At 39.4% G+C, this 110,098-nt stretch overlaps 3 protein-coding genes and 1 long non-coding RNA gene across 5 annotated transcripts; 2 read left to right on the plus strand and 2 right to left on the minus strand.

Annotated features, from left to right (window-relative positions):
- The first annotated feature begins 13,497 nt into the window (after positions 1-13,497).
- On the plus strand, positions 13,498-82,703 carry LOC115729388. Of its 2 annotated transcripts, XM_048277791.1 has the most exons (13): positions 13,498-13,533; positions 13,708-13,758; positions 26,585-26,683; positions 26,882-26,941; positions 48,330-48,428; positions 48,602-48,661; positions 48,807-48,836; positions 69,459-69,932; positions 70,042-70,188; positions 70,284-70,355; positions 76,009-76,056; positions 77,266-77,711; positions 81,946-82,703. In XM_048277791.1, exons 3-13 carry the CDS (start codon positions 26,626-26,628, stop codon positions 82,546-82,548), a joined length of 2,097 nt encoding a protein of 698 aa, XP_048133748.1. In that variant the 5' UTR covers positions 13,498-13,533; positions 13,708-13,758; positions 26,585-26,625; the 3' UTR covers positions 82,549-82,703. The 2 variants fall into 2 exon arrangements, with proteins under 2 accessions (XP_048133748.1, XP_030515814.1); XM_030659954.2 differs by lacking the exons at positions 13,498-13,533; positions 13,708-13,758; positions 26,585-26,683; ... (2 more) ...; positions 48,602-48,661; positions 48,807-48,836 and adding exons at positions 68,888-69,106; positions 69,259-69,309 and having other exon boundaries at positions 69,429-69,932.
- Positions 14,576-19,326, plus strand: LOC115731211. Its single transcript, XM_048278024.1, has 6 exons — positions 14,576-14,879; positions 14,965-15,111; positions 15,209-15,259; positions 15,897-15,944; positions 16,674-17,119; positions 18,694-19,326. The coding sequence occupies exons 1-6, from the start codon at positions 14,576-14,578 to the stop codon at positions 19,324-19,326; spliced, it is 1,629 nt and encodes a 542-aa protein (XP_048133981.1).
- Positions 82,704-83,014: 311 nt separating the features above from the next.
- LOC115729391 lies at positions 83,015-84,399 on the minus strand. The gene is made up of 2 exons (XM_030659960.2): positions 84,040-84,399; positions 83,015-83,751 (listed from the first exon to the last, which is right to left on the minus strand). Exons 1-2 carry the CDS (start codon positions 84,397-84,399, stop codon positions 83,077-83,079), a joined length of 1,035 nt encoding a protein of 344 aa, XP_030515820.2. The 3' UTR covers positions 83,015-83,076.
- A 1,431-nt stretch (positions 84,400-85,830) lies between these two features.
- Positions 85,831-87,386, minus strand: LOC125314764. Its single transcript, XR_007198196.1, has 3 exons — positions 87,376-87,386; positions 87,220-87,294; positions 85,831-85,983 (listed from the first exon to the last, which is right to left on the minus strand). It is a non-coding gene; the product is annotated as an uncharacterized LOC125314764 (long non-coding RNA).
- Positions 87,387-110,098: the final 22,712 nt, after the last annotated feature.

Consider the following 110,098-nt stretch of genomic DNA (forward strand, 5'->3'; position numbering starts at 1 on the left):
GAGGTCCCAGGTGTGCGTACCTCGTTTTCATGGCAGCATTTCGGAGTGTTATCTTGAACCATTGATATGCTACAATCATGGAGGAGGAGAGAAGAATTGTGGCAATATATTTTGAAATAACGAAGTTGGACTATGTAACTCAACTTTGTTGGTTAGAATTATATGCAAATTAAGTATTGAGTGATACCTACAATTTGAGAACACTAGCCAAAATAAAAAATAAAAAAAACGGCCGCGCACACGACACAAAAATAGGAAAAAGAAAAAGTGAATGTAGGAAAATAAGAAGACAGATAGAGCTTATTTTAGAAACCAACTAACTTAAATCGTCCAATGATGGAAAAGCTTCAATTTAAATTTATAACCGACGGCAGAGATTTTTGTAGGCGCAAATTTTTTTTGTGGATCTTTGTAACATTACCATTGAACAGCTGTTTACAATACATTGTTACTATTCCATTAATTTTCAGGTTTTGATACTTTTGAATTTCGGGCCAAAGTTGAGAATGACATTTGATTTACTTTATAATGTAGAGATGGTGCACTGCAACTACCAGATCAGTGAGCTGATGACGATCCCGAACAGGGAGAAATTTCAAGGGGAAGTCAGAGAAGGCCTTGCCCGTCTTTTCTAATTATGACTGAATACCTAAACAAAAATAGCTCAAATCAGTTTTACCTTCATTTGTCAGATTTACCAAAAAAAAAGCTTAAATCAACCATTTCTACCTAGAAATCCAACTTAACTAGTTTTGGTACCTACATTTGGCAGTTTAATAATGACTGGAGCCTTGTGGATATCTATATATATAAATTACTGAATGTTGACTTTTTGTTCGAAAAATTGCTCGATATTCATACAAATTTCATAGTTTATGACCTTACAAATTTAATGGCAAAATTCCTTTTATTTACAAGAGAGTAAAGATTTCTTTAAATGAACAGGTTAAATATAATGACATATATAATTTTTTTTTAAGTATGCATATTTATTCCATAAACAGGTTAATGTTTTTAAAGCAAGGAAAACGGGGAAGATAGAAAGTTAATCAATGAAATTAGCTCATATTTGAAAAAATAAAAATAAAAAGTCTTAAAAAATTTTAAACGATGCCCCCCGTAACACATTTACTTTGAACATTTTTCTTGCCACCGTGAAATATTTACTCTAAACTTTTTCATGTGGTATAAAATATATCAAACTTGTACCTTTGTGATATATTTACCATTCGTTAAGGTTTCATCGGATAAATTTTCAATTAAAATAATTTCTTTTTTATTTCACTTAAGCTATGTTGTTGACACTCGATTTTTAATCTGTTTTTCTTTAGAAAATTTTTAAAAAATCCATAAATATTCATAAAATTGAAAAAATCAATTTTGGAAGCCTTGGCCAAGCTTAAGGATCCATTTTTGAACAAAAAATATTTTTCGGTATTTTTCACAAATTTTGATATTTTTGGTATATTAGAAAAATACCCAAAAATTACAAAAAAATAGCATTTTTGGCCTAAAAAGTATGGGAAAATATCCATATTTTTAGTTTAATTCCCTCTTCATTTTTGTCATTGAAAAATTGGAAAATTCAACTTGGAGTCACATGAGTCTTCGCAAATGTGGACCTAAATTCGACCAAAAAAATCATTTGAGGTCTTTCTATTGTTTTTCTTACTTTGAGTCAGTTATGACATTTGATTCCTAAAACTTTAATTGCATTTTAGTCCAATCAATTTCAATTTTTGAGCAGATTGCAAATTGTGCTTCTTTGCATTTCCGATTTAGTTGTCGATTTTCAATTAGGGTCAAATTGGTCGTTTTAAAGGCGAACCCATGCAGAAATGAACGTTGACCCACAAGTTTTTTGGTGTTCTAAACACATTGGTAAATTCAGATTGACACGAATCGATCGTTAAGAACCCTAATTGAACACATTTTGTATGTGGGCTAAACTTGAGATTTGGGATTTTTGCATGAATCTAAACCAATTTGACTCTAATGTACCATTCTTAGATGAAACACATGCTTTATAATTCGATTTTAGTGTTAATTTTGCGGAAATTCGCCAAGAAATGGCCCGATTAGACGATTTTATGCAATATGGGTCAACTGGGTCAGAGAGATTCGACCCAGTCAACCCGTTGACCCGGATTCACCAAAGACCTTGTGCGCAGAATCACGAGCAAAAAGGGGAAATACAAATCAATGTCCTCAATGCGCAACCCAGACTTCAATCCGGAGATTGTCCCTTTATCCATTCTTTTCCGGCACCGACTCACCATGGAGTATGCTTGGAGCACGTGCGGTATGGGCTGGCATGTCCAACAAACTTGGTGCGCCATACCAGAACAAGGAGATGGAAGGCGAGGAAGACTTTTCAGTTAACAAAAAAACAGACTGAGGAAGGAACAGAAAAGAGAAAGGGAGAGAGGGTAAGGGATAAGAGGAAGAGACTAAAAAGGGGGGGATAACAAAAAAAGAGGATCTTCAACAAAAGGAGGAGAGGCTCTCTGGAAGTGCTGGTCGGCCATTGAAGCTCAAAAGGCTGAGAGCTTCGAGCTCACTTTTAGAAGGATATCGCCAACGCCAAGCTACGCCACCAGTCCCGTTAGCTTCATCTCGGTCCTACAGACGCGTCAGACCTTCCCGCATCCATCGACACCCCCGCAGAAGGTGAGGCCAGTTTCGATCCGCCCTAGCTTGCGTTAATGGCAACTTGCGATCGAGACCACGATTCTTCAAAATTTTCTATTCAGATTACTCCTCATACTTTCCTACTGATTTCCGTGCTCTCTTTTTGCATTGTTGTCGCATATATCTCACTGATTCGACCACGAACCCGAAAGCTCGTCTCGAGCTCCCGAGCTCATTTCGCGCTAAACCAAACCCGGAGAAGATGTAGGTAAGTCTCCTTATCCTTCATATATGCTGATCGATGGATTAAATGGCTTGTTTAGCGCAGAAATGGCTTGAACGATGTTCGCCGGACATAGGTGCTCGGCCGGCTCGGATTCAGGTAGCTCTAAGATAGCTTTAGACGTATGGCTGAGATATGTTGATGAGGAAGTGATGAGGAGTCGATTGGTGTGAAAATCGTGGCCTTTCCATGTTGTTTCGACGTCGGAACCAGGTTCCCGGCGAGGCTCCGGCGAGAATCTCCGGCGCCGATTGTCTTCCCGACAAGAGTTTGACCGGTCAACTCGTGTTGACCGGGTCAATGCCCATGTGGCTATGACGTGGCGGCCACGTGGCACCCACGTCATCGCCGTTTGTTATAACCGAATAACTAAAACAACAAAATCGATCTGACGGTGGTATTCGTGCCACGTGTCGAGATCTTACTTTTTTGAAAACAAAAATCATTTTCTGATAATAAAATGATTTTTCGAAAATAAAAAAAATTTGCGATCATGTGGCCCAAGTTTGGCCACACGTCGCGATCTGGATCGTTCGTCATATTTTCTGATCGGAGTGTCCAGAGATCGCCACGTGGCACAATCTGGGACGCACATTTCATTTGGGCGGGAATTTTGAAAATTGAATGAAAAATCTGAAATTTTTTCTAAATTCGAAAAAAATGTTCAATACGGCGTCGTTTGAGTTTAGCCCGACTCGAACCCGTACGGTCTGGGCCGGGCGTCCGTGAGGTGTGGACCGGGTCAACCCGACCCGGCCCGGTTGATTTTTCCAAATAAAAAATTCGAAAATGATTTTTTAAAAAATCCAAAAAAAATTGGAAAAATCATAGAAAATCCAAAAAAATTAGGAGAAATTGTAGAAATTTTCTAAAAAATTTCAGAAATTCAAAAATTGAGGAATGACCATAGTCAACTGACCAATCATATTTTTGAGATTTCTTTTCTCGATCTTTTCAAAATGATATTTTTACCCTTTAGGGGTAATTTGTCTCCGAAAAATTTCAGAAAATTCTAAAAAATGTCGAAAATTAGGAAATTGGTCAGTTTAGGTAGCCAATCCTATTTTCACCATTTCTCACTCCAAATCTCTTCCGAAATGACGATTTTTCCCTTTTTAGCAAATCGTCCCCAGATTTTCTCAAAATTACGATTTTGCCCTTTATGGGTGAATCACTTCCAAATCACTCATGACCTCTTTTTATGCTTTGAATGTCCTTTCCCTAAGTTGATAGGGCTATACTAGGAATGCCATGCTGATTTAATGCATTTTATCTACATGATATGGATTTCTTGATTTGCGCATTTATTTCATTGATGGTGTTTAGTAGGATAGTTACTCCCATCCGCATGAACTCCTAGATTTAGGATTCGTACCCCACTCATCTGCATGAAATTACGAGGTTAGAAAATTCAATCAACTTAGGTACCAAAAGGGCGTCAACTCTAATAGTTGGCGTAACTAAGTGCCCGATCCCATTCTCTGGTTCTTGCAGAATCGAATAAAAGCTCTCAACTATTCGATAGAGTTTCCAATCGTACCTTCCACTAAACGATTGGTGGCGACTCCGAGGCATGCACACGTAGCACATGCCACTAGACCACACCGAAGGTCGACCACGATTTTATCCTCCGTTGCGATTTGGGTAATGGGTCTTGGGAGAGGCCCGCGTCCGAAGGTCCACACGCACTCGGGCCGGAAGGGCGACCCATTAGCCTCTCCTCCTCTCTTCGTTCGAGGAGGGTCGCGACATATGTCAATAACTATTTGGCTTTCGATTTCCATATAAGCAGGTTTTTAACGGTGCTCAATAACAAAATTTCGGCAAAGAATAAATGTGTCCCGTATATATAAATTCAAAATTTTTTATGTCACAAGAAAAAATTTAGAGTAAATATATCAAAGTGAGAATAATTTACGACGGCCTTTGCTTTTAAATAAAAAAAGAGAAGAAGTAAAAAATGGAACTCTTTTTCCGGTGCATCGTTGGACATAATAGACATGTCCGAGGACGTGTAATCACGTATGGAAATTATTGAGCACCTTATCTTCCTTAACTGTACGCATGTCACGCAAGGACCTCTTTTCGCACAACCCTTCTTGGCCCAAACGTTGGCCGATATCCTTGCCTCGTGTCTTTCTCCAAAAGTTCGTATGCCGTCACTGCTTACATCATCAGGAGGAAAGTTGGGTCGTGTCCGCACGCGTACACATGAAATGTTGGAACAGAGAAGAGAGATGGCATGGCTGGTAGGGATGAGACTTGAGAGAGTGCCTCAAGACCTTGCGACTCGCCCACAATGGCACCCCAACAATCGTGTCAAAAGAGTACATGAAGCCCCAAGTGGGATAGTAGGATTAATCGGACATTAGACAAGTCGCTTGCTTTTTTGGAATTCAAATGCCGGTCATGTGGAAAATTCAAATGCCGGTTTGTCAAGATGAATTTGAACCGTTTATCTTCGAAACTGGATAAAGTCATCGTCCTTTATTTTTTATTTTTTATTTTTTGTAATTATGGTGGCGGAAAATTTGGATGACAAAAGGTGGAAAAAAAAGAGGGAATAAACTTAGTACACTAATACGACAAAAAAAAAACACTTAGTACACCAAATTTGAAAGTTCTAGAATTGAGAATACTTTATGAAGATATGACATCCAGCATTAGACTAAGAGGTTGATAAAAAAAAAAAATAACCAAAAGCCACTGCAAATCTATTACAGGGGTATCAATTTTGGTCTTTGTTAGTGACCTAATCGCATTGACCCGGACATGTGGAAAATTCAAATGCCGGTTCGTCAAGATGAATTTGAACCGTTTATCTTCGAAACTGGATAAAGTCATCGTCCTTTATTTTTTATTTTTTGTAATTATGGTGGCGGAAAATTTGGATGACAAAAGGTGGAAAAAAAAGAGGGAATAAACTTCGTACACTAATACGACCAAAAAAAAAAAAACACTTAGTACACCAAATTTTAAAGTTCTAGAATTGAGAATACTTTATGAAGATATGACATCCAGCATTAGACTAAGAGGTTGATAAAAAAAAAATAACCAAAAGCCACTGCAAATCTATTACAGGGGTATCAATTTTTTTTTTTAGGGTTAAAGAGATAAGAATTCAATCATAATTTTTTTTTTTATCAATGTAGTCATTCTTGATCGAAAATCGTAAAATTGCAGATTTGAATGTCGATCATTTTACGTGCACAGTTTTTGCAATGGCAATAAATACCTACCAGCAACAAGGAATTTCTCGAATTCTTCCTTGAAATTTTTTATATCTTTTTTGTTGCATGGTGAGGTTTGAGATTTTTCTTTTTAAAGTGTTTCCACTTTATGACTGAAAAATTCTTAATCACTTTCTTTTAATAATAAAATAAAATTATTGCTTTCTTTAGTTTCGTCTATCTATTTTCAAACGAAATCGGATGAGTTTGCGAGCTGCCAGATCCGCCATCAGGTTCACTCCATCCAACAACTAGCGAATTCGATGGTCCCCTTTATATGCATCGTCTCATTAGCAGAGTACAAATTAAATGCTCATGAGGTGATTTAATTCGAACCGATGACATACCTCTAAAAATTGGAAACATAAGCATGTCCATAAACTTACCTAATGTCAAATAGAAAATCTTGTGCTATTCTAAGAATACCATGTCATATTTTTATAATTTGCTTATAGATGAGTGAAACTACCACATTGTAGTAACTTATACCTTCAGATACCGTACGTAATCGAATAGCCACTTTTAAATTGAATCTTACATAAGTATTATTTCCATAGGTAAATGTGTAAATGCAAACTGGCGTAAAGAAAGGTCTAAAGTTCGAAATGAATAAGATCTACATAGAACAATAAGACGTTTATGGGGGATACTTTAAGTTACAAGGTTACGGAGACCATATATTGTTGTTTGCTTTATCTTCACTCTTTTTCTCTATGGATTCCACAATTTTTTTTTTTGGAAAAATTACCAAAAATCTTAAATTATGCCCACGCGACATTTAATCTATACTCTTTTTCCTAGCGAATCACAAAAAAAAAGTCATAAATATATTGCAATTGTGTCAATTCAGTCATAAACCATTTTTTTTACCAATTTAGTCATAAACCTTTAGCATTTGTGCCAATTCAACCCATTTGACAGGCCGATTTTAACATGGCACTGCCAGCGGTGATGTGTGGTCAATATTTTAAAATATTTCTTTTATTCCTTTTACCTTGCGTTGGCCTTCGAGGCGGGTGATTGGCTAGAGACGGAGGCTAGTTAGAGGAAGAAGGAAAATAAATAAATAAATAAACTTAAAAAATATTAAAATATTATTTGCAATTGGCCGCCAAATGAACTGAGTTGGCACAAAGACAAATGATTTAGTACTAAATTGGAAAAATAGAAAGGTCTAGGGTTGTAGAAGTGTCGATGATTGGATGTAGTGATCTATACGTGAATGGACAAAATGAAGAACAGGATAGGAACTTCAATGGTTGCTCTTCCAGGCCTCCAAGAAAGTCGATAGGGCATCAATTCTTCTATATTTAGGCTACAACTCTTTAAGGATGCAAACTTTGAAAAACTCCGATTCTTCTAGGACGGAGTGAAAACTCTTTTCGGTTTTCATTCATATAAACTCTTCAAGGTTCAAAGAAAATGCACAAAGCAATTTTCATTAATCAAATTCGTCTAACTTTCTACATAAACTTGATGGCCAAACAAAAGAAGAGCAAAAGACTAAAGTCTAATATGGAAATTAAAGCGCATAGAAACTACAAATATTTAGAAACTAGACGCTATTAAAAGAACATTAATTCTTATGGTTGTCCCGAGGTGTATTGTTGTAGGCTTCCAATGCATGAGAGATGACAAAATCTTTATGACGAAGTTTATCGTTCAAATTATTGGACTTATCAATGCTAGGCTTATCGATAAGAGACTTGAATTCAATAAGAATCTTGGACTTATCGATGAGGGGATTATCGAAAAGAGGCTTGTTGAGCTTGAATGCAGGTTAATAGCATTGGTCTTGAACCCGAGCTACATCACTTTCTCTGGTATCAAAGGAAGGCTCGCATTCGTTGTATGGTCATGGTAACGATGAATCTATTGGTCCATTGGAAGTAAAAGCAACAATATCGTAGAGAAAATGAAAATGAGTTTACTTTATTAAATAGATGTATTTATTATAGCAATGATTATTTACTTAAACTACATGTAAAATTTCAGAAGAGTTGATAATATACTAATTCATTCGAACTTACTTAATTCTAAATGTCGTTATTAACGAGTAAATTGGTAATCAAGTTACTGTTTATACTTTTTTCACCAAAATCACTTGAAATTTGAAAGTTACCTATAGTTACAAGACTCTACCAACTACAAGGAATTTTTCAAAATTTCCGTTGACTGGACCCTGCGGTCCTCCTTGCCAACATGAAAAATGGGGAGGAAAATAGAGATGCTATGCGTATGAGTTGTCATTATCTCCTCAGGCAGGGAGGAGAGAACTTGCCACTTGTCGGGTACTGATAGGTACAGGACCACACCATTAATTATCTCACCAGGATACGACAATAGACATCAACTTTTAGTCAGGCATAGTTCAAAGTTTCGTACGAGGTACATTTACAAAGTGGGACACCCCATGACCACCATGAGAAACACGTTTCACGGTACACTGTGACCTTTGCTCAGCTTTTGGGTTGTCGTTCGCTTAATTTTTACTTCTTTTATCTCGATAGTTTCTCCTAGTTAACTTTTTGAAAAAAGCCATAAAATTTTTCGAATCATGTCAATTATAACACATTTATTCCAATTTTTTGTTTATGTCACTAAAAGCTGGAAATTTGTATCCGTACAACACATTTATCTTTCCTCACAGTTTCGTTAAATCTTGCCATTAAAAATCCTATGTGGCGGCTTCCGTGGATAAGAAAAGGCAATCGAAATTGACGTGGTGTCAAAATAGCTCGAGTGATAAAATAAAAAAGAGTTTGAGTGGCTTACTCGGACCATGATGGTGGTTAGCTCTCTCGGTTTCTCGCCAAATATGTGATTGTTAATCGAGCTTCGAAACTTAGGCGAGCAAGTACGAGTTCAAATTGTTGCACATCCGTGGTTGTTTGAACCGTATGGCATTTTCTAGCCCCTCAAAATCGCGTTTCTTAACTGTACAAGTTGGGGTTCTTTATCACCTATGCTCACCGGAAGAGAGGGACTACAACTTGCATTTATTCAATTTTGTCATCTTTTTACTTTTCCTATATCCTGGGACGGGGGATGCCGGTATGAACTTGGCGCTCTCATCGTTGTTCGTTGTTAAGAGCTTTCAAAGGCCATCCTACTTCGATTTAACGGGCTTATTCGGTTTTGTTTGCCGTAATCATTTTGCCGAGTGCATTCATTTCGTTGCATTGCTTATGCATTTGGATACGAGGGCAAGAAGATTACAAAAAGATTAAGACCCCCGAGCTACAGAGGAGCAGATGATTTTATACCACGCGAATTCACATAGCTTTGGACGTGACCTTTATAGTGACATCTATAATTGTATCCAATAAAATTTGAATCATCATCATCATCCTCGATCAATACAATTTTCTATGTCATTTTTTGTCGCTAAATTAGCGACGATTAATTGTTTTGTCGCTAATTTAGCGACGAAGAAAGTTATTCGTCTCTATTCTTTTTTATTTTTATTCATATTCTATTAGCTACGAATTTTTCTTTCGTCGCAAATAGCGATGAATTTTGTTTCGTCGGTATTTTCGTCGTAAAATTAGTGACGAATTTTTTTTGTCGCTAATTTTCCATGGCTAAATCTTTGGCTTTTTTGTAGCGTTTGAAATTTACCTATAGTTACAAGACTCTACAACTACAAGCAATTTTTGAAAATTTCCATTGACTTGACCCTGCGGTCCTCCTTGCCAACATGAAAAATGGGGAGGAAAATAGAGATGCTATGCGTATGAGTTGTCATTATCTCCTCAGGCAGGGAGGAGAGAACTTGCCACTTGTCGGGTACTGATAGGTACAGGACCACACCATTAATTATCTCACCAGGATACGACAATAGACATCAACTTTTAGTCAGGCATAGTTCAAGTTTCGTACGAGGTACATTTACAGAGTGGGACACCCCATGACCACCATGAGAAACACGTTTCACGGTACACTGTGACCTTTGCTCAGCTTTTGGGTTGTCGTTCGCTTAATTTTCACTTCTTTTATCTCGATAGTTTCTTCTAGTTAACTTTTTGAAAAAAGCCATAAAATTTTTCGAATCATGTCAATTATAACACATTTATTCCAATTTTTTGTTTATGTCACTAAAAGCTGGAAATTTGTATCCGTACAACACATTTATCTTTCCTCACAGTTTCGTTTCTGACCGGCGGGGTTGTCGGCGACCCCGCCGGCCTTCGCCGCGCCCGCCAACCCCGCACCAGCCTGTGCATGACTTTTTTTTTAATCATAAAAAAGAAAAAAATGAATAAAAAAAATTAAAATGTGAAATGAGGAAAAGCCTTTCAAGCCAGATCCTTTTTTGAAATATTATGCCCTTAATTGAAACGTACTATGTCACTTTGGGCCTTTATTTGGAACATATTTTTCTTTGGACCCTTATTTAAAAAAATAAAAAGACTTCAAGCCCTTTTTTAGATTTTTTTCAAAAATTAATGACGTCAGTGCCGAACGGCGAAACCAACTGGCGAACTTGTCTATGGGTAGACATTTTACGGGCAGATAATAATATATGCCTATTCGATAAGGATGGATCCCGTTTTCCTTTTCTTCTTTTAATGGGAACCGCACAAATCCACTTTTTTCTTTTCTTTTTCCCATCTAGATTCTTATCCATCTTTCTCTCTCTTTTAATGGGACCCACACGACGCAAATCCACGTTTTTCTTTTCTTTTTCCTAGATTCATATCCCCCTCTCTCTCTCTCTCTCTCTCTCTCTCTTAATGGGACCCACACGACGCAAGAACCGAAAATTTTGCACAACAAGTTGAGTCGCGTCTGTTATACATGTGTTAAAAAATTCAAATTACATCTGAAGGTTGTATTGAAAAATGTGCGGTTTAAAAAATATTTTTTGAAAAGAATTATTTATATCATTATAAAAATTTAATCAAGGGAATATATTTTTATCATCGTTAACCAACTCGCTACCTCCATAGATCGTCAGGTGAGGGCGGGTTCACTGATCATTGTTATTCAAATGATTTCTCAATTAATTAGATTTGATCACATCTCCAACCATATCGCTGCAACATTCAATAGATTCAACCATTTTTTTTTTTGTTGCAAAATTACCAAACATCTTAAACCATTTTTTTGAGAGAGCTATCAAAAAATTTCTAAATATATTGTAATTATGTCAATTTAGTTATAAATATTTTTTTTTTTTGCATTGAAACTTTTATATTTATGTCAATTCAATCTATTTGAAAGCTAGCTCTGATGTGGCGTTGATGTGGCCAATTTTAAATAATATTTTAATATTTTTCAAAATTTTATTTTTTCTTTTCTTTTAATTTTTTTATTCCTTCTACCTCGCACTGGTCTCCGGGCTCGGTGATCGGCCAAAGATGAAGGCTAATTGGAGGAAGAAGGAAGTAAAAAAGAAAAGAAAAAATAAATTTCAAAAAATATTACAATATTATAAAAAAAAATTGATGACATGAGCGGCGACAACACCACGTCAGCGCCGATAGGCTAAATCAACTAGCGAACTTGCCTATGGGCAGACATTTTACGGGCCGATAATAATATATACATATTGGATTAGGATGGATCAGGTTTTTCTTTTCTTTTTCCTCTGTAGATTCTTATCCTCCTCTCTCTCTCTTTTAATTGGACCCAAACAACGCAGGAACCGGAAAATTTTGGACAACAAGTTGAGTTGCGTCCATTATACACGTGACAGACTTAACTATTCCAACGCTAATGCTATTATAACCTATGAAGCACCGACACGCCAAACCCCCGGCGTGTCGGTGTCGGACGTCGATGATCCGACACCCGGTCAACGCCAGCGACACGCCGGGGACACGCGAGTCGGTGAGGAGAGAGGGCGGGGAAAAGCAGATCCGAAGGGCAGAGAACGGTAGGGGAGGGGGAAGAAGAGCGTCTCGGGCCATGAGAGAGATGAGGGAGGAAGCCGGCGACGCGCGGCCAGTGCCTGAGCAGGGAACGGCCTTCGTGTGCGCCGGAGCAGAGAGAGCGAACGAGCCGAAGGACAGAGGGAGGGAGCGCCGGAGGAGAGACGAGCAGCAAAAATCACAGTGGTCGACGTCGGGGTTGGTTTAGCGGGACAGAGAGGAGTGACACAGAGGAAGGGGTGTGAGATTTTTTAAGGAAGTAAAGAGACAGAGGGGTGGGGGGATATTTTCTTGCAGAGAGGAGAGAGAGATGAAAAGTGTGGGATGTTTTCGGTGATGTTTTCAAAAAGTAAAGAGAGAGAAGAGGGGGAGACAGAGAAGAGAGAGAGAGAGAGAGAGGAGGAGAGAGGTGAGGCGCGTGTCAGAGATTTTTTCAAAAGTAAAGAGAGGAGGGGAGGAAATCGTGAGAGAGGAGGGAAAGCGGGTAGACCGCATATTACAGGATTTTTTTATTGTTTATTTATTTTCTAGGCTGATTGAGATCAAATTACGAGAGTATTCATGGCATTAGCTTTGTTTTTATTATAAGAACTATTTTTATAAATTTTTCATTTTATAAAAAATTATAGAAATAATAATATATCATACATATATAAAAATATATTTAATATACAACGTATCCCTAACGTGTCGAAAATCTCTATTTTTTAGAAATGACGTGTTGACGTGTCGTGTCGTGTCGCGTGTCTCGTATCAGTATCGGTTCTACTTAGATTATAACCCTACATATGTCCATATGTCAGCGTGATCTTGACCCTTTAATTGCAAGGTACTTTATGTCATAATCGTACACGTGTGACCGAGGGACCACCTAAGCTTAACCGCGTTTAAATAATGTGGCTAAGGCTCACACACTCTTATATATAGATCCATGAGGGGTTTTGTTCAATATCTCATTCGGACAACTCTTGAAGTTACTGTTTGAGGTATGAATTCTAGTATGTTTCTTTTTTGTGTCTAAAACTTATTAAGTTTTATTATTTTCTATGTGGTTGATATATATTATGTATTATGTTTGTTTTAGTCTATAGTTTAACTGAAATTTTTTATTTTGTCACTTGCTGCTTTTGGTAATCTAAATTTTTTGAATTGATAAGATTAAAGTGTTGAGTTTTGGTTTTTTAACCAATTATTTTTTTAAAATTTAATTTAAGTTTATTAAAATTATTTTCCTAGTCATATGTTTTGCGCGAAACAAGCAGAGTCTTGGTATAAAAACAACCAAGGTCCAAGAAATTATTGTGGAAATGGTCAACTCCTAAGGTTAGTTATAAGAGGCCCTGAAACTCAATCCGATTGACATTAACTTTCCAGGAAAGTAGAGAGTCTCTATTGCATTCGCCCTTTACTTTGTTGTGGAAAGACTGTAACCAAGAGAGCAAGCCCATGGCGACGCAACCAAGCGGTCAAGAACCACCAGCAGATGTTCAAGTTCCAACCGACAAAAGATACGGTATAAGCGATTTGGTCTTAAAATATGCTGGGATTTGTGCTTTCTCACGGTTCTTGTTCTTTGCTTTATCTTCGAACAAACATAGCCGTGACCTTGGCTAGTAAAAAGAGAGGGGGGAAAAAAATCAGTATGAGGACTCTGTGCTCACTCTTTCTTCTTCTACATATGTCGAAGATGTTCGTGTAAGCGTTGGATCAGATCCTTCCCAATCCAGAGGTGCCCCAGGTGCGGTATCCCTTGAAGAAGTTGTTTAATTGTGAAATTAGTATTCGATTTTGATGGAAGTGTTCTATTCTGGGACACTTCTCTATGTCTGCAAGGAAAAAGTATTAACAAAATGGCCTGAAAAATTCACATCCGTTGCAAAAGTATCGGAGAACGTAGTGGATGGACACTGTAACCGACCGCCGTTGCAAGTTTCATTCAGGGGCGATTGGGAATCTGTCAAAAGAATTGTTGAACGAAATTCTGCTTCAAACATAACCCTGACCTTGTATTTTCCAACCGAGAAAAAAGTTGGTAGAAGCGCTTTGATCTTTATATTTGCTGTAACATTTATATTTTCTCACGGTTCATTTTCTTTGCTTTATGAATCCTTATGACAAGGACTTTGTGCTCACTCTTTCTCCTACAGATATCACAGATGTTGATGCAAATGTTGGATCAGATCCTTCTCAATCCGGAGATGCCCCAGGTGCGGTATCCTTCAAAAGAGTTGTTTCACCATGAAATTAGTATTTTGGGACACTACTCAATGTATGGCAGGAAAAAGCATTAACCGAATTGGCCTGAAAAGTTCGCATCCACTGCAGAAGTATCAAAAAACGTCGTGGATGGACACTATTACCGACCATTGTTGCAAGCTGCACTCAGGGGTGACTGGGAATCCGCAAAAAGATTTTTCGACCGAGATCCTGCTTCAAAGACGGCCAAAATAACAAGCAAATCAGAAACGGTCCTTCACGTGGCCGCTTTGAGTGCACACGACCGATTTTTGGAGAACCTGGTTGAGCTGTTGTCTCTACACCCGCAAGCGCTTGAAATGGTTGATTGTGATGGCCGCACAGCCCTCCACAATGCTGTCCGGTGTGGAAGGATAAGGATGGTCGAGGCATTAGTTAAAAGTAATCCCAAATTGACGCAACTTGCAGATAATAATGGACGTGTTCCATTGGCAATGTCTGCTAGGGAAGCTCCTATACATAAGGAGATTGCCTGGTTCCTGGCAAAAAATACGACAGACGATGGGCTAATTCATCCCTCCAGCGGTGACTCTGGGACTAGTCCCTTCAGCGGTCGCTCTGCGACTAACGTCACTCTATGTCTCAGCTACGCTGGTCATCATGGTAAGACCACCATCATCTCAATTCCATCTGTTTTTCCCCTTATTCCAGACTTTTCCTAATCAACTTTGCTGGTGAATTCGGACAGATATCACCCTGTATCTGGTCGAACGGTACCCTGACTTAATTACTCATGAAAGCGTATCCTTGTCTATACTGCATGCCTTGTCGTTGATGCCATCTCACTTTCTCAGCGGAACCAGGCTCAGTGTTTTGGAAACGTTGATATACAAATGTCCGTAGTTTCTTCACTCGCATACCTCTTCATTACTCATTCCCTTCAAGATGATCATACCTGGCTCATCACCTGCTCTTTTCCTTTTGAACTGAAGGTATTCCGGTGGAGTTGAACTACAAACCAAGAGAAAAAAATTCGGATCCAGGTGGGTATGCATTTTTGTTGCTGGGCATATCTTAGGACCATTGATTTTTGAACTTTTAAATCACTTTTCTTAGATTGATTCCCTCCGTACTAGCAAAAGAGATCGAAAATGATTGTTTCTTTGTAGGATATATTCTGGTTCCTTGATCTAGGACAAAAGGACATTTCAAGTGTCAATATTTGTATACAGTGCTCACTTTAGTGACAATATTTTTTTTTGCGATTATTTAAGTGCCAAATTGGAGAAAAATCGATCACTTTAGTGCCAAATCAGAGAAAAATGATCACTTTAGTGCAAACATCGAGAATTTCCGGCAACGTCATTGGAGTTAGCACTTAAATAATTATTTTTCAAAAAAATTTGCTTTTAAGTAATTAAAAAAATATTAGCACCAAAATGAGCGCCGTACACGAATATTGACACTTCAAGTGTCCTTATGCCATTGGTCTAGTTATCTATACTTGGATAATGGCACTTTATGGATTAGTTACCATTCAACCAAGTGCATAAATATGGTATACGTTAATTGATTGGACAATGCAACTGAGGAATTACGAGGTCTTACAATAAGGTCTTACAATAATTACATATCCAATGACTATCCAATGACCGGGTTTTCTTTGTAACTTGATTGTAGCACTTCGTCGTCTTGCAAGATCACTTTGGAATGCCGCCAAAACTGCAGGTACGCTTGCATTTTATCAAGACACCAACTCTATCCCTGTCCCGCTCTCTCCAACTAAAAGTTTTATGGCTTGTTTGTTATTGACTTCTTTTATAAGTAAAAAAAAAAGCTTCTTCTTAATTGTTTGCCATAATTTGGGAAAAGAAAATTTTGTTAGGCCAACAGGCTATGTGAAAAGACCGTTACATGTTCACGATTAGATGAGTGACATGTATGTTTGAAGTTAATTTTGTAGTTAAATTTGTCCATATATCAATGCTCCAGGAGTGAATGTGTAACTTATTTCTTGCACCATTGATGGATCTAATAAAAATCCTTCATAGAATTATTCCAAACAAAGTTAAATATAATTTTCCGTGTTAATATTGTTAAAATTTGAATGATTTTAGATATTCACCAAATTCTAATTGCAAGAGTCGCGAAATTGCGAAGGAAAAAAAAAGAAGTGAAAAGGAATACTTGAAACTTCAAATTGTGGCGAGATTTCATGTTAATCTAGGAATTTCTAGCTTATGGCCAAATAATCTCAGCAAAAGATATGGACTAAGAGCTACGTAAACCTAGGACTTCTCCTTCAATATTGATTGGTGAAATCAAGCTCGCTTCATCATCTCTGCCAAGCATGCAAATCTTTCTGGAAACGCATGTGTGCTTATTTCCTCCATTAATCCAATTGCCGCCCCTTCGTTTTTTATTTTCTTTCTCCATTTCTTTTTTAACATTTTGTAGTTCCTATAATCAAGAGAGTTCACGGAGTGAAGTTGAGACACGTGGCGGCAGTCGAGTTGGCAACACAATTTTGCAGGGCGATCTCTCATCTGAATACTACCGAGATCATCGATTTTTTCCCAGAGGGGGGCCCATTGGCTCAAGCTACAACCATGGGAATTAGTGAACTCGTGAAGCTCTTTATTCAGTCTTTCCCGGAGCTTATTTGGGTTTCGCCTTATGGAAGGAGGTTGGAGAGATATGCGTTGGTCTTTCGCCAAGAAAGGACTCTGAGGCTCTTTTTGAAGGTTAGCTCAACCCATGAGTGGTCATTGGTTCCGGCGCCTAGCCAGGAAGAATCGCAGGATATGATGCTCGAAGCAGCACAGTACAATCCTAACTTGGATACATTAACCAAGGTCAGCGGAGCAGCATTCCAACTGCAAAGGGAACTCCAATGGTTTACGGTAAATATATTTCTGTTTCATATATTTAATAATCACACTTAATGATAAATATTATATCTTCTTAATAAGTTTCTTAAAATATGATAGTTAGAACTTTTTTTTAGATACTCTTGACAATATACATACGAAGTTTTTTTTATAGCGGTTTGGCGATATCAGGCCAAGCTTTCGTGACATTGTTCTGGAGCATTTGGGACTTTAGTTGTGAAATGCCTTCAACAAAACTTGAATCCAAAACAACAATGAGAAGAAGAAACTGTCCTGTCATCCGAGCCAACACTTTGTTGCTACATAGAAATAAATTCCACATGCTAAATATAAACTACTAAAGTAAGTTAAGAGACAACACTACATCCTTACAACAATTTACAGAAAAAAACCAGAAACGGAGACTGATTAGAGAAACTGCGGCACTAAAAAATGATTGAAACTCACCAATTAAATTGCATATCAATTGCACTCGTATAGTTCTGATCCACCACATAATTTAATCCAAGTGACTCTTTCTTAAATTCGACCGACTCTTCGTGTATAACCTTCGTATATTAATTTGGAGTCCCAAAAAACATTTAAATCAGTTTTGCTTATATTTTCACAATAGCTTTGCTTGTTTCATTGTATCATATTTTGTGTTTAATTGAAGCAATATGAATTCAATCTTCTCCTTTTCAATCAAAAGTTGTTTTTTTTTTTGTCAAACAATCAAAACGTTCGTTAAGTTCATTTATGGCCACTATTTTCATTGGAATGGCTATTAATTCAAGAACACTTCTCGTTAGTTAATTTAGCATATCGCTAAAATTTACTCTTGCAAACCATTGCTTACTGCTATCATGAAGCTTCTACTAGATATTTACCTTTATTTCATTTCGACTCCCTATTCCTCTTTGACATTAAAAATAACTTTGAATTTATGCTTAATAAGTTCTAAAGCTTGATACTGTCCTTCATGTTAGTCTTTTCGTTAGATCCGTCAATTTAGCCCTTTGTCACTAGCAAGTTTTGAGGACCCTCATGGGGGTCACTTCGAGTGCAACAATCCTCGCTAGACTGCCGACGAGGGGCAGCCACCCTCACTAAAATGACTCAAGAAACAAACTACAAGGCATAGAACTCAGCAAAGCACACACAAGTACTAAAAGACTCATTCTCGGATTTCTTGATTAGCTCTTAATATTTTTTTTCCATAAATTCATCTAGAAGATTCCAAATTGGATGAAACTTGAATCCTTGGAAAGTAGAAACATATTGCTTTCCATACATATATTATTTGACTATTTTGAAGCGCGAATTCATCATCTAGAATATTCCAAATTGGATGAAACTTGATTCCTTGGAAAGTAGAAACATAGTGCTTTCCATACCTATATTATTTGACTATTTTGCAACTTGATTCCTTGGAAGAAGTTGACCCTGATATTTTCCAGCAAAGGTGGACTTAACCTGTAAGCAATTTCGCATTAAGTGTTGAATAAGTCTTAATTTCCTTTAGATGTTCCTTTGTAATTTTCTTCTGAAATTTTCCAATAACTAATCCACTTATTGCAACTCATTTTTGTGAATCTTATGCATAGGCTGTGGAAAGCTGGATTGCTCTTGATATAAGATATGACAAACATGATGGCAAAACATGTTGGGAAATATTCGTGGAGAAGCACAAAGGGTTGCTTGAGAATGGAGAGAAGTGGGTGAAGGACACTGCAAATTCATGTATGCTTGTCTCAACTTTAATTGCCACAGTACTGTTCGCTGCTGCTTTCACTGTTCCTGGAGGCAGTGACGACAAAAGCGGAGCCCCCTTGTTGTTAGGACAGGACTCTCTTCTAGTTTTTGCAATTTTCGATGCGTTGGGTTTGTTCTCCTCTGTGACGGCCATCTTGCTATTCCTAGCCATCTTAACGTCACGTTATGAGGCGCAAGATTTTCCTCACTCATTGCCTAGGAAGATTATATTGGGTCTTTGTTTTCTCTTCCTCTCCTTGGCTTTCATGCTGGTAGCCTTCGCCGCAACTCTCACTATCGTGCTTGATAAGAGACTGGAGTGGGTTTTCATTCCTATTACTTTGCTGACCTCTGTCCCCGTGGCTTTATTCGTTGTGCTGCAGATTCCCCTGCTATACCAAATGATTAAATCCACTTGTGGACCAAGCATCTTTCGTCCCGAGAGCATTTGGGAGGGAGGCATAATATTGGATGAGACCATGTGATTGATGAATTCAATTTGAGGGAATAGGTCTTCATTATAATTGGTTGTAGCGGGGCCAATCTGATACTTAATGTATTTCCTCAAAGCATGTGAACAATTGCTATGCGAAATTATGTTTCTATGCCTTGTTATGAAAGATTTGCTTATAGAATAATTTGACCAATTTTAAAATTTCTTATCAAGTGGATTTTTGCTTCAAGATACAATCTCTATAGTGTAGAAGCAATTATTTTCAACATTTATTACCAAAATATACACAATCACCGAGTATTAACTTTACAAACATTTACTTTTTCCTTTTATACCTCAAAGGTACGAATTTGTTCCATCAACTTAAAGTTCTACCTTAATTTTTTTTCAAATCAACCTTATTATTGTATAGATATTTCACAAACCTATGTATACACAAACACTTATTTTAGACAATTTATTACCATTCTACTTGTGATCATGGATTACAACTTTCCTCGTGCAATAATTTTTTCAGCACTTAATTTTCTAACAGGTGCAGCTCGAGATGAACAATTTGTCATCCGAGACTATCTATGTGCAAAGAACCACTAGGTATATAATAGGACTTTTCTCCCATTAACTAGGGAATAGATGGAATTCTACCTACCGTGGACCTTTGATGATTAGTCCTCCTACATAGATATTGTCACGACCTACTTTTCCCTCCCCCGAGGGTCCAGTAGGTTTAGAGGTATTGCCTATCGATCTAGCCGCAGATTCTCTCAAGTCCTACCTCTCGTGATGTTGGATTTCGTTTTCATGATTTAACTGCCTAAATCATTACTAGGAGTCGCCACTAGTCTCTTGGGATCGCCTAGAAATCAATTGAGGCATGAGAGTATTATCTCGATTCTTACGCAACTAGAGTATTTAGGATCGGGGACTTGTTTATGCTAATTAGTTAATGAGCGCCCTTTTAGTACCTAACCAATTAATGTTCCCTAAGTCGACCACACATTTTGCTTATCATTCAAAGCCTAACAACTATATAACCAATGCTTAATGATCATGAATAATGGTTTTCTATCATTTTTGTGCAATTGCTAACTTAATCATCACCCTAACAATAGGAAAGTGATTAACAAGCAATTTATCAAAGTACAGAGGTCTAAATAAACACTCAAGTAAACACTTTGGTGGTGTGCGGCAAAGGTTTGGTTTGTAATTAGCTTTTTTCAATCTATATATATCTTACTTTTACCCCAAAAAAAAAAAAACTCAAGTATTTAAAGCATCTACCTATTGACTGAAAGTAAACATGTAGGCCAATCAATATAGGTTACTAGCCAAAATAATCAAACTCAAGACATGATCGAGTGTACAACAGACTTGACCGAAATGGATATCGATCAATCTCCATTGCGAAATAAGGGCCAAAAAATACTAAATAGGGTAAAAGTAAAAATCATTTTTTTGATTTTTTTCCAAAATTTTTTAAATTTTTTTGGAATTTTTTCTTATTTTTTATGAGTTTTTCAGCATTTTTCAGATTTTTATAAAATAAAAATGAAATTTTTATTTAAGAAAATGCCAAACGGTGCCGTTTTGGCCATAGAAAGAAACGGCGCCAATCGGCCTATAGACCCGCGCGCCAGCCCGAACCGGAACCGACCCGGAGCCCAACCCGAACACTTCAAAGGTCGTCGTATCGGGAACAAAAGCTCTCTTCTTTTAGGCATTTCATCGAACACCCGTGCTTCTCTTGCGGATGAAAAACCGGTCCTTCGGGGATATTTGTGGCCTTCGCTCTCTGACCACGAACACAATCAATGGAAAACTAGCACATGGACGTAAACAACTACATGCTGGGAATGAGATTAAGCAAACAATGACTGTTAAAATGCACGAAAAAGCGGCGAAATTCGACCTCGTGGGTTTGACATGCTTTTGAAAAAAAACCGGGCACGAAACCAGGCGCGCGAACAGGCGGTGTGGGCGATTTCGAATCCAAAAATATCTCATACGTGCTGATTAAATCACCTTTATAACACTTGCAAAGGGTGGAACCATACCCACAATTTTGGCAGCAGTCTGGAGATGCTTTTTAAAAGCGGTAAGAGCTTCAACCATGAATAAATTTGTATATATCTAAGTGCTACAATTAGGAAGAAGAAAGAATTATGTCAGTTTTTCAATTCTAGATGAATCTGACGACCCAAAAAAGCTGCCAAGTGTCACAATGCTGTTGGTCAACATTTACGCCGGACTCATTATATTGGCGGCCTGGCTCCGGCTTTAATAGTATTCAAGGAACTCAATAATGACAATTACAAGCATATAAACATATTTCAACTTAAATTTTCTTGTGCATTGAAAAGGTGTATGTCGGAAGCTAAGCTAATAAGGTGATAATATATGTACCTAATTAAAAAGTAAACATGTTGATTATGAAAACTTAACAATGATTGAGACAATAAAATCAAATTACTTATAAATCAAAGCCAGACAAGAATGATACATACCGTCACAAATATACATATACATACCAACATTCATTCATATATATATATATACACGCATTGAGCAACATGCCAAATAGTCGAATTATAAGTATTACAAGTACCTCTACTGAATAATATATTTACCTAACAATCAATCTGCTTACTCTAAAGAAACGGCATAATATATTATAGAACTTGTCAATATCTGAATTGTTTTGTCACATTAAAAAAATAGTATTTTAAAATAGATATGGAATATCCAAATATATAAAAGTATGTAAAGAACACTAGGATGCATATCAAACCCATAAACTCCAATTAAAAGATCTCTACCATATTGAAAACACAAGTTGTCAGAATGTATAAATATATTTATGTATCAATGTAAGTTTTAGAATAGTCAGCACTACTCCCACAATATTTTACCAAGTATCAAAACATTAGCCTAAGTTCAAAATATTTCAAAAAATTGTCCCATATCATATATTTTCTTGCTGTAGTCTTAGATCAAAGTCTTAACGTACGTGTGAGAGGAGTATTGGAACATTTAAAGTACTGAACAAAGTCTTCATCTATAAACTTAACCTTTCCTAATATGATAGTTGACAGTGATTCTATAGAATTCTACGGAGGTGTAATAGAAGTTCCAAAAAATACATGTACATATAGATAAAAAAAATCACTTTAATAAAAAAATTTTGAACATATTAATCTTGAGATTAAATACCATGAATGGAACCGTTATGTGTGAGTATCTTCAGTGATAAAGGAGCAAGGACAAAGTGTTGTGAGGAAGTGAGTCGCTGGCAGAAAACTCGAATCAAGGAAAAACACTAAAACAGGGAGCTGTCAAGTCCGTCCCGGCAAGGGCAGTTTAAGGCGAAACCGGCGCTTCCATGGCGATCATTGAACCATGGGACGAGCGTCGGGAACTTTAGGTTTGGATATAACAAAGGTTTGAATGAGAAGAGCAAGCTCTTGAATGCCGAAAATAGAGGATCCGAAAAACGGAGCCTCTCGGCCAAACTCTTTGGAGCCGACACTAGCGGTTGCGTGAGGTCGAGTAGGAGTCGGGCAACGGTGGCGACGTTGTTCTGAAAGCTCGACCGGTGTTACAGTGAGGGAGCTCGGCAGAATGGTGAGGTGAGGGAGATAAAAAGCCGGAGAGAGGACCCTTCGGTCCTGTTGTCATGTGTATTGGGATCCCCGCATGACAGAGGTGGAGCTTAGGAGAGGAAGAGAACCGAACCGGTCTCCATGGGTGATTCCAAATCAGTAGGTGTGTGCAATCGGGAGAGGGTGCTTCAAAGAGAAGATCCGGTCATGGTGGAATCTGGAGGGGATGGGTGATGTTGGTTTGGAAACTCCGGAGGGAGAGTGTGCGTGTGTTCGGATGAATTACGAGCTGTGTCGGATCTAATGGGCTCAAGTGATGTGCCGAAAAGTCAAAAGTGATGCAATGAATGTGGATTTGTACGCACTAACTGTTTTACTTATTATATATTTAAATTTCTGTTTCTTTATTTTTTTTTTTTAAACAAAAGCAATGTTTGACTTGCCCGCAAAAATTAAGGTATCAACACATGCCCCATATTCAACACATCGTTGTATAGGAACGGATAGACGATATTTAAACAAACAACTTCAACTCGAAAGTCGAATTACAACGGTTATCAGACCGAACCGGACATCGATCTTCAATCAACGCCAATTTGAGACTTAAAAATTCACATTAGGGGTAAAAAGGTCATGAAAATCATTTTTCTTAATTTTCTGAAAATTTTCTGATTTTTTTTTAAATTTTTATTTTTTTTAAATTTTTATTTTTTTTATTTTTTTATTTTTTTTTAATTATATGGAGTCGGGTCCGGGTCGGGTTCTTAGATCCGGGCCCGGATCGTGCCATCGGACCTGATCAGGCCTGGGAGAGAGGACCCGAACCGGGCCTAATTGACACAAAGAAATTCGGGGCCCATTTTTACTTTTATTCTTAAACGAACCGGGCTCCATAATCCCCTCTAGCCCATCTCTTTCACGCCCAAACCAGCACATGCCCAACGGTTTCTCTTTTTTTCATGCCAGCCCATCCGTTCGGCCCAGTCTCCTCTTCTTCATTCTCAAAACAGCCCATCCGACTAGCCCAAAAGACTCTCTTCGGTCTTAATTCGGGCCCAATCTTAGCCAAGTAAACCGAACATGCCCAGACAATAAATTAACCAAGACCAGCCCAAACCAAGATCACTTCTTCCCTGTTCACCATCTTCTTCATGCGCCATTTTCTTTTCCTCTGCAACACCGACGGAGGCGCTGCTAGTCCTCCGACACCGCCACCCCACACTCACTTCGTTGTTGCCTTGTCCAATTCGCTCGTCACAATGCCGGGGTCCGCTCGCAAAGCAATCGCCGGACCACGCCGGGCTTGTTTTCTCGGCATCGAAACCACGATGCCGGGATCCGCCGGCCACGCCACCGCCTCTGTTCAAACTCGCGTCGCCACGGTCCGAGATCACGTCGCCTCTAGTTACACTTGCGCCAACTAAGCCCGCACTCGAGTCGCCTCTGCAATCGCTGTGACTTGTTCGTTGTACCGCCGCCAAGACCTACACCTCGCGTGCTGCCACCGGTTCGAGTCGCCCGACCATTAAGACCTATTCGCATATTCGAAATGAAGACCGCAACCTAGAACGACCTCACAAAACCGTCCCGACAGGCTCCCGTTCAGACACAATTTCACACGCCCTCATCCCCACACAAGCGCCGATCGCAACTCTTCTCCCGCGACGGACTCGAAGGCTAAGTGCTATTTACTTTACTGGACGTCTAGCAACCAATATGGGAACCAAACCAAACGAGGGATGGCCAAGCTCGTCTTTTGTCCCCACTACTCGGTCCCAACCCACGTATAGAAGACGAGGTAACATGCTTTTAAACCTAAAACAGTGCAAACGAGCTCTAGAACACGCGACAAAACAAGAAAAGGGGTCGAAAGCTTGCGATCGGACATGGGTATTCCGACTAAGGCAAACAAAGAACTCAACGGCGGGACTCGTAACGGCTAAGACAAAATGGCGTCCCAAGGCTTGCCGGTCCGAGAAATGGAAGTTCTCGGGCCGGCGAGCTACGGGAATGAAACGAGACCACCAAACCCGAGAGAAAAGGCCAACCTTTACGAATGAAGTCACGGGTTCGCGGGTGAATTCTCGGAGATCAAATGGCTGCGCTCTTCTTCTCTCTAAGCTTCCTCCGAAACCCCCTCCAAACCCTCTCTGTTTTTCTTTTCTTTTCTTCAACGCATCCCTTCTTCTTGGTGTCCGAACCCGAACCCGAACCCGGTGCTTGCCCTCTCGGTCCCGTTTTATGCAAGTCTTGCCTCCTTCCCCAACCGGATGATGTGGACGTGGTTTAATGAGAGATCACGTGAGGCGTACGGTGAGATTGTGAGTGACGTGAGTGTGTGCAGGAAAGAGTGATGTGGGGGGGGGGGAGGAGAGGAGGGTGGAATGTGGGATGGGCTGAGGAGAAATTAAAAAAAGGGGAGATGGGCCGTTCAAAAATAAAAGGGAAGATGGGCTGAGGAGAAAAAAGGAAGGAGATGGGCTATCCGCTTGGGGATAAAAGAAACCCAGTTGGGCTGGCCCGCGTAGGCCTCTCCCGGCGAGAGGAAGAGAAAGCGTGGGCCGGGTCTCGCTCGAGCGGGGCCTGGGCTGGGCTGACCATATCAGAATTTTTTTTTTTGCTTTCTTTCTTTTCTTTCTTCTTTTTTTAAAATATTTTTTTTAATAAAATTTTTTGTAAGATTTATATATATATATTTTTATTTTCCATTTTGGGAATAAAAATAAGAGAACACATATATGTATGTATGTATGTATGTATGTATATATATATATATATATATATATATAACACATAAAAAATGCATAACTAACCCATTAGACAATATTCTAATGGAATAAAATAAAATAAAATAAAGTAAAATAAAATAAGATAAAACAAAACAAAATACGGGATCACCAAAATTAGGTGTCAACATCCCGTAAAAATATTTAAGGTGCATTTGGTTCAAAAAATGAAAATTTTTTTTCGTTTTCATCTTCCGTTTTCTTGATAAAATGTTTGGTGAGTGAAAAAATGGGAATTTTCAACGGGAATCAAAGTTATAAAATCGTTCATGGTGTCCTGTACAAAATAAGGTCAATTTTGGTCGTTTTCAATTTTAAGGTTCAAGTTTGGAAAACACAACCATAAAAATTCTACCAAACTTATTTGATTGACAATTTTGGAGATGTAAGCAAGAAATTGTAGAATTTCAATTGCATAACTGTATTTTGAATGAAAGCCGTCCCTTTTAGGCGCATTCTACCTTGAATCAAATTGAATTTCTTCCCTTTTGCTTTTGCTTTTGCTTTTGGGCTTTGACAAAAGTGAGGTGCTCATTGCCGATAGCTTTGTACCACTAAAGGGCTGCAATGAAGTTGCCTGAATAACTTTCCTAAGCCCAAGAACTAACTTAACTTTGGTAAAGACTCAACTTGATCAAGGTGTCAAGGGATGGAATGAACTTTAAGAAAAGAAAGAGGAACAAGTCATCTTGAAGTAATGATTCCATTATTGGGGACTGACCCTAGTGATCAGTGGCACGAGAGCCCAAGATTGCTTGCTCACCACTATAGTAGGGCTAGTCCATGTTCGCAAGGATAAATCTGATGGAGGTGCTTGTATAAAAGGAAGGGGTTCATTCCTTCCCGGGGAGACTGATAAAACTCTTTGATAATCAAATATCTCACCCATTTTTGCATTCTCCAGTTACTTCATTGTTGAAAAACTCTAACCAGGAGAGCAACGCAATGGCGACACAACCAAGTGAAGAACAAGGAAGTTCGAATCATGCGGAAGAACCTGCAGGTACATGTTCATCTTCCAACCGAGAAAAAATTAAATATAAGCGATGCGATCTTAAAATCTGCTGGAAGTTGTATTTTCTCATGGTTCTTTTTGTTTGCTTTATAATCGAACAAACATAATGCTGACCTTGGCTAGGAAAAAGGAAAAAAAAAAAAAAACAGTACACGAAGGACTTTGTGATCACTCTTTCTCTTACAGATATTGAAAATGTTGGTGGAGGCGTTGGATCAGCTCCTTCTCAATCCGGAGGTGCTCCAGGTGCATTATCCCTCAAAAGAGTTATTTCATTGTGAAATTAGTATCCGGGCTGGATCTTCATGAAATTGTTCTTTCTGGGACACTTTCCCTCGAAGGAGTTGGTTCATTGTGAAATTAGTATTCGATCTTGATGAAAGTGTTCTATTCTGGGACACTTCTCTTTGTCTGCAACGAAAAAGTATTAACAAAATGACCTGAAAAGTTCACATCCATTGCAAAAATATCGGAGAACGTAGTGGATGGACACTGTAACCGACCATCGTTGCAAGTTTCAATCAGGGGCGATTGGGAATCTGTCAAAAGAATTGTTGAACGAAATTCTGCTTCAAACATAACCCTGACCTTGTGTTTTCCAACCGAGAAAAAAGATGGTTTAAGCGCTTTGATCTTTATATTTGCTGTAACATTTGTATTTTCTCACGGTTCATTTTCTTTGCTTTATGAATCATTATGACAAGGACTTTGTGCTCACTCTTTCTCCTACAGATATCGCAAATGTTGATGCAAATGTTGGATCAGATCCTTCTCAATCCGATGATGCCCCAGGTGCGGTATCCTTCAAAAGAGTTATTTCACCATGAAATTAGTATTTTGGGACACTACTCAATGTCTGGCAGGAAAGAGCATTAACCGAATTGGCCTGAAAAGTGCGCATCCACTGCAGAAAGATCAATAAACGTTGTGGATGGACACTATTACCGACCATTGTTGCAAGCTGCACTCAGGGGCGACTTGGAATCCGCAAAAAGATTTTTCGACCAAGATCCTGCTTCAAAGACGGCCAAAATAACAAGCAGATCAGAAACGGTCCTTCACATGGCCGCTTTGAGTGCACACGACCGATTTTTGGAGAACCTGATTGAGCTGTTGTCTCCATACCGGCAAGCGCTTGAAATGGTTGATTGTGATGGCCGCACAGCCCTCCACAATGCTGTCTGGTGTGGAAGGATAAGGATGGTCGAGGCATTAGTTAAAAGTAATCCCAATTTGACGCAACTTGCAGATAATACGGGACGTGTTCCTTTGACAATATCTGCTATGGACGCTTCTATGCATAAGGATATTGCCTGGTTCCTGGCAAAAAGTACGAAAGACGATTGGCCAAGTCATCCCTTCAGCGGTCCCTTTGCGGCTAAGATCATTATATATCTCAGCTACGCTGGTTATCATGGTAAGACCACCATCATCTCAATTCCATCTGTTTTTTCCCTTATTCCATACTTTTCCTAATCAATTTTGCTGGTGAATTCGGACAGATATCACTCTTCATCTAGTCGAACGGTACCCTCACTTACTTACTCTGAAAAGCGGATTCTTGTCTATACTGTACGTCTTGGCGTCCATGCCATCTCACTTTCTCAGCGGAACCAGGCTCAGTGTTTTGGAAACATTGATATACAAATGTCCGTAGTTTCTTCACTCGCATACCTCTTCATTACTCATTCCCTTCAAGATGATCATACCTGGCTCATCACCTGCTCTTTTCCTTCTGAACTGAAGGTATTCCGGTGGAGTTGAACTACAAACCAAGAGATAAAAATTTGGATCCGGGTGGGTACGCATTTTTGTTGCTGGGCATATCTTAGGACCATTGATTTTTGTACTTTTAAATCAATTTTCTTAGATTGATTCCCTCCGTACTAGCAAAAGAGACCGAAAATGATTGCTTCTTTGTAGGATATATTCTGGTTCCTTGATCTAGGACAAAAGGACATCTCAAGTGCCAATATTTGTGTACGGCATTCACTTTACTAACAATATTTTTTTTTGCGATTATTTAAGTGCCAAATTGGAGAAAAACCGATCACTTTAGTGCCAATGGCGAGAAATTACGGCTACCTCACTGGAGTTGACACTTCAATAATTATTTTTCAAAAAAATTGACACTTAAATGATACAAAAGGATCACTTTAGTGCCTAATCGGAGAAAAACGATTACTTTAGTGTAAACGGCAAGAAATTCCGGCAACGTCAATGGAGTTAGCACTTAAATAAACATTTTTCAAAAAAATTTGCTCTTAAGTAATTAAAAAAAATATTAGCACCAAAATGAGCGCCGTACACGAATATTGACACTTCAAGTTTCCTTCCGCCATTGGTCTAGTTATCTATACTTGGATAATGGCACTTTATGGATTAGTTACCATTCAACCAAGTGCATAAATATGGTATGCGTTAATTGATTGGACAATGCAACCGAGGAATTACGAGGTCTTACAATAATTACATATCCAATGACTATCCAATGACCGGGTTTTCTTTGTAACTTGATTGTAGCACTTCGTCGTCTTACAAGATCACTTTGGAATGCCGCCAAAACTGTAGGTACGCTTGCATTTTATCAAGACACCATCTCTATCCCTGTCCCTCTCTCTCCAACTAAAAGTTTTATGGCTTGTTTGTTATTGACTTCTTTTATAAGTAAAAAAAAAAAAAAAGCTTCTTCTTAATTGTTTGCCATAATTTGGGAAAAGAAAATTTTGTTAGGCCAACAGGCTATGTGAAAAGACCGTTACATGTTCACGATTAGATGAGTGACATGTATGTTTGAAGTTAGTTTTGTAGTTAAATTTGTCCACATATCAATGCTCCAGGAGTGAATGTGTAACTTATTTCTTGCACCGTCGATGGATCTAATAAAAATCCTTCAAAGAATTATTCCAAACAAAGTTAAATATAATTTTCTGTGTTAATATTGTTAAAATTTGAATGATTTTAGATATTCACCAAATTCTAATTGCAAGAGTCGCGAAATTGTGAAGGAAAAAAAGAAGAAGTGAAAAAGGAATACTTGAAACTTCAAATTGAGGCGAGATTTCATGTTAACCTAGGAATTTCTAGCTTATGGCCAAATAATCTCAGCAAAAGATATGGACTAAGAGCTACGTAAACCTAGGACTTCTCCTTCAATATTGATTGGTGAAATCAAGCTCGCTTCATCATCTCTACCAATTGCCCCTCCTTCGTTTTTTATTTTCTTTCTCCATTTCTTTTTTACATTTTGTAGTTCCTATAATCAAGAGAGTTCACGGAGTGAAGTTGAGACACGTGGCGGCAGTCGAGTTGGCAACGCAATTTTGCAGGGCGATCTCTCACATGAATACTACCGAGATCACCGATTTGTTCATAGAGCGGGGCCCATTGGGGGGCCCATTGGCTCAAGCTACAGCCATGGGAATTAGTGAACTCGTGAAGCTCTTTATTCAGTTTTTCCCGGAGCTTATGTGGGTTTCGCCTTGTGGAAGGAGGTTGGCGACACATGCGTTGGTCTTTCGCCAAGAAAGGACTGTGAGGCTCTTTTTGAAGGTTAGCTCAAACAATGAGTTGTCATTGGTTCCGGCGCCTACCCAGGAAGAATCGAAGGATATGATGCTCCAAGCAGCACAGTACGATCCTAGATTGGATGCACAGACTAAGGTCAGCGGAGCAGCATTCCAAATGCAAAGGGAACTCCAATGGTTTACGGTAAATATATTTTTGTTTCATATATTTAATAATCGCACTTAATGATAACTATTATATCTTCTTAACAAGTTTCTTAAAATATGATGGCTAGAACTTTTTTTAGATACTCTTGACAATATACATACAAAGTTTTTTTTATAGCGGTTTGGTGATATCGGGCCAAGCTTTTGTGACATCATTCTGGAGCATTTGGGACTTTACTTGTGAAATGCTTTCAACAAAACTTGAATCCAAAGCAACAATGAGAAAAAGAAACTGTCTTGTCATCCGAGCCAACACTTTGTTGCTACGTAGAAATAAATTCCACATGCTAAATATAAACTACTAAAGTAAGTTAAGAGACAACACTACATCCTTAGAACAATTTACAGAACAAAAAAGAAAAAGAAAAAGAAACGGAGACTGATTAGAGAAACTGCGGCACTAAAAAATGATCGAAACTCATCAATTAAATTGCATATCAATCGCACTCATATAATTCTGATCCACCACATAATTTAATCCAAGTGACTCTTTCTTAAATTCAACCGACTCTTCATGTATAACTATAACCTACGTATTTTAATTTGGAGCCCCAAAAAACATTTAAATCAGTTTTGCTTATATTTTCACGACAGCTTTGCTCGTTTCATTGTATCATATTTTGTGTTTAATTGAAGCAATATGAAGTCAATCTTCTCCTTTTCAATCAAAAGTTTTTTTTTGTCAAACAATCAAAAGGTTCGTTAAGTTCATTTATGGCCACTTTTTTCATTCGAATGGCTATTAATTCAAGAACACTTCTCGTTAGTTAATTTAGCACATAGCTAAAATTTACTCATGCAAACCATTGCTTACTGCTATCATGAAGCTTCTACTAGATATTTACCTTCATTTCATTTCGACTCTCTATTCCTCTTTGACATTAAAAAGAACTTTGAATTTATGCTTAATAAGTTCTAAAGCTTGATACTATCCTTCATGTTACTCTTTTCGTTAGATCCGTCAATTTAGGCATTTGTCACTGGCAAGTTTTGAGGACCCTCGTCGGGGTCACTTCGAGTGCAACGACCCTTGCTGGATCGCTGACGAGGGGCAGCCACCCACAGTAAATTGACTCAAGAAACAAACTACCAAGGCATAGAACTCAGCAAAGCACACACAAGTACTAAAAGACTCATTCTCGGATTTCTTAATTAGCTCTTAATATTTTTTTTCCATAAATTCATCTAGAAGATTCCAAATTGGATGAAACTTGAATCCTTGGAAAGTAGAAACCTAGTGCTTTCCATACATATATTATTTGACTATTTTGAAGCGCGAATTCATCATCTAGAAGATTCCAAATTGGATGAAACTTGAATCCTTGGAAAGTAGAAACCTAGTGCTTTCCATACATATATTATTTGACTATTTTGAAGCGCGAATTCATCATCTAGAAGATTCCAAATTGGATGAAACTTGATTCCTTGGAAAGTAGAAACATAGTGCTTTCCCTACCTATATTATTTGACTATTTTGCAACTTGATTCCTTGGAAGAAGTTGACCTTGATATTTTCCAGCAAAGGTGGACTCGACCTGTAAGCAATTTCGCATTAAGTGTTGAATAAGTCTCGATTTCCTCTAGATGTTCCTTTGTTATTTTCTTCTGAAATTTTCCAATAACTAATCCACTTATTGTAACTCATTTTTGTGAATCTTATGTATAGGCTGTGGAAAACTGGATTGTTCCTCTTATAAGAAGTTACAAACCTGATGGCAAAACATATTTGGAAATATTCACGGAGAAGCACAAAGGGTTGCTTGAGAATGGAGAGAAGTGGGTGAAGGACACTGCAAATTCATGTATGCTTGTCTCAACTTTAATTACCACGATACTGTTTGCTGCTGCTTTCACCGTGCCTGGAGGCAATGACGACAAAAGCGGAGCCCCCTTGCTATTAGGACAGGACTCTCTTCTGGTTTTCGCAATTTTCGATGCATTGGGTTTGTTCTTCTCCGTGACGGCCATCCTGCTATTCCTAGCCATCTTAACGTCACGTTATGAGGCGCAAGATTTTCTTCACTCATTGCCTAGGAAGATTATAATGGGTCTTTGTTTTCTCTTCCTCTCCTTGGCTTCCATGCTGGTAGCCTTCGCCGCAACTCTCACTATCGTGCTGGATAAGAGACTGGAGTGGGTTTTCATTCCTATTATTTTGTTGACCTCTGTCCCCGTAGCTTTATTCGTTGTGCTGCAGATTCCCTTGCTATACCAAATGATTAAATCCACTTATGGACCAAGCATCTTTCGTCCCGTGAACATTTGGGAGTGAGGCATAACTATTGGATGAGATCATGTGATTGATGAATTCAATTTGAGGGAATAGGTCTTCATTATAATTGGTTGTAGCGGGGCCAATCTGATACTTAATGTATTTCCTCAAAGCATGTGAACAATTGCTATGCGAAATTATGTTTCTATGCCTTTTTATGAAAGATTTGCTCATAGAATAATTTGACCAATTTTAAAATTTCTTACCAAATGGATTTTTGCTTCAAGATACAATCTCTATGGTGTAGAAGCAATTATTTTCAACATTTATTACCAAAATATACACAATCACCGAGTATTAACTTTACAAACATTTACTTTTTCCTTTTATACCTCAAAGGGACGAATTTGTTCCATCAACTTAAAGTTCTACTTTAATTTTTTTTTTCAAACCAACCTTATTATTGTATAGATATTTCACAAACCTATGTGTACACAAACACTTATTTTAGACAATTTATTACCATTCTACGTGTGATCATGGATTACAACTTTCCTCGTGCAATAATTTTTTCAGCACTTAATTTTCTAACAGATGCAGCTCGAGATGAACAATTTGTCATCCGAGACTATCTATGTGCAAAGAACTACTAGGTACATAATAGGACTTTTCTCCCATTAACTCGGGAATAGATGGAATTCTACCTACCGTGGACCTTTGATGATTGAACCTACATAGATATTGTCACGACCTACTTTTCCCTCCCCTTAGGGTCCAATAGGTTTAGAGGCATTGCCTATCGATCTAGCCGCGGACTCTCTCAAGTCCTACCTCTCGTGATGTTGGATTTCGTTTTCATGATTTAACAGCCTAAATCATTACTAGGAGTTGCCACTAGCCTCTTGGAGTAAGCTAGAAATCAATCGAGGCATGAGAGTATTATCTCGATTCTTACGCAACCAGAGTATTTAGGTTCGGGGACTTGTTTACGCTAATTAGTTAATTAGCGCCCTTTTAGTACCTAACTAGTTAATGTTCCCTAAGCTGACCGCACATTTTGCTTATCATTTAGAGCCTAACAACTATCTAACCAATGCTAAATGATAATGAATAATGGTTTTCTATCATTTTCGTGCAATTGCTAACTTAATCATCACCCTAACAATAGGAAAGTGATTAACAAGCAATTTATCAAAGTACAGAGGTCTAAATAAACACTCAAGTAAACACTTTGGTGGTGTGCGGCAAAGGTTTGGTTTGTAATTAGCACTTTTTCAATCTCTCTCTCTCTCTATATATATTACTTTTACCAAAAAAAAAAAACTCAAGTATTTAAAGCATCTACCTATTGACTGAAAGTAAACATGTAGGCCAATCAATATAGGTTACAAGCCAAAATAATCAAACTCGAGACATGATCGAGTGTACAATGGACTTGACCAAAATGGATATCGGTCAATCTCCATTGCGAAATAAGGGCCAAAAAATACTTAATAGGGTAAAAATAAAAATCATTTTTTTGATTTTTTACAAAAATTTTTAAATTTTTTTGGAATTTTTTCAATTTTTTATGATTTTTTGAGCATTTTTCTGATTTTTATAAAATAAAAAGGAATTTTTATTTAAGAAAATGCCAAATGGTGCCGTTTTTGCCATAGGAACAAACGGCGCCAATCGGCCTATAGACCCGTACGCCAGCCCGAATTGGACCCGACCCGGAGCCCAACCCGAACACTTCGTCGTATCGGGCACAAAGGCTCTCTTCTTTTAGGCATCTCATCGAACACCCGTGCTTCTCTTGCGGATGAAAAACCAGTCCTTCGGGGATATTTGTGGCCTTCGCTCTTTGACCTCGAACACAATCAATGGAAAACTAGCACATGGACGTAAACAACTACATGCTGGGAATGAGATTAAGCAAACAATGACTATTAAAATGCACGAAAAGGCGAAATTCGACCTCGTGTGTTTGACATGCTTTTGAAAAAAAACTGGGCACGAAACCGGGCGCCCGAACAGGCGGTGTGGCCGAGTTCGAATCCAAAAATATCTCATACGTACTCATTAATCACCTTTATAACTCTAGCAAAGGGTGGAACCATACCCACAATTTTGGCAGCAGTCCGGAGATGCTTTTGAAAAGCTGTAAGAGCTTCAACCATGAATAAATTTGTATATATCTAAGTGCTGCAATTAGGAAGAAGAAAGAATTATGTCAGTTTTTCAATTCTAGACAAATTTGACGACCCAAAAAAATTGCCAAGTGTCACAATGCTGTTGGTTAACATTTACGCCGGACTCACTATATTGGCCGGCTGGCTCCGGCTTTAATAAAATAGGTTCTTATAAGTATCTTTATAGATATTCAAGGAACTAAATAATGACAATTACAAGCATATAAACATATTTCAACTTAAATTTTCTCGTGCATTGAAAAGGTGTATGTCGGAAGCTAAGCTAGTGAGGTGATAATATATGTACCTAATTAAAAAGTGCACATGTTGATTATGAAAACTTAATTATTATTGAGACAATAAAATCAAATTACTTATAAATCAAAACCAGACAAGAATGATACATACCTGTCGCGACCTAGAAAAAATAGACGGGCTAATTTTCGGGCTAATGGATTATCAGGTTAATTAATTAACTAACCTAACTCGGACTCTCCCAAGTCCATACCAAATCGCAACTTAAGGTTCAAATAATTAACATGCAATGTGATTTGAATTTGGAGTCGCCACTAATCATTTTCGGTAGGTTGATTAGAAACCTAAATAAAATAGCGGGAGAAAACTATCTTATTTCCGCGAACCGCAGATTTTGAATTCGGGGATTTGGTTACGTCAGATTTCTCTAACGCCCTTTCGGTACCATTTTCATGAAAAATATTTGATTTGGCAATTTTGATGGATTTTACTCGAAATTCAAAGATGCAATTTTTTTGGTTTTTTCTTCTTTTTTATGGGGATGTAAAACATTGAACTTTGTACGATATACACCATGGGTGATTTAGAAAGAAAGAAAATGCAGCCAATCACGAGTATTTATAAAAATAAATTAACATGTAATAATGCTAAAATTTGAAACACGTGGCATGTCTAAAATAAACAAACAAATATTCAAACCAAACGATTACATTTTTGTAGATCGAGATGGAAAGGATTATCTTCTATTACACAAAATCTTACTCACATACACGTTATAGTTCCCTTCAAGATCTCGGAGCCTGGAAGAACGCGGCTGTCGTCGAAAATGGCAAGCAATGGCCTTGTTGGGTTGCGAGGGGCGAAATATGTGTCGGGACTCGTCGAAGATGATGCTCGACTAAAACACTTTTCTTCACTCTCGAATTTTCTCTTCTGATTTTTCTCAAGAACTCTCTTTTTCCTCTCTAAAAATTCCTCTCAAAAACTCTCTCAAAACTCTCTCAATTCTCTTCCACTCTTCCTAAAAAACTCTCTCAATTCTCTTCTACTCTCTCTCTCAATTCTCTTCCACTTCCCCCTTTCTAACTCTTCTCAAGAGCTCTCTCTTTTATAGGCAAAGTTATTCATCCTTCATTCTTCACCTTCATTTCTTCACCTTCCATCTTCATCTTCTCTTCTTCATCTTCATTTCTTCACCTTCCATTTTCATCTTCCCTTCTTCATCTTCATTTCTTCACCTTCCATTTTCATCTTCCCTTCATTATCTTCCCTTCATCATCTTCCCTTCTTCATCTTCTTTTCATTATCTTCCCTTCATCATCTTCCCTTCTTCATCTTCTTTTGGTATTTGCAATACAGTCCCTGAAGTTCCAAGTATTTGCAATACAAATCCCCTGAAATTTTAAGTATTTGCAATACAGTCCTTGAAGTTTCAAATCTTCTCGGTGCATTTTTCCATCCCGTGCCTAGTCTAGACGCATGCTAAATTAAGTGTTCTCGCTTGCCCGATTATATGCCAATGCAATGTACGCTAAAAATAAATACGTGAGATGATTTTTTATAATTTTTATGCAAAAAATAGATTAATCAAAATTTAGGCGTCAACAGCTGCCCCTCTTTGAGTGGAGGCTCGTAGAGGTTCCGCTCAAAGACAAAATTGAATCCTAAATTTTGACGAGGGCAAATTATGGATGAACTTTTTGGCGGGAGTTTTAATCCCATTTTTTATGTAATGAAGTGATGCATGATATGCAAGATCGTAAATAACACGTGTCATAATTTCCCTTTTTCATGTTAGAGAAAACTGCACATGGATCGCATACAAGAATACCTGTTTTACCAAATTTCTCGTAAGCTAATGGTTCTCTTAATTTCCAAGCTTCTTTTGCGGATGCAAGGATTTTAAGGTATTTGGCCTATCTGTTATCGGAGACTTCTCCCTAATGCAAGACAGCGCAAGATATGTGTGTCGTTTGAGATCACAAGAGCTACGTCGTTGTGAGTCGAAAGAAGTGGGATCAAGTTCACAAGAGCTACGTCGTTGTGAGTTGATTAAATGTCAAAATCGCCAGGTGCATATGTCTTCACGATTCGATAAAGGGGGAACCAAAATCATAAGAGCTACGTCGTTATGATTTGGTTTGGATCAAAAATATGGGTGTTTATGTCTTCATGATTTGATAAAGGAGCCGAAAATCATAAGAGCTATGTCATTATGAGCCGACTAAAGGTCAAGATCACCGGTGCATACGTCTTCGTGATTCGATACCGAAATCATAAGAGCTACGTCGTTATGATTTGAAGAGATGTCAAGATCGCCAAGTGCATATGTCTTCACGTCCCGAGATTGAAACCATAAGAGCTACGTCGTTATGATTTGATAAGATGTCAAGATCGCCAAGGCATATGTCTTCACGTCCCGAGATTGAAACCATAAGAGTTACGTCGTTATGATTTGATAAGATGTCAAGATCGCCGGTGCATATGTCTTCACGTCCCGAGATTGAAACCATAAGAGCTACGTCGTTATGATTTGATAAGATGTCAAGATCGCCGGTGCATATGTCTACACGACTTGACGGAAGAGGCATATTGCCCGAATTGAACAATATTTGATAGGAGCACCATCGAATGGAATCGATAAGTACAAAAGGGGCATATTGCTCGAATTGAATCATAACAACTATCATGAGAAGAGTTGTTAATTTGAAAAGGGGTTCGGAAAACTTACCCGGGTTCTCCAAACGATTAATCAAGGAACGAAGCGGATTGTTGTATCGTACCTGGTAGGCATTTGCCAGCAAAACTTGCTCATTCAATAATCCTTGGAAGAATTTCGAGACCTTGGGAGGGAACTCGAACATCGGGAATGTATTACCTATCATAGAATGTCAGAGGTAACACACACAAACATATTCAACAATGAGTATAATGCAATCACTCATACTATGGTTCATGCATAACCATTCTGTCAAGTTTGCATTACCAATTTTGTCTAGGGAGGTTCTCACATTACGAATACCTCGAATGTGAGCTGAATGGGGGGACTTCGGTCCGAAAGGGCTTTCTCTCACTCTTGAGAAAAGCTATTTATCCTGTCTGCAGGATTCAAGAGAAATCACTCAATCTTTCCATCATCGCATTCGATAAGGATCCAAGTAATCTCGCAATTGATACGACCGAGTCGATCCGGAGGTCTTGATTAGGACCGTAATGAGAGCTAGGTCAAAGGTTTACAAAGGGGACTCCAGTTGAGTCAAGGCTGCTGAAATGAATTTCTTCATCATTTGCTCCGGATTTACAAGTCAAGAATCCTGCAAAAATGAGAGAGAAATAATCTTGCTCGAACTTCTTCGAGTGATGCTTAAAATCATTTAACTCTACGTTAACTCAAGTGCCCTAATCAGAAGAGACTTTGGAGGGTTATAACGTAGGCTAGGATTGGGGACCGAGGAACGAAAAGGCTCGTTTTGGCTCAGAAATTAAATGAGAAGGGGCTTGACGTTGGTGATCATCGTTGACTAGTCACCGATCTTGGTCTTCCGGAAATGTCTTCGGAAAGAATACCATCATTGAATGAGGGATGGTAGATTTCTACTGAAAATTGCACTTTGCAAACCGATTTCTTGGGGAGTCTTCTTCATAACAAGTGTCTGTCAAGGATTTGCAAGAGACACAATGCAAACATGTACATGGAATTTACAACTTAACAGGCAAAAACGTACATTCAAAATTCGAAGTACTTTACAAATGAATGTGCATTGGCCTTACTTTTGGTAGGCACTTTGCTTTTCCTATGCTTGAAATTTTTGTATGAGATCGGCCTTTGCTTTTCTTACTCCCGACTCTCATTTTTCTTTTTTTCTTCCTTTTTTTTTTTTTTTTCGAGAAGAGATTTCTTTTCCTTTTTCTTTGAGAGCTCTTCGACATCTCTTTATTTTACTTTTTTTTTGTTGTTGTTTTTTTTTTTCGAGAGCGGGCCCTTCTCCTTTAAGCCGAGTTTGCCTCTCCTTTTTTTACAATCCCATGATTTTGAACCAGGAATTACAACAAACATAAACATTTACAAAGAAAAATTATGTAAACATAAAAAATCTAGCATACAAGAAATGAGTCCATTCAGGAATTGTCTGTTGACCCGACCATCTCCAATTCTAATCCTTGGGAAAATGCTATCTTCGTCTTTGGAATGAGCAAATGATCACCAACAAGGGTTTAAGAAATGAATTTGCAGGCTCAAGTGGGCTATGCAAAGAATGAAGTGTATAGGATAGAGAAGTGAATGCTCTTCATCATCCTAAGGCACTTGAATTAAAATTCGAGTATAAATGCAAAGAAACACCCGAAGATTAACGTTAGTCCCAAAGAAGAAAATTTCTAACCATTTACCTCGTGTTGCCACCGGAATTAACTCGTCTGGACCCCGATGTGGGGTGGTTCTTGACAGGGGTAAAGAAATGAAACCACCGCTCAAAAAGGGGTAATCAATGGATCACCTGTAGTGTTTGGGATAGAGAATTGAATGCCTCTGTCATTTCGGCTAACGTACCTTTCGCGAGAAAACTCTTTACCTCGGGGAATGCGGAACTTAGCCACCGTTCAACTCTCCCGAAAAAATGGGACGTGTTTGGGAAAGGATTGCCTTTCATCATCCCGCCCGCCCCATTCCATACATTCGATGTATCTTATGTAGTTCATGTTCCTTATTCAGAGTTGGTAAATTAAACATGAGGAACAGTCATGCGCAAACTATGCAATGTATGAGTGTTTTTGAGCATATAAAATGCAGCAACTTTTTATCTTGGTGGACAGAATTCGCAAGCACATAAGAAACTTCTTATGGGCGTGGATTGGGAGTTGCCCTCGCTCAAGCAAATGAGTTGCAAAACTTCATTATCCGGTTCGAGACATGAGATTGTCAAAGGCTCCAGGAATTTCTTATTTCATTAATTTTTCAGGGAGAATGGATACTTCCCTATCTGGAAAGCGCGTGACCCCTGTAAAAATCAAAAGGGAAAGCATCAATGTACGTTCTCATGTTCTAAACGAGTTGAAACGGTACCGCTTTACCCTTGTACGAATTTTCTTGTGAACTTTGAATTGAAAAGATCAACTCATCTGGATCGGATTGTATGTCCGGGATGTTATCTCTCCGGTTTTGTAACCATCCGGGCTGAGCTTCAATCGGCATTAAACTGCGAAGCAAAAAAGTTTTTATTAATCTTTGTACATTGATGTCAAATCCCGGGATCGAACTTGGGACGCCTCGGACCACTGTCATTCCCCCAACCACTAGGCTGTGGTGTTGGTGATTTTCAACTTGTCATTGACATTCATCGGGATCCGATTGTACCCGGAGAAACCGTCCATGAATGAGAACAATTCAAACTCTGCAGCACCGAATACGCCCATCCTTCTTCATGACTGGGACTATATTGTCAACCAATCAGAATATTCTGTGGTCTCAAGGAATCCGACGTCAAGCGGTTTCATGACTTCCTCTTTGATCTTCTAGACCAGTGCTAGTCCGGCCCTCCTTGACTTTTGCACCACCGGCTTAGCCGAAAGATCCGTCGGCAAACAATGTTCGACAATGGAATGGTCAAGACCGGGCATATTCGCATAGGACCAGGCGAAAATGTCCTGGTAATCCTTCGGGAGCTTAGTCAAGCGCTCAGTCATCTCTTTGGAAAGGTTTGCTCCGATCTTAACATCTTTAGGGTTTTCCGCATCACCTAGGTTGACCGAGACAGTTTGTTCACCGGTCAAGGGCTTGATCTCCTCATGTCGTTCGAAATCCCGACGAATTTCCTCATAATCTGGACTGGACTCATCTAGGTCGTATACTTCTGAATCCACTAAGTTCCCCTCCTCATATATCCCCTTGAAACATAAAGTAACAAAATCGGAAAAACAAACAAGGTTTAATTGCAGTGTGATTTTTTTTTTTGGAACTTTATTTATTTATTTTTGTTATTTTTTTTTTCAAAACCGTGGGACATGAATTCTTGAAGAAGCCCAACCCTCGGTTCTTACCATGATGACAAACTTGTTGGTCGTTGGTTATCGTCATCGGGTTGGTTTGGGATACTTCAACAAGATTCGAAAAATGGTGCAATTTTATTGATATGAAATTACATCTTCTAGGAAAGAAAATCCAAGAGTGCAAGACAGAATAGAAATCCAAATGCGATCCAAAACCTAAAGGAAACAGAAAATGTCCCACGTAGGGGATTGCATAAACATAAAGATGTTACTCCGAATCTAAACCCTCCAAGTGGATCATCACATATGGCATTAATGAATGATTTGGAAGGTTTAGGCGCCGAGGTAAGGTTCCTCCTTATGCGCTCCGTCTTCGAGATATAGCAGCAATGGTTACATCATCAAAACAACCGGCGATATCGAAGACTCCTTCATCCTTACTAGCACCAACTCTGTTCGATTCCCAGCTCAAATACAGCATTAACTTTACCGGAATGATCCGGCAAAGGATTATTCGGACATTTGGCTGTTTGTTGCCTTGGAATGAGAATGCTTTAGAATCCAGGAGATCTTGAATCCGATGCTTCGATACAAAACAGCCATCGTTGTCATGTCCAAGCTCCCCGCAGTGGTAATCACATTTCTTCGATGGATCATATCTCGGCAAGCTCGTATTACTGGGTCGTAGAGGCTCGGAAGTCGATAAACCTCTCTTACGCGAGAACCGCAAGTACCTGCGACAAGGTTCCCGGTAGAGGGGTAAACCGCCGAGGAGACCATTGATTCCCTCTTTGTCGTTGCATGCCGAAATTAGCCTGCTGCTGATTAGGAATCAGTACGACCGGCGTCCGGGTCGTGGGTTTTTGGGCCGTAGGTCATGTTGACTGTGGGGCCGACTCCTTGTCTTTCCTTACCACAAACCTCTTAGTCGTCATGGCGACATCACCGTACCAACCTTTCTTCATGCCGTTCTCGATTTCTTCAGCCATTGCGATGAGATGGCTGAATGACGTGGCAGCAGATCCCAAAATTCGAGTTCTCATAAGCGGCGGCGGTGGTGGAAACAAACAATTTCATGAGTTCCCTTTCGGGAGGGACTGGTTTCAGGTGAGATGCCACGTTCCTCCACCTAGTGGCATATTGCTTGATTGTTTCTTCCTTTTTCATCTCAAGCTGCTCAAGGTCCTCTGCGGTGGTGAGCACGTCCAAGTTAAAGCTGAAATGTTTGATGAAAGCATTAGCTGCCTTCTCCCAATCATCCATCCGGTAGATCTCGTAGTCCGTATACCATCTCATGGCAGCTTCTTTTAAACTAGCCTGGAAGGTCTGAACCATTAAGGGACCGTTGGTCGCATGCTTATTCATTCTTGCCTGGTACATCCGGACGTCTTGAACCGGGTTGGAAGTTCCATCATACTTCTCAAAGTCGGGCATCTTGAACTTCTCGGCACCGTGACCTTTGAAAAGACAGACAGGTCAATCTGGGTATGTTGTGAGTCCCCTCAACCTCTCGGATCCTCTGTTCCATTTGGGCCAACAGTTTGACCGTATCACCATTCAACCCGGGGCCCACGGGGTTGGCTTGAGGGATTGGGACTACGGGCGGCGTGCTCGAGTTCACGCCTGTGATGATCACATCCTCTAGCGGCATTGTCGGATAGGGAGTAGCTTCTAGGGCTTTACCGACGTTGTCCGTAGGAGGAATTAGAGCAGGAATGGTTAGCGGCGGGCTGGAGGTGGATGATTGAAGTTTGGCGGCAAAGGCGGCCATCATTTCCTCCATCTTTCGGGACATCATCCCTTCAAAGCGCTCGGTCAAGGAGCCAAGTTTCTCATCCAGGGCAGCACTAACGGTGGCGTTGATGTCGGCCATCCTTTTTGCTACGATCGGGTGATATGTGGAGGATCCGTGATAAATTACCTGTACACAAGTAACAAACCCAAAATGAGTACAGGGAGCAAGAATAGCGAGCCGGCCCATGGCATCCCTCTAGACTCAAACGAACAAAGTGATTATGACCAAAGGATTGAAACATGTAATTTTCAGTTTATCCGCTTTTACGAAAAAATTCATATTAATTCGTACGTTGATCAAAACATGTCCAAATTTTACGAGCTTGTAGTTGAGAAGATGATGAACAACTTTTATGTTGGCCAATCGGACTAGAAATGCACGGGTCAAATCAGTTTAATGTGTTTTTCCAAAAAATCACATTCAGAAAACTGTTATAACCGCAGGTAGTTGAAAAAACGAAAGGCCATCTTAAATTTTGAATTTAATTCTGAAATTTTGTAGGATATTAGTTGAAACATAGGTCTACAACTTTCGTGTTTGGTACTTACTCAAAGCTCGATCGTAGAATTTAGTAAAAATCGCACAACAAGAACAAGCCAAATCAGAAATGAGGACAACCGATGAAATTGTAAAAGCTACGGAAGCAAAGTGCGAAATTGGAAATAAGACAACGATACTCCTAAACCATGGACCAGCTCAAAATAAAAATGAGATAACAGGGTACAAGAGACAAGAAATTACCTCTCATACGAAGAAAATGCCAATCACAAAGACATGCGCATGAATTGTGAGTTTAAATCTTATTCTATCTATCCAAAAGGCTTTTGCAAAGTGAAATGATGAACGAAACGACATGTCGCAGCCTCGCGCACAGTCATCATGACTAGTCGCAACCTCGCATACAATAGTCATGACTAGTCGGGTCCAATCACTTCGGCTTGGTTCGGTCGACAAGGGCAATTCTCATGCATCGTAGCCTCACGTGTATGAGAACGACTCTTGAGCCATTTTTTGGAAAAATTTTCGGGATCCAGATGGGATAACCTTTAGCGAAACCTTACCACCAAGGTTAAAGAACCATCTAAATACCATCTTAAAACTATTAGTGTGACCCAGGTCCGGTCACGGGTTATGTGCAGTGTAGTGCAAATACGATAAATCATGCACAACAATTAAAGGCAAACATCGCTTCAATGATTCAAAAGTTAAATCACAATTCCAATTCACCAAGTCTGCAAAACAAAGGGTTAGCCGATCACTCCTCCCCTTATAACTCCCAATCTGCAAAAACATTTAACACCTAAGAATGAGAATTCAACCAAAGTTTACCAAATCAAGTGATTTCTTTTTCATGAAATTATTTGGCCTAAGTCCTCTTTGAATCCCCAGATGAGTCGCCAAGCTGTCGCGACCTAGAAAAAATAGACGGGCTAATTTTCGGGCTAATGGATTATCGGGTTAATTAATTAACTAACCTAACTCGGACTCTCCCAAGTCCATACCAAATCGCAACTTAAGGTTCAAATAATTAACATGCAATGTGATTTGAATTTGGAGTCGCCACTAATCATTTTCGGTAGGTTGATTAGAAACCTAAATAAAATAGCGGGAGAAAACTATCTTATTTCCGCGAACCAGAGATTTTGAATTCGGGGATTTGGTTACGTCAGATTTCTCTAACGCCCTTTCGGTACCATTTTCATGAAAAATATTTGATTTGGCAATTTTGATGGATTTTACTCGAAATTCAAAGATGCAATTTTTTTGGTTTTTTCTTCTTTTTTATGGGGATGTAAAACATTGAACTTTGTACGATATACACCATGGGTGATTTAGAAAGAAAGAAAATGCAGCCAATCACGAGTATTTATAAAAATAAATTAACATGTAATAATGCTAAAATTTGAAACACGTGGCATGTCTAAAATAAACAAACAAATATTCAAACCAAACGATTACATTTTTGTAGATCGAGATGGAAAGGATTATCTTCTATTACACAAAATCTTACTCACATACACGTTATAGTTCCCTTCAAGATCTCGGAGCTGGAAGAACGCGGCTGTCGTCGAAAATGGCAAGCAATGGCCTTGTTGGGTTGCGAGGGGCGAAATATGTGTCGGGACTCGTCGAAGATGATGCTCGACTAAAACACTTTTCTTCACTCTCGAATTTTCTCTTCTGATTTTTCTCAAGAACTCTCTTTTTCCTCTCTAAAAATTCCTCTCAAAAACTCTCTCAAAACTCTCTCAATTCTCTTCCACTCTTCCTAAAAAACTCTCTCAATTCTCTTCTACTCTCTCTCTCAATTCTCTTCCACTTCCCCCTTTCTAACTCTTCTCAAGAGCTCTCTCTTTTATAGGCAAAGTTCTTCATCCTTCATTCTTCACCTTCATTTCTTCACCTTCCATCTTCATCTTCTCTTCTTCATCTTCATTTCTTCACCTTCCATTTTCATCTTCCCTTCTTCATCTTCATTTCTTCACCTTCCATTTTCATCTTCCCTTCATTATCTTCCCTTCATCATCTTCCCTTCTTCATCTTCTTTTCATTATCTTCCCTTCATCATCTTCCCTTCTTCATCTTCTTTTGGTATTTGCAATACAGTCCCCGAAGTTCCAAGTATTTGCAATACGGTCCCTGAAATTTTAAGTATTTGCAATACAGTCCTTGAAGTTTCAAATCTTCTCGGTGCATTTTTCCATCCCGTGCCTAGTCTAGACGCATGCTAAATTAAGTGTTCTGCTTGCCCGATTATATGCCAATGCAATGTACGCTAAAAATAAATACGTGAGATGATTTTTTATAATTTTTATGCAAAAAATAGATTAATCAAAATTTAGGCGTCAACAATACCTTCACAAATATACATATACATACCAACATTCATATATATACGCATAGAGCAACATACCAAATAGTCGAATTATAAGTATTACAAATACCTCTATTGTATATATATTTACCTAACAATCAATCTGCTTACTCTAAAGAAACCGCATAATAGATTATAAACCTTGTCAATATCCGAACTGTTTTGTCACTTTAAAAAATATATATAATTTTAAAATAGATATAGAATATCCAAATATATAAAAGTATCTAAAGAACACTAGGATGTATATCAAACCCATAAACTCCAATTAAAAGATCTCTACCATGTTGAAAACACAAGTTGTCAGAATATATAAGAGTATGTATGTATCAATGTAAGTTTTCATAATAGTCAGCAGATTTTACACAGTATCAAAACATAAGCATGAGTTTAAAATATTTCAAAAAAATGCCCCATATCATATATTTTCATGCTTTAGTCTTAGGTCAAAGTCTAACATATGTGTGAGAGGAGTATTAGAACATTTAAAATACTGAACAAAGCTTTCATCTATAAACTTAACCTTTTATAATATGATTGTTGGCAGTGGTTCTATAGAATTCTACGGAGGTGTAAAAGAAGTTCCAAAAAATACATGTACATATAGATAAACAAATCACTTTATTAAAAAAAATTTGAACATATTAATCTTGAGATTAAATACCATAAATGGAACCATTATGTGTGAGTATCTTCGGGGATAAAGGAGCAAGGACAAAGCGCCGCAGTGAAGTGAGTCGCTAGCGGAAGACTCAAATCAAGGAAAAACGCCAAAACAGGGAGTTGTCAAGTTCGTCTCGGCAAGGGCAGTTTAAGGCAAAACCAGCATCGCCATGGCGGTCATTGAGCCTTGAGACGAGCGGCGGGAACTTCAAGATTGGATATAACAAGGGTTTGAACGAGAAGAGCAAGCTCTTGAGTGCCGAAAATAGAGGATCCAAAAACAGCCAAACTCTTTGGAGCCGACATCGGCGATCGCTTGAGGTCGAGTAGGAGTCGGGCAATGGTGGTGACGTTGTTCTGGAAGCTCAGCTGGTGTTACAGTGAGAAAGCTTGGACGAATGGTGAGGTGAGGGAGATAAAAAGCCGGAGAGAGGACCCTTCGGTCCCGTTGTCATGTGTAGAGGGATCCCCGCATGACGGAGGTGGAGCTCGGGAGAGGAAGAGAACCGAGCCGGTCTCCATGGGTGATTCCAAATCTGTAGGTGTGTGCAATCGGGAGAGGGTGCTTCAAAGAGAAGATCTGGTCATGGTGGAATTTGGAGGGGATGGGTGACATTGGTTTGGAAACTCCAGAGAGAGAGTGTGCGTGTGTTCCAATGAATTACGGGCTGGGCCGGATCTAATGGGCTAAAGTGATGGGCCGAAAAGTCAAAAGTGATGCAATGAGTGTGGATTTATACGCACTAACTGTTTTACTTATTATATTTTTAAATTTCTGTTTCTTTATTTATTTTTTTTTAAACAAAAGCAATGTTTGACTTGCCCGCAAAAATTAAGGTATCAACACATGCCCCATATTCAGCACATGGTTGTACAGGAACGGATAGTTTTAATGTAAGTCCTAAAGAATGATTTTGATATCATATGAATTGGTTGGACTTTCCAAATTATTTAACATTCGTTTCTTCGTTGGTTGAAACCGGAAAAGTCTAAACAATGTTTTTTAAGGAAATAAATTTGAATATGATGCATGATTTCAAGTATCATGGATTCGGTTTAAGAGAATATAATTGTAGAAAGTGCCAGCTTAGTCGAATCAACATTTCCGTCTCTTGAGTTGACTCACTAGTTTTTTGAAGGGATAATGACATAAATAGTCCATAAACTTTGACTCGATGTGCAATGTAGTCCCTGAACTTTTAATTTGACCAATATGGTCTCTAAACTTTAACCAATGGCAATGTGGTCCTTGAACTTTTAATTTGACCAATATGACCCTTGAACTTTAATCCAATGTGCAATGTGGTCCCTGAACGTTTAATTTGAACAATGTGATCCCTCAATTTTGGTCGTTTTAAATTTTAAGGTTCAAGTTTGGAAAACACAACCATAAAAAATTCTACCAAACTTATTTGTTGACAATTTTGGAGATGCAAGCAAGAAATTGTAGAATTTCAATTGCATAACTGTATTTTGAATGAAAGCCGTCTCTTTCAGGAGCATTCTACATTGAATCAAATTGAAGTTCTACGCTTTTGCTTTTGCTTTTGCTTTTGGGTTTTGACAAAAGTGAGGTGCTCATTGCCGATAGCTTTGTAACTCCAAAGGGTTGCAATGAAGTTGCCCGAATAGCTTTCCTAAGCCCAAGAACCAACTTAAACTCAACTTGATCACGGTGTCAAGAGATGGAATGAACTTTAAGGAAAGAAAGATGAATAGAGTCATCTTAAAGTAATGATTCCATTATTCGGGACTGAACCTAATGATCCGTGGCACGAGAGCCCAAAATTGCTTGCTCACCCGCATGATAGGGCTAGTCTATATTGGTAAGGATAAATCTCATGGAGGTGCTTGTATAAAAGGAAGGAGTCCATTCCTTCCTGGGGAGACTAATAAAACTCTTTGATAACCAAATATCTCACCCATTTTTGCGTTCTCCAGTTACTTCATTGTTGAAAGACTCTAACCAGGAGATCAAGGCAATGGCAACGCAAACAAGTGCAGAACAAGGAAATTCGAATCATGCGGAAGAACCTGCAGGTACATGTTCATGCTCCCACCGAGAAAAAATTAAATATAAGCGATGCGATCTTAAAATCTGCTGGAATTCGCTTTATAATCGAACAAACATAATGCTGACCTTGGCTGGGAAAAAGGGAAAAAAAAAAAAACAGTACGCGAGGGACTCTGTGAACATTCTTTCTCTTACAGATATATTGAAAATGTTTGTGGAGGCGTTGGATCAGCTCCTTCTCAATCCGGAGCTGCTCCAGGTGCATTATCCTCAAAAGAGTTATCTCATTGTGAAATTAATATCTGGGTTGGATCTTCATGAAATTGTTCTTTCTGGGACACTTTTCAATGTGTGCAAGAAAAAGATCTAACAAACTGGCCTGAAAAGTTTGCATCTCCTTGCAGAAATATCAGAAGAGGAAGTAGAAAGACGCTATTACCGACCGTTGTTGCAAGCTGCATTCAAGGGTGATTGGGAATCTGCTAAAAGATTTTTCGAAGGAGATTCAGCTTCAAAGACAGCCAAAATAACAAGCAGATCGGAAACAGCGCTTCACATAGCCGCTTTGAGTGCGCAAGACCAATTTGTTGAGAACCTAGTTGAGCTCTTGTCTCCATATCCGGAAATGCTCGAAATGGTTGACTGTGATGGCAGCACAGCCCTCCACAATGCGGTCCTGTGTGGGAGGATAAGGATGGTCAAGGCATTAGTTAGAAGTTATCCTAAGTTGACGCAACTTCCAGATAATAAAGGACGTGTTCCTTTGGGAATATCTGCAGTGGAAGCTTCTATGCATAAGGAGATCGCCCGGTTCCTGGCAAAAAGTACGACAGACGAAGGGGCAAGTCATCGTCCCTTCAGCAGTCCCTCAGCGTTTAAAACCATGATAGGCCTCACCTTCGCTGGTCATCATGATAACGTTGACACTTAAATTTTGATTTTTCTTAAATTATTTATTTTCACAAAAATGAGAATTAGCCTTGATTCTCACAAAAAAAAAAATAGTTTTCATGCATAGCATATATAACTTAAGCATGCATTGCATTTGTGTTATTTCGCGCCGATGACGGGATTTGGATCCGGATTGACATGCGGAAGACCGGAGCCCATATTCCATAATTCGGCTATCATAAGGGAGCAAGTATCGAAAATCACAAGGCTTTAGGGTCTAATTTTCAGTCCACTAAATTTTGATTTCGAAAAAGGCCTTTTAATTAAAGTTTGTAATCAAAATAAGGCCAAAACTTAAGCCCGCATTATCAGCTTTTGACCTAGGGTTTCTCTATATAAACATGGCTAGGTCACATGACAGAAAAAAAGGTCAATTCAATTGAAAAATACGGCAGATTGAGAATAGAGAAAGAGAGGAGGGGTCTTTCACGTGGAAGAAGGGAAGCTGCTCGAGAGAGAACTCTCTCTCTCTTTCCCTTGCAATATTCATTGTCCAAGAAACTTCACATGCCCCTCTTCAATCATCAGGGAGTCCAGACGTCGAGCCATTCAATTAGCATACTTACATGTGCTCTTTGTCAACATTCAGTAGTGAGGACAAACCACCGAACATCTTCAATAAACGAATGATTTGGATGGCCTATACAGTTCCTAGTTTCCCAACAATAGCGGTGGTCTGACGAGCTCTCGGACAAAACGGCACGCTTTTATAATCCTGTAAATTTGTCACTTGCGTATCGTAGTCCCTGGCTTGTCGACCGAGCTCCTCAACGACGAAGTCGCGATCCCGTTGTGCTAATCCTACGCCACCGATCTCGAGCCCCCATCATCATCCCTCGCTGAACTGGGTCTTCCACGACAAACAGATGAACCTGTGGGCACCATTGCGTTGAAGCAGAACATATTGAGTCCCTACCATCAGTCAAGCTTTCATGGTTACTGGTTTTAAATCATAATTCTTTCTGTACCATCGTAGTTCCTGTTTTAGGGATGTTTCTTTGTCTTGCAGGATAATTGAGTCCAAAGGAAAGCCAAGTTGTGACTTCCATCCGCAGGGCCGTGAACAAGGAATTGTTGCAGTGAAGTCTCGGATCCATGATTACCCCAATGATGAGATGTTTCTTGATTCGCCGTACACCAAATAGAAGCGGTCCCAGTCATCCTTGATGTGTTCATCCAGGCAAAAATCGTAGAGAAGAAGAATATGGTGGAGGGCTGTTAAAAGGATGAACAGTCGGTGAAGAATTTCGAGAGTGATGTACTAGAGCGGTGGTATTGGTAATTATATTTTAGTAGTCCATATGATTATAATAAAAATCTAGCCTTTTCCTTGTCTCTAGTTTCTCGTTGAGTCCATAGGTCCTTCGGACTCAATACCAAGTCCATGTGTTTGCCTCACTACTGCTTCTTTTGCCTTGTTACTTTTCAAGATTTTGTTTTTTCGCTAACCATGATGCCTGGAAGAGTAATTCGCAGGATAAAGCGTTGCGTTCAATACCGTCGAGCACTTCGCGCCGAGACCCCCCTTCTCTCCAGCTTACCTTGCGCCAATATTCAACATTATTTTTTCAGATTAATCAGCGCAGTCTCGATGTTATTTGAAGATCTAACCTAGCTACAATTTGTGTTAGATTATTCAGGTATGTTCTCGTGGTAAATCGAACTCGGAAGGCACAATTTTGGACGAAAATTCCAGCTTGTGCGCATGCAGAATTTTTAGCTTGGAAAAGAGTTCAAAATCGCTACTGTGAATCAAGCCTTAACAAAGCTCCTAGGCGTGCGAGAACCCTAGCCGATTGGGCCCCTTTTCGATTTTGGTGCGCAATCTTTGGACAAAGTTCGAATTAGGAAATCGCAATCGCAAGATAAGGTAAAATTCTATCCCTTGAATATTAAGATTACCTTGTTTTCCTAATTTGATTTGTTTGAATTATTCGAGCATATCTACAAGAAAGATCGTTGCTTAATCATGCATGTTTGAGATTTCTGAATAAATCTTGAGATGTCATGCTTATCTTTTTCGGATTCGTGGCATATCTTGTGGTAGTTTGATTTTGGGGAATCTTGATCTTGATCATATCTGATAACATATTTGCATTTTCTCAAAATTTAAGTATATCTTTGATCAAACTTAAGGTTTTCAGAAATATCGAGCATATCTTTTTGAATTGGGATAATTATCAAGATATTCATTGAAAATCTTAAGATAACTTTCCTAATTTTAAAAGATGTTGATATCCTTGGTGGATAGGAGCTTATCTCCTTGAAAATTCTAGAATCCTCTAAGGATTTTCGGAAATTTAATAAATATTTGCACATCTTTAAACAAAACTGCCCATAATGTATGTTCTCCCGGTGCCTAGTCCCATCGGAAAATTAAATCACACGCCACGCCCATGATCTTATGGGATGGGATGGTGATTTAAATATAGAAATTCGTATTCTGCCCATTGGCGAGAAGGGACATTGTATTTCTATATATTTATCCGCATCTCGGTTCGAATCCTCGAAGATATAGCGGATAAAATCTCGCTCTAGCCCGGATCTTCGGGATGAGAAGATTTATAGGAAAATTCGGAATATTTGGAATTAAAGGTATATTATGGGTATTTTTGTTTAATTTCGTTCAAATTCATCTGTTTCAATTCAAAAATTCAAAAAAATAAAAAAAATGAAAAATTCGAAAATAAAAAAAAAAGGAAATCAAAATCACAAATCATCAATCAGGAAAAGGCATTTTCATGAAATTTGGTACCGAATGGGTGTTAATTAAAAATTAACATAATCAAGTCCCCGAACCCTAAATCTCTGGTTAGCGGAAGATAAGGTATTCTCCCGTACTTTATTTAGGTATCTAATCTACCTACCAAAAAGATTAGTGGTGGCTCCTAAATTAAAAAATCAAACCTAAATTGCGAATTGGTAGGGCTTGGGAGAGTCCGTATTAGGTTAGTTAATTCCTCTAATTAACCTAATAATCCATTAACCTAAATTAATTTTTAGGTCGCGACAGGTAAGATCACCATTACTCTTTATCTCAATTCCATCTTTTTTTTTCCTGCATTCTACACTTAGCCTATTTTCCTGATCAACTTTGCGGGTGAATTCCAACAGATATCACCCTTTATCTGGTTGAGCGGTACCCTCACTTACTTACCATGAGAAGCAGAGATCATGATCAACCCTACTCTATACTGGACGGGTTGGCGAGGATGGGGTCTCACTTTCCCAGCCGAACTAGGCTCAATATTTTGGAAGCATTGATATACAAATGTCCGTACATTCTACGCTATGCATCCCTTCATTACTGATTCCCTTCAACATTATCATATCTGGTTTATCACTTGCTCTTTTGTTTCTGAACTGAAGGTACTCCGGTGGACTTGAACTACAAACCAACAGATGAAAATGCGGATCCAGGTGGGTGTGCATTTTTGCTGTTGGGCATTATCTTAGGACCTTTCATGATTTTGAACTTTAAGCCGATTTTCTTAGATTGATTGCCTCCGTACTGACAAAAGAAACCGAAAATGATCGTTTCTTTGTAGGACATATTCTGGTTCATTGACTTGGTTTTACTTGAATAATGGCTTGACATCGAACTACTTTATGGATCGGCTATCCCCTGGGAACCACATATGATTTAACCAAGTGCATAAGTATTGTATAACTTAACTGATTGGACAACATAACCAAGTGCATAAGCGTCGAATAATGAGGTCTTACAATGATTTCATATTCAATGACTGGGTTTTCTTTGCCACTTGATTGTAGCGCTTCAATGCCTTACAAGATCACTTTGGATTGCCGTCAAAATTGTAGGTACGCTTCCATTTTACCAATATACCATCTCTATCTTTGTCCCTCTCTCTCCAACTAAAAGTCTATGGCTTGTTCTTTTTTACTTCTTTTACAAGTAGAAGAAGTAAAAAATGAACAAGCCAAGTACGACCGGTGGATCCTGGATTACCATAAAAAAAAAAAAAGGCTCCTACTTAATTTTTTGCCATAATTTGGGAAAGAATTTGTGTTAGCCCCATTGCCGGTGTGTAAAATCCATTACATATTCATCATAGGATGAGTAACATGAGTGTTTGAAGTTTGTTGTGTTATTAATTTTTTCCATGCATGAACCGTCTGACAGTGAATTGTAACTTATTCTTTAAAGCATAGATCGATTTAATAAAAATCCTTCAAAAAATAACTCAAACTCAAACAAAGTTCTATATGATTTTCTGTGTTACAATTTTATGTTTTGAAAGATTTCAGATATTCACCAAATTCTAATTGCAAGATTGGCGAAATTGTGAAAAAGAAAAAAGTGAAAAAAGAGCACTTGAAACTTCAAATCGAGGCGAGATTTCATATTAACCTTGGAATTCCTTGCTTATGGCTAAATGATCCAAGCAGAAGATATGGAATAAGAGTCATGTAAACCTAGGACTTCTCCTTCAATCAGGATTGGTGAAATCATGTTCACTTTATCATCTCTATCCTTTTTTTTTTTTTGGTCGGACATCTCTATATAGTATGTAAATCTTTCTGGAAAAATAAGAACAATGAATACGTTGAGAGGGTGCAAGAATTGGGCATGGGACCTGGGGCAAGCCCCCAGCATCATTGACTATAAAATAAGGTTGCAATAGATGATGGCATGGGTTTCTCATTTAATCACATTTCACCTACTAAATTGACAATTTTACGTGGCAACTTTAGAAAGGCATAGAATAGGAATATGAGCACGAAGGAATAATTTGTCTGGGACGGGGTTTTTTATTTTTTGTCTGGTTCTATCATATCCTATTCTATTATACAAGCAGTCATACTATATGTGTTATATGCCGTATGTAAGTTGCAAAACTCTGCTCCCTCTCTCACACGCCCTCATCCCAAATTCTCCTAAAAAGATGGAGAATTGAACTCCCCACGTCCCCCTTCCCAAGTGAGAATTGTGACCACTGGAGGGACTGGAATAGAAGAATATGTTAGTGGGCACGAATTTCAAAGGTCCCAACAAAATTGTGCATCCCAAAAATCCACCCCATGTTATATATTCTTACCAATAAGTTGTTAATTAGATAATTAACGAGTTCTTTCCTCTTCTTATAATCCTATATTTCAGGTTTGTTGGAAGCACTCTAAAAAATAAGATCCGGAATACATTAGGCAGAGATGGGAGAATGTCCTCTTAAGATTACCCCAAAAAGTGGACCACTCGAAGTGCGCGAAAATTAGCCCAAACACCACTTCATCACTAGAAATATCATATAACTCCCGTAACTAATTCACAACTTTTGCCAATAATTGCACTTGTCACCTTTGCCCAACTTTTTGTATGCACCGTAAATACCCTTTAGCCTTCTCCCTAATTCTTTTATTTTTGTCAAAGAACAAAAAGGAAACAAAACTATAGTGTCGTTGCGTATTCTTATCAAATTAGGTGTCACCCGTAAACTCAAACGTGACATCCCATTATGTGACCTCATGTGGAAGTTTTGATTTTGTTAGAGACAGATAGAATGGAGAAAGAAAAAGGAAATTGCTGCATAAATAACATTACATGGATTTTACGACTAATATGATATTTTTTATTACTAACTATTATGCATATTTGAATAATATGATCTAAAATAATCTTGTGTATGCAAAGACTACTGTGATTTACTCTAACTAGATAAATGTCATTAGCATGATTATTTTCAAAGTTGTTCTATCCGACTAAGTCTTATAATTATATCCTCTTAATGATGATTAACATTATAAAACCTCGTTTGAACTTCGAGGAAGATCACTTTCTTCAGTTACCCTTTTTTTTTGGTCCAATCAGTTACTCTCTGATCGCTTTTACTTTCTTCACATCCAATTATTTTTTTTTTTCATCCAGACATGATATAGACCATTTCGTGGAAACTGCGAAAAATGATTTTATACCTTTTTTTGTACTTTGCATCAGCAATTACTAAAAACTCACACTTTGCAATTGAGGACTGAATCCAAAAGGAGTAAGAAGATCAAAATAGCTTTCCTAAATGATAAAAAAGAATGAATGAATGAATGAACGACTCCCAATCACCCGCCAACCTAAACTCTAAATGTGGGAAATTATGACAATTACTAAACTATTGTTAGATGCAATTTGGTGTCTAAAGAAAATTTTGGGACCCAGCGCTGGAGAACTTTTTTCTTAATCCAATTGCCGCCTCTTCATTTTTTTTTTCTTTTTTTTTTTTTTTTTGACATTTTGTAGTCCCTATGATTGAGAGAGTTCATGAAGTGAAGCTGAGACACATGGCAGCAGTCGAGTTGGCAAAGCAATGTTGCATTGCGATCTCTACTATGAATACTACTGAGATCACCCATTTTTTCCAAGAGGGGGGGAGTGCTGTTTCAAGCTACAGTCATGGGAATTAGTGAAATCGTGAAGCTATGTATTCAATTTTTCCCGGAGCTTATTCGAATTCCGCATTATGATAAGAGGCTGACAACACATGCGGTGGACTTTCGCCGAGAAAGGACTCTCAGACTCTTTTTGAAAGTAAGAGCAACCAATGAGTTGTCATTAGTTACCACCCACCTGGGTGGCGCCGCTGGAGCGCGCACTCTTCCTCTCGCAAAAGGTCGAGTGTTTGAATCCCGGGCGTCGCAGGGTGACTTACCCGGTGGCACATGTGCGGTGGCTAGCACGTGTTGCCCCCAGGGTTTACCCCCGGCTGTCGGCCGTGCGGGGGGTTCCTTGAGTCATAAAAAAAAATGAGTTGTCATTAGTTCTTGGGCCTACACAGAAAGAATCGTCAAATATGATGCTCGCAGCAGCAAATTATGCAGCAGCACAGTACTACCCTAGTTTTGACGCTATAACTGATGTGGCCGGAGCAGCTTTTCAAATGCAAAGAGAACTCCAATGGTATAAGGTAAGTATCTTTCATTTCATATATTTGATAACCGCACTTAATGTCAATTATCATAACCCTGTCATATCTTCTTGGCAAGCTTCTTAAAATATGATGGCTAGAACTTTAATTGGATAGTCTTGAGAATATTTATAGATCATTTTTTTTTATAGCTATCGGGTGATATCTGGCCAGCTTTTGCGCACCACGAGGTCCACCTTCGTGGGTGTGATTTTAAAGGTGGACTGCCCCACATCAATCTGGTGCATTGAGGACTTTACTCTTGAAATGCATCTATTATGACTTGAATCCAAGATCATAATGAGAAGAAGAAAATATTTTGCCATCTAAGCCAACACTTCGTTGGGGCATAAAACTTTTAAATTCCATATGCTAAACATATATTACTAAAGTAAGTTGAGAAACAACACTAAATCCTTGGCAAAATTACCAAAAAAGCCAATTCAATCTTAAACATTTATTTTCCAATTGAGTTCTAAAGCTTTTGCAATGTCAAGTTACTCCATCTAGCCAACTTTAGCCAGCCAACGTTGACATGGATAATTTTTAATAATATTTTATTATTTTTTCATTATTTTTCTTCGTCTTCTTTCTCTAGCTGGTTGTCGGACACTAGTGAGGGCGGCCTCACGGGTCGGCGACCAGCTAGAGGAAGAAGAAGAACAACAAAAACAAAAATACAAAAATGAAAAATAATAAAATATTATTAAAAATTATCCACGTCAACGTTGGCCGACTAAAGTTGGCTAGATGGACTAACTTGACATTGCAAAAGCTTTAGAACTCAATTGGCCAAAAAAAAAAAGTGAATTGGTACAATTGCACTCAAAACTTATTGAAACTCATCAAATAAATTGCATATCAACTTTCTAATGTAACCGTGATCCACCACGTAATCTAGTCCAAGTGACTCTTTCTTAAATTCGACCGACACTTTGCATAGGTGTCAACCACCATGCAATTGGGGGATTATAATGCAAAGCAATTCATGTATAACCCTCGCAAATTAATTTGGAGCCCCAAAAAGACATTTAAATCAGTTTTGCTTATATTTTCACGATAGCTTTGCTTGTTCTATTGTATCATATTTTGCATTTAAGATTATATCCGATATAATTGTATGTATGTCCCTGGATAATGTCAATAGGCACGTGGCCCTGCTGGTAAAAGGAATTAAAGGTGTAAAAGCTAATATCATAGGTGCAGGATTCGACTCACACGCTCTGCAAAAAAGCAGAATGAAAGTTAGATATATGATAGAAAAAAAAATGATGGATAATGTTTTTAAAGCAGTATGAAATGAATCGTCTCTTTTTTCAATGAAAAGATTAACTAAGTTCATTTATGGCCACTATTTTCATTTGATTATCTGTTAACTAAAGAACACTTCTCATAGTTAATTTAGCTATTAACTAAAGTTTTACTACCATTATTTGTAAAAAAAAGTTGACATCATGAAGCTTTTACTGTATATTTACATTTATTTCATTTCACTCTCTATTCTCTGTCATAATATTAAAAAAAAAATTGAGACAATGACATCCAACGAGTCCTAAAATTTGTGTCAATCCTGCACTTGAGTCTTGTAACTTTGAATTCATGCTTAATAAGTCCTAAAGCTTGTCACTGTCCTTCACACTTGTCCTTTTGTTAGCTCGATTAATTTTTTTATAAACGGAAAATTTATTGGATTAATTTTCTTTTATTTGGCATTGGTATGGCACAAGTAGGCGTCACGTCACAAAACTAAAAATAAAAAGGACCGAGTTAAAAGAAAAAGGGTAAGAAAAATTAGAGAGAAAGTGATCATCGGAGTTTGACTCGACAACAAAGCCTTCAACACGCTTCGATAATACATCAGAGTTTGACTTGATGGTGTAATATTTGGGATAAAGATAAATGCCGGAGTTTGACTTAACGACGAGAATCTGCAAACTACAACTAAGGAAAGTAAAGTGCAATGAGATAAGTTAAGATAAAATAAATTTGTTGATTTGCTCGGGAGCTCCTTCTGTGGTTGTCCGCTTGTATTTATATTGGTTGAGCAGGTAAGTGCCCTTTAGCATGTAACATGTTATTTTATTTACCTCTGAACAATCAATAATGTTTTTCGACCAAAAAAAAAACAATCAATTATGTAATATGAAGACGTAACCTTCACTTAGCAATGCACTTCATTACCATCCTTTAGACCCTTGAAAATGAATATTCTTCATGTAGTTTTTTAGGCATACGATAAACTAACTTTTACATTACTGTCTTTATAGAAACAAAACGAATATGTGCGCTCCGAATTAATGAGAAAATGGTAAGGGATAAATAAAAAGATTGATAGGACAGCTCCCAAATCACATCAATCAATCAATGAAATTATAAGAACAGATTTGCAGATTTTAGAAGAATGCAAAACACATATAATCCTACCAGAGAAATGACACAGGAGAAATACAAATTGGGGAAATTATCCAATCAGTCTTAAATCTAATGTATAGATGTCATTCTAAATGTCTCAAGTTTATCAGTTTAATCCTAAATCTTTGTACAAAATTTCAATATAATTCTTATAACCCATTTTCATCTGAATTCGCTCATGTGGCAATGTGCCATATAGGACGGACGGCGACGACTAGATCACAATGTCTCAGCGAAAATTAACCGAAAGTACTACAATGAAATTTCGTGCAAATATTAAGACTAAATTAGCAAAATTGAAAGTTTATGATTGAATTGGCATCCGTACAAGAAATTTATGACAAATTGAAAGATTTTCCCAATATGAATGTGAAGCAAGTACCATAGTTGAACAAAGCATCCCAAGTGGAGAAACATTGTGCGTTTTTTCTTTCAACATGTCTCAAGCCAATAGATGAAGTCTTTCGAAATGCCGAATTTGACATCGAAATCGTAAGAATCACCATTCCTTTAAAGATGTCACAACGGAGCCTCTTCGCTAGTTGTGTTGGGACAGACATCATGAAAGAGGTAATCTCCTCTTTGTTGTCTTCTTCTTTTGGGTCATAACGAAGATCGTGACGTCATAGCAATTGAAATTTCTTTGATTATTTTTGGACTTGTTGTACTTATCTACTTAAATCTCCTAGTTCGACATCACGATGGTCGCCGTTGAGTCCACAATGAAGACAACCAGCCACAGTCTAGGTTCTGATACCGACTTGTACTAGAGGGGTTAGATATTAGAAGGTAACACAAGTGCGAAATGCTTACAACCTAAAGAATTCCCTCATGATGCGGTACACAATATAGGATACATGCTCATCACCTAAGGAATTCACCTGAGAATATAGGGGATATAAAGTGTAGATGCTCACTACCTAAGGAATCCACCCCAAGATACGAGTTATGTAATTCACCACTCAATGGCATCTATCCAAGAGATATAGGGTTAACCAAACTCTAATCCAAGTGTTTAGTTCTAAAAATTCAGAAAACATTCGCTCACCGTTAGTGGAGCCAAATCTCAAAACATTTACCTCTTATTTCCAAGAAAAGACCCTAGACAAATCATAAATACTTGACTCTTGACTCAAATGACTCTAGAAACAAATTATAATGCATAGGGTTCAGTAGAGCACGATGAAGTACTAAAAGACTTATTCTCGGATTTCTTGACCAGCTCTTAAAATATTTTTGGGAAATTTATCAAAAAAGAGCTCAACCTTTTATATGATGGCCAGTTTAGTCCTAAACATTTTCATTGTGCTAATTTAATCCTAAATGTCTTGACGATTTGCCAATTTAATCTTAAACTATTTGATGAGTTGGCAATTTAGTCCTTCTGGCCAAATAAAAATCCGCAAATGTGGATGCCAGCCGTTTTACGTGGCACAACCACGAACAGGTGACGATGATGTAGACAATTGTTATGAATTTTATTATTATTATTATTTAAAATTTTATTTTATTTTCTTTCTTTTTTTACCTGCCGGTGACTTGCAGGCCATACACAAGGCGCAATGGCCCTCGTCTAGACCAAACGAGGGTAGGTTGGTGACCTCACCGGCCTAGAGTTGGAAAGAAAAGAAAAGAAAAGAAAAGAAAAGAGATAAAAAAATTCAGAAAAATTTAAAAAGAATAAAAAATTATAAAAATTATCTATGTCAGCTCGAGTCGTACCATGTAAGGCCACATAAGACGATTGAAACCGACTAGACCGTCGCATCCGTGATTTTTGTCGAAAATTGCCCGGAAGGACTAAATTGGCAATTCGTTAAATGGTTTAGGACTAAATTGGCACTTCGTTAAATGGTTTAGGACTAAATTGGCACAATTGAAAGGTTTAGAACTTAATTGACTTTCGTACAATAGTCTAAGGTTTTTTGGATAAGTTTTTTCAAAAAAAGGTTTAGGATTTTTTAACAATTTTTGCAATACTTTTTTCCATAAATTCCTCTAGAAGACCCCATATTCCATGAAACTTGATTAACTAGAAAGTGGAAACATATTGCTTTGCGTGTGTATATTATTTGACTAAAAAGAAGCACAAAATCTTCGTCCAAAACTTTGAATAAAGTGACCTTTGAAATTCTGCCAGCAGAGATGGACTTAACCTCTAGGCAACTTCGCATCAAGTGTTGGATAAGTCCTAATCTCCTTGAGTTGTTCCCTGGTCGGTTTTTTTATAAAAAAAAATCTGAAAAATTGCAATACTTCATCCACTTATCGGAACTCCTATATGTGGTTTTTATGCATAGGCTGTGGAAAGCTGCGTTATCCCTGACTTGAGAACCGCCTACTACGGTGGAAAAACAAGTTGGAATATATTCGTGGAGAGCCACAAAGAGTTGCTTGAGAAAGGAGAGACGTGGGTGAAGGACACATCAAATAAATGTATGCTGGTCTCAACTCTAATCACCACAGTATTATTTGCTGCTGCTTTTACTGTGCCTAGAGGCAATGACGACGAAACTGGAGTCCCATTGTTGTTAGGACAGGACTCTGTCCTAGTTTTCGCAATTTCGGATGCGTTAGGTTTGTTCTTCTCCGTGACGGCCATATTGCTCTTCCTAGCCATCTTAACTTCACGGTATGAGTCGCAAGATTTTCTTGACTTGTTGCCTAAGAGGATCATAATGGGCCTTTGTTTTCTATTCCTTTCCTTGGCTTTCATGCTGGTGGCCTTTGCTGCAACTCTTAAAATTGCTTTGGACAAGAGGCTGGAGTGGGTTCTCATTCCTATTACTTTGCTGGCCTCTCTCCCTGTGGCTTTATTCATAGTACTACAGCTTCCCCTGCTATACCAAATGATTAAATCCACTTATGGGCCAAGCATCTTTCGTGCCGAGGACATTTGGAAGTGAGGCATAATTGTTGGAAGAGATCATGTGATTGATGAGTTTGATTTGACGGTATAGGTCTTCCTTATAGTTGATTGCGGTGGGGCCAATATGATAATGTATTTCCTCAGAGCATATGGACAATTTCTATGCAAAATTATGTTTCCCTACTGGTTCACCAAACATCTATTCAATTTTAGTTAGAAAATCATTGACGTAGATGATTTTTATAATTTTATAATTTTTTTCTTTTTATTTTTCTTTTTCTTTATTTTCTTTTCATTTTATTTTCGTTTGCTTTTTCCTTTTCTTGTTTTTCCCTTTTCCCTTAACCGGCCAGATGAATGGATGAATTACTATAGTTTTGAAGTCATTTGTAGAAGATATCTGAATCTTGGGTTAATTTTAAACGGTCACTACTCTGTCAGACGATTAAATGTGAATATATTGTTCGTTCTAACTTCGGTCATCATGCTGCTGACTTGGATTGGATGCGGTTCCTGTCTAATTTGATAAGGCACACTTGATCTTCGATCTCGAAGACAAGTGGCGGATATTTTAGTGTGCGCATGGCACGATTTCACTGTTTAATCAATGTCAGAGATTATTGCACTGGCTTATTGAATTACTAACTACTCTTCTAACATGCATGTGTGAGAGAATTTAAAATGTATAAAGATTTATGGTGATGGTTCCATCTGGTTGGAGTTTGCAGATAGCCTAACCTGAAAAATTGACATGGCAGCTTTGTGAGTTATACGCACTTAAGACCCTCCTGTCATTTGCTTCCGTGCGTAGAAATCCATTTTAGGGCTGTGTAAGTCGATCTGTCAGTCCTCGTGTCAGGGAGACTCTAGGGAGTGTTGAACTATTCCGTGTAAGCCGCAAAAATGACGTCTGAAGATCTTTCAAAACCAAAATTTATTGAATATTTCATCAATTTTAAAATATCTTTAAAAGGATTTTGATAGAAATTATGACCGTTATGATTGGCCATCATTATTTTCAACGATCAATTTTTTAACGATGTTATAACGATTTTCTGACGGCCATATAACAGTCGTATAATGATTTTGTAACGTTTGATTTTGTCTTCTTAAAACTTCAAATGGTCATTTTCTTTAATAGTTACCAATTAGTTTATGACGCTTTTTTAACCGCTCTATCTTTTGTTTTGCATATATATATATTATACTCAAAACCACAATGGTCAGTTCTTGGATTGAGAAAGAGAATTTTCATTTCCTCCACGTATTTTTCAATTTATAGTTGGGTTATACACATAACGTTATTCATGTTCTTTATAATATTCAGTGCGGAGAATGTCTATTGTATCTTGGGAGGATAACCGCTAGAAGTTCTACACGCTGAGTTTCGTACTTTAATGGGACGAATTATCCTTAAAGACAGTGCTTGCACGTCTTAGACAATTGTTCTTACTTTTCTCGTCTTTTTCAATAGATTTCTAATGATTCATATTTTTCATGTTATCTAATATCTTTCCAACAATCTTAAGGATAATTGCCTTACGGATCCTCAACCTAGAAATGTCGCTGCTACCATTGCCTTTGGAATTGAACAAGGAATCGAAGATAGTGAAGGATAAGTCTTGCGTATACGTGAGTGGTTTGTCGTGGGATATTATTGAGCATTAACACAGAAGTGCTTCTGCTCATTTTGGTAAGATTATTGAGTATTAGGTAAAATCGTTCTTTGGAACTTTGATACCTATGTTTGTTTTTCCAAGATATGCTTCGATTTTAGTTATGGCGTCTTTGATTCCGTCTAGAGTTTTAGTTTTTGATGAATATCTCTGAATCTGTGGCATGTATGCTTGTCGAACACGCTTATTCTCATGTTGCTTCCTTTTCCCTTTTTGGGAATGAGTTATTCAAGAATGTCCACGTCAATAGAAGTCATATTACGTGTTATGGTGAATGTTTGTATATGAGATGGGCTCTAGCCATGGGCTATTATGCTCTCCGGCACTCCCATTGTTTGGGATGCCTCGTTCATCGAGATTAATATGTAGTCTGACGATATGGAGGCATGGTTAAAAGCTATATGTTTCCCCCTATCTAGGATGCCTCGCTATAATATAACTATGGCATTTTATATAGTGGATTTCTCACTATATTAGAATGATACGATGATGTGATTGAAGTTCAGATTTAGATGGGACAAAGTCCACTAATGGATATGTGTTCACATTTTTTCCTATAACTTGGGTATTAAACAAAATTTGGGGGGAAATGAAAGTCCTGCTAAACCAAAAGTCGACTTGATTAAAGCAGATGATTTGATGGAGTAATTGTTGCGGTCATTTTCCATGTCAATATTGTGGCCAATGCAAAAGATTGAGTGGTAGACTCAAGTGCTACCAAGTATATATGTAAAAGCATAATGTTTTATCCTCCTACACTCCAATAGAGGAAGGAGATGAAAATATTTATCTTGATGATTTGAGAGTCAATTTTTGAAACCGACACGTTACATGTCATAGGCATTGTGATTGCCAAGAGGTATTAGCTATTGCAAAGAATGAAAATTACAATGATTAAAAGAGACACGTCTGATTGAGACGATGTGGTAAAGTAATTACTTAAAGATGAAATTATGTCCATTTGTTATATGAAGTTGGAAGTGGATTTGGCCAATCCTCCGACTATGCATCGAGGGAAATGGGACTCAATCGGTTGAAGAAAATCAACGGTTATGGTAATCCTACATATGTGATTGTCGATCCCATGAATTAGGTTTACATGAATAATAACAAGTCGTTTGTTGATCTAGCTATGCAATATTAAAATTTATGTTTATCCTAAGGTGAGAATAATGCAAGATTGCAAGGAAAAAGAGGTTAAGCCAAGCTCTTAATGAAATCCATAGTTGTTATTGGTAGTGTATTCAGCTGCAGATTATAGTTGATGGAATCACCTGTATAAGTGTGAAGTGAGGCCGCTTCTATGATAATTTTTGACGAAAATCTCCATAGTAATTATGAATAAACCAAGCACAAGCATGGCTTGTTAGCGCAAAACTGCGTTAAATAACAAACCTTGCAGGAGTGTAATATGATTGGTGAAAATCATACTTCACAAAAAAGAATTGTTGGTTCATAGAAGTTTCTAACTTCACCAATAATTTCGTGAATTATATTTCATTCTTTCTCGGGCTGGTTCATAGCCTAATCAACACTAGTTTCGATACATTATGCTCTAAAATTGAAGCAATGATATAAAGAAAGTGTAAACTACAATTTTCAATAAGTATCTAGTTTAGGGTGTGCTTGTTTCATGAAAAGTTCAAAATTTGAAAATACTTTTCGAAAAATGATTAGTCATATCTCTTGAAAAAATTAGTCAACGAAAAATATTTTGATTATCAATAATAATTCATGCATAACTATTTTCGTGGGCGATGAAAGTATTTTATATCCATTCATTTTTATAAGCAATACAAACGATTATTTTTGGTATCATTTAAAATTTTGAATTTTTCGTGAAACAAACACGCTATTAATGTTTCAAAAAAAAAAAATTCTTGAGAGGATGCCAAAGCCACATGCACAATATTTTGAATGGCTCGCATTTACATAAAACTAGAGGTGTTAAATAGGTGGGTTAGGTCGGGTTTGGGTCGGATCGTATATGGTCCGACCCATACCGACCCATTTAACTCATTTTGACTCATTTTCACGTAGTACAAATTTTATAATCCATATCCGACATAATCCAAACCTGACCCGTATATTTTAAATACTTATATATTTAATTAAATCATAAAATATTTGTTTGAAACTGTTTTGTAGACCGCCCACCGCCGCCGTCGTGGCCTACCCATCGCTACCCCCGTGGTTCGTCCCCCGCCGCCCCTATGGTTCGCCCGCTTGGCGCCACCTTGGCCGCCCCACCACTAGCCTGCCCACTGTTGCCGCTCGTCTACCGCCTCCACCGCCCGCTCCTTGCCCTCCCTCAATGTGTTGCGAGAAAAAAAAAAAAAACCGATTCCCAAAACGATTACATAGGCAAATCTCAATAGCGTCGAGGTCCTTAATATGGGGTCCCGATCTCATTTGACCTATTTTTTAAATTTGTTGAACCTATATTTGGCCCAAATAAATAAAAGTGAGTTAAAATATGGGTCGAAAACCCATATTGACACCTCTACATAAAACCTATCAACCGCATAACACCCTTAACCCTGAAAGATAAAAGGACTATCCTGTTCGAATGAGGTGTACCGAAAATGAACTGACTCTCTCTTTCTCACCGAAAAGCAACCCTCGAAGTTCATGGAAATTACTGAGATGCCATTGTGAGGGAGTCGAAAGGGTTTTTGCTGTCACTCTATTATCCCTTCCTGGCAGATGCCCCGTCTACATCTCTTCCAACATTTTATCCTATGATAGAAATTAATTTTAAGAACAGGAGTGTTGACGGGGGCTCCCCAGCAAAAGTAATAATTTTTGACAGGACGTGCACGCGACCCAACTTTCCTCTTGAGGATGTAAGCAATGACGTCATATGAACTTTTGAGAAGGAGCCAGAGTATCACGTCCTTGTTGGGAACTTTGGCAGCATTCTTACTTTTTTTTGGTCCATTCTTACTTTTTTTGGTCCGATGGTCCATTCTTACTTCAATGACATGTTTAAGTCGCCCACTGCGAGGTCAAAAAGGTGTTATACTAAAAGACCCCCTTCCGTGACACGTGTACAGTCGGAGAAGATAAGGTACTCAATAAATTCCAGTCATTATTTCACATTTTCAGACATGTTCGTGTCCCCACGATGCGCATGAAAAACATTCCATCTCTTATTTTTTTTGCTTTTATTATGTGTGTGAGGTAGTTTCATTCATTAACTTTCACTCTAAATTTTTTATCCTCATCATTTTCCTAGCTTTTTCAAAGGTAACATAAATTTCATACTCAGTTAATTATCTTTTGTTAGAGATTTCTATTTTTGATATTGAGCATTTGAGAGTACCCACATCAAGCTAAATGTGCATGAAATATTTTATTGCTCGAGGATGACAATGTTCTACTTTTATGAGATAAAATTAAAGATGCCAATATATCTTTTTTTAATGAGAAGGGCGCACCAACGCAATTCGGATTCAAATTATGCCGAGAAGATGTTTCGAATTGGCAATGAGAAGTGAAGAAAAAAGAGGTGAGGAGAAAAGAATTACGGATCTAACGACAGTGAATGAAACTATTACGGACATGTATGTATGTTATATGCATCGTCATCACAATTTTTTTTACATAAATAATTTTAGACGAAAATTTTTAAATTAATTATGTGTCATTATCTAAAACTTGTTTGTGTGAAGACAATTTATACCGTAATGGTACATAATAAAGCCCTTCGTTTTTTTTGTTCGTGCATAATAAAAGCCCTTTGAAGAGGATATATATTACATACACGGTTAGTGTAAGTCTTTTTCATGAACAAAAACCTATTTACGCAACATATCTACAAGTTAAAAATTAAAATTGAATATGTGTCATTCTATGAAAACCTGTCAAGAAAACCTGTTAAGAAATTCTGACAATGTTAGCGCACTGATTAAAAATCCATTGAAATATGCTGTTTGCTAAGAAGGGGATGGTGGAAGAAAAGCATGACGTGGAGCAATTGTAAAACACTTATCGACCAGACATTTGCCGCATGGGAAAGATCCGATGACGATCTGCAATTATTGTCGAGCAAAGACATGCGGTCAGGTAGCCCGGTTGAAATTTGTTGAAAATATGTCTCGAGTTTAAGCCTATGAACGAAACCGATGCGAAATAGAAATATATGAATTGTGGATTATCTTGTTTTCATATAACCAAACGTGCATCAATTGGGAAAGTGCTTATCATTGACAGATTTGAAATCTTGAATGGAAGTTACGTTTCCATATTGAAGTCCTCGTTGCAGATTTTACTGGACGGCCAAGATAAGGAGAAAAAATTAAAAAGCAAAAGCAAAAGTATCTTGGACTTTTGTTGGCAGAATCCTAATGGAAATTGGTGCATGGAGTTTCCTCTTCAAGCTGACGTCGTCCAAGAAGTTCAAATATTGATATATATTCACGTGGACTTGGATTAGCATCAAGAGTCGGTCAACATGGGAGGAAGTATATGAAGAGATAAAATATATGAAAATCTTTCCGTGCAGAAGTGTGTTTGTTTTTTTTATACGTCAGTTTGGCTTGCACATATATATAGCATACAATACCGTGGCCAAGAGTTATTGCTTGAAGCGTTGTCTCGTCGTCAAGTGCTTGAGAGGGTTTACATTCGTTGATTTTGTTCGCAAAATTACATCAAGAATTCAAGTGTTGAAGAATTCAAGTGTTGAAGCCGATTAAATCTTGAGGTTAGATTTGTGTTAATTCCTTTGCAAGATTGAGAGATTATTTCGTTAGGAATTGGGAGGCTAAATACTGTGTGCGTTCTTGGATGTAATTGGAGCTTGTGAAACACTAAGAGTGTTTGAGTTACTCGAGTTTGGTATGTAATCTCTGTGTATCACTTGATCTATAGTGAAATTCGTTGCTGCTCTCCTCGTGGACGTAGGTCTCTACGACTGAACCATGTACATATGGTGTTCGATTTATTTTCTTGTTCTGTCTATTTATTGTTCGATCGCTTGTTCCGCGCAACAAAATTGATAAGCAAGGGGACCAGATTATTTGGCCGCGGTAATCGGGAGTTCTTTTCTAGACTTCTTGCTAAATTTCTCGAAGGGAAGAAATTATCTTCACATCGTCACGGCCTGAAGTAAAAGCTCACCCACGTTATTTTTTACGTATGAAAATTGCGATATTCAATGGTAGTAGGAGTCCCCTTCGAATGAGATCGTGTCTATCTTTCAACTTTCGCAAGTAATTAAGTTAACGGCCGGCTTAAGACTCCCTCAAAAACATGAATTATATGCCTCTAGAGTTTCAGCTACTACCTTGTGGCTACCGGTGAATGATAGCGGCTTCAAAATATGTTCCTCCTTACCCATGACCATGAGGCATGAGTATTTATAAGATTGTATATACTGTTGGAGTATAGTTCATGCTCTTTATCGATAGAAAAGCATATAGTCGCGCTCGTCAGTGAGCGGACGAGGATCTGAAGGCTGCCTTGGCCGAGGTTGTAGGGGGCAGCGCTCTCAAGATGCCAGAGTGCGTTTATAAATGCCTTACTAATCTACTTTCAGATTCTAGGTTTTAGCCTGAAACCTTACCTAAAATCACAACAAGCGGAGTTGACAGAAGTCAATGCACTAGTCAACACGTACTGAGAAGAAGACCGTATCAATCACGGGCTATGTCATGATAGCACGATGAAAGAGGCCCTGCAACTTAAAAGGCGATTGGCATCACGGCTTCCACTGTCTAGGAAAGTAGAAAGTCTCTTTTGCAGTCTCCGATTACTTTCTTGTTAGAAAGACTGAAACCAGGAGAGCAACCCAATGGCGACGCAACCAAGCCAACAACATGGGAACTCGAATCATGCGGAACCACCAGCAGATGTTCAAGTTCCTACCGAGAAAACATACGGTATGAGCGATTTGGTCATAAAACATGCTGGAATTTGTATATTCTCATGCTTCTTTTTCTTTCCTTTATCATCGAACAAACGTAGCTTTGGCCTTAGCTAGGACTTTGTGTTCACTTTTCTTCTGCATACTTTTCTTCTACATATGTCGAAGATGTTCACGCAACCGTTGGATCAACTCGTTCTCAATCCAGAGATGCCCCAGGTGCGTTATCCCTCAAAAGATTTGTTTCATCATGAAATTGTTCTTCTCTGGGACGCTACTCATTGTCTGCAAGGAAAAAGTATTGACCGAATAGCCTGAAAAGCTCGCATTCATTGCAGAAATATCGGAAATCGTAGTCGGCGGAGTATATTACCGACCATTGTTGCAAGCTACATTCAGGGGCGATTGGGAATCTGCTAAAAGATTTTTCGAAAGAGATCCTGCTTCAAAGACGGCCAGAATAACAAGCAGATCAGAAACGGTGCTTCACGTAGCCGCTTTGAGTGCGCGAGACCAATTTTTCGAGAACTTGGTTGAGCTCCTGTCTTCATATCCAGGAGCGCTTGAAATGGTTGATTGTGATGGCCGCACAGCCCTCCACAATGCTGTCCAGTGTGGAAGGATAAAGATGGTCAAGGCATTAGTTAGACGTGATCCAGGATTGACGCAACTTCCAGATTGTAGACAACGTTTTCCTTTCGAGATATCTACTCACGAAGCTTCTACGCATAAGGAGATTGCCTGGTTCCTGGCGAAAATTACAATAGAACATGGGCCAAGGCCCTTCTGCCGTGACTATGCGATTAATTTGATTTTAGATCTCACCTATGCTGGTCATCATGGTAACATCACTATCGCTCTTTATCTTCATCACCATCTGTCTTTTTTTTTTTTTCTTCCTTCATTCTGGGTTTAGCTTTCCTGATCAACTTTGCTGGTGAATTCGTATAGATATCACCCTTTATCTAGTTGGGAAATGCCCTCATCTACTTACCCAGAAAAGAAGGAACTTATCTGTGTTGGGCGTGTTGGCGAGGATGCAGTCTCACTTTCTCAGCGTAACCAGGCTCGGTGTTTTGGAAGCATTGATTTTCAAATGTCCGTACTTTCTGCACTCGCATTCCTTCATTACTGATACCCTTTAAGAAGTTCGTACCTGGCTCATCGCATGCTCTTTTGTATCTGAACTGAAGGTATTCCTGTGGACTTGAACTATGAACCAACATATGAAAATTCAAGGAATATGCAAACGTCAGTGGATTCAGGTGGTTGTGCACTTTTACAATTGGGATTTACTGGATTATGGACCTACCATGATTGTGAACTGAGAGTTAATTTTCTCGGGATAAGTACAATACAAATGCCATAACTTTCGTATTGCGCTCACTTGAGGGTCACAACTTTCGTATGACGCTTTTTTTGATCACTTAAGTGTCATAATTTCTAAAAAAACATTTACTTGAGTGCTATAACTTTCAATCGATCACCTAAGTGCCAATTTTTATTTTTAAACTTTCACCCAAGTGCCGTAAACCCGACGTGGCATAGTACTTGTGGTGAAGATTTTTAAACATGTTATGGCATGCAAGTGACTGATAATAATGTTACACGGCACTCAAGTGATTGAAAAAAAAATTATGGCACTTAGTGAGTGCCATAGCGGCACTCAAGAGATTGAAAAAAAAGTTATGGCATTCAAGTGAGAACCGTACAAAAATTATGACATTTATGGTGTCCTTATTCCCAAATTTCTTACATTGATTCCCTCCCTGCTTGCAAAGGAAACCAAAATGATTGTTTCTATATAGGATATATCATAGTTCATTGACCTACGTTTACTCGAATAGTGGCCTGAAACCAACCAAGCACATAAGCATTGTATGACTTATTTGTGGTACAGAAGAGCTCTTTAACTAGATGAGATGAAAAAAATAAGAATAATAAAGAACGCAGAGATTACGTGGTTCGGTGAAAATCTGCCTACGTCCATGGGAGAGAGAGATGATTTCTTATTTCTGAGCATAAAAAGATACAAGGTACAAGTGCTGAATAATAAAGATTATCAGATTGGTACCCCTAAAGATCTTATCGGTTTAAGAAACTAACTAATAAATCTTTAGTGATTATCTCCCAAATCTTTTGAAATATCTTGACATATCTCCAAGTCTTCCTTGACTTCGTTTGAAATTCAAGACAACATCAACAAATCTCCACCTTTGGCTTGAGTAAACCACAAGTTTCCGCTCGAACTTAGAAAACAAATATATATCAATCTCCACCGTACCTTCGCAAAGGTACGCCCGCACCTAGATCGGTGCAGCCTCCATCAACTTCAATGATGAATGAGAGAAATCAAGTCCCCGCAAGACTTGAACTTCTTCGTAGTAACTGTCTTCATAAGCATATCTGCTGGATTATCTTTAGTATGGATTTTCTCCAAAGCAATGCTACCGTTCTCCACAAATTCTCGAATCTTGTGGTACCGAACTTCAATGTGTTTCGTTCTAGAAGAAACACTTGATTCTTAGCAAGACATATTGCACTTTGGCTATTGCAATATAGTGTAACACTTTTTTGCTTTAAATCCAACTCTGTGACCAAGCCGGTCAGCCATATTTCCTCCTTCGTAGTCTTAGTTGCTGCCACGTACTCAGCTTAGGTTATAGACAATGCTATAGTAGATTGAGGCATTGCCCTCCATGAAATAGCTCCACCTCCAAGAGTAAAGACGTATCTTGTGATGGACCTTCGCTTGTCCAAATCACCAGCGAAGTATGAATCGACATAACCTACTAAATCGATCGATTCTCCCTTTGAACCGAACATCAAACCCATTTCGGTTGTTCCAGCCAAATAACGAAAAACCCACATAACAGCTTCCCAATGCTCCTTATCCGGATTGTTCATGTATCGACTAACAAGACTCACTGCATGAGCCAAATCCAGCTTGCTACAAACTATAGCAAACATGAGGCTCCCTATTGCGCTGGCATAGAGACAACTTTACAACATCCTCATGTGAACTAGAGCATTGTTTTTCGGATAATCTGAAGTGATTTGCTAAGGGTGTACAAACCGGTTTAGCTTTTCCCATGTTGAACCTCTCCAACACCTTCTCAATATACTTCTTCTAATTTACCAAAAGTTTACTTGCATGCCTATCTCAAAAGATTTCCATGCCAAGGATCCTTTTTGCAGCACTAAGATCATTCATTTCAAACTCGTTGCTTAACCGAGACTTTAGTGAAATAATATCTCCCATTTTTCTTGCAGCAATCAATATGTCATCAACATAGAGCATCAACATAATAAGCGACTTATCATCCAAAACTCTGTAATATACATAAGGATCGTGCACACTCCTTATGTAGCCAATACGAAACATAAAGAATCAAACCTTTTATTCCATTGCCTCGGAGATTGCTTTAAACCGTAAAGTGAGCTCTTCAGCAAACAAACGTGATTCTCTTTCCCTTCCACCTTGAAGCCTTCGGGCTACTCTATGTAAATTTTCTCCTCCAAGTCTCCATGAAGGAATGTTGTCTTCACATCTAGCTGCTCAAGCTTCACGTCACACATGGCCACCATAGCTAGTAAAACACGAATTGACATATGTTTCACAACTTGGGAAAATATTTTATCATAATCTATCCCCTCCTTTTGTGCATAGCCCTTAGCAACAAGTTGGGTCTTGTATCTCCCTTGCTCTTTGTCTGTTGCTGCTTCCTTTTTTCGAAGAACCCATTTGCAGCCAATGACTTTCCGATCCTGGGCCTTCTCCATAAGCTGCCACGTCTCATTCTTTTGTAACGATTCCATCTCCTCTATCATAGCAGTCATCCACTTTTCTTTGTGATCACTTTTCAAAGCTTCATGATAGGAGCTTCGATCGCCAGAGCCTACAAGAAGAGCATAAGCAACCAGGTCCTCAAAACCGTACCTCTCCGATGCTTTGAGAATGCGTCTTCCTCGACCCATCGCAATAGTACGAGGAATTTCTACCGTTTCTTTAACTTCTAGAGCTTCATCGGATGACTCGTCATTCTCTATAGATTCTCCGGCTTCAAGCTCCACCTTAACAAGAGATTTATCACTCTCCTCTTGCAGTGCTGCGTGTGGCACGCAGCTTGATTTCAACATTGCAAATTCATCAAACACAACATCCCCGCTTGTCAAAACTCCTACTCGTCAAAACTTTCTTCTCACTTGGATCCCATAATTTGTAGCCTTTCACTCCTTTCTCGTAATAGAGAAATATGCACTGTTTTGACTTTGGATCCAACTTCGAGTGCTTCGAACTCTACACGTGTACAAAAGTAGGACAACCGAATATTCTTAAACTAGAATAATCGATAATTTAATCAGTCCCTATCTCTTTGGGAATTTTGCATTCAATTGCAGTTGATGGAGACCGATTCACAAGATAACATGCCATACAAATGCCTTCTACCCAAAATTCCTTGCTCAATTTCGCATGTAGCCTCACGTTTTGAGCTCTCTCTAATAAGGTCCGGTTCATTGTTTCAGCTACGCCATTTTGTTGGGGCGTATCCAGAACCGTGAAGTGACGTCTAATCCCTTCACTCTTGCAAAACTCCATGAACGGTGTTGATTTATACTCTCCTCCATTGTCTGATCTCAAGCACTTAAGCTTCTTCCCTGTTGAAGTCTCAACTTTGGCTTTCCATTCTTTGAACTTGTCAAAGACCTCACTTTTGTGTCTCATGAAGTAGACCCAAACTTTCTCGGAGAAATCATCAATGAATGTCACGAAGTATTCCTTCCCACCTTTTGATTTTACTGGTGAAGGACCCTATACATCCGTATGTACATACTCGAGCACGCCCTTGCTCGTATGAGTTGCAACCTTGAACCGTACTCTGCATTGTTTTCCAAGAACACAAAATTTGCAGAAATCTAATTTGCATGTTTTCATACCTTGGAGTGCATTCCTCTTGTGAAGCTCCATCTATCCTCTTTCCCCCATATGCCCAAGATGCATATGCCATAGATAGGTGTTATTTGTCTCCATGCTAACATCCATGGATATAGATGTTCCACCTTGCACCGTGGTTCCTATAAGTCGATATAGGTTCCCGTGCTTCTGTCCCTTTAGAACAACCAGAGCTCCCTTTATCACCTTCAATACTCCACCTTGAGCCAAGTACTTACACCCATTGGATTCAAGTGCTCTCAATGAAATCAAATTCTTCCTTAGACCTGGCACGTGACGCACATCTGCTAGGGTTCTAATCATGCCATCAAACATTCTGATTTTCACGATTCTAACTCCCATACTGTTGCACGAAGTGTCATTCCCCATGAGAACCGAACCACCATCATATGCCTTGTACTCATCGAAGGTTTCTCTATGAGGACACATATGATAAGTGCATCCGGAGTCCAAGATCCATGAATCTTCGAAGGTGTCCTTCCCCGAAGATATGGACAAGGCATCCCCATCATTAGTCTCGGTGCTGTCGGCTACACTTGTTTCATCCGAGCTCTTCTTCTTTTTCTCGTTCTTATTTGGATAGAATCTCTTGGTATGCCCTTCCTCATTATTCGTAGTATCTTCCTTTAAACCTTCCCTTGGATTTTGATCGATCCTTACGGCTTGATCCTCGATTCGTTGATCTTCCTCTTCCTTGACTGTTTTTCTCCTTCCCAAAGAGTCCCTCTCCCGAAGATTTTGAACTACTTGCCCTTTTTCGGGTATCGTTAGAAATTAGGGCAACAGTCACCTCTCCGATCTCCAGGGTTTCCTTGCCATAAAGGAGCATAGTCACCAAGTGGTCAAATAAATCTGGGAATGACGCCAATAGTAGAAGTGCTTTATCTTCATCCTCGAACTTTACCTTCAAGCTTGTAAGTTCACTGATCATCCGATTGAACACGTTGAGGTGTTCCAATAGATCTCCTCCTTCACTCATCTAAAGCGAATACAATCTCTTCTTCAACAACCTCCGCTATGTATTGAAGGGCCTCGTCTGATAGGTTTAATCGGATCGCGCTGCATACCCTCTCCTCCATGTCGGCCCAGTCATCATCAGTTATGGTGGCCGGCTTGTTCGAACTTCCCGGAAGAACCTTTGATAAACCCCGTTGAACAACAAATCCTTCATCCTTCTCCGCCATAAATTAAAATTATTCTTCCTGGTGAATCATTCGATATCAAATCGAACAGTCGAACCTTTTCTAGCCATCTAGTCAAAAGTTGCAATACATAAACGAAGAACCTAGATTGCTTTAATACCAATTGTTGTGCGGAAGAGCTCTCTAACTAGATGAGATGAAAAAAAAAAATAAGAATAATCAATAACGCAGAGATTTACGTGGTTCGGCGAAAATCCACCTACGTCCACAGGAGAGAGAGATGATTTCTTATTTTTGAGCGTAGAAAGATACAAGATACAAGTGCTGAATAATAAAGATCATCAGATTGGTATCCCTAAAAATTTTATCGGTTTAAGAAACTAACTAATAAATCTTTAGTGATTATCTCCCAAATCTTTTGAAATATCTTGACATATCTACAAGTCTTCCTTGACTTCGTTTGAAATTCAAGACAATATGAACATTATTTAATGCACAATGTAATGAACAAATTGCAACACAACTAGTATGCGGGGAATCTACAAAAACGAAGTGGAGATACACTGACAATGTGAATGTTGTTTGTTTAGTTATCTCTGTAGCATGATCCTTTATCCTCCTTTATATCTCTGTAGCAGGTCACTTGCAATCCGAACTATTAATCCATGACAATGTGAATGTTGTTTGTTTAGATATCTGTGACTGTCAACCATTGAGATTGTCAAGGGCAGTAATTATAAACTATGCAGTAAAGTATCTTCTTCACATACGCACAATGATGTCACCTCCACTGACCCAGTTCTCTCTGCAACCTAATTGTAGTGCTTCAATGTCTTGCAAGTTTACTTTGGAACGCCGCCAAAATTCTAGGTATGCTTCCATTTTACGAAGATACCATCTCTATCTCTGTCATTTGTCTATCCAACGAGAAGCCTGTGGCTTGTTTGTTTTTTACTTCTTTTATTAGTAGGAAAAAGGACCATATTTTTGCCGCAATTCAAAATGGAATTTTTTTATCATGTCTACTGTCAGTAAAGAAAAGTCCTTAAAGATTGCATCGTTGGATGAGTGATATGTGAGTTTGAAATTAATTCTGCAACCAAAATTTTGCTCATGTCAACCATGCAAAGATAAATTTGTAAAGATTATCAAGGAAAGTAGACTAGTCAAAATCGGATACCACCCGATCACTAAAAAAATCCTTATAGTTCCCAAAACTTATTCGCGCCTTTTGCCCGCAGTTGCACTCATCTTCTCATCTTCACCCGATATACACATTAGCCTTGTCCACAATTCGTCTACTTTTGTCAAAGAACCAAAAGGAAGCATAATTATAATGTCGTGTTTTAGAATCAGGTCGAGTCAACTGTACTCACCATGTCATTTAGATGTCCCAAGTAAACTCGAATGTGACGTACCATTATGTGACTTCATGAAGAAGTTTTTGATTATATTAGCGACAGAGTGGAGAAAAACAAATATTTGCTCTTGTATTGAGTATAAATAGCAACACAATGGATTGTACTGTTAATTTGATTTTTTCTTAGTACGAGCTGCTATGCACATTTTAACATATTAAATTTGATAGTTTAATCTATGCAAAGATTACTATGGTTTATGCTAGCTAGGCACATGTAATTACTGTGGTTATTTTCATAGTTGTTCTATCAGGTTATGCCTTATAATTGCATTCTCTTAAACACGGTTTACATTACGAAGCTGCTAGCTTGTCAATTTGACAGTACTATTAGTTATTTCTAACCACATGATCTTTTAATCAATGAGTATTTTATGCAAAACACGCGATGATGATGTGTAGATCTACGGTTGAGATTGTATAATTCATGACAGTCTGTCAGGAAATCATTTCCCTTTACATTATAAACATCTACACATTTCCTTCATCCGTTTTTTTGCCCTTCCAAAACAGCTTCAAGGATGATCACTTTCTTCACCTACCCTCTCATGACTTCTGCTTTCTTCACATCCTATTATTTTTTTCTTTTTTTTTTAATAGTACAATCCAATTTCCGTCTCTCCATTTTTCATTTTCTTTGTTTTTTCCTTAAAATATTCTAGTTCCTCCAATCAAGAGGATTCACGAGGTAAAGCTGAAACATGGGGCAGCAGTCGAGTTGGCAAAACAAGTTTGCATTGCCATTTCTTACATGAAACCTACCGAAATCACCGAGTTTTTCCTGGAGAGGAACCTACTGGGTATTGCTACAACCAAGGGAAACAGTGAACTCGTGAAGATATGCATTCAATTTTTCCCGGAGCTCATTCGGATTTCGCCTAATGGTGAGAGTTTGATGACACTTGCTGTGAAGTCTCGCAAAGAAAGGATTATCTCACTCTTTTTGAAGGTAAGCTCAACCAATGAGTTATCATTAGTGCCAGCGCCCACACGGGAAGAAGCGGAAAGGATGATGCTCGCAGCAGCGAAGTTCGACTCTGATTTTGATGCTGTAACTTATGTCTCCGGAGCAGCCTTTCAAATGCAAAGAGAACTCCAATGGTTTAAAGTAAGTATAATTTTTTCGTATATTTAATAACCGCACTTAATGATAGTTACCATATTTTCTTGACAAACTTCTTAGACTTTGATGGCTGCACCTTTATAATATACATGGAGCTTTTATTTTATAGCTGTTGGCGTATTGGTATGTATAGCTTTTAAATTTCACACGCTAAACAAAAATTAAAATATAAGTTCAGAAACAACACTATATCCTTAGAGCAATTTATAAAAAATGAGGGAGGCTGATTGGAGGAATTGGGACACTAAAAACTGATTGAAACTCATCATAAGTAGATTGCGCACGAATTATACCAATATAACTATGATCCTCCACTCAATCAAAACCAAGCGACTCTTTCTTAAATCCGACCAGACTCTTTACGTAGGTGTTTTTCGTGATACAATTAGCGGATAATTAAGCAAATCATTTCTTGTATAACCCACCAATTTAATTTGGAGCCCCAAAAGAAATTTAATTCAGTTTTGCTCATATTTTCCCGTTAACTTTGCTAGTTCCATTGTATCTTATTTTCTAATTATATATAATTAAATTTGTGTAGATGGATAATGCTCTAATTAAAGTAGTATGAGATGAATCTTCTCTTTTTCAATCAAAAGGTTAGCTAAGTTCATTTATGACCACTGTGCCTTTTCCCTTGCCCCATGGCAGGACGCCAGCACGGCTTTCCAAATGTTGAATGAGGATAGTAGAAAGAACTAGATGGTCTATTAACAATATCGAATAATGATTTGTAGGGAAAAGATTAGCGAAGAAAACACAACATTTTATTAAAGCAAGTGAAAATTAGGTGAAGAAGTGAGGGAAGCGACCCAGAGAACTTTAGACCTTCTATTCGACAACCAACACCCCCGCCCCCCTCCCCCAAAACAAAACCCCAAACCCAAAAAAAAACAAACCACCCAAAAAAAAAGGACAAAAAAATGATTAAAAATATATAAATTAAAAATTATTAAAAATTTACCACGTTATCTCTTTCCAGCCAAATGGACTGAATTTGCACAATTGCAAAAGGTTTAAGACTTAATTGAAAAAAAAAATTCAGAATTGAATTGGCATAATTGTACTATATTTAGGATTTTTTTGATAATTTTTTTGGCATAAATGAGTTGCCTTAAGTTTTAAAACACGTTTAAGTGGGTTATAAGTGGACTATTTAACAATTTAATGAATCTTAAATAGGTTTTAAATAGGTCATAAATGGGTTACCTAACTAGTCGGTTGGTGTCTGACACACTAGTTAGTTGGTGCTCTACTGGTATAACCAGGCATCGTCCCATTCTTTCGGCGACAACGACCGTTAAGCCGTGTGATTCTAGTCGTCACGGCACGGCTAACAGGCATTCCCGTAAGGAGTGTTGGTCTGTCACAAGCTGCGACCGGCATCCGATCAGTCTGGCGTCATGAATCGTCGTGCATTTAATAAGTCGTGTGGTTCCGATCGTCACGGCACGAGCTTATCAGATTAACCCTCATGTGACCACACAAGTACGCCAAACAATCAAGTCAATTTATATCTTCGCATTTAATCCAATGCACATACACAAACAGTCGTGCTCAAAACTTGGCTCAATGCCATTTTAATGCTTAAAATTCGGTTCACACATGATCACACAAATACACTAATCATCCACAAGATTTTGAATCTACAAACGAGGTGATCAATTACATCAATCCGGACAAGCAAAGGCCAATATACAGTCACCCAATAATAATAATAATAATAATAATGATAATCGTGTAGTAATGATTAATTAACAACAATTAATTAACCGGACTATATTTAATTAATCCGACTTTATTAATTAATTCAGATTCTAGTTAATAATATCAAAATATACAACAAGCTCGATTTTAGATAATTAATTCGATCGCGATTTAAACTAAATATATTCAACACAAGTCAGTTTTTCAATTGACAATTAACAATAATTAATCTAATCCTTAAACACAGTTAACACCCTATTAAGAGTTTAGGAGTTAACTCACAAACTCCGATGGTCGATGTCGAGTTGAATACGACGGCGATGACTTGGGCTCGAGGTCTCGCGGTTCAACTTCGGTTCCACCTTGATTCGGCTTAGTTTGTGGACGTCACGGGCTTCGTCGAATTTTCGGGCAAGAGAGCTTCCATTTAGGTCTTGTCACTGGCATGGGCGCGACCTTGGACATGGCCGCATCGCGGCTCAGGAACTCAGTCACGTGGCCCACATTCTCGGCCACTTGGCCTACGGTCTCGGCACACGGGCTCGGCCACAAGGGCACCGATTCTCGGCCACTCTGCCCAATTTCTCGGCCACGGCCCAGGCTCATAGGCACACTTTCCCGGCTCACGGCCCAGGCTCACGGGCACACTTCCTAGGCTCAGAACAGGGCACGGCCGAGAGAGGTGAGCTCGGTGGTCGCGCAGCTGAGGAAAGGGTCGGGCTAACCGGGTGGCAACGGGACGAACTCGGCAGCGATCGGGTTTGAGCAGAGGAGGTGGGGGCTGTGGTGGTCGGGTTCCGAAGGCGCCGGGGCTGGGTTTGACGGACGCCGTGGGTCGGAACGGGGGCGGCTGAGCAAAAGCGTCGGGGAGATTGAGCAGCGTCGGGTGGCACCGAACAGGGGTGTTGGAGTCGGATAGGATGTCGGGTGGTCTCGGGTTCACTGGATAGCAGCCGGATCTGGGTGGGACTGGCGTCGGACGCGGCGGCGCGGGCCACGTTGGCTCTTGGCTCCGACGCGCACGAGCTGGCTGCGAGTGGCTGGTCCCGAAGCAGCTCGAGCGGCGACCAGCGGATGACAGTTGGACAACGGTGTGGCGGGCGACGGTGAGTGGCTAGATGGCGGTGTCGATGATGGTGGTCGGGTGGAGTGGTGCACGTGGCGGTGGTGCAGTGGTCCGGCTGAAGTCGCCAAGTTTTGCAGGAAAAGAAAGAAAAAGAAGAAGAAGAAGACGACGTAGAAGACGAAGACAGAAGAAGGAGATGGGAGTGGGTGGGGCTCATCAGCCAAGATAAGAAAAAGAGGGTGGAAAAGTCAAAGAAAACAACTAGGGGAAGGGGTTAGATGCTGACATGGGCAGAAGTGAGGTCAGCATGGGAGGTTGTGATGTTAGGCGGCCACAAAATAAAACGTGGGAGAGGGGATTCAGCCGAATAAAAGGATAATGGGGCCCACAAAATAAAACTAACTCTAAGTGCATTTTGATAATTTAACAAAATGGGTGTCAGATAGTCATTTGACTCAACTGATAGAGGGCAAAATTGAGATTTTCGCATTTAGAGTTCGATCAAAGCTAAATTTACACGTAACGATTCTCGGTACAACGAGTCAAAGTTTGATGATTCAAACTTGATTTTTTCTAACAAACGTCCTAGAATAACCAATCGTTGACTATTAAATTCTCAAGATCAAATTTCACTTTTCACGCTGGAATTTATAATTTTCCTACAAATTTCGGAATTTCAAGACGTCACATATATAGGTCAATTTGAGTGAGACCTTTGACCCAACCTAACCTATCTATTTGACAGATCTATTATCACCTAAGGAATCCACCTAGGGGTCGTTGTTTGCCCACTCCGGTTCCTCCACTACCACCTTTCATTGCTTCCTCTCTCACGCTCCGACTCCTCCGGTTTCATAGCGATATGATTTGAGCAACACCATGACGAACACGAAACCATCGAACGCCAATAGTTCATCAACCGGAGATTTCACGAATCCGATTCTGTTTGCAGAATTGGATAAATTTCGAGGCGTTGCAGCCGTCTCTCCGTTGGAGGTCATCACTGAACTCGATCCGCTAAAACCGTCGGAAGTGAGCTGGTGTGAGTTGAAGACCAAATCTGACATCAGACAGATCACGGAGGCTAGAATGATAGACACAACCGAAACTGAGAAGCTATGTCAGTGATAATAGGAGGAAAATTGCCCTAGGAAGAACCCTCGGAGACTCTTAAATTTTGGGCTTCTTTTATTTAGGTCTAATTAGCACTTTTCCGACAAAATTGTCCTAATTTGCCTTTGCGATAAGCACGTGAGTCGCACGTGCAAGCCAGTCAATAAACTGGGGCCCTTATTTGAAACTAAATTGGACAATTTAGGCTCACATTTAAGGTTCTAGGCCTGGTTTTGAGAAAATGGCTCCATTTCAGGTTATTATTTAAAATTTTACCAATTTTCAATATTTTGTCCACTTATTGTTACTCATGTTTGTGACTTTTATGCATAGGCTGTGGAAAGGTGGCTTTTCCCTGATTTTGGAACCTTCAAATACGAAGGGAAAGCATACTGGCAAATATTCACGGAGGAGCACAAAGAGTTGCTTGAGAAAGGAGAGAAGTGGGTGAAGCACACGGGAGATAAATGTATGCTCGTCTCAACTCTAGTTGCCACAGTATTATTTGCTGCTGCTTTCACTGTGCCTGGAGGCAATAACAATGCTGGATTCCCATTGTTGCTAGGACAAGATTCTCTCCTGATTTTCGCAATTTCAGATGCATTAGGTTTGTTCTCCTCCGTGACATCCATCTTGCTATTCCTAGCCATCTTAACTTCGCGGTATGATCCGGAAGATTTTCTTGACTCGTTGCCTCAGAAGATCATTATGGGCCTTGTTTCTCTCTTCCTCTCCTTGGCTTTCATGCTAGTCGCCTTCACTGCAACTCTCACAATTGTACTGGAAAAGAGACTGGAGTGGGTTTTCATTCCCATCACTTTGCTGGCCTCTATCCCGGTGTTTTTATTCGCACAACTACAACTGCCCTTGCTATTCCAAATGGTGAAATCCACTTATGGGCCTAGCATCTTTCGTGCTGAGGACATTTGGGAGTGAGGCATAATTATTGGACGAGCATTTGATTGACGAATTTGATTCAAGGGTATAGGTATCCATTACAGTTGGTTGTAGCAGGGAAAAAGCGATACTTAATGTATTTCCTCGAACTCCATGAATAATTACTATGCAAAACTATGTTTCTCTTCCTTGTGTAGAAAGTCTCAAATTCAGATCTTCCGCTGCATGGATCCCTTGGAAAACAAAGTCATAGGCACGTAGGTTCAGAGCTAGACCAAAATCCATAGATATTTCAAATAGGATACATACACAAAAACAAATATTTTAAACCATTAGTACCAATATCATGAAATATAACTTATATAAAAAAAATTAGTTGGTAATTCAATCCGATTAGGTAAGTCACTGTAATTTATGTTGGTAAATTTCACATAAGAATTTGTATACCTAAACCATTCGTGAGCTACACAAATAAACTGCCGAGATAGTACAAAAGTTAATAATTTGCAAACTACAAAAAAGAGTGTGTAATTTCATTAGAGCATTGATAAGTAACCAACAAATTATTTAGGAAGTTTGCTTATCATATGTCCTCATCCGGCCATTCGTAGGTCGTTTCGAAATCTTTCTCGGCTGGAAGATGCTCGGTCCAAAGGTAGATTTAACCATTTGAAAAAGCAACGGAAGCTGCAGCATGGCAAACAACGCCACGAAAAGACAACTGAGTACAGTCATTGGAATCCAAATCCACTTGACTCTCTCATCCAACACAATCGTAAGAGCGGCAGCGAAGGCTGCGAGCATGAAAGCCAGGGAGAAAAAGAGGGAGGACGTGCCGATCATCATCTTCTTAGGCAACGAGTAGAGAAAATCGTCTGGCTCGCAGGATGAAGTCAGGATGGCCGAAAATGATATGATGGATGCCACGGAGAAGAACAAGCCTAGTGCGCCGGAAGTTGTAAAAATCACGAGAGAGTCCTTTCCTAACAATATAGGGACCCCGGCATTGTTGTTGTTGCCTCCGGGTACAATCAAAGCCGCAACGAACAGGGCCACAACGATTAGAGTTGAGATGAGCAAGAATGAACTCGAGGTGCTCTTCATCCATTTTTCTCCATTCTTAAGCAACTCCTGGTGCTCATCTAGGAATATTTGCCAATATTTCTTATATTTCTTCGTTTCTCCTTCTTGGAAAGATACCGTCGCTGCCTTATAAAAAGGATGGACCCACCCTTCCACAGCCTACAGAGGAACGAAGCCACGCAAGTGAAATAACAAGTATAAAATCAATAGCGGTTGGCAAATTGGGTGTTATATGAGGACCAAGATACAAAGGAATTTACTTGAGATAAAATTGTGATTAGATTTTCTATTTCTTCCATTTCTAGGGCAAGGGGGTGGAGACCCGGATAAATCCTACAGAGCAGTTTGCGCGCAATTTATGGGATTTGGATGTGTGAAAATTCCCAAGTGCTCCAACTCGTCAAGGTTGATAATGAGATAGAACTTAATGATAAGATAATAAATTACCTTGAACCATTGGAGTTCTCTCTGCACCCGAAAAGCTGGGCCGGGGACATTGCTCAAATAGCCGAAATTAGATGAATAACGTGCTGCTGCCTTCAACAGGGCCCTTGACTCGGCATTCTCCGGTGTGGTGGGGATGATGGACGGGTTAGCACTCGAGTTTGCCGCCAAAAACAGTCGACAGACCTCCTCTTGGCGATACTCCACAGCAATCGTCAGCCAACTTTTAGCCTGATAAGTGGTCCAGATTAGCTCCGGGAAAGACTCAAGGCATACCTGCAGTATCTCAACGATTCCATTGGCTGTGGCCCAGAAGATGATGAAGTCGTCTTTGAAATACTTGAGGATCTCAGCTGTTTCCATTAAAGAGATCTGGGCGCAAACTTGTTTTGCCAACTCGACAACCCCCTCGTGTCTCAGCTTTTCATCGTGAATCCTTTGGACCGGAGGAGTTGCACGTATAGTATAGAACACGCACCGGATGTTGTGCTATGGTTTTCACAAAAAATGAAACGTAAATTCGACAATTGTGATTTTCATACATTTGACTCGTTCCTATAGGAGGAGGAACACAGATGATGAGAAGACCCCTTTGATTGACTCCATTCTTTGCTTGATAGTCCGCACAAAATTGTTGAATTTTATCTTCTTATTTATGTGATTATCCAACACTTGTGATTTCCATATATTTGATGATCCTCAATAAAAACACGGCACATTACTTTTAGTGTGCTATATGAGCATACAATTTGATGTCACGCGAGGATCGCTGGGGGGTTCCGCCGGATGTGTGAACCAAAAAAGAAAAAAGAAAAGAAAAGAAAAGAAAAGGAAGAAAAAAGAAAAACCGAAAATCGAACTAAACTGAACAGAATTTTTTGTTCCGTTCATATTCGGTTCAAGGTGAGATTCGGTTCGGTTCAAGTTTAGACCATAATGGTTCAAGTCGGTTCGGTTTTCTGAATTTTTTGTTTGGTTCATATTCGATTCGGGGTGAGATTCAGTTTAGTTCAAGTTTACACCATAATGGTTCAATTCAATTCGGTTTTCTTGAAAAACGAAAATGAGTTGAACCATTGAGATCCCTATAGTAAAAACCTTTTGTCCACAAATACTATGTAAAGAAATATCTTCATCTTGTTTATGAAGGGGTTTATCGGAACCGAATCGGACGATCACACGGAGAATCAAGAAAAATTGGAATGACGCACGAGATTACTCGGGTTCACCCTAAGATTAGGGCTATGTCCTGCAAAGAGATTTTCACTATATTTTTCGGTTTACAGCAAATTCGCAAATTACAATGATAAAACCGAGCAAAATATATATGCCCAAAAACGGGCTAAAAAACCTAAATCTCTTAATCCCAACCATACGGGCTAGCTTAAATAAAAGCCAAAATCCGTAGAGATTTCGGGGGCGCTACCCCCGAACCCCCGCCCACTCACCGGCGAGCGGAGCAGCTGTTCGCTAATCGAGCAGCGGAACCCCCGTCGGGAGGCACCGCCCCCGAACCCCCGCCCGGTGACCGGGCAGCGGGACGCCCGTGTCGGGGGCGCTGCCCCCGAACCCCCGCATCCCGCGCCCAGAGGTCACATGTCGTTGGGTAACACTTCAGTTTCCCTAAGCTCACATGGGCGTACCCGGTGTGAGAAACAAGGGACCCCGAAGTATTCACCAACTCCAACAGTTTATATTTCTTTTTATGCGTTAATTGAAAAGATAGTCAAGATAATAAAATCTTTACTATTTCCGTCACAGCGATGGCACTAGTATATCACTATGGTATTCTGAGAAATCGAAACAGAAAATCGAAAGAGAAAGTGGGCCGGGTTAATGACTTTGTTAAAGGTAAAACCATACCTACAATTTTGACAGCCGTCCAGAGAAACTTCTTGAAATCTCCAACTGCTTTAACCATGAATAACTTTGCAAAAATCAGAAGTGCTGCAATCAGGAAGAAGAATCAATCATGAGTGACTTTCCAGTTTTCATTGATAGACAACCAAAAATGGTGCAAAGAGTCCCAAGACCATTAGTTAGCAATTATGCCCACACTCATTATATTAGCAATATAGCTTGCGCTCTAATAGACAAGTACTAATAGGTATCTTTAGAACATTCATTTTCGAGCTTTATTTCTAGAGGTGAGCAAGACAAATAGACAGAACCGGAAACCGTCTAAACCGGATTGCCGGTCCGGTTCCATAAAGTTGGAACCGATGATTTTTAGTCGGTTCTCAATTCCAAGGGGAAACAGGATCGATTTTTTTTTATTTTTTTTATTTCTGTAATGTAAACACAACACTATCGGTTACTTTTTTTATTTGTTATATGTAAACCTAATTTTAATTGATATATTAAAATTAAAGTCCAAGTTCTCCACCCTACTAAAATCCACTGGTCCCATTGGAACGCCCGGAACCGGACCGGACTAGGAACCGATCATCGCTACATATTTCTACTTAGATTTTCTTATGCATTGAGAAAGGTTCATTTTTTTAAGCTAAGCTAGGAAGAAGTTATATATCTAATTAATATAAAGTTAAAAAACGTTGATTGTTAAATCTTAACATTGATTAAATATAAAATATAATTACTTGTATAGCAAGATCATGAAAGACTAGTACATACATACATACATACATTTAAAGATTTCTAACATGTGGAAAACACAGGTCAATGGAACATATAAATATCAATCATATATTCTTTTTTATTAGCATAAATTTCTAGAATAATTTGCATTTGTCCGGCAAAATTTTACATGACGCCAAAACATAAGATAATGACTTTAGATCTTTCTAGGCTCTTTGTTTGCCTATCATATATCTCCATGCTTTAGTATATGCCAAAGTATAGCCTACATGTGTGTGGAGTATCAGAATACATAACTATTAAAACATGCATTCTTATATCAGTTTAAGTTTTTTTTATTAGAATAGTTAGTAATAGTTCTACACCATTTGGTACAAAAATGGGCTTCGCTAGCATAATTGTCTCAAAGTGATTGTGAGAATAATAGTATTTTGTGAGCTACAAATTCCTAAAAGAGAGCAAGTATTATTAACGTAAGCAACTTGGGCGATGAACTGGGAAAAGAGTGAACGTAAGGAGACCAAAATTAGATAAGTACATATGTGCTCTCTAGCAAGATCCTACACACGCATAGCCACAGCCCACCTTCAACTATCGTAGTTGGTGGCCCCGAGATCTTTGAATCTTCACATGGCGTGGAGTTCAAGTCCACCGGAACACCTTCAGATGGAGAAAAGAGCAGGTGAACATATATGATCTTATCAAATGCATGCTGAATAGAAAATGGGTAGATGTGCTGACCTTTGTATAGCAATCTTTCCCATAGGTTGAGCCTAGCTCATACATGAAACCAAGTGTCCGTGATCTTACCGAAATGACCAGCATAGGCCAGATAAAAGATGGTAGCAAACGCTTGAGTATCAGGAAAAAGGCCACGCGGGCTGTCGTCTTTCGTATTGGTGGCCAGGAACCAAAGGACCTCCTTAGACAGAGCCCCATATTCAGCAGATCGTCGTAGAGGAACGAATCCCTGACCGTCTAAAATATTTGTCAACCTGGGATTTTTTCCGACTAATGCCTTGACCATCCTTATTCTTCCCCCCAAGGCGGCATAGTGGAGGGCAGTGCATTTTTTGCCATCGGCCACTTCAAGGTCCTCCGGAGACAAGAGCTCGACCAGGTTCTCGACGAACCGATCTTGGGCGCTCATAGCCGCTATATGAAGCACGGTCCGGGATTCACTTGTTATTATAGCCGTCTTTGAGGGTGAATCTCGTTCGAAGAATTCAGAAGCGGCTGCCCAATCACCCTGGAAGGCAGCTCGCAACAGCGGTCGATAATGGTGACCATCCTCCACCCTTTTTTGATGTGCTGCGATGACGAAATCTTTTTGGCATGTCCTTGATTATTATATTTGGATAGAACAATTGGGCGACAAATACCAACCTAGTATGTACAACTTAGACAAATCCTATTCAATTAACAAAAAAAATAAATTAACGGCTCACTTGGCAATGGCATACCTGGCCTTTGTGAAGGATCAGTTTCTGGGTGCGGCACGTCCACGCGAACATCTTCGACAATACAGGGAAGAAAACCAGAATTAATGTAAGTAGCCTTTCCCAAAGTTATGGTTGTTCAATTTAGGGAGCCCAAAACAAAGACAGTCGATCTATAACTCAGAATTTTCAAATGGGACCTGTCAACGAGTTGGTTTGATGTGCGCGTACAGGCTCTGGGCCCACATTAGCAGGAGGTTCAGCATCATGGCAATTTGCCGGATCTGCGCCTTGTTCGGCTGCCACTGGTGATGTGAGATAAATCCTATTTAGTTAACAAAAACAGGAATAGTGACACTAGAATCCTGAATTTTCATATGAAGACCTGTCAACGAATTGTGTGAGGTGGAGATTATTGAGGTTGTCCCATGTCGATTGTGAAAGGGGCAGGTGGTCGGTTTATAACTGTGAGGCAAAATTTCATCATTTGAGATAGCTTTTCGGATGAAAGAGGCCCAAAACCGTCCAATAGAGATCCTCTCGCAACCCCAAGCGAGTTCGGCCTTGCCCCTTGCTTCTACCACGAATGTATTTCATGAAAAATCCTCAATCAAGTCATCACCGAACTGAGCTTATTAAATTACTAATTAAGATGACGCATAAAGAAAATTAAAAAACTAGATGACAATAGCATCTGGGTATGTCCAAAAGGAATAATTTTACCGATGTGACCTCTCTTTTACCAACTTCGCCTGCCTTGGTCACACGGCTAAATAGAAACCCATAAACACGCATGAGTTATGTAATTTCTCTTTTACCCATGTATCGATTGTTGCGGCAAAACACACGCATACACAACCCTTTCTAGCCAACTCAATAAGAATTCTATTCAAGCTAGGAATGTATTTCAACAAGTTTTTGCTTGTTCGGGCATCAAACCATAAGTCCTACCTGAATTTGAAATTTTTACTTTGATTGAGCTTTTTTTTACGGGGCTCAAACTCAAGACATATTTCGACGAAATGAATGTCACATCATATAAGTCAAGCCATGGAAAAATCTAATTTGAGACAACGTAGCTCCTTTTAGCTTGCAAAATATCAAGATTGCGAACCATTTTAGAGATGCATAAGCAACGACAGGCAATAGGTATCATAGGCCTAACCATTCCTGTAAGTCTTTTCCCATTTACTTTATATACACTTCATGAAGAATTGGTTCTATACAATTGATCGGAAATGATCAACTGGACCTCGCAATTAAATTCAACGACATTATATTTAGTATGTCCACTCTCATGTCCACGAAAATTGTTTGCGGAACTGTGATTCAGCATTAGGTATAATACGATTACTTAGTTTTAAGTTCAGTACAAAACATCAATGACTCAAAAATATTGAAATTTATCCTCGTTAATTGGAATTTACAATGGGTCAACCCATGCCTCTATTTAGTAGATTATTTTGGTCCCAAGAATATGAACCTAGGGAAATTTCGTCTTTCCCGTCACTTATCTATAATCCAAGATGAGTTGGGACCCAAAATTAGGAAAAATTGTTGAAAAAGTTCGAAACCTTTTACACTTTTGTCAATTCAGTCCTAAACCTTTTAAATTTGTCGGGTGATAGCCACCGAAGGGAAAAAATAAAAGGAAAAAAAATAGAAAAATAGAAAAAAAGACAAAAGGAAAAATAAATAAAAACATTCGAAAAATATTATTAAAATTTATCCCTGTCGGCGTCGATGGTCCCATGTAGGAGGGCCGACATCCACCGCAGCGATTTCCGGCTAATAAGACTGAATTGACAAAATGTGAAAAAAATTTAGGACCGAATCAACAAACTTAAAAAGGTTATGACTGAATTGACAAAAGTACAAAATATTTAATACTTTTTTGATAATTTTCTCCTCAAAATTACGTCAACAATGAAGGCTACGTGTTGCATCGGAAGAGAGAGACTGGCCTCTAGATTGTATCGCACAAAAGGAAAAAATAACCTACCTCCAATGGCATCGATGCAGCCGAAGTTAATGGCCCGAGGTCAACATATAAATAATTCACATGTCGGCATAACAATGTTAAACATGCACATGCTCCCTGATTCCATCCTTTTACAAAAGATGGTTGCTTAAAATCACAACAAGCGGAGTCTCTGGCCAGATAGAAGTCAATAAATATTAAATTCAAACATAACAGCCACATGACACGAGGCGTGAGAAAAAGACAATACGAACCATGTGCCATGTTAACTCAGGACAACTAGCAATTCGAACTTGCTCAATGTCCAACCATCACCAAACTCATTTGCACATTCTAGATGCTCATACGGAGACACAGACATCAACGTCAAATCAAAGAGTTGTGATTAAGAATTGATTATTAGTTGAGCTCTTTGTGTTTTTTTCCCCCTCACAATGACATTAGTTAAGACGCTTTATACAGCTATTGTGGTAATGATGATACCAATATGGATGAAAACCTAGAAGCATAAAATAAAGTAATCGTGATTTTGACGGACTTAAAATTTTAGGACTGAATTAATAGAAGTGGAAAATATTTAAGGCTTTTTTGACGAATTTCTCCTCAACATTACGTCAACGAAGAAGGGTGCGTGGTGCATCGGAAGAGAGAGATTGGTCCCTAGATTGGATCGCACATAACTCCCGTGTCATTGGAAAATCCTTAAAAACTGTTTGCAATCATGATAGCACGTGCCACGTGAACTCCACCTCCTAGTCCTTGTCCCTCTATTCAGCTGCTAACATCTTGTCGCTTAGCAAACAGTAGGAATTTGCACATTCTAGATGCAGCCGAGGTCAACATATAAATAATTCACATGTTGACATAACAATGTTAAACATGCACATGCTCCCTGATTCCATCCTTAAACAAAAGATGATTGCTTAAAATGACAACAAACGGAGTCTCTGGCCAGAGAAGTCAATAAATATTGAAGTCAAACATAATAGCCACATGACACGAGGCATGAGAAAAAGACGGTACCAACCACTTGCCATGTTAACTCAGGACAGACAGCGATTTTCGAACTTCCCCAACATACAACCATCACAAAACTCAGCCTCTGAAATAGAACCTTGTGCCATCAATTTAAGGAAGAAATATCAACGTCTAAAAATTTTGCAATGAGAAAATGTTTTGAGCAGTAAAAGTTTATATGTCCAAAAGATTGAAAAAGAAAAGATAATATGAGATATATGTAAGAATTTTCCTAATGTGGTCTACATTAATTGAATTAGATTTGGGTTGGTATATTAAAGTATGGCATATATAAATATACATATATATAATATCAAAATAGTTTTCATATGAACTAGATAGCATGGACCGAGTTAGGCCCGGCTCGTGATCAGAAGGCCCGCACCGAAAACTCTATATAAAGGCTCAAGTCCCTCCTCTAGCCCTCTTGACGCAAAAATCTGAATGTAACCTTTCGTGATAGTGGTTGTCTAATTTGGCCGTCGATAAGGAGAGGGAATAAAGGGGAAGACTTGTTCGGAGCCGTCCACGTTCCGCATCAATTTCGATGGATTCCAAATCAAGTGTGTGAATCTCCTTCCTGCTAACATGTATAGTGTTTCTCATTCTAGTTGTGACGATCCCGAGTGTGCCACATTTTCATAGCCTTACATTTGGTATTAGAGCCGCCTAACTAAGGATGAAGATGCATTTTGTTCTGCCTGCTTATGAAATTTTCGTCCTATGTAAACTATTTAAGATTAGATATTCGGATTCATCTCATCGATACGAGAAAAATGAGTGGTCCCATGCCTCCGGTGGATGCCTGAAATTGCCTCACTTGCGAACGAGCTCCACGACGGAGAAGGGGCGAGATGATAATGGCGAAACGTTACTATTTTGTTCCATTTTTTTGTGTATTTGTTTGATGAAATTTAGCTTTGATTGCATAGTTAGATAGGTCTCGTTGAGATGATCGTTTGGAGTGGCTGCACGCCACCGAAGGCGCATGCACCGACGATAGGTTTGTGTGTGCCCGCCACGCGCCTACGGCACTAAGCAACCCAACCATTGACTGCTGTCAACGGTTGTGTTGATGTCAACATGACGTCATCCTCGGCAAGGGTCGACCCAACTCAATTCGGGATTGATTGGGTTGATTCGACCTGACCGTTAACCCGACTTGATTGATCATTGACCATTATACCAGTTGGACCGATTGAGAATTGGACTGGCGAACCAGTCGGACCAGATATATGAACCGAATGAAGCCCATGTACGTGTACCTCACGCACCAAGTGTTTTGGCGACGTGTGAGGGCGTGTGGAGCATTTGTCTAGCACGTGGTTAATGGCATCGTACTCATACGGTCCTACTCTACATTGTGGTATGTTCAAATTACATGGTTGAAGCTTTTGAGGATAGAAAAATGCATAAGAAACCCTATATACATGTGTTTATAAGGGTATTTTTGCATTTTTCCTTGTATTTCTGTATGGTTTCGAAAATACAGTTACTAGCTTATATTGATCATTGACCGTTATACCGGTTGGACTGATCGAGAGTTGGACTGGCGAACCAGTCGGACTAGATATATGAACCGAACGAAGCCCATGTACGTGTGCAGCACGTATCGCGCGCGTACCTCACGCGCCGAGTGTTTAGGTGACGTGTAAGGGCGTGTGGAGTATCCGTCCAGCGCGTGGTTAATGGCATCGTACTCATACGGTCCTACTCTACATTGTGGTATGTTCAAAATTACATGGTTGAAGCTTTTGAGGATAGAAAAATGCATAAGAAACCATATATATGTGTGTTTATAAGGGTATTTTTGCATTTTTCCTTGTATTTCCATATGGTTTCAAAAATACAGTTATTAGCTTATATGTATATGAGCACATATAATATATATAGAGCTAATGCATTGATATGCCTGAATGAACTATTCGAATGTTATTATCATAGCATGTGATTTTACAAAAATATTGACACGTTTTAAGTCTAAAGTCAAATGTACTTGATAGATGTGATACATAAGATTTATATTCCTGGTATGAGAGATTTTCAAGGATTTAATTAGATGGTGACTGCCAAAGTGGCATACTTGATTGAGTTTAAGAAATATCGATTTCATATTATGGTGGATGTCTCTTGTTCTAATACATGATCACACTCTCAAAGGAGGTGATTGTATAGTGGTTCATGGAGGGATACATGTATAGCATATGCTTGAAAAGTGTCTAATTCTAGTGATTCATACACCTTAAGGTGGTGAGTTCACGAAGGCTAGGCTATATTCTCATAGCCGTTATCATGTAGAGAGTATACAACTGTATGTCATGTATTCTAAGGTGATTAGATGATGATGTATGTAACTCTTAGGTTTGGTACCTACATGATGGTTTGTTTTTCAATCACCTTGTCCATAATGGCAACTCCATCTCAATCGAGGTTCTTACTGGTTCGAATTTCAAGAAATGAAAGGAGGATTTTTTGTTTGGGATGGAGCTAGAAGTTTTCACATTACTCTTATTGAGGATAAGCCAGCAGATATTACGGAGACCAGTACGAGATCTGAGAAAGCACACTTTGCTGATTAGGATAAGAACAATAGGATTTGTTTTTTTGGCAATGAAGTGCATCAAGGAATATTTGAACAGTAGTATGCCAACTAATTGTACTGCTAAGGAAATCATGGCGGGCTTAGAAGGTAGAAATCATGCTTCATCTAATGTTTAGATTGAGACAATTTTGCAAGGACTTTTCAATATGAAGTATGATGGTGCTAGTGGTGTTAGGGATTACGTCATGAGGATGTTGGACTTGTAGACGAAACTTGGGATTCTTCAAGTTTCAATTCCCGATGCCTGCATTGTGCATCAAGCCTTAAACACATTTCCACCTGATTTTGGAATTCTAAAAATAAATTATAATTCTCAAGATGAGACCTGGTCAATCAATGACCTGATTGCTAGAGTAGTGGTAGAGGAAGAGAAGCTGAAGAAAGAAAGAAGACACCTTGCCCCGTATGTCACAAGTTCTAGCAACAAGAAGAGTAAGAGGTTCGGATTCGATTTTGTTGAGAAAAAAGTGGATCAATGTATAAAATGTAAGTTAAGTGGGAGGAAATTTATTATTCTCACATTTTAAATTTAGACAATATCTTGCTTGCAAGTTGTTATCCTAGATTACTGCATGAGACAAAGAGGATGTTATCAAAGGACTTTGACATGAAAGATCTTAGTAAAACGTCTTTTGTCGTTGGCATTGAGATCCAAAGGGATCATTATTGCCGGATGTTGGATTTATCTCAAAGGGCATTTGATGATCATATTTTGGAAAGATTCAGTATGCAGGATTACAAACCAAGAATTGCTCCTATCACCAAGAGTGATAAACTAAGTCTATCACAATGTCCTTGTTTAGATGTTGAGAAAGCCCAAATGAAGAATGTAACTTATACTAGTGCACTTGGAAGTATCATGCATACTCAAGTTTGCACCAGACTTGATATTGCTTTTGCAATGAATTTCTAGGCAGATATCGGTTAAATCCAAGACATGATCACTAGGTTCTTGCCAAAAAGGTTTTAAGGTACATAAAGAGGACAAATGACTATATGCTGATGTAGAGACATGTTCGGGACCTGCAATTTGTAAGGTATTCGGATGCTGACTTTGCTAGTTGTTAGGATGACATGAGGTCAACAACTAGGTACATCTTTATATTAGTAGTAGATGTAGTATCATGAAAAGAGAGAGTCAGAAGTCTATTTCATCCTCTACCATGCAAGCGGAGCTTATAGAATGCTTTATTGCCTCTACTCAAGCAATTTGGCTCCGGAATCTCATTAGGAGGTTGACCGTTTTTGACTTTGTGAATAGAGCCATATAGTTGTATTGTAATATCAACTATGCAATGTTTTTTTTTATTAATATTAACTAAGGTCTCATGGGATCTAAGCATTTAACAGTTAAGTTTTTTACTATAAAGGAGATAGTTCGGAATGGTAACATTGCAGTAAAGTATGTTTTTACAGATAATATGGTTGTAGATCCACTAACTAAAGGCCTTTGCCTTGTGAATTTAAGCAACATATCATTAGCATGGACTTAGGAATATCATGGGATGCTATTATTTAGTGGAAGCGGTTTAGTGTTTGGCTCTAATAAAGTTGACATTTATATTTGTTACAATTTTCTAATATTATAACATGTATCAACTCTTTGCACTAAATAAAGTATTAGTGAATGTATTGTTATCAAGTTGAGTACACACATTTGGTGAAAATCTCAAGACGTTGTGTAAGCCTTGAGTAAAGGCTATGGGCATTTAGTTATTAGCCTTATGTATATGCTTGTTATACATAAAGTGAAGTGAACTATAATGATAAGACAAATGCGACTTCGTTAGAACTATTAGGATATTCTTTGGTGGCACATCAAATTTTGTGACGCATAAGGAGAGAGAATGTGACTGACAAATAGGATGACACATAAAATATCACTCCTTTGTGAGATGTTATCTATTTGCCACACTATTATATTATATCCATATCAACAGAGTTAAAGGCATTCCCGATCGTGGAAGGCTATGTGTTTATTGATACAATTATCACCATGATTTGGCGTTTGAAACTTTATGGGATCGGATCAACTATTAAGAATAATCACAAGATCAACTTAAAGGTGTGTACATATAGCATAGTTTCAAATAATATAGCCCAAGTGGGAGAATGTTAGAATTTTTCTAATGTGGTCTACATTAATTGAAATTAATATATGGGTTGGTCTATTAAAGTATGATATATATATATATATATATATGCTTAATTAGTTTTAATATGGACTTATTAATGTCGGCCGAGTTAGGCCGGGCCCCCAATGAGAGGGCCCGTGCCAAAAAATCTCTACAAACGTTCAACTTCTTCCTCTAGCCCTCTTAACGAAAAAATTCAAACGTAACTTTTCGTGATAGTAGTTATTTCACTTAGCCAGCGATAAGGAGAGGGAATAGAGGAGAAGACTTGTTCTGCACCATTGACGTTCTACATCAATTCTGTTGGATTTCAAACTAGGTGTGTAAATCCCCTTCCCTCTAACATTTATAGTGTTTCTCATTCTGGTTATGGCGATCTCAAGCGTGGCACATTTTCGTGGCCTTACAATATATTTGCTAAATAGTAAGCATTATCCGTTGACAAATATTACGTAAAGAAAGTTCTTCATTTATCTTTTTCACATATCTGTTTAGATGTTAATTGAAAGATTGTCATGCTTTTAATTCTAGTGAAAGATGGGTCGAGAAAATTAGATGTTTACTCTTGTCATCAGTAGCAGGAACTTGTATAACGCTAAAAGAAAAGAAGATAAAAGAAAGGCAGAATTATTTTTAGATCTGGCAGATGAATGCACTTGATCAATGCAGCGAGAAAAACAAAAATGAATCATATCTTGACAAAATAATCTAAACATGCACCTGCTCCCTCATAGATCACACTATAAAAAATTTACGTAGTTTTAAGCTCAGTACAAAACATCAAAGATTTGACAAAATGATCGTGGACAATGAATGATAAAGGGTACATGATGCATCGGAAGAGAGAGATTAGTCTCGATCGCACGTAAGAAAAAACGTAACTCCAGTGTCATTGGAGAATCCTCAAAAACTCTTTGCAGTAATGACAGCACCTGCCACGTGAACTCCACCTCCTACTCCTAGTCCCTTGTTCCTCTATTTTTACTTTTATTTTTATTTTTGGTCGAAGAAACTTATTCCTCTATTCAACCGCTAACATTTTGTCTCTTAGCAAACGTTAAAGATTTGCACATTCTAGATGCTAATTAGGGGACACCGATAGCATCGATGCAATCGAAGTTAGTGCCCGGTTGTCAACATATAAATAATTCACATATTGACATAACAAGGTTAACATGCAAATGCTCCCTGATTCCATCCTTAAACAAAAATGACTGCTTAATTTTTTACTATTACGTGGCAAATTTCTTTTTTTTAATTTGGTCAAAGCGTAGTCCAACATGGCAAAATTTTCAAAAAATTCAGTCCATGTAGATTTCTAAACTTAAAAATAAGCAATTTTTTTTCTAAAAATTAAAAATAACCTAAAAGCTGAATTTTAAAAAAAAAAATTTAAAAACAAATAAGGCTTACTACGATGAAGGCCCTTGCTGTCATCGCCCCACCATCACTAGTAATAGCCGACGAGATTGGAGGATGGCCTGTGGGGGTCGTCTAGCCCCTACTAATGGCCAGCGACCCCTTCCAACCTCAGGCAAGGGTCGCGAGCTTCACCCAAATTTGGAGGATGGCCGGTGGGGTCGTTTAGTCCCTACTAATGGCCAGCGACCCCCTCTGACCTCGGGTGAGGGTCGCGAGCATCACCCAGATTGGATAAGGGTCGTTGACCCTCGGCCAGACCTGGGTGAGGACCAATGACCCTCACCCCCAATCTAGGGGAGGGCCCAGAGGCCCTCTTTGCCGCCACTCCACCATCACCAGCGATGGTTGATGAGCTTGGGGGATGGCCAGTGGAGGTCGTTGAGCCCCCACCGGTGGATGGCAACCCCCATCGACCTCGAGCAACGATCGCCGTCCCTCGCCCAAACCTAGACTAGGCCATACCATCACCGATAATAGCCGACGAGATTGGAGGATGGCCTGTGGGGGTCGTCCAGCCCCTACTAATGGCCAGCGACCCCATCTGACCTCGGGCGAGGGTTGCAAACTTCACCCAAATTTGGAGGATGGTCGGTGGGGGTCGTCTAGCCCCTACAAATGGCCGGCAACCCCCTTCGACCTTAGGCGAGGGTTGCGAGCTTTACCCAGATTGGATAAGGGTCATTGACCCTCGGCCAGACCCGGGTGAGGACCAATGACCCTCACCCCAATCTAGGGGAGGGCCCGCGAGCCCTCTTTACCGCCACTCCACCATCATCGGTGATGGTTGATGAGCTTGGGGGATGGCTAGTGGAGGTCATTGAGCCCCCACCGGTGGATGGTGACCCCCACCGACCTCGGGTAACGGTCGTCGTCCCTCGGCCAGACCTAGACTAGGGCTGGCGACCCTTGTCCAAATCTGAGGGAGGGCCTGCAAGCCCTCGCCTATAGTTAGCAAGGGTCATAGGCCACTTTTCGAGGCTTGGCAGCAACGATAGCCACCGCAAGCCCTTTGCTGGCCATAGTAAAAAAAATGGTAAATAATGAAAAAAGAAGAAAATAAAAATAAAGGAAAGAAAAACAATATTTACAAAATTAAATTTTTAGAGGATATTAAGATATCATAAAAAATTGCCGGTATCGATGTCCGTTGTGCCACATAGAACGGTTGATTCTACATCAGCAATTTCCGGTCAAAATCGGTCGGATGGACTTAATTGGCAAAATATGAAAAGGCTTTGGACTAAATTGTAACGATTAAAATGTTTAGCACCGAACCGACAAAAGCGCAATAAGTTTGGGACTTTTTTGGTTTTCTTCCTCAATTTAAGGGTAGCCATCTAGAGCAAACAATTTTTGTTTTTCAGTTGGAAGGAAAATCTTTATTTCACTTGAAAGAGAGGTATATAGCTTCAAAATCTAAAAAAGGTCGATCAGAAGAATTGTTGGTAATTTAACCCAAGCTGGTTGGTAATTCAATCCGAGTAGGCAAGTCACTCTAATTGCTGGAATTAATTGATGGCCATGATCTCATAAACACTTGATGTGCGCCCATGATGGGCTGATAACCTACGGCAGTTATCGGAAGTTATCTACAAGAGCATTTATCGTTTTATTTGAATAAAAGATAAGTGAAGAGAAGGAATGTGAAGAAGTCTATGATAACGTCACTTCCAAAAACAATGACAGTTTTCTCTCTCACTTCTAAATGCTCTCAAAAGAACAGTACACTCCCAAAACTCTCCCTCGTGTTGGAGTTGGCGAATACTTCGGGGACCCTTGTTTCTCATCTTGGGCACGCCAACTTGAGCTTAGGAAAATCGAAGTATGATCCGACAACATGTGACTTCTATGCACGGAATGCGAGGGTTCAGGGGCAGCGCCCCCAACATGGGTGTCCCGCTGCCCAATTAGCGAGGGGGGGTGGGGGTTCCCGCTCGAAACAACGCCCATTTGTTGAGGGATTAAAGCGGTTTCGGATAAGTTTAGGTTTTGGGCTCATTTAGGGCATATATATTTACTCGTTTTTTGGTTGATTATTGTAATGAGTTGTGAGTTGTGCGGTTGTAAATCTAAATCATAGTGAAATCTCTTTGCAGGACGTAGACCTATTATGGGGTGAATCTGGGTAGACCGTGCCCCGTCCAATTTTCTTCTATTATCTATGTGATCGTTATGAATCGGTTTGTGATATATCCCTTCACCTCGCACTCGAACAAACAACGATTCTCGCAAAATCGTATGTCGGAGGCATTTAATATGTGGATAGTGGGTACGTTCCCTCGTGTGATCGTACTTCGATATGTAATACAAGTTAATGATTCTATTAGTCATGTCTATCGTATGTTTTCCGCACGTTCATTGTACTTCGATATGTAATACAAGTTAATGATTCTATTAGTCATGTCTATCGTATGTTTTCCGCACGTTCATCGTATCATAGAATAGGAGTACGTTTCCTTCATGTTGGTAATTCCATAAAATAACATGTATATTAAGCACTCGTAAGCTACGCAAATAAATTGGTTGATAGTGCAAAAGTTAACAATTTGCAAACTACAAAAAAATAGTTCGTTATTTTATAAGAGTATTGACAAGTAACCAACAAATTATTTAGGAAGTTTTTTTATGACGTGTCCTCATCCAGCAATTTCAAATCTTTCTGGGCCGGAAGATGCTAGGTCCGAAGGTAGATTTAACCATTTGAAAAAGTAATGGAAGCTGCAGCACAGCAAACAACGCCGCGGGAAGACAACCGAGTGCAGTAACTGGAATCCACGCCCACTTGAGTATCTCATCCAACACAATGGTAAGAGCAGCAGCAAAGGCTGAAACCATGAAAGCCAGGGAGAAAAAGAGGGGGGACAGGCCGATTATCAGCTTCTTCGGCAACGAGTGGAGAAAATCTTCCGGCTCGCAAGATGAAGTTAGGATGGCCGAGAATGATAAGATGGCTGCCGCCGAGAAGAACAAGCCTACCGTATCTAAAATTGCAAAAACCACAAAAGAGTCCTTTCCTAACAATATAGGGATCCCGGTATCGTTGTTGCCTCCTGGTACAATCAAAGCCGCTATGAACAGGGCCATAGCGATTAGAGTTGAGATGAGCAAGAATGAACTTGAAGTACTCTTCATCCATTTTTCTCCATTCTTAAGCAACTCCTGGTGTTCATCTAGGAATATATGCCAATATGTCTTATACACTGCCTTATTTCCTTCCGTTTCTTCTTCTTCGAGAGACGTCATCACTATCTTTTGATGAGGATTGACCCACCCTTCCACAGCCTACATGAACACAGGCACGCGAATGAAATAACAAGCATAAAACCACTAGGGTTGGCAAATGGTGTGTTGTGGTTGGGTCTCTTGAGATCCTAGACACAAATTTTTTACTTAATATAAAGCTACGACTTAATATTTTCTTTTCATAATCTAGGACATGGATGTGGAGACCAGACATTCGACCTGCGCATGTAGCTCTAAATCCAAGGACCCTAGGCAACTTGCGCGCAGTCGGCGGGACTCAAATAGCTGCCTTCAGGTTGTGGTAGAACATGCCTTTCTCAGTCTTAAGTCTTCGAATTTTTAATTATGCAAATAAAGTACTTCAACCTCGATCCTTGATTTATATAATTTTTGCATCTCCTCAATGTTGGTAAGAGGTAAAACCTAAGTAGCACCGATACCGATACCGATACCGACACGTGACACGCGACACGACACGACACAACATGCCGACATGTCACTTATCAAAATATAGAGAATTTCGACACGTTGGGACACGTTGTATATTAAATTTATATTTTTATATATACATGATAAAAATATCAACGGTGTGTTTTTTCTTCTTTTGTTAGGGATTCACTATTAGGTTTTTAGTTTTTTGGCTAGCTGGGCATATTAATTTTGGGTTGGCTGGGTATATGATTTAAGTACATATATATATTTTTAGAAATTTATATTTTGTAATTTATTAAATATATTTAAAATTGATCCCGTGCGTGTCGAAATGAGATGTCGGGATGCTTGACTCGTGATGTCACTGGGGTGTCCGGAACGCTGACCGCGTGTCGGAGAGTGTCGGATACGACGCAGAGGCTTCTGGAGAGTGTTCGTGCTTCATAGGGTATAACTAAATGATATGATTTCATTACCTTGAACCATTGGAGTTCTTTCTGCATCTGGAAAGCTGCTCCAGGGACATCGCTCAAATAGCCAAAATTAGGTGTAAACCGTGCTGCCGCTTCCAACATGGTCTTGGACTCATCATATTCGGGTGTGGAAGGAATGAAGGACGGATTAACATTCGAGTTGGCCGCCAGAAAGAGTCTGCAAACCTCCTCTTGGCGATGCTCCACAGCAATCGTCAGCCAACTTTTACCATCAAAAGTGGTCCAGATTAACTCCGGGAAGGACTTGAGACATACCTCCAGTATTTCAACGATTCCTTCAGACGTGGCGCTGGAGATGCTCTCATTGCCTTTGAAAAACTGGAGGATCTCAGTTGTTTTCTTACATGAAATCTCGGCGCAAACAAGTTTTGCCAACTCAACAGCTGCCTCGTGTCTCAGCTTTGCATCGCGAATCCTCTGGACTGGCGGAGCTGCATTTGAACACGCATGATTTTGAGCGATAACTTTTATTTATTTATTTATTACAAAGATGAAATCTTCATCCTAATAAAGATGAATATATAAGTAGATAACTTTCATCGATGATCCAACATTGACAGCCATTGCACTATGAGCTGAATTTAGAAAATGCCATTTCTTACTAGAGCACATTTTTCTATCTACATTTCTCATTCTCCATGCAAACTTCCACTCTGGATTCAAATCTAGTTCGTAAATGACTACAACTAGTCGTTGCTCCCTTGTGATTGATTGATTTTTGGCTTGTTTTGTGCACAAGAAAAAGAAATACAGACTACTGCATGTTAAGATGTCCGACACCTTATAAATTAGAAATTAACAGCTGACACGTCTCAACAGGGGGAGGAGCACAGATGATGAGAATATCCCTTTGATTGACTCCATTCTTTGCTAGATACTCCGCACAATTTGTTGAATTTTATCTTCTTATTTATTTCATTATCCAACACTTGTGATTTCCATATATTTGACAATCCTCGACAAAGACATGACACAATACTTTCAGTACGCTATATAAGCATACAATTCGATCTCGAAGTAAGTTTAGCATATTTGGTTTCACATTAGTTGATATTTATGTACAAAGTATATGTACTGTATGCGCTCAAGTTAACTTCTGTGCAGTATGTGTGTGTGGGAATTTCCATCATGGCAGAATTAAGAACAGATGGTCTTGAAGTGAATTTGCAGGAACTGTATTTGAGACTTCACAGTTATTTCATATTTGTCATTGATGGAAGTTGACTGACTCACACAATTAAACAGTGATTATGCAATTTCATTCATATAGACTGTCACTGCATGATCAATAATGTAATACATACGTACGTGCATCCTATATCTATTCATGTTCGAGTTTCGAGCATATAGCCTAAAATTTGTCGGCCTAACTTGCTTAACTTAAAAACTCATGAGACCAAGTTCCATATTTGTGCATCGTAGCGAATATGGGAATAATGCATTCTCGCTAGCCCTATCCTATGTTGATTTGATGTCTTTTCAGTCTTCTATGCAATTTCAAAATAATCACATGAGAAGGAGATAGAATTTTTCTCGTAGGTATTTGCTAAATAGTAAACATCTTCTGTTGACAAATATCACGTAAAAAAAGATCTTCATTTATAGTTTTCCTATTTATTTTTAGGTGATTACTAAAAGACCATCATGTTTATAGTTCTAGTCACAATTTGGTTAATGGTTTCGATTCTTGTCACATGGAAGGCACTTGTAGATCACTATAGTATTTGAAGTAGCCGAAGAAGAGAGAGAACGGGCCAGGTCAACAACTGTGTAAAAGGTCGAATCATACCCACAATAGTGCCACAAGTCCTGAGAATCTTTTTAAAAGCTCCAAGTGCTTCAAGCTTGGATAACTCTATACACGTCTGAAGTGCTGCAGTCAGGAAGAAGAAAGAATTATGTCAGCTCAATGACATTACGACCAGGAAAAGAGGCCAAGAGTTAGATTAGCCATTGTCGCGCCCCGACTCTCGAGCCCGCGACATCCCTACCAAATCACCACGAGGTCACAAAGGATAACGTCCCAAGCGCGTTATCGACCTTTCAATTATATACGTATGCGGAAACGGTTTACTCCCGGACAACATATAAACAAGCAGGGATAGTATAGCAGGAGATACATACCAAGGCAAATAATCAAAAGGTAACATGTACGGTTACAAGACGCCTGATGAGTCTTAACCCTACCGAGCTACAGAAATATATACAACCCCATACTTCAGGGCGGCTCACTAAGACCTCAAAAGGTTACTAGGTCAGATAAGGTTAACTTCTCATCTACTCCAAAAGACTACCCTCAACCTGGCCTTGGTATCCGCAAAGCTCCATCACTTGGGACCCGAAAGTGGTTCCCACAACAGGATGAGATACAAATCTCGGTGAATCAAGCCTAAGCTCGGGTAGGACACCGATTCACCGGAACCTCCTAAACACAAGGATTATAAAAATTACGATATAGACATATATCCAGCCATCATATCACATGGCAATAATCACCCACATGCATACTTACCAGCCTTCAGCCACACATAATGCAATGCTTGACTCCACTCAACAGCCACATCGGACAACCAACTGAACATGCATCACACTCACAAGTATGCACTGGACACCACACAAGTCCATTTATTAACGATGATCGCGCCCTTGGCGCCACGGTGATGAGGATCCACGCGATCGGCATGATCGACTCTCACAATTAATGCGATCCCGCATTCTTCCGGCGAGACCGGGCTACGTTCCTTTTCTCTCCCAGCAACGGCTACTACAAGCGGTGTATCCAGTGCACCCTGCACGGCACGGCAAGTAGGCATCCCTACACGGGGCTTCGGTCCATCACAAGCTGCGACCGGCATCCGATAATCCCTTAAAACCGTACGTACCATACGGGGCATGAATTATCGTGCTTCTGGCAAGTCGCGTGGTTCTATAAAAATGGCACAATGTGTACTATGTGTACGAGACGAATTTGCCAGGAAAACCCATCATCGTTCCTTCATTTGACCATACAGCACACCCGACACATCAATCAATTTATTCTCTTTGATTTAGGCCGGATGCTCACACAGACGTGCTCAAAGACTCGACCCAAGGCCATTTTCATGCTAAAATATGTCTTTGATCTTGCACACGGTCATATGCATATGCAGACTACCAAATAGACGCTGCAAAGGCACACGGGACAATTAATTCCCAAATAAACACCAATTCACTCAACGAGCATTTAGGGTGCTCAAATCAACATTTCAACAGGGCGATCCACCCAAACAAAGTCATCAATTCAATTAGGCCACATAAAGGCTCAATTTCGTGCCAGAGTCATTAATTAGCCAATTTGATTTATAGTCGCCAATCGATCGCTCGTCCTTAACCTATCGCTCGCTCGCGATCAAATCACAACATACAGTCAAATTCATTTAACAACAATTAGCTACAGACAATTCTAATTTAATCGATTACGGTTATTTACCCTAAATCGGGTTTCTAACTAATCTGACCATAATCAAATCTACCTAAATGCCCTACCGACTAGCTAACTAATTCTAGGCGCAATTAGCGCCCTAACCAAGTATTAGGGTCAACTCACAATTTTAACTAGCTCGGGCGGTCTCAACTCGAGCGACGGTGACACGAACTTGGCCCAGCCCACGACGATTATCGGCGATCCTTGAAAATTCCTCAGCACGAACTTTGAGACCGGTGTCGAAAATTATTGTTCACCGCCGGAGTTACTATTCACGGCCGGCCGGCGGCATTATTCACGCCGGTTACTATTCACGAGCACTGTTCACTATCACTGTTCACGAACACTGTTCATCCGTTACTGTTCACCCGAACACTGTTCACGACACTGTTCACCCGAACGGAAAATCTTAGCTCCACGCTCTCGGGACGACGGCGGGGCTGCGATTCCGGCGGTCGGGACACCCGGATCTAGTGGGTCTTGTGCGAGGAGGAACGGAGGCCGAGGCGAGGGGCTTGGGTTGGCGTCGGGTGAGGTCTCGGGTCCTCGGATCTCGCGGCTTGAGGCGGCTGTGGTGGTACAACGGGCTGGAGGTGCGGCAACGGCGGTAGCGCGACCGGGTGGCGAGTGGAGGTTGGCTCGGGAGAGAGACGAGGGTGATGAGGCGGCGAGCTACGGCCTCGGGCGCCGGGAATGCGGGTCCTTACGACTTACGGTGGGCCGAGCTCAGCGAGTGGCGACCGATGACGGAGGAGGTGAAGCGGCGGTCGGGATGGCGTGGTGATGCGACGGTAGCGAGGCGGTGCGGTGGTGGCTGGCGGAGCTGTGGCTTCGGGTCTGGGGGGGGGGTGTCGCAAAACAGAAGACCGGAGAAGGAAAGGAAGAAGAGGAAGAAGAAAGAAGAGGGGGCTCGTGCGGTCAACAAAGAGAGAGGGAGAGAGAAGTTGATTGAAAGGAGGGGGAAGTGACGTGAAAAGAGGGGGGGGTGACAAGAGAGAAGGGGGAGGAGAGAGAATAAGTGGGCATGTGTAAGGGTGATTGGTGGAAGAGAAAAAATGGGGCCCACTTGGATTTGAATAAATTTTGTCTCACATGCATTATTGGTGGGGCAAAGTGGTAATTCAATAACTCGGGGCTGATCGGATTTTTGGCTCAATCGGTAGAAAATAAATTTGGATTTCTACGGGCTAGGGTCGGTCCGGGAAAAGGCTAGGCGCGAGGATTAAAATCCTAAGTCGTGGTGACCACGATTTCGAGACCCAATCGAAATTGAACGACATTTCGGGACTTGTCCAAAAATCGTCACTTATGTCCTTGCGATCCAAAAATTTGCGCCGACTAAATTCAATTTCTTCCTTTTTATTGAATTCGGGCAAATTTATAAAGTCGGAATTTCCCGGGCATCACAACTCTCCCCACCTTAGGAAATTTCGTCCCCGAAATTACGGAACAATCACGATTCTTCCAAAAGATACGGGTAGCTACTCTTCATAACTTCCTCATTCTTCTAGGTAGCTCCTTCGGTTCCATGGTGTTGCCAAACCGCCTTGACTAACTTAATCGTCTTGCTTCGGAGCACTTGCTCCTTCCTATCCACGATTCTGACCGGCCGTTCCACGTACGCAGCTCGCTCATCTAGTTCAATTTCTTCATAACTCAAGACATGAGCGGGGTCCGGTTCGTATTTTCTTAGCATCGACACGTGGAATACATTATGCACTTGAACCAGTCTTGGCGGCAATGCAAGACGATATGCTAGATTTCCAATCCGCTCCAAAATCTCAAAAGGCCCGACATACCTAGGGCTCAACTTTCCTTTTTTACCAAAACGGGATGTCCCTCTCATAGGCGACACCTTCAAAAAAACATGATCGCCCACTTGGAATTCAAGAGGCCTACGCCTCCTATCTGCATAGCTCTTCTGGCGACTACGAGCGGTTCTCGGTCTGTCTCTGATAACTTTGACCGCTTCCATAGACTGCTGTACTAACTCGGGACCGGTGATTTTTCTTTCGCCTAATTCATCCCAACAGATTGGCATCCTACACGCTCTACCATACAATGCCTCGAATGGTGCCATCTTTATGCTCCGTTGATGACTGTTATTGTAGGCGAACTCAACCAAGTGCAATTGCTCTTCCCAAGCGCCCTTGAAATCCAAGACACACGTTCTCAACATATCCTCCGGAGTCTGTATCATTCTTTGGGATCGACCATCCGTCTGCGGATGGTAGGCCGTCTTGAACTACAGCTTCGTTCCTAAAGCGATCTGTAGACTCTTCCAAAATGTGGCGGTGAACTTGGGGTCACGATCCGAGGTGATCGTCACTGGCACTCCATGCGATCTCACAATATGCCTCACATAAAGCTCTGCATATCTATCTAAAGCGAAGTCTTTTCTTACTGGGATGAAGTGTGCCGACTTCGTCAATCTGTCTACCACAACCTAGATTGAATCATGTCCTCTTTGACTTCTTGGCAATCCCATCATGAAGTCCATCATGATATGCTCCCATTTCCACTCCGGAATCTCCAAAGGCTGCAGCAACCCTCCGGGTTTACAGTGTTGCGCCTTAACCTGCCGACAGGTCAAACACTTAGCCATATGCTTGGCTATATCTGCCTTTATTCCATTCCACCAGTAGTATTGCTTCAAATTCTGATACATTTTTGTACTTCCGGGATGGATACTATAAGCGCTACGATGTGCCTCCGATAAGATATCCTCCCTTAAACTTTCATCAACTAGCACAACTAGACGTCCTCTAAACTTCAGTATCCCATCCTCGGCCACTTGAAAATCGACCCTTCGCTTAGCTGCATCTTCTTGAAGGATCTTACGTATAGTAGGGTCCGTCGATTGTAGGGTCTTAATTCTAGTCCGCACTTCTGGCTCAATTCTCAATGTAGCTACCAGACACGACAGACGACTTATCTCCAACTTAAAGTCCAAATCTCTCACTTGCTCAAGCAAACGCCATTCATGTACACATAATTGAGCAATCACCGATTTTCTACTCGGGGCATCTGCAACCTTATTCACCTTGCCCGGATGATACAAGATCTCGCAATCATAATCCTTAAGCAGCTCCATCCATCGACGCTGCCTCATGTTCAACTCTTTCTGAGAGAACAAGTACTTCAAGCTACGATGATCGGTATATACCCGAAAACTTTCTCCGATCAAATAATGCCTCCAGATCTTCAAGGTGAACACGACCGCAGCCAACTCCAAGTCGTGCGTCGGATAGTTCAACTCGTGGGGTCTCAACTAGCGAGATGCATACGCTACTACTCTTCCATGTTGCATCAGCACACAACCCAAACCTACGAGAGACGCGTCACTGTAAATCTCGAAACCTCCAGAGGCGGATGGAATTGTTAACACCGGAGCCGTAGTTAGCTTATGCTTAAGCTCTTGAAAACTACGCTCACACTTGTCCGTCCATTCAAACTTCATGCCCTTCTTCAATAGTTTAGTTAAAGGCGAGGCTATAGCTGAAAATGTTTCCACGAAACGTCTATAATAGCCTACTAAACCCAAGAAGCTTCTGATCTCCGTCACTGTCTTCGGTCTTGGCCAATCCATAACTGCCTCGATCTTCGATGGATCTACTTCAATTCCTTCTCCGAAAACCACGTGGCCTAGGAACACCATACGAGTTAACCAAAACTCACACTTGCTAAACTTCGCATAAAGCTGATGTACCCTTAGAGTTTCCAACACTACCCTCGGATGTTGCTCGTGCTCCTCTAGGCTCTTCGAGTACACCAGAATGTCGTCTATAAATACGATCACAAAGAGATCTAAGAACTCTTTGAACACCCTGTTCATTAGATCCATAAAAGCAGCAGGAGCATTCGTCGGACCAAACGGCATCACTGTGAACTCATAGTGTCCATAGCGCGTCCCGAATGCCGTCTTCGGTATATCTTCTTTCCTTATCCTCAACCGATGGTAGCCTGTCCATAGATCAATCTTAGAAAACACCGATGCTCCCCGTAATCGATCGAACAAATCATCAATCCTAGGCAGTGGGTATTTATTCTTAATCGTCACTTGATTCAACCGCCCGTAGTCTATACACAACCTCATAGAACCATCCTTTTTCTTAACAAACAATACGGGTGCTCCCCATGGCGACGCACCGGGGCGGATAAATCCTTTATCCAACGGTTCTTGCATCTGCACCTTCAATTCCTTGAGTTCCGACAACGCCATCCTATACGGCGCTTTAGAGATCGGCTCCGTCCCGGGAGCTAACTCTATTACAAATTCTATCGCCCTTTCCGACGGTAAACCGGGCGGTTCCTGAGGAAAGACATCCGGAAACTCGCGAACTACTGCGATGTCCTCAATCTTCGGTTCCTCCACCGATACATCCAATACAATCGCTAAATACCCTTGGCATCCACTTTCCAACAGACGCGTCGCTTCCAACGATGAAATCAACAAGGGTGAGGTTCCACCTCGACTCCCAACAAATTCAAAACCTATTCCATCCAACGGGTTAAATTGGATGGCCTTACGATAACAATCCACTATAGCCTTTTGTTTCATCAACCAATCCATCCTAACAATCATATCAAAGTCATACATTTCTAGCACAATCAAGTCTATTCTACCCTCATGTCCATCTATAACCAGCCTACAGTTAGGACATCCATTTACAGCTACTACGCTATCCTTTAAAGGTGTAGAAACCTTAAAAACAACATCTAATGGTACTACACTCAAATCAGCCAGTTTAACAAATCTATCAGCAACAAAGGAATGCGTAGCACCCGGATCAAACAAAGCATAGGCGACTTGATTATGCAAGAGGACCGTACCTGTAACGGTCGGCGAATCCTTCGCCTCTTCATGGGTGACAGCAAACACCCTTCCTTGAGCCTGTGGACGATTCTGGAAGTTTTGTGGCGCGGCTCCCCTTAATGGTCCTCTTAGTTGTGGCACTTGCCTTCCCTGCTGCCTCTGCGGGCAATCCTTCACTTGATGGCCCAGCTGACCACATCCAAAGCAGGCTCCATTCCTATACGGGCATGGACCAGGTCCATGTCTCTGGTGACACAGATTGCACACCTCACTCTGGCGGAAAACGGGTTTATTGATCGCCCCTCTGCGATTGGGTGGGATGTATTGTCTGCCCCCATACATAGGCTTCTTTCCTTGCCTCTTCTCAAATCTATTTGAGGACGTAAACCGCGACCCGGATGCGGCAGTCCTTTCGGCTAA

This window comes from Rhodamnia argentea, chromosome 4, assembly GCF_020921035.1.
Source record: "Rhodamnia argentea isolate NSW1041297 chromosome 4, ASM2092103v1, whole genome shotgun sequence".
Taxonomy (NCBI): domain Eukaryota; kingdom Viridiplantae; phylum Streptophyta; class Magnoliopsida; order Myrtales; family Myrtaceae; genus Rhodamnia; species Rhodamnia argentea.

What these genes read in the sequence shown, in the direction of transcription:
- LOC115729388 (XM_048277791.1), top strand. Translation starts at nt 26,626, where the DNA reads ATGGCGACACAACCAAGTGAAGAACAAGGAAGTTCGAATCATGCGGAA. An exon ending in TCATGCGGAAGAACCTGCAG is followed by an intron (nt 26,684 to 26,881) that starts GTACATGTTCAT and finishes TTTCTCTTACAG; the next exon opens with ATATTGAAAATGTTGGTGGA. An exon ending in TCAATCCGGAGCTGCTCCAG is followed by an intron (nt 48,662 to 48,806) that starts GTGCATTATCCT and finishes ATCTCCTTGCAG; the next exon opens with AAATATCAGAAGAGGAAGTA.
- LOC115729391 (XM_030659960.2), bottom strand. Translation starts at nt 84,399, where the DNA reads ATGGAAACAGCTGAGATCCTCAAGTATTTCAAAGACGACTTCATCATC. An exon ending in GAGAACTCCAATGGTTCAAG is followed by an intron (nt 83,752 to 84,039) that starts GTAATTTATTAT and finishes GTTCCTCTGTAG; the next exon opens with GCTGTGGAAGGGTGGGTCCA.
- LOC115731211 (XM_048278024.1), top strand. Translation starts at nt 14,576, where the DNA reads ATGGTTGATTGTGATGGCCGCACAGCCCTCCACAATGCTGTCCGGTGT. An exon ending in GGAAACGTTGATATACAAAT is followed by an intron (nt 15,112 to 15,208) that starts GTCCGTAGTTTC and finishes TTTGAACTGAAG; the next exon opens with GTATTCCGGTGGAGTTGAAC. An exon ending in AGAAAAAAATTCGGATCCAG is followed by an intron (nt 15,260 to 15,896) that starts GTGGGTATGCAT and finishes ACTTGATTGTAG; the next exon opens with CACTTCGTCGTCTTGCAAGA.